Source organism: Lates calcarifer, linkage group LG1, assembly GCF_001640805.2.
Source record: "Lates calcarifer isolate ASB-BC8 linkage group LG1, TLL_Latcal_v3, whole genome shotgun sequence".
NCBI lineage: Eukaryota > Metazoa > Chordata > Actinopteri > Centropomidae > Lates > Lates calcarifer.
This window is the reverse complement of record NC_066833.1, coordinates 18803548-18942468: the sequence shown is the minus strand read 5'-3', so window position 1 is coordinate 18942468 and position 138921 is coordinate 18803548. Positions and strand designations below refer to the sequence as shown.

Below are 138921 nucleotides of genomic sequence, written 5' to 3'. Positions count from 1 at the left end.
GTGGTTAGTTAATGAAGAGGTGTTGAACAGGAATTGAATCCTATTTTCCACTCCATAGAGTCAGAAAATGGTACTTCAGACACTCAGGAATCCCAATTTTCCTCCTGAAATTGGAAATGTGTAGACATGAGTGTGAGGTGCAAATCATCAACAAAGTTTTGGCTGACCAGTGGCAGGGTGCAGTGCTAGATTCAACTGTCCATATAATCTCTGTCTGGCTATTACTATATGCTACAAATTATGCCACATAAATCCATTTTCTATTTGCCGAATAAAATGAAAATGCCAGTTTGTTTGCTTTTAAAAAAAACTGATGCAGCAGAACTAGAGGTATCTTTTTTAATTCCACACATTATACTTCCTTATCAAAACCTTACAACTTGACTGCCAACAGTTCACTCAGAGATTCAGATGTTGTTTGCGCTATTGATGTGCAGCAGGTCTATATGAGAAAAAAAGTGATGTTCAAGCATGTGTATGTACAGTTTTTACACAACTGGTGACACATGTTTCTCTATACTGTGTTAATCTTTTCAAAATTCTCCACCCAGCTCTTTGTGCCAACACTTTTCTCCCAACGGCAACATGTTGTCATTCAGAATGCACTGATTTTGAAAACACTAACAGCAGGAAACATTACAGTGTGTATCGCTGTTGTTTTTGAAGTAGCTTTTATTTATTTAGCATGAGCCTTTTACAACAAAATGAAGGGTACTTCTTTATTGCATATATAGTGTTACCTCACTGTAGGCTTTAAGTCACAGTTGCATCGAGTAATGCTCTATGCATGTGCACTCTCCTGCTGGGGAGAGAATCTTTTTTTAGTCTAGATGTAGATGTACAAACTGTACAAACTGCAAATCTATAGTAACTTTGTGTTATGTTTTCAGGTTTTGAATGTAAATTTTTAGAATGCAATGCAAAATGGAGTGTGCATATGCAGAGGTTGGGTGGATGGTGAGTTGGAGTGAGAGCACAGTTCAGGAATTTTGAAAGTTGTGGTCACTGAATGCAATTTGTGTCAAAGCAATAGATAGTGATCCACATCCACATGTAGTCCACACCACCATGTGTTGTGCTGACTGCGTGAAGAGTTTTGAAAAAGTGAATTCAGTATTGAGAAATGCACTAAAGAGAATCCCCACTCAGGTGAGAAATTCACATTTTAGACACTTCTCCACAGTAAATTCCTCAAAACATTTCTAAAAGGGTATTTATTCCCCTTAATATAACTCATGAACACATGTATAGAAATTATACTAGGTTAATATAATGCATGACACATAATGGGGCACTTTTCATAAATTGCCTTCATATAATCACTTTAAACCTCCCACCAACCTCCCACCTGATTTCAAATGCTTCTCAGTGGCACATTTATAAGATCTGCTATTTAAAATACAAGGTTGTGGTTACTTCAGCGTTCTGTAACACATTATTTTATCATCTCAATATAGATAGATAGATAGATAGATAGATAGATAGATAGATAGATAGATAGATAGATAGATAGATAGATAGATAGATAGATGTAACAAACTTTGACAGAAGTATCTGAGTGATGGAAATGAAACTCAAAAAATGTCAAGTCTCATCACAAAATCACAGCAAGTCTGTTAATAAAGGGCTGAGGGAATGATGTCTTTCATATTTTAATGAGACATGAACAGTATTACGTGGCCATGATTTTGCTGCATCAGAACCTATATCCACACCACCTTTGTTTGCACCCTGTATTTGCATTTCAAAGGGAGCCCCTGGGAAGCCACTTTGCATATTTACATCTGATTAACAACTTTAAATGAACATGTCAAAAACTGGAAATTGCTCATCACTGACATAGAGAGAAACACTGATTCTGTACCATAAGCTGTAATGTAACAAAACGTTGAGAACAAACTGTGATTACAATGATATGATGTTGAACACATGTGCATGTTTCATAGAGAAGCTGTGATTTAAAGCAATGTGTTAATTATATATTCTTCAGGGGAAATGTGTATTTTGGAAAATGTGGTTTACAAATGAACAAATGAGTAAAATGGAATATAAAGGAAGAATAATATATTGCCTCCTCTGGCCACATTCTCTAAACCACATATTTAAATCAGTTACTAAGCTATTCTGTGTTTAGAAAGAGCTAAACTGGTCAAAAACTGGCTCTAAAGCAATTCTTTACTGATTTAAGTATATGTCTTATTTTATGGTGTATTCCACCAAGACAGACTCATTCAAATTTCATGACCATTCCTTAGTGGTCCCATTATTATGTATTTTTTACACATCTCCCCATAATAGTGAATTAAAAGGAGGGTGAAAGAATGGTCAAGCCAGCACATCATTAAAAAAAATCCCAAATTCTAGCATTCAGAGGAAAAGAAAACACAAAGTTCACAGTGTTGAGGTAAAGCTTGGTCATGGTTAAGAAAAAGGGGGACATAAATTTCTGATGGATGCTTTGTTCGGCTGCGCTCTCTATACGATATAAAATATGAACTAACTATGTGATTATTAATTGGGCCCATTGTAATTTGAGGATTCTGTGCTGCATATTGTTGGCAGCTCTCCACGGGGTCTGTCTGTGCAGGAACGTGTCGAGGGGGTACCAGCCAGGATGCCTCAGCCATTTAGAGAGCAGCTTGCCACTCGCGCATCGGCATACCAATGAGTGGGGTTAAAAAGGCACGGCTCCTCTCAGAGACAGCCCTCCTTCTCCAGCTCAGCTCCAAAGGGTCTCCACGGACTAATTTCCAAAACCACCTCTTAATGTGGGCTTGTGTCAATCACCTGAACAGACAGCTTCATCCCCTGATATAGTCACAGAGTAGAGCCAAGCAGACCAAAGGAAATACAATTGTGCTGTACATTGGCAGACATATGGAAAATGATATAGAAAGCACCTAATGCCAGATGGATTATTATTACTAGAATAAAATATTAATAAATTAGTATTATGATGAAGACTTTTGTAAACCAAAATCTACATTTAAGAGATTTACACTCTTGCACATTTAATTCTCTTTAATACAAAAGCAAGTCTTGTCCTCTACCACATTTTTCATACACAAAAACAAATATCAGCATGCAGACAGAGGATTATATGTCTACTGACACAGGTAAATAAAATCATGCACACAAATATTCATGTGTAATGGATACATGGATGAGATGGACATGTTCGAAATCATGCATTTTCATTTGTAAGCTGTGCCAATTAATAAATGTCTCAGAATGTATCTAAATGAATATATGAAATTGCCATCATAACATGACCAACAACATTGATTTTTCCTCAAACACATGGTGAAACATGGAGACACAACCTGCAAATAAAGAAAATTGCAAATATAGTGATATGCACACTAAAGCTCAGGAAGAATCTAAGAAACTTTGTTGTGTTATCAATAAAGAATATAAATTAAAAGCCAGTACAAATAGAAACTTGCAGTAGACAAAAGATAAAACAAACATTAAGCTAAACAGTAAAATATGTGGTTTACAGTAGCTATGTAGCTTGAATAGAGATACTGTCACGGATACTCATTTCTGATCCACAAACAACTACACACTCCACTTAACTCCTAAACACAACTTATCTCACACTTCTCCTGAAGCCCTTTCACGCTCTGGCTTCTCTGAACATTGAATAGCTGAGAAACCATCTCTCACACTGAGTTTTGCTTTTTGTGTTACAATCCAAGATGACATACGACACAAGAAATGATGAGAAAACTGTGGGGAGGCTTCCAGTAGATTGATTCTCCCATCGCTTCATTCTTTTCTAGTTAGTCTTTTATTGGCTACAAAGGTAGAGTCGTTGTGAAGCAGAGTGAGAGAGGAGTGAACCAGCCTGCCCTGTTTAATCCACGGGGCATTGAAGGAGGGTGATCACTTCTTAAGAGCACAAAGGCCTACAAGGAAATCAGTGCAGTCTATGAGATCCCAAAGCTGATTTAAAGGAGAGATGTCCCAGCTTGGGCTCCAGGCCTTTAACAGGAATAAGGCCATCCTGTACAATAACAATCTAATGCTCCAGAGGGAAGCACTATTCATGGTCAAATAAGAGGGTCTCAGGTTTGGATGGAAACCCTGCTTCGCTTATAGAATGAAGATGTTTGCACCTTACAGGAAAAAAAAAGAAGCGAAATCTGAATTATTCACTCAATGCATCAGTGGCATTACATGCTGCAAATCCAGAGTGGTATAAATCTATTGAAGTAATAGTTAGATGATGTAGATCTAGTGTGTATATCATACTTTTCCAATTACATGCATGCTCTGTGACAGGCAATAAGGAAATCCAGTGTCTTTTCCCTTTTTCTCTTAAAGGCAGATCATGTATCTTTATTCAGAATCCCAATCAAGGCTGAGCTGCCCTGACATAAACAAAAAATCCCACATCTTCCATTAAAGCACAAAGAGGGAGCAGAAGATAAGGATATTATTTATCTGGCTATATGTTTTACTGGATAAAAAAATACAAAGTGATCAGATGTAAAAAGATTAGTGAAACAACAGTTGGCTGGACAGCCAGTGGCACTTTTAGGAGATAATCAGCGTTCTGTGCTTTTCTGTGGCTTTGTCATCTTTATTTCAAAGGCATTGATTGCACTTATGAGCTCTTATCTACCTGATGATGTGCATTCATTCACACAATGTTAACATTATCCCAGCTAGTAGTTAAGTTTATGTAATTTTTTTTTTCTTTTTCTTTTTTTGGAAATAACCCATGTGGACCGAACCAGCCTTTTTTTTTTTTTTTTTTTTTTTTGAAAACACAGGCTCAGTAGCAGAATTTCCAAGTTCTAAAGACTGAGTGCAAAATTAATGAAGTGGAACTCTGACTTTTAGTCAATGTAAAAATTTCATTAATGTTATTATTCAGTCACCTCTGTGGTCCTGAATTTATATCATAGGGACCTCATGTGTTGAATCCTGATTGCATGTATTTCCATTTCTTCGACATCAGGGGACTGAGAGCTGGGGGTGGGTGGGGTGGGAGCACCTGGAATTCTCGATATGAGAAAGGCATGAGCGACATTAACCTAACTGACCACTGAGTATCTTTGCTTTGTGTGGCACTCTACACATATGAGCCATTCATTTATTTGTAACACTCCACTGTCCAATGTTTTTATATACATATTAATTATTATGTGTATTACATGTGCAAGTATGTTTGGTAAGGTGGAATCTGTTACACTCTTTGATGGATTATAATGGTATAATGATCTGGAAGAATCTGAAATATAGTTTCTTAATGCAGTTGGTATATTTTTAATAATTTTATTTGAAAGTAGTTTTAAAATATCTATCTTTAGAGAGACAGATTTCCTCTTCCATTTAATTTCTTTCCTGTCACATTAGAGAAAATTAGAAATTAAAATTTCTTAAAAATTAAAACAGAAAAATGATTTATGTGCATCCATGGCAACACAGCTGTGCTCATTATAGCTTAAAGGAAACAGACTATTGCCATAGTGCCCATCGTAACAACATTTGGTATTTTATTCCCATGCATTAGTACATTGAGTGCATTGTGCATTGTCACAAATAGAAGAAAAAGGCCAGAAATGTGACTATACACTTGGTACAGTAGCATTGTTGCAGGTCCAGGCAGTGCTTAACTGACAGTGGTTTTCTTGGAAGACAGACACTTCAGTGTCAATATCACAACACACCTCACCTTACTATGAAATCAACTCAGAAAGCCCCTTGGCCTTCAGTTGTTGTTGTTGTTGTTGTTTTCATCCTTTAGTGTCACTGCTTCTGCTTCCAAATGTTTTACCTTCACAGAAAGACAATTGCATCATCACATGCCCAGATCAGCTGTTAAACTGCTAACAACTTCAACAACCCTTACGGTAACGCTAAACTCAAAAGGTTCACCTTGTAAAATAGCCATATGTCGAAAATGAAATCAAAATGAAGATAAAACCTGCTTCCCGTCATCACAGGATGAAATAACCACATTCAAACAGCTGTGTACAGAAGTCAGTTAGGATTAGTGCACAGCATAATTTATTGATAGAATGAAATATCAGCCTGTGATGTTGATACAAACATGAAAACAGTAGGCTGTTGGTTGGAGATCAATTAAGACTTTAGAGTTTAGTGACTGCTAATTATTACCATCAGTCAGTTATTTTGATGTTACATATTAACATGAATTATGATGACCAATTAGCAAAGATTTTGCCAAAAGATCAGATGATTGTCATAGTGATTAGAATAGCCACCATATTTCATAAAATGTTAGGTCAGCTGCAGAAAACAGAGGACAAAATTGTACACTGAATACAGACAATACAAACGGTCTATAACAACTCTACTTTACTGCTGTAAAGATATTGTACAACGCCAAGATCACCGACTTTCTCATGTGATCACCACCTGTGTTGCTGCTTGTGTGTGCGTGTGGGTCTATGGTGTGGGGGGTGGAGTGAAGCATCTTGTCGTTAGTACAAAATCTTTACGCAACATGGTGGTTCTTTGATTCTGTCAAGAACTCGAACAGGAAGCTGAACTGTGGCATAGCTAACTAGAGAACTTTACAAGCAAACTGTTTGTAGTTCATTGTCATTCAAACCCAGACATCATCTGACCAGCAGCTCCTGTGAACCCACACTATGTTTAACAGCTGTCGTCCATCATAATACCGGTTAGTAAGGTGAATTAACTAGCTAACTCGTTAGCTAGCTCGCTAACATGAATTCCAGATAAAAGTTAAAAGTTAAACTGCTTCTCTTTTAATTCAGTTTGTGTAAAGGGTTTAAATGCATGTTAAAATAGGCACTGTCTTTACTTTCTTCACAGATACAGACGAAACTGTGGAGACTGAATCAGTCAGGTGTCAGCTTTGGGACGAGAGGAGATGCAGGACAAGACGAGGAGGCTGAGAGAGAAAGCAAGAGAGTTGGTGGTGAAGATGAGCGAGGAAGAGCAGGTACTGGAGTCGCTTTATGTCTCTGTGCTGTTCAACACAAACAAAAATTGACAGTATTTTTTGGGCATTCAAACAGTGTTGGTCTAATGACCACAGAGATATTCTTTGGTTGGTACAGTGGAACATATAGGCACAATTTAGCAGCAACACAAACGTTGCATAAATATAGCATCATGTAAATATGTTATTCTGTACTTATAAGTATATTATTTAATTCATAATTTGGGTCATTCAAGGACTTGATTGCAATGCATTTCTGCAGTGGCTTCCACATTCAGTCATGACAGTTGTGGGATGGACAAGATTGAATACATGAAGAGTCAAATCAGATCAGATCAGCTTAGAAGTGAACATTTGATGCTCGTATCTTTTGACCTGATAAGAGGATTATGGTCTCTGGGCTGGTAAAAATCTGGAAGATGCTACAATGTACAGAAGCTCTATGTTGCTCAAAGACCAAACTCAGCTGATGGCCCCATTTGACCAGCTCTCCACGCTCAGTTATTTGAAATGTTTGCAAATATTTGAACCCATGCAACTCATTACACTGACATTTCTCAGCTACTGCGTAAGTTTGAGGTGGCATGTCTGCAAGTGTTTCCTCTATGCCATAAATGTTGTTGATTTACATATTACATAGGACATTAGGCCACTTTATATAAATGCTGACTGTAGCTTGACACAGTATATTTCCTTCAAAGGGCACAAATAATGCTTTCCACCAAATTCTCAAAAGCACCTCATCTTTAAGTTTTAGCTTTGCTTGTTTTGTGGAAGCTGGAGATCTTACAGCTATAGAATTAGTCACAGTCTCTACTAAACTTTTGACTGAAAGTTCTGTACCATGACATCAATGAAACTATTAAAGTGAAGTTTAGTTTGAAAGTGCACAGGAGGAGAAGAATATCACTGCAAAAAGAAATTCTTCCCTGTGCAGCCATACATAGCTCCTCGCATAGCAGCATATAGAGAACATAGTTTGTTCATAGTTTGCTGCTGTCTATGTATTTTGTTATTTTCATGTTTTTACATTGAGTACACACTATTGACTGAGTACACAGTGGTAGACACTTTGACAGAGTATGCAGCTGTTAGTGAGAAGAACAAAAAAACTTGACATATACAAATTCATCCATCAAAGATTATGTAATTGTCTGCATCATAGTTAATATAGTAAATTGCAGCTAATTGTATAATTCATGTTTTCATGCTGTTTTATTGCTTTAATTGATGAATATAGTGATGTAGTGATGATATTTCAGCTGCATTTTTATATAAAACTTTTGATCATTTGTTCCATTCAGTAAATAGTGCAGTACAGTACAAATATAGACTCAGTACTCAGTTGAGGCTACGTTCAGACACAGCAGGTTATGTATTAGATTACATAATTAAGTTAGCTGACCTTATACTTGGTCAGCTTCTGCACGGCCACCACAGGCAGTGTCTTGGCTTGTCTTGGCATGTCTGTCTTTGGTAGAATAAGGCTTAGTTGAGGAAATGCACAGGTCTTTCTCAGCTGCTTTTTGCACTTTTAACACACAAAGTTAATAAGTGAGTTTTTGAGGTGCTGGTAAGCTGATGTTGTCACATTTATACAGAGCCAAGTTAGCTGTTTCCACCTGTTTTCAGTCATTGCACTAAGCTAAGCTAACTGACAGATGTGAGACTGTTATCAATTGTCTCATCTACTGTTCAACAAGAATACAAATGTATAATGTGTAATTCCTATTTCCTATTCCTAACTATTTCTTTGAATAAAAATTGATAGTGCAACGCAGCTAATAAGCCAACAGACGCCAAAGCTCTTCTGCTATATGTCACACCTCTGGTTCAGGAATGCCGTCATGCTATCTAAAATCACACACTGGGGTTGCATTATGCCAGCTTTGCTTGTTTACACTGAAATAAACAAAGCCTCAGTCTATGATTTTAAATAGCATGCCAAAGAGGGGTCTTTTTAACAGCATTATAACAGAACTTCTATTTAAAATCGGCTTAAATTAACCAGAGCTAGATATAGGACATTCTTAGTGGAGTTTAGTTAGTTGTCATGAAGTATCATCACATATCCTTAATATGGAACATTGTTCAGGTGGAAAGAGGTGGTTGTATGTCACAGTTTCCCTACTTATGTTACAGGCTGACCAATTGAACTATTTCACTGATGACTGAGCAAACATCCATAGATTGTGAGAGGGTCTTTTTTTGTAATTTTCAAATTCTTTCATCATTTACAGCGCTATTAACAGATTTTTTTTAGCTGCGTATCACATGATAAAGTTGATATGGCTAAAGTGTTAACAAACAGTTATCTGTTTACATCTGGAGCACACAGAGCAACAGTAGCATTCATTTGGAGTTGTTTTTCTGGCCACCAAACAATTGTCAGGTGTTCACTATGCCACCTTCTTTTCGCTTTAGTTTCATCTCTATCAAAGCCTGAGGGAAATATCTAGCCGTTTAGCTGCTAAATGATCCACTATATTCACCTGCTAGTTCTTACCTATGACAATCAAATGTTGTGTAGTGATAAGTGATCATTTGGAACAAAAGGTCATCTGATCCATTTTCCTGTCAGGTAAATAGTCAAAGTGCATTCATTTGCATGAGTATGTGCATTCCCATGTTCCAGTTATTCTTTGAGCACCAAAAGCAAACCACGCACCTCCATTGTTCACACACAGGGACACAAACATGTGCAGGCAGAGAGACTATAGCTAGTGAATTCTTATTGCCATGTGTCAGTCGTTGGAGAAATATGACAGCAATTACTCCACCACTATATGAGTTGACCACCTCTGCAAACCATTACACATAAATATGTTGTGATCCCTGTGTTCAACAGTCTGTTATGGACAAAGATGCATTCCTTTCCTTTTAGTGTGCAGTCATGTCTGAGGTCATGGCCATTTTGTCCATATCCCGTTTCTTGGTGTATCTTTAGCAAGCCAAGCAAACTGTGTGCTGTGGCTCACACTGAAGTCTTTCTCTGTTGTTGGTATATGTGGGTCAAAGAGGAATCTTTTGAAAACAGGAAGATAGGAATACTGCCCAGCACTAAATGAAAGGGGTTTACAAAGCTAGAAGTATTCTCTTTAATGTCTGACCAGAGCAAACTGATATTTAGTAGAAATAGCCTAAGTGAAAATGTTGCTACACCTGCTCCATCACTTTTGTACCTTTATACACAGAGAAGCATCTGGAAGGCAGCACTGGAGTGAGATTCAATTAACTTGTGTCATAATAAGGGGCAAAGACTGGGAGTTAACAGTACACAACTCAGGTCCAGAGGTATGATTGACGTTAGCCTCCATTCAACCTCAGGATGAAAGGAAGCGCTAAGTAAACAAATAGCATGCTCTCAAAACATTCCCTGTGTATTAAATTGTCCAAAAATCCTCAGATTTTTTGGTAACATGAAATGGTGTTTGCACCCATTTATAAAGTACCATTGCTGTCTACTGGATCAGTGCTGGGATGTGTATGCATTGTGGCTTGTGGATGAATTGAATAAGTCTGTGATAAGTCTGTGCTGTAAATCTCTGAGTTGAAGGACGAGCAGTATCTCAGGCTGGCCTCTATCTGAGGAAGAGAAAGCCTCTGGGCAATGATAGAGAGGTAGGGGGGACAGCTGAGGGACAATTGGTAATTTCAACAGTATCTTATTTTGAATATTTTTCTTAACAACAATAAAAATATTGTCCTTGTTATCTTTTTTCTGATATTTCTTATTATTTATATTACGTATGGGGAGAAATACTGATTGATCATGATGGGTTTGCTTAGCATCATTGCACTGTAGTTGTGCTCTCATGGTTCTTTGCAGATAATGCGTTCCAGTGACAAACGCGTCTTTATGTGTGCTGAATGAGTGACAGTGTCAGATCTCAAACCTCTTATGTTTCACTTCGCTGCACATTTCACAGTATTTCTCTTGCCTCACAACAGCAGCAGAATATATTAGGCTTGTTGTTTTTGTGCTTGGTCGTGTTTGGGAGACGTAAATATATTGTAAACTAAACACACACACCTAATTAAAGAGGCAAACACTGATGTTAAGAGGCATGCCAGGTTCATTGCAACACTTTCACACAGCATAATGCTAACTTTGCTAACAGGGCATCACCTGTTTCATGTGAATTGATTTAAATTAAAATTGCAACTGCCTAACAGTATTGCTGTACAGAGAGCAGTGTGCAGTAGAACCACCAAAAGATCAATGATCATTTTCAAACTAGGCATGGAAAATTAATTTAGACTGTATAATCCAATGCCCAGTCACTGTGGTTGCTGTGTTATTCATATATCACTGTAAGTTAAGTAATAGCTAATCTTTGGGGTTGTGCATTGTAAGTTTGTGGTACTTTAATTCGTCCCATGCCTGCTGTAGAACTTGTGTGGGACAGTGTCCTCCCCAACAAGCATCGATCAACGTTAGAGGGCCGATTAGTCAGCAAAGTCCAAAGCACTGCAGAGTATGGACACAATCCTTTGTGGTACAAGTGACAGCATGACTCTTATTTTGAAATTTTGCAATTGTTGTACTCATTTTATTTTTATACTTGTCTAATTACCTCAATCTTCTGTGTCTGAGTTGTAGGTTTTGTAAAACATTTTATTTAAGCAATTTGTTTCTACAGTTGGTAATCAGAGAGGACTAGAAACTAAGAATTTTATTGTGTTACACCATTTTCTGTGCAGATAACTAACAAAGAATTAAACTGATTTTAGTTTGGAAATTCCTGAATGTGAAAGCACTTGGTAATTGTAATTGTCTGGATGAATTAGTGACAATACCATCTTCTCACCCTTACTAATTTAAAGTTAAACTTACAATTCAGACTTTCTTATTTGCAATTTTTCAGTGATAGTGTAGCACCATTGGCATTTTAATATTGTTGCTTTCTTTCCAGAAATACTAAACTAATTCAATCAATATATATTTATTTTTCTGTCTTACATTCTTTTGTTAATCTTTTAATAACATAACATTTAATAACATTTGAGATGTGTACAGATGTGTATTTGACAACAAATGGTGTAATTGTATCCTCTTCACCTCCATATAAAAAGCTCTATCTTAAAATAAGTAGATCTGTAGTATAAATACTGTGGGCATATAGCATAATGAATTGTAAAGTCATTATACTGTGTGTGTTTGGATACTTTCTGCCCTCTTGTGGTGTACCTTTGTGGTGGCTTTGTAGAATGAGGCACAGTCCACATCAGTTCATTAGTAAGAAGATTCAAGCAAAATAACTGCAGTACTGAAATTGATAAATATTACGATACAGAGGATGCAGATGTGTGTGTGTGAGAAAAATAACAATAATAGGGACTTTGATGCATATAATACAATTTTGTAAAAATCAACATGAAAGAGAAAGAAATATTTCTGGATCACATATAATGTATTTCTCTTATAATATATACAGGAAGCTGTCTGACTCATAGAATCCAAATTCTTGCCCGGTGTGTGTCAATTACATTTTTGTGTGGCTAAATTTGTGATATGCCACCTTGACTTGAAAAATTAAAAGAAAAAACTTTATTAAAGACAGTGTACACGCAGAATAGATTAACATAATTTAGAATCGAGAACATGATACAGTAACACAGATCCTCCCTGACTCTGAGCCAGATTAGACGGAGAGTGAATCTGCTCACAAATGCCCAGCAAAAGGTCAGCCCGGTATTGAATTTTTTCAAATATTTTTCAAAATACCTCCTGGCATTGCAAATATTTTTGACCACTGTGTAATACTTTGGGGAAGGATGAATCCCCACTACTCCATGCCCCCATCTCTCTCTCTCTCTTTCTCTCTCTCTCTCACACACACACATATACACACACACCCATACGCACAGATACCACTACACAATGCCTGCCAATCTGCACAGAAAACACCGCTCTGGGTTATTCATCGATTGACCATTCAAATCCCAACATATGCTGCTCTGCCTCTATTCCACTGTGTTCTCAGAAATGGACCATTTCCTAATTCTTCCACAAGGCTTCCTACTCTGTTCAGGAGTCACTCGCACACCATGTTAATGAGAGAAAAAAGTAGGCAGGAATTTAAATTGATCCAATACGTGTGTAAATGTGCTTGAGCACATGCGCACATGTGTATTTGAGTGTGCCACTGTGAACATTTTGACCTATTTTGCAGAAAAATGCAAGGACAATATATCATCCTAAGATCTGCTCTGTAACCTTGAAGTAAATTGCCCCATGATATATATCATGTTGTTCTGAAGTTTCTTTGCACAGCTACATGTTAAGATATGAATGATAGTGAACACAAGGGAGGGAATCTGAGAGACTGGATTTACTTTTGCAGTGTACAGTAATATTCACCCCAAGTGCTGCGCTGTCAAACATCTCAGCTTTACTTTGCTATTCATGTCTTTCTACCTTTAAAGTCCAAAATGTTTTCCTCTCCAAGACCCCCTCCTGGTTTTACCCCTGTCGTTTTCCTTTTCTTCTCCATCTTTTTGATCACCTAAAACATCAGTCCATCACCACCAGAAGCTGTGGTTTATGTCTGCCCGCTGTCCATTGCTCACTCTCTGCCTTCCAGTGAGAGCTCCTCCCTGCTGAGCCACTGCCCGTTTGCCAAACTCGAGTGTTTGTGGGAGAAGTGAGCAGGTTTTACATGGAGGACTGCCTTAATGTTGTTCAGCTGGTGGGAAGCCACACAGGGTGCTGCACTTCAGATTCACTGTTTGTTCATCTGTGCAGGGCCAAACTCTTTCCTCTCTTGCCTCCTCCCTCTCACTGTCTAACTTCATCAACACACACACACACACACATTATACACGCAAACTCTACACACCATCACAACCTACATCTGTCGCAAAAAGAATGTTTCCGAATTAAATGATCTGAAAGAAATATTTTATGCCTTGTTTTATGTCAGGATATTATCTGATATCCTGGCAACACTTGGCCCGCTGGGATGTTTCGTCTGAGCAGTGGAGGTATGCCTTTCAGCTGGGGATTAGGGAGGGACGTGGCCTCTATAGGGCTCCCTCAGAGCAAAGCCAGTCCTCCCATGTTAATTTCTCAAGGTCAAGAAGAACCTCTGCAGTGTTTCAGCTTTGAAGGTGGACTGAAAATACAATAACAGGAACCCTGCTGAACAGGAAAAAAAGAACACACTGATTCGATACCCACTACAACTACCTGTTTGCTAAGATCAAAGAGGCCAGTTACAGAGGTGTTCCAGGCTGAACATCAAAAGACAGATATATCTGCTTAATGTGAGTTTATATAGAACTTCTAGCATCAACATAATAAAAACAGTAACTCATATTAAAGAGGGGGGGGAAAACAAGCTGGTGTGCAGTATTACCGTAACAGAGCATCTCTCCGCTCTTGTCCTTGTTGCCTCAGTTCCTGTAGGAATAAGCACTGATATGCCCATTCATCACTCACTGTCTTAAACAGTTATTTTACAAGCAGCACTGTCTAGGTCTAATTGAGCTACTTTACATTGTAATAAGGCAACAAAATGCACTGGATTAAAGTAGACCCTTTTCCCTTATGTATTTAAAAATAGGGCTTTGGAAAAAGCTACATTGCGTGTCTTGCCTTTTGAGATTTAATGACTATCCTGTGACTCCACAGAGAATTACAGCCAGTAATTGATTATTAAAACTTGAAATTGCAAACCACATCCATTATTTGACGAGTGCATGTGTTATCCTTGTAATTAACAAAGCTTGGCACTTACCGTTTGCCAGATCCAAGACCCCCAGAAAAATATATCAGAGGTTAGAGAGGCGACTTATAGAGCACGCACTGTCTGGGCAATTATCTGAGACATAATACATTATCAAAGATGCTCAATACACCAAGAAAATCCCCCTCACACCACGACACGACCATGCAGTGTGTAAAAAACATATGAAAGATGTTAATTGTATGGTAGCTGTAGATTTGGTTTATAATAAACATATCATTATCATTGCTGCTGTTGTATATTCTTTTAAAGTGTTATCTGAATGAAATTCACACTCACTTATAATGTATGGAAGGATTTTTATATCTGCATATAACCTAAAAATTTCAGCAAATAGATAATGTGCTGTATGACCAGTACCCAAATTATTAGATGTATAACACAGATTTACAAAGTATATAAACGCAATCAGCACAAAGGGTGGCAGTTATCAAATTAAAACAAGGTAGAATTTCCAGTTGGATCTAATGAAGCCATATTGAACAGTATGTGGGTGTCGCATCACTCTTTTAAGGAGAGGATATATGCTATAGTTTCTCTTAATTCTCATTTTACAGGTACATATAGAAAAGTGGGGAGAAAAATACTCCCCATGTGCATGACTTCCTGTGCCTGTAACTTTTGATGTATTCTATTCTGATCTTTTAAGACAAAATGATTGTTTCACAGTGTGTTTGACCAGTAGTCTATAAAAAGTGATACTGTATTGATTACTATAAAATTAAAAAGTATCATTAGAAATGTGCAGTGTAGCTTGAAAGAAACCACAGTCCACAGACCACATGTGATTTAACATAGGTAAATCTGTAAATTATTTTGTTTGTATTATGTGTGAATTGTTAAGGGAAAAACAGATGAAAAATCTTTAAACACTTTCAATTTTTTTAAAATTGACCTGTGATTATCTCTGTTCCCGTCCAGTGTGGCCACTGCAGTTGGTGGAGCTGGTGGATTTGCTTCTGGCCTTAGATACTTTGGATACTGATGGAGAAGCCTTTTGCAAAGAAATAGTTAAAGCCTAACCTTCACTAAAGTGCATCCCCCTAAAGAAACCTAGCCTCATTTCCTCATAGACTCATAAGCAGGGCCAGATAATGCCCTTTTGTGGATCAAGAGCAGAGCAAACAGCAAGGTCTTCACTTCATTGAAGATAATCAGTAATTGGCCGAAGACATCGAAACCAGATAACTGAAAACATACTAGGGGAATACAACAAGAGGGGCATTTAACAGAGTGAAGCTGACAACACTATAGTACAAAACCTGAAGTCATAAGAGTAAGAGTGCAGGCAGGAGTAAATCCAGTGTAGTGGTGTGAAATGTTACCAAGAGTGGTAGTTGTCCATGAGGGCCGAGACAGAACGGAGAGAGGCTTTCTTTACTGGGAGAGATGCTGTATCCACAGGCCGTTTGGGCTGGATAGAGCTGGATGAATTCATTAAAGGAAGCGCAGTCTCTCCCAGCTGCCATCTCTCCCCCTGCAGCCAGACTCCGATCAATGGCAGGAATACATCCAAAACAACATTTAGCACAAGACCTCGGAAGCAGGGGTGCATTTAAGACTTCTCTGTGTGCGCACATCTCCCCTGGATGTGAGCACTGTTTCAAAATGTGCTATTGAAGTAGAGCAGGGGAGGTATAGGGGCAATGGGTTTGTATCACAACAGAGAAGATTGTTTAACACGAATGGTTTGAGACAAGACACTCTGCTGTTTATTCTTGTGTAGGGAACCATAATTGTTTAAGTTACAGTTATTCGTACTGAGTGACAGAAGTTTTTGTTTAAATAACAAATAGCACTGAAAGCTGTAAATTTCCTCAAATTCATTACTTGTAATATTAATTTACTCATCATCTGAGTAAAAACAGGCAGGCAGGGACTGTGGTTGGTGTCAGTGGAAAATACTTTCTTATTTCCATACATCTATGCATGTTTTTTGTATTCGCAGATAATCATTTACACATAAAATGTCCGATGATAAATACAAATGATGTACAACTTTTAAGTAGCTTAACTATTTCTAAGTTAACATTAACCCACCTTGGATCTTTGACACATTTTATATGTATTATGTAATTTAAATTGCACTAGACACAATAAGATTTCAAACATAAACCCAGACAAGCAAAAGCAAAATGCTTCTAGTACCATCTAGTGGTAATAAAAAATATATTTATGTGACCGTGCCATGGAGGACACATAAAGCATATACTGTATATGTACACAGAGTGCTGCCCACAGAATTCAGTAAATCATACTTGACAATGTTGGGCTAATGTGTCCCATACACAGGCTATATAGTGTAACTAAATTTAACTATGTGCTGGATCCCATTAGAAAATCATGACTTATGTATCCACTATAAAAATCTTTCGGAGCAAAGAAGCACCCCACTGCGTGCTGATGAGATGGCTCAGGCAGACATTTCATTTTACTGTTATATTGCATGTTTGTCATTGGGTTTATATGATAACCATGAATGCCCTACTTACTGAGAAATACACTATACATAGACTACAATGTATACTGTTTTATATTTTAAACAATGGCAGAGTTTATTAGCCTGGTGATCAACTGCCATACTCTGTACCAGATCTTACTTAGATTTTAGAGTAAAAAGTTTATGCTGCTTACTGATCTGCAGCACACATGAATAACACATTCCTGGCAGAGCACACTAAATGTAACAACAAATCGTACAAAACATATGTATGTATAATATATATGTGTGTGTGTGTGTGTGTGTGTGTGTGTGTGTGTGTGTATGCAGTCCATGGTCAATGTACTGTTGTCCAGCTAAAAAACAAATGTAATGACAACACAAGATGGTCATTTTGAATGTGTTACTGATTTATAACACCTTTTGAAAAGCTGATGCATTATTGGCAACAATAACACTGTATACCCACAGCAGCAGTAAAAACATTGAAACACCTGAATCTTTGGAAAATATAAAAGCTAAATCTCAATGTACAATGGATCCAGAAATTATCAAAATCAGTCATACTGTATTTCTGATTTCCATCTTAATGGCTTATATCTAAAATTGGTGAACTTACTTCTAAAACTGGTGTGAGCTCACAACTAATTTTATGTAATACAAACATTTCATTTAATCACATACATTTAAAATTAATGTACAGTGCAGGCTAGTGAGGTTGTGTGCCACATCTCCACCTGTACATTACTTCCCTCTCTTTTTCTCTCTACAGCAGTCTCAGCCCAGCACATAGAGGAGGAGAGGTCATTTTAGAAAACGACAATCATTCTCTTTAAAAAAAAAAATACCTGAATACTTGAGAGATGTAATGACAATGAAAAGTACAATAGCTTAGTTTTACTTAAATTTAACAGGACAGAGGTGTTGTATACTACAATTCCCAGTATGATGTGGTTGCCCTTATTGGGCTGCAACCATCATTAGCTTTGACTGACTGTAACTGACAGGTACATGTAATTGCTGTATATATTGCAGTAGACGTTCCATTGAAATGTTTTCAGTAAAAAATCAAATTCCAGTTACTGTATTTCACTTACCAAGAAAAAAAAAACATTTTGTTTCATTGACATTGTGATGTTAGAATCATAAGCTGTTTGCGGTACACATTCAGCTTCACAATATACAAACAGGAAGCCATATTTGTACTTTGCACAATTGATTTTACCGCCACATACAGGCACATTACAGGGCCGAAGTATAATGTTCACTGGACAAAACTGTACATCATCCTCAGAGCCTGTAGTCAGTTGCCATATAGTCTATTGTCAAATTCAGCTTTTTCTGAAAACAAACAAACAAACAAAACAGAACAAAAGACAGACCATGTACCACAGTTTGAAAGTGGTCTAACAGTGGTTTCAGTTAGCATGGCTGTTGAGTTATTGTGTATATCTTTCTTCTTCAAGGCACAAGAACACTGGGAGTGTTTGGCAAGAAAGGCCCTGGAGTTAAGGTGAACGTGGACCGTCAGCGGTCTCTTGGGTCCCTTGTTCACAGGGTGATCCGGGCACAGTGGTGCTTTAGCTTGCAGGGCAGCACCCCACGGTTTACCTGGTAAAACTCCACCAGCTGGATCAAGTCAGTGAATTGTGTGTGACCATCATCCAGACTGTAGAGAAACTCCCCTTCATCATCTACCTGCATGTACATACATGCGCACCCACACAGAAGGGAATCAAACACAAAAGATAAGTGACTTACTGAAAATGAGGCTAAAACTTTGGAGGTAATTTTTGGAAGATGGATGAAAAGCATCTTGGGAGTGTATATCCCAATTGTGGATTGTACGCACCGGTAATATCTGAAAGTGTTTGACTTTCTGCATGTGGCACAGTGACAGTACGAATGTCTTAGGATTGCTTTGGCTGTCCCGCAGAAGAAATACTCTGAAAACAAACAAACAAAAACATTTCACAGTTGTTCTAAGCCCTCACTCTATAAAAATTCTAAAATCCAGATAACAATAAATCCAAAATGTGAAAAAAATTACATTTTGAATATATAATGTGGTATTTTCTGGTACTTAGCACTATAGAACAAACTGTCTCCTAAAGATAATTTCAGTTGCTGTGGATATAGAATAAAATCCTCACTGTGTAAGGAAGATAGTCTAAATGCTACTTACAGTCAACAACCTAGAGGTCTTTAACAACAAATTGTTAAACAGTGAGGTGTATACTGTAGCTGCTTACCCATCAATAAGACCCTGTTGAGTGATCAGACGCTGAGCCTCATCCCGAGACAGTTTGCTGTGGAACCATGGCTGAGCCAAGTGGAGAGCTGATGCACACAGAGAGGTGATATGTTACAAATTATTGTAAATTGTAAATTGTACTGTAAATATGTTAATTGTGCACATACAGAGAATCACAATAATAAAAATGTATCCCACAAACCTATGTTTGAAACTGAACTCTGGGATGTGGAGGGGCTCCCATGACCACTCAGGCGGTGGCAGCTTTTCCTCTGAGGCAGAGATTAGTTACAGCAGTTACTCAACATTAGTCAAATTAATTTTAGAACATAGAAGAATTTATTCTTTATCCCTTCTCTTCTTACTGTCTCATCTATGATGTGCTTCCAGCCATTGACCTTACTAGCTTTATTTTGTTTAGGTAACTAGCTGTGTACATGAATATACTGTATGTCATTCAAAAATATTAGGTAAACTAATAATCTTGTTACACCGTGCATGAATACATATGATAAAGTTGTAAATTTTAAGAACACATAATTTCATTTGAAGTTCCTAGATTTTATCACATCCTTTTTATTACCATTTATTTTAAAGATTTTCAGTAAGATGTCTTAGAGTGTGTGGTTCCAGTGGGTGGAACAACAGTAATATTTTTGTTGCCCAAAAAAGCATTATCACTTATTAACTTACAGTTTACCCTTTTTCTTGTTTACAATATTGGTATTCTTGTCTAACTCTTGATTCAGAGGAGGAGAACGTTTTTAAATAAGACCTCTGACTTACCCTCCACGATAGGCCCTCCTCTACAGCCACAGACAACACTTCAGATGGGTTCTCAATCACCCGACTTGTTTGGCCAGAAAAGTCCATGGCCACCAGTGAGTTCTCTGAGATGCTTCTCTAAAATGATACAGATATCATGTTGTTACTTTGGATAGACTGTGCGAGCTTATGTATGTTTAAACCAGTCCTCACTTTTTGCTTTATTTGCCCACAACACTTTATCATATTTAAGGAAAAGACGGAAAAATATTTCTTATAAGCTTATGCTCTTTTGATTGATTGTTGCTTTTGTATACTGTGGAAAGGAAGTAGACTGACTTTTGCTCTCTTGTGGTACTGTATTGCCATCTAGTGTCAGTAACGTGAGTAACGTGACTCCAACCCACATGGGCACATTTTGGTCCTTAAGCCCTAAATAACTGTGAACACTGAAGAAAATTCTTCTTATCAGGATTAACAAGAAGTTTTTACATTACCACATTTGTTCCTCTACCACTTGCTAAGCTTATAATTAAAACAAGTGGTTAAAACAAAGTGAGTAGTGTTTACCTTGAGGGTACTTCCTCTTATCTACCCTGCCCCAATTCCAATTATGTAAAGATACTTATCATCACTCATCTCAGTGTTACTTACAGTAGTATTGTATTTGAAGACTGTTTACTTTTCAGTGTCAACCAATTAAGCTGTTTTCTTAAGGTAGCATGTACAGCTAAATCTTGTCATGTAGACTACAGGAGATTCAACAGCCTGACGCTGTTTGTGGCAGATTCATGTACTCCTTTATCTTTCTAGTTAATCCTCTTTGCGAAGCTGTTGGTCACATATGACCCACTGACAGCAGAGACGAGGTGATGAGTTGTTAAATTTGAGAGCAGCTGATCACTGTGTATTTTTAGAAAGCAGAGGGTTCACAAACATGTCCAAAAGCCATAAATAGATTGTGTTCACTGCCACACAAATACTCCCATTAGAGTCTGAGGCTATTCTGGGGAAAGAAACCTTCATTGACATACTGAAGGTGCCTCATTTGTCCTATGCAACTATAGTGCTAAACTGCTATGTGTTGGCATGTGTTAGCACCAACAGATTTTTAAAACATGAAAAATTGTCTTAAACGCTACATTAATTTATTTTCTAGCTAGTTAGGTAGTTACTAACATTACCAGTAGATCAGTATTTTGGTGCTTAGCACGTATAATGAAGTGGGTTTATCATAATGTTTTTGATGAGTGCAGTGTTTTTGGGCTAAAAACCAAAACAATGAGCTGATTGTAAAAGGGGCTAAAGGGCTCCATAAAACTGAGGCAAACTGCAAAGTTGTGTGGTTAAGTGGGTCTGTCACTACGATCAACTGGTTTCATGTAGTCATTCATTGTTAATACATAAACATATTGACTGAAGCAACTTCAAAAAACATACACATTTGTACAACCAATTAATTTTCAAGTGTGTTACAAGATAGTGAAATAATAAGAGCTCCGCTTACCATTTGTGAAGCTTTTTGTTTCTGGGTGAAGTTTTGGTACAATTGCATCCCATACTGAAACAGAAAAATGTCAGCATGTTCAAGTCTAACCTTTTACAAGTTAATTTTAAAATACTTTCAGTTGACCTGTAGCATAGTGATGAACAGGGACAGATACAAACAAATCACAGCCTGTCGTGCTTTACTGTATATTATTTATAGACAGGCAGGAGAGTGACTAATGCTTTAAACTGTATCCAGCAGACATTCAGACAATGAACACATGCTGATTCTATCAAGACAGCGAGTGCTAATCCAGCATCACTCAACAGTTTCCCTTGACCTCCTCCCAAAGCTAAATCTGATTCTAACATTGACTCAGCATTCCTCCTCTTAGACATAGGCCTGAAGTCTGTGATCAGCAAGCCAACCTTTAACAAGCGCATGGCTGTGATCCAGCAGGTCCTGGTCAGCTCATCATCCGCACAAAGCAGCTTCAAGTCCCGTACTGAACTGCACTTTGTGGACTGGAGAGAGAAGTTACATTAAGATAAAACAACTGCTACATGCTGGAAATCAGTACTCTACTTCTGCTCCTTTTGTGCAGTTTTGGAATATCTAGTAAGTGATGGTACCTTGACACAGAAGCCAAAATCTGTGGGTGCTCCATAAAGTTTTTTGGCTGACAAGACAGTGTAGACATCACTGTCACTAAATTCGGCAATGAACTGGAGATGCCTTGGTTCCTGTAAAAAAAGTACAATATATGTATGCAACATCAAATCAAATAGTTGGGTTTCAGTCTCATTTCCACAACATGTGCACAGCAAAGTGATTTATTTTTAGAAATGAATAGGACATGCTTCTATTATAAAACCTAAAACTGCAGAGAGTGGATAAATACCATGCTGTATTTGAATCAAACCATGCTTGCAGTCTAATCTTTTGGGTAGAAGGAACATAATAGCTGATCTGAGACAGAGGTGGAGGCTAGCACACTTAAATTTAAACAATGCATATTTAGAAATCTATAAAACAGTTATCAGCAGTGCAGGGTGTGGTTAACCTATAAATGTAACAAAGGAGATAAGGATAAATTTAGAAATGTTGATAGGGGTTTTATTGAGACAGTATCAACAGCCACAGTGTGCTAGAGATAAATTTCCAAGGGAAAAAAAGCACAAGGACTACCATTGTTCTGCTTTCATGTGACACAGCGTTCCCACTTCTTTATTTAAAGTAAAGCCATAGCCGTTAGTGTCTGTGCTGACTGACCACCAATGTGTCTGACTAAGACCACAGATGAATGGTAAACCTGCTAGAGTAAAAGTGGGCACCATACCAAAGCTATCCTGTGTTCAACAACAAAAGGTCTACTGTTGGAGGAAATGAAAGCATTTGAGAAGTGGTTGTGTTGGCATGGCTAGTGCCTAGGTATAAGGTTCACTTGTCAGCAGCGTTGAGAGCACTGTTTCTGCCTGACTGCTGTGCCAGCTGACCTAAGGAAAATCAAGCTCAACCTGTTCCACTGCTCTCTTACAACATAGGTGAGATGCACAGAGGATGAACTGGTGAACCCATAGTATAAAAACAGAGGGAGAGGTTTCCCATAATGCATACAACATTCTGTGGAAGATTTTGTTTTACTCACCTTTGAAGTTCCCTTATTGGAAAAATAAAGCCCTGACCTCCGCAGGACAAAATAAAACTTTTTCCACGACTTTCTGCTTTGCTCTTTGGCATGGAGGTGTCCATGTATCTCTGGACAAGTGCTAGAGTTGAGAAAGGTCTGTGTTGGGTAGAGAAACATTAGTCAACAGGTGCGTGTGAGGAATTCATTCTTAAGGGTAGTACAACACATGTAGACAAGGGTTGATCAACTCACAACTGGAAGTCAAAGGCAAACAGTTCAATGTAAACAGAAAGAACCTGATACCTGTATAAGCTCAGAGTGATCCACCATCCCACTGGTTTCACTGGATATGGAGACCATGTGATCTGGAAAAAAGTCCTACCAATATGATAGCAGCATCAGTATTACAACACTCTTTAACCTCCTCAACCCACACCGTGGTGGACCTACAGGTGGGTTAGTTCAGAGAGAGGATATACTAAATGCTAAATTATGTGAAGGAACTCTTCACATAATTCCTTCACAAACTCACCAGGGGTTTCCTGAAGAATTCATATTTGGCATAATTTTTCCTAAAATACAGGCGGCTGTCTGTGTCCATCCCCCAGCTGGATAGCACCTCCATAACAGACTCATGGTCTTCAATGGTTCTCTCTAGTGAGACAAGTAGGAAAAATTGAGACCTGGTAGAATCAGCTGCAATGCCAAACCAAAGTTAAAGGTATAACTTTAAATCTTCTTAAAGTCACAGAGAAATTATGTCTGTAAAAGATGTTCTGGCAAGAGTTTAACTTCAAGGCATGGTTTGATTATTAACCTTGTATCAATGTGTAACCTCTGAATGAAAGCATGGTTCTCAAGTCAAACAGTACAACATAAACATTACTTATTTCCTAGAACTAAAAATGAGTGTTGAATTAATTGGTTGTTTTGTAGTCCAGACAGCCATGTTTAACAGTCACAAAATCAGGGAAAAGCAACAAGTAGCTAGTGATAATTTACACGGCTGATAAAATATATCTGAAAAATGACATATGCCCTACTTTATGAATTATTTAACTGAATAAGCATTTATTGGTATCCCCCTTACATATGAACTATGGATACTGTGTGAAAAAGCAAACTACATTCTACAGCCTAAATATCATGAAAACCACATATCTCCACTAACTTTTTCTGAATTAGAAAAAGAGCCTTGCACTTTGAAATATTGTATTTTGACACATTTCGACTGGTTCTTACAAAGTTATATTAGCTTAGGGGATTATGTCAAGTAGCAAAGGAGAATTTCATCCATCCATCCATTTATCTGAAGAAAGTTAAATAACACATATTTAGATACATGGTTTTCTCTGAATAGCAATGATATGTAGTCTCGACAAAAAAAATTAATGACTGGAACAGAGCAGATGGATGAATTATGTAATGTGTGCAATAGTGTGAAAATGCAGCTGAGAAATCATTTATGCAGTCGCGCTGTCCCCTTGCAGATCAGTATTAATATATCATTGACAAATATGTGTGTTTTTCACTGTTGGCTTACAAAGAACTATATTTTATACCATTCATGCACCATTATCAAATGCAAAAGTAGGTAATGTCAGTGATGTTTTCACACATGCACTGCACTGCCTCTCTACTATTGCAGTTCCAGTAGAGGATGAGGGAGAACACTCTACACAGTGAAGATTTATAATTGATGTCTCATGTGATAAAAACATGGAGCAACATCATTTTACACCACGTGTTTACAGCATGTGGATTCAACGGGAGACACAGAGGACAGTGCTTTGTTCCACTCTAACATCTACACATTTCACCACTCCACCACATCCTGCCACTCCTCCCATCAAATCAAGCAAATCTTCCCCACAGGATTAACAACATGAGCATCACATGATTGAGACAAGTACATATTGTAAGTATGTCAAAGTCAAACAAGTACTGGTTTCATGTATATTTAGAACGGCATAGAACCTGAACTGGCTCGGCACATTACCTCAGATCTCCTTTTGTCCTCAAGCCAGAAAGTCATTTAGTTCAGTGAGAACAATATGAATTGCTGAAAAATATCTGAACTGTGTGCAGTGATTCAGAGGTGTGACATTAGGCTTAGGAAGCCACAGATGACATTTTCACTGAAATCTTTAAAAACTAAAAACTTATGACTAACACTGACAGAGACAACAAAAGTAACAATGACATAAAACACATGTCAAGGAGGTTTTTTTCAGAATATATAATATATCCACAGAAGATTGTGGATCTAAGCCCTTGCAGACTGTAGTGGGATCTTTTTATTCAATACAACTTGAGCATTTTGAGATTTTAATGGTACTGGTAACATGGTACTGACCATGTTGTTACTGAGATTTTTACATTCTCACAAACAGATGATCATTTTGGAGAAAACCAAAAATCTTACCTATTCCCAGATGGGAGAGGTGTTCAAAAAGAGTCCAGCTGTGGTCATCAATGTAGTGGTTCTTCAAGACAAAAAGCTGACATATGTCTCGGGCAGTGATGTCACTGGGAACTTCTACTGCTATGCTGGTGTTATCTTCATTAAAAACTTTGATTACCTGCAATAGCAGCATCAAATTAACAAACCATTCACCAGGATGGGATACTTCTTACCTTCAAGGAGTACAAGCAAACTGTTGCTTTTGGCTTGAAGTAAAGCAATGGCCAGTATTAAAAGTGAGGCAAAGTATCAGACAAATTAATCAGTTTGACCCACATACAGCAATAAGGTAGCCACTGATTTCTGTTGCAACAGCAGGGTATTCAAATCAGAGTTGGAGAAAACCCTACAAAATAGGATGTACTTGAGCTTGCGAAGAAAAGCATGCAGTAATCTTGCAATACCACATTGAGACATCAAACACTAAAATTAATCCATCTCAAAGTATAACTTACCCCCCCTGTGTTTGGAGCCAAGCGGAGTTCTGAGGCTGAGCAAGCTCTGTAGCCTATACATGGCTGAGTACACAGCATTGCAAAGGAAAGCTTTTGTCAGAACGATAAAAATGTGCATCAGACGGCACAGCTAATGTCAGCTGGGAGGCAACGAGTGAGTCTTTCTCTCTCTCTCTCTCTCCCTCTCCTCTCTCTCTCTCTCTCTCTCTCTCTCTCTCTTTCTCTTTCTCTTTCTCTTTCTTCCTCTCTCTCTGCCTCGCTCTCTGTGCTGCAGTGGAGCTGAAAGAAGGTACTTAGACAAAACTGCTTCTTAGCACAGTGCTTTTCTTACACCACATATTTGTATTGCTACAGCTCGAATCCAAATCACCTGCTACCTTTCCTCACCACGAAGAGTCAAGAAGCCAGAGATCAATCTGCTCATTCACCAGTGGGTGGAGAAACAGAGTGAGAGAGAGAGAGAGAGTGAGTGTCAAAAGGCTCCAACCCCCTCTCTATTCACATTTACGCATCCATGGCAAGCACAGTCCCTAGCATAATGTCCTGCAATGGCCAAGAGAGCAATTGTAAAGGTACTGCTTAAACGTAATGCAGGCTGGGTCATCTCAGCCTAAAGTTGGGCTGGGTGGATGGGTTTTATGGGGGGTGGGGATCACAGTGAAGACCCAGTGGCTGTCTCTTTTCTCTGTTTGAGTTCTCTCAGTAGTTTATAGTTATAGCCTGACTCCTTTTGTGGAGAGAAAGAAGGTCAGAGCTGCCCAATGGGGATGAGGTTTGAGCCCTCAATGAGCCACCAGCAAATGGGAGCCTTCAACTATGACATCACCTCTCAGTGTAAACCATTTAGTGTTTAATTAGCCCACATGGAGCCTTACAAGACAAACATCTTTGTTTATTGACATCTAACAAAGACAAAGGCCTGAATTAAACGGACTCCTCCAGCAACCAGTGTGTAATATATTTAACACTGCAGGCTAATTATGTAAAGATTTGTTGAAGCAAATCTGAAATATAGACAGCAACAGCTGAGAGCTTGGCACAACAGTGGTGCAAAATCATGTTTATTTAAAAGACACAAACAAGAAGATATGTATTGGTCATGGCTGCATCTAGCCTGGGCTACAGTTGAGTTGCTTTAAGGAAGTGGCTTCCTGAGAATTGGCCAAATCAAATCATTCAGGAATCACATTTCACCAGGAACAGGGTAGGGTTTGTCTGAGGGTGAGGAAACCTCTTTTTTTTTTTTTTTTTTTTTTTTTTTTTTTTTTTAGCACATTAGCATTGCAGATGTACTTATGTTTGCATTACTTAGCACAGACCAACTGAAAATATTAGAGTTAGTTCCATGCAAACTTTAGTTGAGATGTTGAGAAGACACAATGAAGAAGACAATGAATTACCTATGAGGATGAAATATCTAATCACTCAGACCACAGCCTGAAAACTGTGCACGCCATCCTTTGATTGACTACAAGTAGAAGAGACAGGGAGACAATATGGTGTTAAGGATTTGTGTTAAATTTTGCAAAGACCTATGGCAACCCTAAGAGAGTGACTGTGTTCCACACGTGCATTCTGTGGCCTGTTGAGACCAGAAATTTAAATTTTGTTGTCATCAGCAAAAACACACCAACCCAGAATCACGCTGTGGGGTTTTGTCTGTTATTTATTTCTTCAAAGAAATGTAGAGGATACCATAAATTTGGCAGTGGTCTGCAGCTTTCCCATTAATAAGGAAACTTTTAATTTTAATGTGGATTCCTTGACAAGATCACTCATCCTGTGAGTTAAAGATGTTAATTGTTTTTGTAAAAATGTAGAAATTTGATACAGGCAGTGAAATGGAGTAAGGGAGGGACATGGGAACTGTCCTAATGTAATACATGGCTCTTGTGCAATATATGTGGTAAAAACGTCTTAAACAAATGCAGTAAGAATCATTTAGTCATGCTAGCAGCACAGTTTGAGGGATTGTAATGTGGGTCTAATGGTCAGTCCACCACCCTGGTCCAGACTGAAACCTCAACATCAAGTAGATTGCCATGAAATTTGCTACAGGCCCTTTGATTTTGGTAATCCCCTGACTTTTCTTCTTTTCCTCTGTGGTTTTGTAGAAATATTTCAACAAATGGTGGAGGCAAATTTCAGTTTGTCTAATATTTTGGTTTCTGACAAAATATCAGCAAAAGTAATGACATTACCATCAGCATCAGCTGTACATTGTGTTTTTTGCTAATTAGCCAAAATTACCATCCTTCCCTACTTAATAATATGGGGCACATTGTAAACATTATACCTGCTAAACATCAGCATGTTAGCATTGTCACTGTGAGCATGTTAGCATGCTAATATATCCTCACAGAGCTACTAGGATGGTTGTAGACCTCTCTCCTTGTTTTGGTTTTGTTACTGCTGCTGGAGAGGGTGAAAATCAGAGCCACACAAGTAGACCAGTTTCCTGTGAGTGAAAGTGCAGTCTCCATGGTTACCATGATAGCATTATTTTTTGTTACATTTGCATAATTATCACCAATTATTTGATGTCAAAGAGTGGGTGTTTGGCCTAAGGCACCAAAATGGTGTTCACATGGTTTGCTATCATAAGCTATTAAAGAACAAGGCCCAGCATAAAATATATAGTAAAGTATAGTCAGTTTCACATCTTTTTGACGTGTATTGATGTCTATAGTGATGTGAGTAACAGTGACAAATCAAAGTGGACCCATTGTGCAATGGCTCTTGTGTTTTTTCAGATTGGCAGACATTTAGTCTTTTACTGATGTGGCATTTTAAATTAAATTACAATTTTCAGTTATCAATTGTGAAGTACACAGACAAACATGTTGTTTATAATATCAACAGATGGGTCAAATAATTATAATCATAGCACTCAATGTAATTACTCTGAGTTCTACAGTCTAATTATTGTATCATTATGCATCATTGTTTCACACCAGACAAGTGAAAACATTGAGTAGATAGCACTGTTAATCATTGTTTAAGAGCTTCTAATGAATGGCCAAGCAAGGTAGCATGCTGCATAAACCGCTCAGGTCTTTATCAGTGAACACAGAGCTGCATTCATCAGCAAGTAGCCCTGATTCAAATGTACACATGCTTTCACCTGAAAAGCATCCGTGTCCACCTACGTCATGTCAATCATGCACACCTATTATAGTGCAACATGCAAATATAAAGAATGTTACTTGGAGAGTTATTTCTTTAAAGAAGTAAAAATACTTTAAGGAAAAAAATAGCATGTTGGCTGGGTTTTCTTTAATAAATCCTTAGGTAAAATGCCAAAATGAGGTGCCAATTTTGAAATATGTGACCGTCATATAGTGGTACAGATACTGGACGACATTCTCAGAAGTGCATCTAGTGTGTGTGGATAGTTTGATTTTGATCTGATTTGGTTGTGCCACAGCCATAAAGATTTAGTTACAGAGCACTGCATTTGCTTAGTTTGGTACTAGCTAAGTTGGTTGTGCATGACACTAATATCAAATTTTATTTTTATTTAGTTTAAAGCTCACCACCCAGATAAAATCTGGCAGTTTGCTTTAAATAATTGTAATTTAACCTACTGCATAGATCGGTAGTGCCAAACATAGATCAATGCAACTTTGCGCAGTGGTTTATTTACACACCTCCCACATGGCACAGTATTGTTAGCTTAGTAAAAATGGCAGAAACAAACAAAAAATTAGCCTCTTTCACCACAAAGACTCCAACCAAAAGTCTGTGGTTTGTGCCTCCTCAAATAATTGTCTGTAGATTCTCACCACTGCTGGCTGGGATTGCCACACAAGCCTTGCTGTTTCAGAGATGCTCTGATCCAGCTGTCTGGCCATACTGATTTTTTAAAATAGTAACTCCACTCTCCACCAATTTATCAGTTAGGCTCTATTGCTACAGTATGCAATTGCAAGCCATATTCAACAAACTCTGATGCTATTTTTTGTAGCACTGTGTCTCAGGGGTGAGGAGCAAAGTAGTAGTCAGAGTAACACAACATAATCTGCTGTGTTAAAAAGGAATTTTAATGAAAAGCAAGTCTAGACAAGGCAGAGTAAATCCAGACATATGCAGGACTATATATAGCTTTGTTGAATATAAACTGCTCTATTAGACCTTCTTATCTCAAGGACAGGACAGTGTGAGCCATTTTGCCAATTAGACTACTATGGTTTAACCTTGAACTGCACTCCCACAGCTGCAGCTTTATCACTGAGTGGTGGTGAGGCGGTGGCCTCCAGCCCTGTAGAAAACCACTGAGAAATGACCAGCTCCACACTGTTACAACACCAGAAACAAAACAAACTAAGCTTCATATGGGACTGTCTATTTAATGGCCAGATCAGGTGCTATTTACACCTTTCACAGATACACTGTCTACTGCATTGTTGGTGGGTTGCACTTGTTGGCTACTAATCTTTAACCAAGTTAGAAGTGGAGAAATACAAAAGTAATAGCCAGAATACTATTTGCTTTACAGAGCATCATCCTGGAAAACTATAGTAGGTGCTTCTTTATATGTTGAAAATTATGGTTGAGCTGCTGCAGGGGTTACTTTTGTAAACATACAGTAAATAAATATTATTTGGTCCCTAGCCTTCATTCTGCTAAGTTTGTTGGGACTGGATTGGCACATATTTTACTCTGTGACTGATAAAATACTTTGATTGAAAAGATACTTGAGGTGAACTGATAAAAATGAGAATAATTATATCTTACGTTATTAAGACATTGAAGCAGTAACAAGTGATATCATTTTTATTTTAGTATGATATACGGGCTAAGAGCCCAGTGTTAAAGTAAAAAGAGCAAGCCACGAGGATAGATAGGATAAATTAATCTGTAGGAAATAATGGAGCAGTTACAAAGAGGAACAGGCCATTGTAAGAATTTACATTATGTTGTTGCTGAACATGAACAAGTCTTAGAAATCACACAACCAACACTCCAATTAAGTAGGTCCTACCAACGTAAAGCATTGCTCCACAGGTAATACAGTCTATTGACATTCTGACTTGCATGCAGGTTTTCTTTGTTCAGCATTTATCCTCGTTATTTAAGTGAATTGCACATTTTACATTTCAGTATATTTTCAGAGTCCAGTGAGAGCTATTTTCTGGGGTTACTGCACCTGTCATCTTTCAAATGACATCTTGCATCTGCGTCAAAGATTAATTAAAAAAAAAAAACAAAAAAAAACATGCTTCCTAATGAGCTAATATTTTTCTTGAATTCAGAACTAATAAGGTCAGTTTCAACAAGTAACAATGCCACTGACAAACAGCTGTGAACAGTGTATGCGAACGGAATACATTCTACATTAATGAAGATAAGTTTTGAAAAGTTTTACATAGAGTGATCCTTTCCATAATCCTCATCCAGTGACATCTGAAAAAACATCTTTAATTTCCGACAATAATGCGATCAGGAACACAATGCAGTGCTTCACTAATAAAGAGGAAAACGCATTAATGTTGAAGAGAGATAATAAAAAATCCATTTAAGGTTCTCACCCTCTTCTGCAGACAAAGTGGTATGATGGCAGGTAAGGTGACTCTTCTTGCGTGGAAATTCATGTTTCCGCCTTTTGGTGCGCAATTAACTATGGACAGTATCTGTACATAGTTAATTATGGTTCTATTCTAATATTAATAATATACAATACAGTTTTGAATACAATATATGGTAACCCTATTGAATAGTATAGAAAACCAGTTACAGTGAGATCCTTCACAGTCAAACTGTGAGAAACTAAGTTATGTTGCCTCCCCACAACACAAACTCCTCCTTGTCCTTGGAAATGTAACAGCTCCTTTTCTCTCCTTTTAGAGAGAAAGTTGAAAAACAAAAAACAAAAAACAAAAAAAAAAAAAAAAAAAAAAAAAAAAACAAAGAAAAGTCCAAGTCCAAGGGCAGGGAAAGCTATAATATTTGGAATCAAAGTAACAAATTCTGCCAAGTGATAATGGCAAAACCAAAGCAAAGGAGCTGCAGATTTCCCAGAAAGTTCACGTTTCACTAAATAAATGTTTACAAGCGTATCCATGAAACAGTTTGAATTAATGTTGTATACTGTATTAGTGATGATATCTGGCAAAAAGTGATCATTAAACAATCTGCAGTTTAATAACTAGGGAGGAAAATCAAAGAGAGTTGTATCCTGATATTCTTGCAACCACATTAGGAATTCTGACTGACCTCTAAAATCTACATCAGCCCTAACTTTATTTATTTATTGTATTATTTCTTTTCAAAACTGCATTTATTTATCCACTTTATTGTATATGTATTGTATATATATTACAATTAGACATCAATGTCAAAATTTGCCTCTAACACACTACAATGCATCTAACTTTCTACCGGTTCTATATCGAACTATACTGGAGGATCCATTTCACCAGTTACAAAACATACCAGAAGCTGTAGCGGACATATGTCATTTCATTAAAGCTATTAATGCATTAATAAAGAGGAAATGGTAGCAGACCACAGTTCTATCTAGATTATATATTAGTTGTGGTGTGAAAGCTGTCTGAATGTGAATATTTATATTTACTAATTTAGTGCATCCCAGAGCGATAAAGCAGCTTTATTGCAAAACTTAGCTGTCACCAAAACAAAAACTTGAAGGGTATCTTTAACTTAACTGCAGTGAATGTGGAATCTTTGGATCAATGATGGTCCTCTCTTCCAACTCATGAGCACAAACAGGAAAAGAAGAACCTCCCACCACAGGGAGGGCAGACCAGGCAGACACTGCTAGTTATCACACAGCTAAAAACGAATTGGAATTAATGGAGCCAGAATGATAGCAGAGTCTCCACAACTCTCATAACAAGCCAGGTCCAGACACATTGTCCTTGACCACGACTGATTCAACCAGGACCCCCTTGCAGGCTCTGTCAGAGGAACAAGACAGCAGCCAGAGGTGCAGTGGTGCGTATATGCAGGTGTATAGTGTACACCGACTTTACAGTATACTTACTTAAAAACAGCCAGAGACATGTATCAGTTCTCTTGCAGAACAAGGACATAGCCACTTTTGTTCTCTGAATTTAGCCTTTAAGGCAGTGCCTCTGCCCAGCACATTATTGTAAATAAAACAGTAAAACAACAGTAGCTAGCATGCACATGTATAACAATGTAATAAAATTTAATCAAAAGGAAAATCATGAAACTGACAACAATCACAAGCTAAATTACTGTAGAATCATCTGCAAAAGAGATGATAGCTGTCAGTTTTGCAGCAGCCACAACACTGTAGATCAGTGTCATATAGACCATGTAGACTACCTCAACAAGTGCAGATATTCAGGCTTGAAGTATGTATGTATGTATGTATAAAATGTATTAAGTAGCATACAGTGGAAATACTCAAGTAAAGTACCCCAAAATTTTACTCAAATACAATATTAGAGTAAATCTGTGTGGAGCCAGGGATCAGGTAGTGGCAACCAGCGTCCAGTGGTCATTAGAGGAAATGCAGCTTAATGTACTTCCTAACCTTGTCCAAGTTGTTTGGCACAGGGATAGTAACTGTGCTCAAGAGTTGTGCTGTTCCATTTACAGTGAACTGAGCTAACCTCCAGTGAGAAAGTGCTTTTCCTTGAAAAGTTGGATGTTTGTATTTTCAGGCACATTCACATAGTAGTTACCGCTGTCTGGTTCTGATAAGGTCGTAGCAGATGGTGAACAGCGCATTTGCCTGTGTGTTTTGTGTTTGTGTCTCAGCAAGAGAGAGAGAGAGGGAGAGACAGAGGAAGGCGCTACATGTGTTTGACATGTTATAATAAAAACACACTCTGTGATTGACCTATTCATATTACACTACTCTCACAGTTTAATCCCTGGTTGTTGCTGTTTACACAAGACCCGCATGCGCAGCTGTCATTCTGCAGACCACAGTTAAGCCATAGAATAAATACCACCAAAATACCACACCTTGTATATTTAGTAAACACGGCTGAACTTGAAGTTTGGTAGAAATGGCAACATCAAAATTCAACAAGACAAAGCAAAAGAAATGGGTTAGCATTATAGAATTTACAAGCTTTATTTGGTCTCATTGTTAAATATTAAAATTGAGGAGGACAGAATTTGTAGTTCACCTGGACTAAACGTTACTAACCATGTTTACTATGGGATTAATGTAATCCTTAATAATTTCCCGACAGGAACTATGATTTTATACCACATAACTGTCAATCAGAAAGGGACAAGAGGGAGACATAGAGAAATGAAGGAGCAGCATGTACATCTAACACCAGACGACTTGCCATATATAACACATACTCTCTGTTAGACACAAGGAATGGGAGCTATGTGACTCTTCTGATTCTAAGCCCTCTAATTCTCACTTAAAGTACTGTTTTATAATGAATTGCTGAATTAATTAGCCACTCAAGTTGGTGTGTTCAGTGTGCTTTGAAAAATCTGAAAAATAATGACCTAATAGCCAAGTGGTTAAGGCGCATACCACATGGGCACAGTCTCCTTGAGCAGCAAGTCCTCAGTTCTAGTGCTCTCTTTCCCCACAATTCCTGTGGGGAAACGAAACAATGAAACTGTCCGCTGCCATTTTCTGGAGACTGTGGTTGTGACTTTCTGACAGACATCACTGCTCACTCATCTACCAAATGCTGATTCAAGTTTATACAACACAAATTATTAATCAGCTTAGCTCTGTTTTGTCAGTAAGCAGTAAAAATGTTGACAAATTATCAAGTAGCACAGAGAACATGTGTAGATGGTTTATAACTGTTAAGTGTGACCCTGAGGACAGTGTAACATCTGCTGTAGAGGAGAGGCTGAAACTCAAGAGTGAAGAACACGGACATGATGTGTGTTGCATCTGAAATAACATCTCTAAAGAGGCAGGCATTTCCTCTGAGTCATATGGCTGAACTGAGCACTCAACACCATCTGTACACAGACTGTCTGTGTGCTTCTGGTTTCTGGTAAGAGTCCAAGCATGACTGCTCACTATATTCCTGGAGAGTGGAGGCGGTACCAGTGTCTTGGACTTCCCCAAAAACTGTTTATTTTGCCATTGTATTGTATAAGATATACCGTTTCTTCCATAATGTTGCAGACAAAGTCCCTATCAACAATATCAACATGGACTGATGTGGTGCTGTGGCTGTGAAGTCAGAGGCTGAACCCTTGCTGTCGCCAGTGGTCACTCTTCCTGAGGTCAAATTCAAAAGTGCAGAAGGATTTTATTTCACAAAGTAATCTCTCATGACACAGTTGTATGTCTGAAACAGCTGAGGTAGTATAGGGAACAAACTGACTTATTCACCATGGAAACTGATCTGTCCTAACAAGACCAGTTCAAGACCACAAGACCACAAGACCACAATCCAGTTGTCTTAACCTACTGTGCACATTGCAGTGTATTTTTATGTAAAGTTCACCTGACTACACACTGGCTTCATATGCATTTAGACATATATTTTACTGGAGGCTGTTGTGCTGACAGCAAATCTAAGTGTCTCCTTGTCATAATGTGGCCATCATGACTTGGTGATTTTGTTTTGGAAATGGACCGTGACACTGCAAACACAAGGCTAACAGTGGGCTCAGATAAACCAGTTTCTCACAAGTGAAATGGCTGAAAAGCCTCTCTAAAACAAGTAATGTCACTCTAAGGGCCTCATTTACGCCGAGTTGCTTGAGATATCACAACGGTAACCCACTCATTCTATAATCTAAGCTTGTCCCTAGTAGATTATCATTTTAGATAATTGTAACTGATTGGAAAATGACTACCTAAAATGACAATTTTCCTTTATAGAAAAGTTGGAAGGGTGGGTGAGGGATGAGTGGTGCACAGTTGGAACAACGATGTCACTGGTTTCTTGAGTTCCACTGAAATGAGGTCATAACGCTGTGACATGAGGACTGTCACACATAAACAACTGTTCAGTCTGACATACTCCCTTTGTCTTCCCAATACTGCTGCTGAAAAGGCTAAGGTAGAGGCTCTCAGGCCCATGTGTTGCAGGCGCGGGGCCTCATCAGTAAGATACATGAGGATTTGCTAACAAGGGAGCCACATTGTTGCAGAGTGAGGTCAACTGGGTGTCATTTTTGCTCCTTTGCTGAGGATTATTCTCACACCTATCAAAGAAAATGCCAAATCCGTGCAAATCCCTGACCTGTCTTCACAATAGGCTGGTGAGAGCACTGGAGAATTAGCAATTGTTCTGTAATTTTCTAAAGTGAAACCCTGAGTTGAGTGAGGAGGGAATAGAATAGAAGGGCTCATTTGAGACTTTGTATATCAAGTGGAGACACTCCAGCGTTAGATAATCAAGCAATCTTATCATAATGCATGAAGAGGAACAGATACCAATTTGATAACATTCTTGCGCTAATCACAAATACACCAGAGTACAATGGAAGCTTCAGAAAAAACAGAAGTTGACGCTAATACAAGTCTGTATGTGTTTTCACTCTCAACTTGGAAGCAACACTTAAGCACAGAGAGGTTTAATACTGCTGATAGTCACTGGTAACTGCTGAGCTCTGTAATATCTAGCTTTCCTATGAGTCATTGCTTTGAGCTGCCCCCTGCTGCTACACAAACTTACACAAACACACATACACACAGAGACCACAGAGATACTGAAAAACCTGAAATCAACTCCAGCATACATTACAGGGATCCACATCCAGGAAATATCTAGTGGTTGACAAACCAGACTAATTTAACAGCCCTGGAAAATGTATAGACAAAATCCATTTTGAAAGCCATGCACTTTTGAAGCAGAACCATAATTGTTAGCTTTCCAACATAATGACTGTACTCTCTTTTTAGAATTTGACTTTGAGGTCTGTATAGACGTACAAATCATCTATAGATCACAGGGTCAAGTTGAATAATTTTTTTGCTGAGCATAATAATACATTTTCTCCTAACTTGCACTCACTGGTTGAAAAAGAGAAAAAGACAAAGTTAACAATTATTCATCATGAGTTGTGTATCACCTTAATTATAGCTGCCAAAACCATGAGATCATTAGATTTTTGGGTCAAGTTACAATAGCTGTAAAACACTGTGGTGGTATGGCATTGACAAAAACATATATTTTCCTTAGTTAATTAGTATTTGTGTTCCATTTCAGTAGTAATTAATAATTTTGTACTAGATTAGAAAGCTTGTCAGTAACTAAAGTTAAGTTTTATTAAATTCCACATAAGAAAAGCCAAAATTTGTTCAACATCTAGATTAGAGTGAAAGCTTTTCCAGCACCATTAGGCACTTCTCCATATTCAGTGCATGACAAATCACACACACTGTGCTAAACAAATGTACAAGAGTGGCTGTTAGGCTCTAGGCCAGGTATTTCCTGGGTAAACCATGAAGCTATAATCAAATTTCAAATTGCTTCATCTACAGGCAGTATCACGCTTCACTTTATTGCCTATTTTTATGTAGTTTAGTGGCCACTGTACTGTATGCAGGTAGAAACATGGGATCTCAAAAGTAATAACATTGCTTGTGTGGATTGTCTGAGCGTGCTGACACTGCATTTTCATCCCCTCACTGCAACTAATTTCCATACTCGCATAACTGGTTCAACCATCCATATGCCCCGAAGGTTTCAGACAAATCACAAGCCAAACATCATGTAACAATGTATTTATTTAATTTTAAACACTGTATGTCCTGCAGTCGTTTGTCTGCCATTTGTTCCAATTAAAGTTCTCATGAGTTTGCTGCCTGGGGTAGCATATGGAAAAGGTTACAACAGAGGCCTTATTTTTTCAAATAATATGCCTCTTTGTGTCACGATAACCCTCAAGTGCTCTAAATGGAACACTCACCTGAGATGCACTGCTTTTGGTCCATGGTAATAAACATTCAGAGACAAAGGGGGTGAGGGTTGAGGGAATAAGCTCAGGGAAAGGGTTTGGAACAGGAGAAGAGAATGACTCCTCTCCCTCTCCATTGTTCCTGAAAGACAAAAAAAAAAAAAAAAAAAAAAACATAAGACAAAATGAGAGCGAGGAATAGATGTTGCTTAAAATGATCCACGCATTGTTCTGATTTGATTTCGATTTGACATCCCTCTGCTTAGTACTGTCTTTGTCAGGCTGAACATTGCAATGATGTATTAGTACTTTATGCATGACTATTATCACATCTGGCAGCTTAGAGAGTTGTTACAACATATCGCTGGTTCCTGTGTTGGTTGTGTCCCATGCACAGGGATGAGGAGTGTAAATGGCGCAGGTGATAAACAAACTGACATATCTGACAAAAACACAAGGCTGTCTCTTCTCTGACCCCTCGTGCTCTCAAAGACCAGACGGCACACCCTAATCACCAACAGACTTTTGATAAGATGGCAGATAATACACGTGAGCTGCCCCTGATTTCACCACTGTACAATACAGCAGTTGCTAACACACTGAACTGCTGGCTGGAGGAATATGAACTGTATTACAATCAAGAAAATGACAATATGTAATAATTTTATTGTGAATGACAATATATTATAATTCTCTGTCCCCCTGTCATAATCACTTAAGGATGCATCATTCAAACCTGTGAGTGTTGTAGAATGATCCATGTTTTGTTCTTTACTTTCCTTGTAATCTGCCCATTTTTACATCAGTCAGAAAACACCTACATGAACTGATCATCTACTACACAATATATCATCCACTCCACCATCAAGATACGGTTAAAAAGACTGAGCACACTTGCATATGAGAGGGCCTCAGTTTCTGTATACTGCTGTTCTCTGACTGATGCTTTCTTTACTGTTCTGTAAACAGAGCAGTTACTGAGTTACTAATTATCTCCCGCAAACTAACAGGTGCTTGATTTTATTCCAGGTCTTTAACTGCACTGTTGAAATAATACATTACACTTCAATGACAGCTGTGTTAGGGTTGAGCCAAGTGTGTTTACAGGTACAAAGTCTACACTACAGCTTTCAAATAGATCTCTCTGTCTCGCTGCAGAAAATACAAGGAGTGTACTATTCTTCTGCAGGGCTGCTTACATTGTTAAGTCTACAGTAGAAAATACTACTACTACAGTTTTAGTGCAACTTGATTTCTTAACCTTATAAACATACTGGCATCATTAATGACAAGTTGAAAACAAAATGAGTCATACCTGTTCCCCTTGCAGAGCGTAGTCCTGGTCTTTTGGGCATTTGGTGTTAGTAAGGGAGCTCGCAAAGGGATGAGGGCTGGGCTGGTAAAGCCACTCACATTACCCTTGCCACTCTGAAAAATCTCTGCTTTCTCTCCGAGGCTTCCAGAAGTGTGTATTTCGTCCAGTGTGTTATTCATATCACTCATGTGGGCCAGTTAAATCCAAGGCATCTTCTGGAGCAGAGAGAAGACACGAGCTGTTGGACTGGAGTGTGTGCAGAGCACAGTTAGAGCAAGCTGGCTGGCGGGGCTCCTCTGCTCACAGCTCAGCAGAGCGCGCACACACACACACACTCACTCACAAGTCTCTCTGGCTCATCTGCTGCCCATGAGGGTAGCCCAGTGGGGCAAAACGATCCCTCCTACCCAAACATGATCTACCACAATAAAGATATTTTTAACGCAATGAATCCCAAAACAGACGTCCTTGCTCTGACAGAGTAGCATATTAATAATCAACTAATTTGTTCAGCCTTCTCAAGTCTTTTATTAATATTGTTGCTTTAATTTTCCTTCTTTTCGTTTGTTGATATAGTTCCTTTTGCAACCTGGAAGGCAGGAATTTTACACACAAACCACACTTACGCAAAAAGGGGGTGTCTTAGCTCAGTAATGAGTCCGGAGGGGCCGCGTGTACTACAAGACCAACTGTTCTTTTGTCTTGGACTTTGCATGGGGATCCAAATTGCACTTTAAACTTAGTAGAGTGTAGAGGGCATGTGATTGTGCAGAGTAGCCGGCCCTGCAGATTGGTTGTGTTGTGGGCTGTGTCATTCAGTGACAGGCTCCATGTGGGGGATGGTTGGGATGATAACATCTCTCTGAAAGGTAATGTGTAACAGAGTCTGACAGGCTACTGGAGATACAGACTAACAGGCAGAAAAGGGTTAAAGCAATAGCTCACTACATTAACAGAGGACAAGGATAATTTGATTACTTTGGTAAATATGACAAGCTGGGGCAGTGATCAAAACCCAGTTGTTTTTACTTTCAAAAGGACTGTAACTGGGAAATCTCTTGCTTGGGGATGGAAATCAGGCTGATCTGTATGACCCGCGTCTTCATTAATCTACACGTCCTGACATGCGTCTATCAAAGCATCTGTCAAAATAAATGAGCTCCACATGCCTTGGGATACCTTTTAAGCTAAGCTCTATTTTATGCACTTACAAAGCATACCAGCTTAAGAGGCAAAACCAGCAGTGTTAAAATTAGTTTCCTGGGGTTGATTTTGGAGAGGAGAGAGAGGAGTAGGAGATGGGCATAGACAAATGGTTTTGCTGAGGTCCTACAGTGGATTGATACAGGGACAAGAAACCCCAGGCTGCACGAGAGGGCCAGAAATAACTTATAGACTGGAACACATTCTTTTGGTATCAGTCAATGCAAATGCTAATTACATTGGTGTAGGATGAATGCCAAATCTATTTTAGGGAGTTAACAGCGTCTGCTATTACTTAAAGATATAGTTTTACTCCTATTATTTTGTGCTGTAATGCATTTTTGGTTTAGTTTTACAACACAACACACGTATCACTTAATGTTACAATTAATTATTAATCAACGTTATTTTATCTGAGGATGTTTTAATGTAATTTATTAAATTATTTTTCAATGGGTTTCCACCAAGTTGAAACTGTTTTGTATTAAACAACAGAAGCAGTTTTGCTTCCACTACACCTTTGCCAGGTGCCAAAAATGGCATCATCGGCACAGATTAATTGGTCTAATGAGACGCTGGTTGTTGCCATTGACCCTTAACAGCTCTGCTTTCAGTGCCACAGCACCAATAGCGCTTTCACATAATTTGCTGGCCTGTTAGTTGTCACTTGTGCTGTTGCTCTGAAATACAGCTCAGATTAAAACAGTGAGGCAGAACTGAAGTAGCACCTCATCCATGCTTAATCACTCTACTCCAGACCTCCTCACTTTCATCCTGCAGGCCACCCCTCAGCAAAACATGGACAGGAAAATGGTGGAAACAGGATAGTTCACTTTATTATCCAGTTGACAATGGTGGCCTGTCGGGTGTGTCCCTGTCAATGCTTAAACAACAGGTAAGGCCTCTGCATCAGCTAAGAAGTTAGATTTGATAAATAGGAACAATTCACCTGCAAGAGGTTATGTTATGGCATAAATGCCCTCCAACACAGGGATACTAAAGAACTCCTGAGTGCTCCACTGTCACTACCAGGGCCAACATCTTCAGCAATACTTTATATCACATTGTATACAGTGGTAGTGCTAAAACAGCACATAGTGTTAACACTCCTTTTACCAGCCTTCTATCAACCCTCTTCCATCTCTGAAAAGCTCTGAAGTATAATGGTCAGCTTCAACTCAGAGAGCAGCACAGGGCACTTTCCACAGTCTATGGATCCACTTTTGGCTTCCAACCTTCTACAGCAGAGCACCCTGTGGCTTATGCTAACCCTACCTGTCCACCAAAGTCCAGAATATCCTGTTACCAGCTTCTCTCTTTGTGAAGATATTCTAAACCCACAATGAAGGACTGAATCATTGCAGAATGGGTCAGCCAAGCATGTGTGCGTCCCACCCCGGCTTGATGAGCCTGATTTTTCAGAAGGGTTGCAAGGCCAACAGGGATATCCTGCAGCATTCTTAAACTGTTCTGGTGAGCATAACTATAGCAGAAGTGTCTCAGCTGCAGGTAGAACCACCCCGGACAGTTCCTCGGTACAAGGAGGCATGTCAGGCAATAGGCTTGACTTTTGGGGCAAACTTTTACCTATAAGGTATTCTGTGCAAGAGGACAGGATGAAATTGTCTACTGTAGACACTGTGTAACGTAACAGTTGTTGTTTGTTGTTGCATTGCTGTTTACGGGGTGGCAACTACTATTTTCATTAGTGATTTGTCTTGTTGTCTGCAACCAATAGTGAAAAACCCAAAGGTATTCAGTTTGCTGAAACATACTCTTGGCAAAATTATTTTAAAACTCTCACTGACTAAAATAGTTGCAGATTAGATTTTGATCAATTGAGTAATTGATAAATTGACTAATCATTTTAGCATTAGGTCTAGTTGCTTGCTTTGACTTCAGCTAAAGGGGTAAAAAATAAATTTTCTGTTGTTCCACCAACTGATCTGAGTACCTGTCAAAAACCTGTCTTTCATGCTTAAGAACATCAGGAGTTCAAGTCAAGGTACAGTTGCCCTGTGCATCTTGATGCACTCTAGCCATCTATTGACAGAGAAAGGTGGCATACATTTGTGCGCTGTGTGGGTCTGCTTATGTGGAATGCACGGAGTGAGGCATAGCAGCTGTTGGAAACTACAGGGAGAGGGCGGTTGGTAAACACTTGTGCTGCAGCAGTGTCTTTTCAGAATCCATGCTAGCCCATTCATAATGTTAGACCTAGGGATCATGCCATTTGTTACCACTTGTAAGAATAATTCGTTGTGTATTGTGAGTAAGCCTCATTGCAGCTACTAGCTGCCATTTCTCACTTGAATTCAATGTGTAATTTCTGGCATGTTCTAAAAAGCTGTGGAGAGGAAAGGGCAGAATTATATTGTTTTCCAGTGAGTTGTTTTATTTTGAAATACTGAAAATGTCCAAAGATAAACTATTGTGATACAGTACCAATGTGTTTTTGCTCCTGGCTGTGTGGTCTGAGAACTGCTTAGCTTTGATGCAGGCCTCTTGTTGGTATGCATCTAATTTGAAAATCAAATAATTATCCTGTCAGTGACTGCCTAATGTCATTATGTCCGCTTCTCACTGAATTACTGAAGGAACACAGAATTCACTGTAGAAAAGAAAATTGTTGGATTTTATGGGGTGTTCAGTCTGTGCCATTTGTCTGGAAAACAATTTCATCCATGTTCAGCCGAGTTTAGGAGCTTTTTTTTGGAAGTCTGACATTAAAACACAAAAAATGAAACTCGTTTTAATGTATAAACACTGACTTGACCCTGTTATATTTTGGGAGTCACTCCTATGTTCCCTAAGATCCTATGTTCCTCGGGCACATAATGGAAACATGACAAAGTGTCCTATGTTCCCCCATTCTACATGTGTACTTTCTAAGGGTCCCATGTTTCCTAATTCTAAGTGGCACATAATGGAGACCTGGCAATGATGTTGTCCAGCTCTCTGTATTTGCTTAATATGACATGAGCTATTGTGGATCTAATCAAAGGGTTTGCTGTTTTACTCTCAATGGCTCTCAATTTAATAGCCTACACTTGGTTTAGGGTAAGAGTAGGGTAGGAGGGTTTATGTGTGTTAACAGAATATTGAACTGAGGAACAAAAGACCCTAGGAAGATAGATATGCCCCCATATTTTGCTGGTACAGAAATTTCTTGGTAAGACAATGCTTGATAGTAGCCTCTGCATGTTGGGAAGGTCAGCCTGATCTCATCCCTTACAATAAATGTGTAGGAGATTCAGTGCAAGAAATATCAAAGTCAGGGAAAGCTATTACCACTGTGTTCAAATATTTCAAAGAGGAGGTGACTGATTCTCTAACCAATTCAAATGTTATATAATCTAATAAAATTAACACGAATGTAAACTTTCCCTGACATAAAGTAAAAAGAACTAATACTGAGAACTCACGGTAGAGTGGATCCGTCGCACACGCCCTCCTGCTCCCTCTACACCAACTCCAACCGACTCGATAATATCAGTTTGAAATGAAGGATCCGACACGGACTTTTTTTTTTTTTTTTTTGTGGACAGCTTACCTTATGCCTCTTTAAGTGGAGTTTCCAAATTAAACTCTTCATATCGCTGCTTCAGAGGGGAAAGAGACTCATTGTTCACACGTGTAGCCAAGGTGCATTGCAGTAACGTGCCATGCGTCACAAAGTATGACACGTTTTACCAGTTGGGAGTAACAGGTATTCAACAGGATCCGATTTCAGCTGATTATGCTGAGAAAAAAAAAATCATGTATGCAGCTACTGAGGGCAACGATAATAATCAAGACAACAGAAATGATAAAAGCTTTATTCATAGCAATACCGCTTGACAATAACAACAGGTGTGCTGTACACATCAGTGTTTTTCGGCATAAAGCTTAATCAAAATTTTGTAATACTTAAATATAGATTTGATATATAATCTAAGGAGCATTTAAGTACCATAGATCAGACCTGGTCTGTCCGATACATCCAGTATTTTTAGATAATACATTTTCTGAATAAACCCAATAATATTACAACTCTGGAAATCAGTTGAATAATTTATAGATTTACTCTCATTTAATGTTCTCGTTCACTCACAATGGTAATGCATTAAATGCAAGATAGTCATCACACAAAATAAAAGCGAGGCATTAAAATATGCAAGTCAGTCAGGGATGTTACTCAATGACATGAGAAATAAACCAAAATACAGCAATTATTAATTATCAAAATACATAATTTTATGTACACTGCTGGAGGCTACCCGAAGAGGTAAAACAAAAGACAGTTGCTGCTTCTGTGTTGTGGGATAAAGGGTGCTGGAGAACTCAAAGTAGACAGGATAAGCTCTTCCTGGAAGAAAAAAAAAAAACATATTTACTGCATGTGTTGTGCATATATTTATATATCATACTGAAATCTGTTGGGTTCTGCTTACAGTAGATGACAGATGATTGTCAGAAGAATTAAGGCACTACTATGGACTGCTCTCTCCTTCCATTTGAGCAATGCCACTGAGAGGTGGTGGTTCATCCTCTACTCCCTGCAGAATGGGGTCTTTGTCGCTATCCACTTCTCTGTTTTCACTGTCCTATGGCGTTAAAGAAGAGACACAATGTATGCAGTCACTGAACACTTACTGTGCCAGACAACATAAAGGGGCTGCAGTATCTTTTACATGTATTTTAAGATTAACAACAAAGGTAAATGCAGTATTTCTCCAGGTCAACAGGCACAGCTACAGGGACTTTGCATTACACCATGACTCAGCAATCCTCATCACTTGTTTGGACTATATGAACTAGTTCCTGATCGGCACACATTTTGAAAAATTCTTCGGACAGCTGATATCATCAGTTTCACTGGAGAATGCTGTATTTTTTCACAGTGTGAAAACGTAATACCTGAGATATTAAATAAATTAAGAATTTACTTGGGTTTTGCCTTTAATTTGCATGGCATGCACTTAGTCCAGAAGTCGTTAATTTGTGATTTATCATCATAGCATGTCAAATACTAATGTACATACAGTCCTAAGGAAACAATACAGAGTTGTAGATCATCACTCAGTCCAGGCAGTAAGGACACAGTATCTACTTTAAACAGTAATATTGTCAAATGTTAACGTTTTCATCAGATTGCATTTAATTTAAGACGCTGCCAGAAATATCTAAGCATGGTAACTAATAAATGTCTTTCTTTTAGCCCCCCAAAATCTTGAAAGCCTAACAAGTTTATTTATTAAGTCATATTTAACCTCTGGATGATGATGAAGTTGATGGATCACAGCAACATTTAAGATTTCATAATGTTCGTGACAGTAACTCACCGGTGGTCACAGTGTAAATGGCTGAGACAGTTCCAAAAAGAAGCAGCAGAGCAGTTGAAAAAGTGGTTTTAGTTTCAAACAAGCTAAAGTGCTAGTGGATTTAAGTCACAGCTCTTAAACTCTTTTAAGTGAAAACCAAAAATGTAAATGTGCTTTAATCAGCAATGCAGAGTACTCTTCTACTCAAGCATTAATCTATCACTGTATGAGTTAAAGTATTTCAAAAGCTATGACCAGCAACAGTGGTCTCATTTTTTGCCATATTTAATGTGAGTGTGCTATGCTATCAGAACTCACCTTGAGCTTAGAAAATCCTTTTGACTCTATGACTGAGGAGTGACTTGTAAGTGGAGAGAGCAGTGGTGAAACAGGCGAATGAGGTGGCTTTGGACCATGGGATAAGGACTGGCTCCTTTTTACAGCAGAGGACACTGCCTGAGCAAAGCGGGACGGAGTTGCTGGAGAGTAGGGTCTAGGGGCTGCAAAGCTTCTTAATTTTTCCAAGCTTAACCCTCCACTCGGCTCTTTACCTGGCAAACTGCTCTGCCTAATCATTCGCATGACAGCTACATTCTTGTCGTCCCCTTTAGGGCTCAGCTGGATGTTAGTGGCCCCTGTCGTCTCCTCTTGACACTGCACGGGAGGGGGAGGAGGAGGGGGTGGTAACATTGCTCTCTCTGCACTTCCTTGAGTCTCCCTCTGACCAGAGCCAGGACTGGCACTGAGACTTTTTTCTGCTGCTGAAGTTACATAATACCCAGGTGTTTTTTTGTGCTGTGCCAAGCGGAAAGAACCAGGCTTAGGTTTAGTTGCGGGGGGAATTTTTGTCTCCTTGACCTCTGCTGGTGAACTTGCTTGAGATGCCACACTGGAGATCTTGTCATCTGCTTTAAGCAAACTTGTTGGTGATGAGGAATGAGTAGAATCAGGTATACTTCCATTAACAGTGTCTTGGGTAGTAGCAGTGCTAGTCAGTAAGTCTTCCCTGGGTACAGTAGAGTGCAGCTCTCTTTTTTCCTTTGAGACCTCTGTCTGTTCCCTCGGTGCTGTGCTTTCCTCCAGCTGAAGAGAACCAATGTTAAGTCCCTCTTCTGGAGCTGCAGGAGGTGTCTCCAGTGTCAGAGCAACTTCAAAATATCTCAGTTTCTCCAGAGATTTCTGGGGCACAATAGTATACGTTGTCATCCCTACCTTGGGGATGTAGTCCCTTGTCAGCTCATTGGAAGGCTTAGGCTTTGGCTCAGAGTCTGTGGCATAAATATGTGATGCCTTTGTTGTGGCAGGGGCACTTGGTGTCGAGTCTTGGCATGCTGAGGTCTCTGAGGTGTCGGATGCGGCGTGTTTTTCGAGGTCAGGTGGGTCCAGCTCATCTGTTAAAGTAGCCATATCTTTCTTCCCTGCTGAGTCAGAGGCAGGCGCATTAGCTGCGGAGGAAACTTTGTCCATGTGTTGTTGTGGAGGCGCAGGGAGCGGTGTGAAGTCTGTTTGCACTTGAGCATCCTCTCCAGCGGGGCGTGATGTGCTGATGGCCACTGGGCACACCAACCTGTCAGTCTTCTCCCCGAGGGTGTCAGTGTTTGCCTGAGCAGAGGCCTGTGCTTCTGCATCCTGCATTACAGGCAGAGGGGGGAGGCTGCTGGGTACAGTACTGCAATCACCTTCAACACTTTCAGCCGTAGACCCTTCACAGATTCGCTGTTGGCTTACATTTTCAACTTGACATGGACTACCATCTATAAATATGGGGAAAAAAATAAATAAATTTATGTTAGACAGGTGTGTTGACATCATATGAGAAGCAAAAAGACATCAACTTAGCACTTCAAGGCTAAGTTTAAGACATGACACATGTAAATACTTTGACACTTTAACTCAAGAGCAAACCCACTTGTGTCTGCCAGTTCAGATGAGTCTCTGCCAGCAATTGCCGTCACATCACTGAGAGTTACAGAATCATCCACCGTGCTTGGCATCTGCCTGCAAAAATCATGCAAAAATAAAGAATTAAAAGTATTGCTAATAATGCTACTGGAAAAACATGGCTCAGTCTTGAGAGGTCTTACTAGAGTTCGTACTTGCCATCTGAGGACAGATCACAAGACTGATCTTCCCCATTGCCCTCCATTGACACTGTGCTCAGTATCTCAGTATCTGGGGACGGGGAATGCAGTGAAACATCAGCTGACATGCTGAGGCTGCTGTCCTCTCCCTGGGTATCACTAGCAGTTGCAGACATTACAGAAGAAGCTGTCTCCTCCTGCTCCATAATCTCCCCCAGTGTGTTAGCAGCTGCACCTGCTGTGAAACATCATCATAAAGGAAATCAGTCAATAATCATTCATATTTTTCATACCTAAAGCGGCATCAGTAGAGTATCCGTCATCACTTTAATCTCTTTTGTCATGGGCATGTATTACCAATAATATAATAACAACTGTTAATATAATTTTTGTTATGTACAATTCAAGTTCTTTCACTCTTATTAGTTTATTATATTTATTTAAGCATGAAACACAAAGCATCCAATGTGTATTTATCTCATGGTTCACCTTTTCCAGTAAAATAGGTTCTTCAGATGAATGAATTCCCCTTAATGATATTTTTCTTGCATCTCATTCCCTCTTGTCTGGTTCTTAATTTAGCACTTCAAGGAAGTACACCACAGTGGAGCAGAGAGCAAAAGGAATTTCAAGGCTACTTAAACAAAACTCACTGTTCTCAGCCTCTGATCTCAATATCTACCAAGCCGCACTGGGCTGTTAAGGAAACAGCGGAGGAAGTGATCTTTCTTTGTGAACTAAGTGTTTGAATAATCAATGGCAGGAAACTGGCGTATACATGCAGACAGGAGTCATAAAATGTCTATGAGTACACCTTCTATTAATGAGCTTTGGGAGATATGCTGCTACTGAACAGACTATGGTTAATAAAGAAGCTTAGAGATTTTATGAGGAAACAACACAGAGCAAGTATTAACATGTAAAGAAAACAAGAACAAGAAAGGCAAAGAGGTATAACTGCAAGAACCTGTGTCCTATACCCTACAAGCCTATATCCTCAAAAGATCACAGTTTTCTGTCTTGTGCACTCTCCTTTAAATATTCATAGTTTTGCTTGAACTTGCTCTGTATCCTGGGTAGGTGGAGTTTCCCTCACAGGACAATACAGTTACAGTCAGTTGTGTCTACACAATTACAGGAAAGTAAGTCACAGCAGGTTGATTATACATAGTCAGGGAAACGTTCCAAAGAATTAAAACCCTACACTAAAATGGGGTGTAGTGTCTTTTTTTCAACATGTATTTGATTGTGGTTTGGGATTTTTATACATTTTGCAGATATCTGAATAAACAAGACTTAATTTCTGATTAGATAAGTGAGTTGTGTTGGAAAAAAGGGAGAGACAAAGTACCAAAAAGCCTGTCTCCAGTAAGTCAACACATGTAGATAAAAACAAGATAGAAAGTAAACAGAGACCGGAAAAACAGGCAAAGCTGAAGTGCTAAAACACTAAATAAAATGAAACTGGCAATATAGGGGACATGCTGGCAGAACCAGCGCAGCATAAATTCTTATTCACAGATGCAGCAGAACCTATAAGGTTAAACATAAAAACCTATTTAGATGAATAATTTTCCATGCTCTCACCACCATAAAGTTCCTGTGACAATGTCTCTTTATAAGGGGTGTATGAAGTGAAGCACTGTTCAGTAATGACCACTGGGAGGCACAAGAGTCAAATCAAATCAAAAATTGTAGACTCAGGCTGCAAAGTTTGAAAAGACCTGTCTTTGTCTGAGGCCAAAGAACACATGACAAAACATCACACATCAGGCAATATTTTATATTCCATGCAGCAGTGAAAGATTTTAAATGCCTGATGAAATGACCCAAGCAAACCACTGAGTGAGTGACCATAGACACTTTTACATGAAACACTGATAAACAGACACAAATGTAAACAAAGACATACCTTGCAAATTTTCATCTGGGGGAACCGTTTCGTGAACAACAGCACTAGGGGTCGTGGGGGGTGGGGGAGCCTTGCGTTTAGTTCTTTTCAATGAGGATTCTGCCGAAGACCCTCGGCTTAAACCAGCCATCTGCATAACAAGATTTAATTATTTAATTAATGCACCTAAACATCAAAATCCTATGAGTGTTATTCTGAGATGTCAGAGCTTCTGGGTTAATATCCAGTTCACTCACCTGGTCACTGTCCAGTTGGACGTTAGGTTCAGAGTTTGGCCTCTGAGACACGAGGATTGGCGGTTGGGGTGCACGTCTCTTCTTTGGCGTGTCAGTGGGGCTCGTGGGAGAGCTGAGCGGAGACAAATTTGTGCTAGGTAGGGCCATGCTGAGTGGTCGAGGCTTGCTCACGAGCACAGGAGAAGCTGGGGCGCTGGCTGTTGTTGGCTTTAAAGAGCAAATATCCAATCAGAACATGATAAGAGGACTGTTCCCAAACAACATAGTGCACGTCAACCAATGGCAAACCAAAGTAAACAAACCTCCCTCTGAAAGTTACTTTCTAATGCAGCTGTATCTGCATAATCACTGTATCAAAAAATTCTGCATTACCTGGTCAGAGTTTTTCTTGCTTTTTCTGAACTTGCTGAAGAGGCCTTTGTTTTCTTTCTCCTTCTGATTTTTATCTTTGCCTGGCATGACTGCCCCTGGGAAAAAAACATTGTAAGATATCGTTAGTCAGATTTATGACAGGTCTGTTGATATCAATCATGCAGTTTACGAACAGAACTACCTGCATGAGTTGGCGAGGCTGGACACACAGGAGAAGCAGATTGTCCTGCAGAGCCAACAGGAATAAGTGGCGTCAATATCATGCAACAAGTGTGCTAATGACGTACAGTAAGAGATGTAGTAATACATTAGTATTTACCTTTTGTGTCTCTTGCATAAACCTCCCTTATTGCATAATCATTAAGGGAACTGGACAAGTCCAAGGGAGCCAGTGATTGGACATCTCTCAATAGAACTGTAGTCTCTGTGTCAAATTCACATTTCTCACATATTGCTGGTAAGAGTTCAGCCAAGGGAACCCGGGGATTGACTCGAAGTATAGTTTTCTGGGTCTTTTTGTAGTTTATCACCATCCGAACGGTTGCCTGGAAAATACAAAACGTACCACTTTGGTAAAATCTGTTTATTCAATATAAACTGCAAAAAGTGGCATTTAAGGTATGTGCTAGCATAGTTTCTGATGTGTTGAATGTACCTCAGGCATTTGAGGACTTGTCTTCTTATTTTTATCCTCCCCTTTAGGTTTAAGTATAATCTTCTCTGCACCTAAAGTTCCTATGAGAACATTTGGCTTGAGCTTAATGTTGTTCCTGTTGCCAGTGACCAGTTCTAAGGTGTGGCTCGATGGGTTCAGGTGATACTTTGCACAAAGCATCACTAGTAGATCCATCAGGGGTTTGCTGAAAGACATGGAGGAAAAATAATTAGCTGGACATAGTAGGGAAGTGTAGTATGGTGAAATTTTGTTAAGATCCAGTTACACAATGTAAAATTTTCTAAATTTCCAGAGCAATCCAGAAAAAATGCACATTTATTTGTCATTTTTGATGTGTAATTTAAAAAGTGGCATGAAGTTTGTATGATTTATTGGCTCACTGTCCTTTGATTTGAGGATAGTTTGATCGCTGCTTTGAAAAAGAAAGAAAAAGACTGCTGATTTCACAGGTACATTGGCACATTCACTGATTTAAAATAAAAGTTTAAATGTTAAAGAAACTGTGTGGACTGAGTGGAAACAATACAAAGTAAAATTTACTGTAAGTTACGGTAGCAACAGTAGCCGCATGAATCTTTCCTTACGCTGATAATACAGATAAAACATAATGCCTTAGCCTTAATTCTCAAAATAAAGCATTAACTCTGTTGTGCAGATGCTTAGAACAGGTTTAGAGGGAGAAAAGAGGGTAAAGAATTCAGTGCTTAATCCTTTAATATTGGATTGGTCTCAGTCATTTCTCAAGAGGCAAAGTTGCAAAAGATACCTATGAAAGAATGTTTGTAAACCGTGTGCATTGTGAGAAAGATAATGATATCTTAAGTAAACTCTGTTGATGGAAAGTCCGAGCTGTGTGAGTGAGCAGACTCGCAGAAGGACACACAAACCTTGTTCTCAAAAACTCTATGCTAAGTATTTAAAAGAATGATTTGCTATGGGAAAACAGTTCATTAAAACCTTATTCATATTATTTGATGAGAGAAGAGAGCAAAAATAAAGGAAACACAATCCCTTTTGTTCCACGTACACATATTAACTAAAACCACACATTCAGGGACTCCACCTATCTGACTCAATCTGACTGGAACTGAACTTTATGTGATGACTTAATCTGACACAAGCCTCTTGATGCTGTAGTTATTAAAATGTGCAGTCTGAACAACTGCACAATGGTGTTCTTGCATTTAAACTGCACACATCATGATTATGAGATACTGATTTAGATTCAGTGATCTGACTGTACCTGCCATGGACTGTGGTCATCTTTTCTATTCCGCCAGGCAAAACCACAACCAGGGAGAGGTCTTTATCAATAAGGTTCTCTTTCTGGTCCATGGTTAAATGAGGGCTTCCTGGGTACCACTGAGAGAAACCTGGGGAATCCAGCTTCTTTAGTCTTGGGGGGGATGGTGCCTTGCTTTTGGTCGACACCCTGTATTTGGAGAAGAAAGTGTAAATTATTTTCAGTTGCTTCAGAATTTGTAAAAAGTCTAATTTCATTGCTTTGACGCAGCCAGACAAATGAACACTTTTGCTGGCAACTGGGGATGGTTTTCCCACTCACGTGCGTGTGTTTTCAAAAATGTCATTAAAATTGGTTTCTGCTATCTCAGACAATAACCTGATTGAAAATCAAAGTGCACCAGACGACATGAAAGGAACCCTTTTTCCCCTTGGGTTTAGAAAGTGGTGAAGCTATTACATGAAAGAGCTCGAGTCCACTTTGCAAACAAGTCACAAGACAACCAAGTGGACAGATTTACTCATTGAGCCTGAAGAAATGGCTGTGAATGGACAGACATGTGAGAGAGATGGATAATAGGGCGAAAGACAGAGACTTCAGTTTCAGTAACTGTGGACACTGTATTATATAGTGTAAGCTGTTTTTTTTGTTTGTTTGTTTTGTTTTTTTACAGTGAAGTGAGGATGTATTCCTTTTCATTTAGAGACAATAACCCATACATTACTGAACATCACTGAAGCTGTTTGTGTAACTATGGCAAACATATTTCAACTTTGAGGTACACTTATGACTGTTTGTCTAGGCTGGACATTCCTGGTAGCTGTGTTAATAAAGTGTGGGAAAGAGCATTGGCTGTCATGTGAGAGTTACAGACTGACAAAAAAATGTGTGCTATATCAGTGATTTCATTTATCCCATGATTTTCTATCAGCTGGCCACCTGTTAAATGTGTGACTCATTCTATGTCACATAATTACACCATTCTCATAATGTTTATTGAGAATTGGTGAACAATAAAAGCTGCTGTCAGTAAACATGTTTTGATTTGAACGGGGCCATCATTAAAATGGTTTTTAAGATTAGCTGAAGCCCACTTTGTTTTGTGTTACCATTCACCTGAAGACCTTGTGAATAAAAAAGTAAACAAGGTCACATCAACTCAAGTGAAAGTCACACTATTGTACTGTCATACCATCAAGTTGTTTGGTGAGCCAAGGTATCGAAACATTCAAGTGTCACTTCATTTAGGCAGCGTATACGTAGACATTTTTGCACAGCCAGTGCTCTGAATTATAGCCTGTAAAGTCTCACGTGGGGGCACTGCTTATTCAAACAGAGGAATCCGAGCAATGCAAGGTCACAGGCTCCAATGAGGCACGTCTAGTAAAGGATTATTAGTCTTGCTATGGGGGGGTGGCTGTCTTTAAACACTATGACTATGATACATATGAAAACACACACATAACCACACTCACACATACTGTATTTCCCATTCAAAGCTACTGTAGCCTGTAGATATGCAAATCATTAAGTCAGTAAAAAAAAGATAAAGTTACAACCTCACAGGCCACAATATACAATATACATGGGTGTCTGAGTCATGGTTCTTGAAATTGTATTTTCAAAGAGTAGGTGTTCTGCCAAGATCAGTCAGACCTAAAAGTGTCATATTAACACAAAAGTGTAAACTGGTACCACATTATGCTAATGATTAATTAATTAATTAGAGCTGGGAAATTTACTGTACTACCAATATGACTATTATACTATATACTACTGTGAAAGGAAACTTATTAACAATATCCTGATACAACTTTAATGGTAATGTTTCCTGGTCTTGCCAGTTTAGACATTATTCATTTCCTTGTCATGTGAACTAGTTACATATCATGCTTACTTTACAAATCATTCCGCAGCAGTGTGTGCTGTGAAAAATCAATCACTTAAGTCATGTTAAAGGGATAACAATGAGGACTTCACATTTGAAATGAAAAGTTCACACAAATACCCTCTCAACAATCTACTGTCAGCCATCTTGTATTTGTTGTCAGGTTATCCAGTGAGACTGACTACTTCTCTTATAAAATTAAACATGCTACAGCACTTTGTAAAAAGAAGGTTCATGCAATATTATCTGCTATTCTTCAAGCAGCTACATGGCTGGCCCTGAAATCCATATAGTCATGTCTGAGTCATGAGTACTGTTTTAGCTGACCAGAGGTCAGCCAGTCTATAGGCAGTACATACTCAATAATTTGAGAAAAAACAGGAAGAGCTGAGGCAGCAACAGAAAAACAAGCACACAGTAAGCAGAGAGATACAACAGAGACACACTTGTTTATCTGTTCATCTTTGAGCCACCAGTAGCCATGATAAATAAAGCCACACAATCTAGCACAGACAGTAACCAGAAACCCCTAATTCTGTCATGAGTTGTGAACTGTTTAGTTTTGTTGATTCTGCTCTGGTGTGTCTGTGACAGTAATGAGCTCAAATCTTTCTTGAAAAATAAACTAAAAGGAACAAATATCAAGTGAAACACAGAAGAGGGTCCAACTACTGTGACGCCCAAATATAACAGAGTTAACAGGCCAAATAGTAGCTTAAGTGGCATTTTTTGTAAAGAAGTTGTTCTGTAAGTAGTACTCTGGTATGTAGAAGTATGCCATTCAGAGTTAATGTTAAATATCCACGTATGCTAAACTACCTGGTGTTATTTTGTCATTTGGTCTAATGTTATTGGCACTAAGTTTTGTAATTTGTATATTGTTTTTGTAATTAGTATATATAATTGCATTTTTTGTGAAATGCAATTCAAATAATTATCAAAACTGTATTTTATTCAAGAGTCAGGTCAGATGTGTCAACGATTTTCCATTACTTCTTTTAATCTTCCATCTAAACCCTTTGTAACTCGGCTAGCATCCTCTGAAGTACTGGTTTTTAGTATCCTGGAATAAACATGTTACCTTTTCCAACAAGACAACAATACTTGTCATTTACCTAATGACAGGCTGAGTATCTCTTTCACACCTTCACAGTTAAAGAAACTATATTTGTCAGCTTTTATGAAGGTTCCTTGGCTGTTCCCTTACAAATGATTATATGTGAGTGTTTCTAAATCCTGAGCAAAAATATTTCTGAATGCTAGGATGATCCTTTACTCTTTTCATTGTCTTGCCAACCTATGGTCCCAAGGGGTGAGGTTTCTACATCTTGCTTTACAGGCACAGTATACAGACATATTAAACATAAACAATTTATATCTTACTGATGTGTACATGTTATAATAATAATATCAGTTCGAGGTTCATGATGCCTGAGAGACTGTAGGCTGCATCAAGAAGTGGTAGATCAGATCTCAGAGTACACAGTGATACACCAGCAAAACCATGAATGCCATGAAGCCCCCACATTACAGCAAACAGGCTAACTAAAACAATCCTTACACTGTGGTCTCTACGGGGTACAAAGTCCCAATTCCTTGGCTCTGGCTGTTTATTTGGCAATGGGATTATAATCCTTTAGCACTGTGTCTAAACTATTTCTTTTTCCACACATTTTACAAATGCTTTAGAGTAAGAAGATTTATTGAAATGATACAGTTCTTGTGATTATTAATGGAAAGAAGTGTATCATGTGATATTCAGCTGTAAGCACCATAAATACAAACAAATAAAAGACACAATACTCATGTCTTTGGTTCAGGGTCACTCCAGTTTATACAGCTGTGTCATCAGAGATTTTATCAAGACACCTCGAGCAGGTGACAGACATGGGCACACAGGCTGGTTTGTTTTTTCAGAAGCCCAGGATGTGTTGCTGAATGAGAGGAGACGTGTTGAAGCTTGACTGTGCTGATGCTTCATTCACAGGGTTTCCCTGGGAGGTCTGACACTCACAAACAAGCCCATTCAATACCATGCCTGACACACCTGATCACAGACTACCAGGAAATAACAGGTCTGTTGTCATTGTGCCGTTTATTGTTTTTTCATACGTACCCTCACATATCTTGTGAACTTCAGTAGTGAAAACAAATGTACTTGTGATAAATAAAAACTACATGCTAGGATGGTTTGCCAGGACTAGTTTATATACAGTTGGTTTAATTCCTGCCATCCATCGATTTCTGGTTTGAATATGTTCAACAGTTAAAACAGATGTCTGGTGGTGTGCCTCACACCTGATAAAAATGTGCGAGATAACTTGAAGCAGGTGCAAAAAGGCTGCAAGTCTTCAAAAGTTCAAATATGCTGAATTAATGCTTTAGTTAAATCTTTACTGACAAACTTAAGGAAAACAAAAGGCCAGCAAAAAATATCCAGATGCTGTTTTTCATGTAAAAATACTTCAAATACTTCTGCTTTTATGTGTGAAAAAGACAGAATGACAGAGAAACACAGGGGACAGAAAGAGACTGAAGAATGGTGGAAATTCATATTTGTCCTTTGTTTTAAGTAATCAAGAATGAAAACAAAATTGTAATATCAGCAGGAGTCAACCAGCTGAGCAAAAGGATATATCAAAATTCTCTACATTCCATTACACTGGGTTCCAGCTGGCATGACTTTTACCAGAAATATTTCAGTCGTTTCTATGCGTTTTTTTTTTTTTTATAACCCCCCCACCACCACCCAATCAATCAAATTCCCTTCAGGCAGATTCTGTATCAAATGTAACAATAATAGAGGGGGAAAAACCTGGAGAAAAAAACAAACTGAGGCACTGGTAGAAATGTAAGTTTCCTTTGAGGTTCGAAGAAGGTCAAAGATAAGCAAAAATTTCTACTGAAGTATGTTAGCAGCTGCTGAGTAGCAGGATGGGCCCTTGGGGAATTCATGTACATGTAGGGCTTATGTACAAAGAAACAAACAAGTTTTCAAAAGGGGTTCCTCTGCTCTGTCACACTTTCAGACAACACCCTGATTATTTTAAGATACAAGAGCAACAATTCAATTCAATGCTTCAGTGACCAAAACACTCCCAGAACTCTACTAGCAGTAGTTTACTAGCTAGCTGTACAGTCAAATGTGCAGGTTCAAACATGCCAGAGTGCAGCAAGTCCAGCACACCCTCCTCTTCAAGTCAAAACACATAGACAGTTAACAATCTGAATGAAAAAAAAGAACAGCACACATACATAGTTCAGGGTCCTGTCCAGCACTTGCAGAAGAAGTCAGTGACAGCACTGCTGTGCTGTAAAGATAATACTATAGACATGACAATGAGAACCAGAAATTTGGAGAGCAGGTGTGACAGACCTGCTTTTCCTCTCACTTTGCCAAAATTAAATTCCATGCTCTTACCTTTTTGTCTAAGGTTGTCTCCGCTCAAATAATTTCCATTCTGCTGTGTATCTCCCATGAGTAGTCAGACAGACTAAACTCAGTATAGCTTGAAAAGGCCCACCTTAATGCCACGCCCAAGCTGTGACATCAACCGTCTGCCTCCCGTCCCCAAATCCTTTCGGCCCCCTCACAGCGTCTCTGAAAGCTGTGCGTCGGTAGCACTCCCCCCGCAGTCATGAGCAGCAAGGTAAGCAGCTTTGCCTCCCTGTGCAGACATGAACCTGTGGGTGGGGCCAGTGGAGCAACAGTGCAGTGAAACACACAGAAGCATGTGGGCTCACAGTGGTGACTTGGATAAAGACTAGAATAAATATGCTGATTTATCATGATGTGTTTTAATCATGAGTGAGCCTTAACTCTGCTAATGCCTGTGATGATGTGATTACTAGAGTAAAAGGAGAGTTAGATGAACTCTTATCTCCATTATTGTCTTCTCACAGTCTTGGAATCCTCTCCACTCCCTAATTTAATCAGGTAGTTCTCCTGTGTTTGCCTTGCATTATGAAAAACACTGCCAGCTTTTCAAAACCACACCTTCTGCAGGGCTGACTCACTCCAAAATCATGTTAGAAAACTTGTCAGTTGAGCATTACGACAATGATAGTGATTCTGATGAACAAACAAAGGCGTGAAACACGTAATTTCCGAGTAAGCAGCTCCTCCATGTACTGATGAGCCTCACATTTGGATTGTGATGATTTCGTTATTTTTCTTCCCTTTTCTCTTTACTCATGAAAGCAGTCGGGCACTATTACTAATAAAAGCTGTTAAAAGAGGCTGTCAGCACCTTGCACTTAACAAATGCAGCCAAAGGAAGCACTGCCTTTGGAAGTTTTTCTGATGTTTTCATTGTTAATTTAATCAGCAGATTAAAATTTTTAAAAAAGTACAAATATTCACAGAAAAAAACACGGCTTTCTTTCTATGATCTAAATGAAAGGATTGCAACACACTTTGCAAAGCAGGCGGCTGTAACCTTGGCTTCAAGCAACGTTTCCCATATAGTAAAGCATTAAATTGAATCAGTAAAGTTTCATCAGTGGCTTGATCCCAATAATCTACATTATGAATATTGTTGTGAGTCAAGTGCTTGATGCAAAAGCTGTGGCTTTACTTAAGCAAACCATACACAGTCTGGTACGGAAGCAATAAATTTGACTTTCCAATTATGAAATAAGTGCTGACTGCCAGTCCTTTATCAGCCCCCCCACTTTCACTTAAGAATGTGTGTCCCATTCTACAAACACCACCACCAAATACCATCAGATGATAAGGAGGTTGAGTGGTGAATGGAGATGTTAGCGTGGAGGAGCAGGCTGGAGGGGTGGAGTTAAGGAGTTGCACTGACGAAGGCGCGGGGGGGGGTTATCCCTCAGGAGGGACAAAACACAGATCTAGAGCCACAGCTGGTAATTTGGTGAGAGGTCACTCAGAGTAAACTCTTTTTAAAGAGGGTCTGGAAAGGCCATTGCAACATTATCAGAAGCAGTGTGGGATGGAAAGAGATTAGGGAGAAAAAGAGCACAGGGACCCTATGAGAACTTCCCACTTCCTATGTGTATTGTTTATTATTGCAGGCAAAACAAAAACTTTTTCCCACAGCATTTTTCAGCACAGGCCTGGTTAAACTCAAACTCTCGGGGCACCCTTAACAACATTATGTTGAATTCTGATACATTTTTAAGGACAGGTCATGTGACATCTTTAGCTTTTCAACGCAGTATGTAATATCCGTTTTTAAAGATCTGCCTCATTTTCGTATGCCTAAATACTACAGCAGAGCCAGAGTAAGCTAGCAGACCAGAATGCCTGCCAGCCAGTTAGGTAATGAGATTTAAAATTATACAACAGGACGATCTCTCAGTTCTCTGTACAATGCCCCGAGTCTCTCTTGTCTGTGAACTAGGGTTTGTTATGGTACATTACCCTCACCTTATCTCTGAGCAGCTCAAATAGTTTTACTCTAAACACTGCACCAAAACAAACCCTGGTTCTGCAAAGAAAAAAAATCATGTGTGACACAAAAGAAAAAACACAATGTGTGTTAAAGTCTCTGCCTAAGCAAAAATACATTTCTTTGAAATGTGAATTTGTAGAAAGTTTGGGTTTGCAAGCATCCTTTTTCCAGTTACACATAATGGTCCTGCATAGTTTGAATAGCATGTACAGAAAAGATAAGGTAATTATCCCTCTAACCTCTGGTGACTTGACCAAATGTGTGCTTTTTTAAGCCAGACCAACAGTTAGATGAAATAACTTGATGAAAGAGAAAGCTCCCCCTTGAGTCATAATTATAACTATCACACTGTGTTCTTTCATCTGAAACAATGCAGCATTGTCTATGGTGGGGCATCTCTCAAAAGCACACCAGCGTGCTTTCCCTCTTCCGCAGATCACATGAACTGAGGTTTCCAAAGTGAGCGTGCGCACGGTGATTCTGCACCAAAACAGGCACATTCTGCTTCTTATTCCATTGCTATCAGCGTAAACAGAATATTCAGTGTTGCACAAACCTTGAGATCTGGAATATAAAATGAAAGCGCCACATTTTTATGTCAGTGGGGTTACACCCATTTCTCACATGCAATCTCAAGGCAAGAACAACATAACCATCTAGACTTTTCAATGTCATGGTCAGAGGAGGAGCTTTTGTGCCTTTTTCTTCAACTTTCTCTCTGAAAAAAATAATAAGTTCTGATCTATATTTACTAGGTTTTATGTATTTCTGTTCCTCTACACAGCATTGACTAGATTCTTAAGTATCAACAAAATGCAGTACCTCAGCGGTATGATACATACTGAAAGACAGCTGGACTAGAAACAAAGTGACTGGATCTTTAAAACAAAGTTGTTCTTCTTCCTTCGTTTACTAATGTTTGCTGACGGGGTGAATGTGCTCACTGAAACTGCTGGCTGCTGTTTGTTTGTGTCATGTGGTTCATTAGCATGCTACAGTATATGCTAGGAGATGATGATGAAGATTTGCAATATCAGTTCATTACCAGTCTGATATTATGCTGACATAATTCACCACTAGTGAACTAGGGCTACAAATCCCATGTGCACAAACATCTGGATGGATCCAAAAGTATGAACACTGAGACAGTGCCATCTAGAGAACCATTTCAAGGTATGCAATTTCCCATTTTATACCTGACACCATTTATTGTCCTAATATTGGCTTAAGCTTGACTTGATGATTTGTCATTGGTTGGATAACTGCTAGACAGCTTGGCAGGCTCTTGTTAAACAAACCTGTAGTAAATTCAACCGGTGCCAGACATGACGGGCTGGGCCTTTTCTACACATACAGTATCTCATCTAAACAAGACAAACACTGATAATGAAGGTCAAGCAAATCAAGGCAATTTGTTCCTTTGTCACATAAAATGTCTGAATGCTATTGGAGATAAATAAAAGTTCCTATTGAGAGGACACAAAGGACTTATTGAAGTTAGGTCATGTTGCACAGACTGAGAGTGGGAGGCATCCAACTGTTATGCCCTGGAAGAGTGCATAACAGAAACAAAGAGTGGCCAAGACTTTCAGTCTGTTTAGCCAGTCATCAGGCAGGATCTGTGCAACAAATCTCTTTAAATAGGCCGCTGTGTACTCACTATTATATAAATACATAATCATAATGTCTACTTTAGAGATAAATAGAAAAATTAGCTGTAATGACCAACAAACTGTGTTTCATAATGTTCATAACTGTCCAGTTAGAAGTATTCATTGGTATTTACGGTCAATGCGTTGGCCTCAGAGTGGTAACAAAGACAACCCATTCTTCCCTGTTCCCTGGATGTTAGCCATTTTGTCTGTTTTAGTCCTATGAGACAGAAAGTACCAATGAGATGAAACATCCCAGCCTTCAGAGACACACCAGCTCATTAAAAGGGCAGGCTTGCTGGGCCTTAATGCTGATTTTCCTCTTGCTTTATTGCATCTAGTGGGTGGGTATCTTTGAATGACACCCTTTATCTTGCTTTTTGACTACAGATGAACTGAGTGGGCTTTCTGAGGACAGCCTTGTTGTCTCTGAGCATAATTTCAAGCAAAGAGAAAATACTGCAATATGTTTCAGTCCACTCAAGGCCCTGTGATCTTTTCTTTGGTCACTGTCTTTCGACTCCACGTACCCATCCTCTTCATCTATCTTAGTTTGACTGGTCAATCTTGCCATGATTTTTATCTGTATACTCATGTGAGCAGCTGTGCCCTTGGACTGCCTGCAAGTTGGGAAACAGCTGTGGGGATTCACAATACCTTAACTAATTCCACATTCTGCCCTGAGGAAAGCCAGCCATGTGAGATCATGGTTTAAGGTGTGTCCAATTAGCAGTGCTCCAAGCAATGCACTGTTCGAGTAGATAGGAACAAGTGAGTGTGGGTCTTGAACATGTACAATTATAAAGAGAAAAAACTCTTACGTTATCTTGCCAGATACTTAAGCTTCTAAAAGGTTGGTGATTCTAATGATGGCATTAAAAAAAATTACTGGAATTTAGTTTCGTTAGCTTTTTTTTAGCTAGTTTTAGTTAGCTTGAAGAACAGCCAGCCCAGTCATTCTGGCAGGGCCAGTATTTGGATAACAAATGGAGCGTAGCTTTGGGGGTCATATGAAATATTCACATATGACTGCATTTGAAAACGTAAGAAGCAGCAGGTCTATTGGCTCCAAATGTAAGAAGCCACAAATAAGACAGAGAACATGTGCCTTCGCCCACACCCCAGCAGCTTATGGAAGAGTGCGGTTTACTTCTCCAAATAATAGTCAAACCACAGAGAGATTTAGGTAGTCTGCTGCTCCCTATTGCCAGGGAGCGTGGCTGTGCTCCCAGATTACAAAACACTTGTGAAATATGAATACAAGTCACACCAAGAGGGTGATTTTATTTTTAAAAACTGTATATGATGTGCCTGAATGCTATTTTTACTAAAGGGAAATGACAGTACTCAGGGCAGGACTGGAAACTTAGCTATAATGCAATAAAGGAATGGAAACCATATCATATGTTCAAATTCTCACCTCTAATTAAATCTGAAAAACTCTGCAGATCTCCTCTGAATGCCAAAGGAGTGAGTAGTGACTGTAAAAAAAAAAAAAGAAGAAGAAGAAGAAGAAAAAAAAAAGCTCTGGAAACTCACTCCCCCCTTTTTTAATGATTCCAACCACTGGAATACAAGCAGCTGACATCACCTCTAAGTCCCTGAACCAAAACTGATGGGAAATTCCATCATGTCATATACTCACAGCACTTATTTTTACTGTGATTTTCTCTGACTATTGCACATGACAAATCAGTATTTTATAGAATATCAGTTTCAAGCCAGGTGAGCGCATGATTTCCACAAGAGAAAGGGCCATTGGGCTCATCACAGAGACAGAGGAGGTAGGATGTTTTGCCTGCAGAATACTTCCCATGACCTCTACATATGGTCAAGGCAATTTCTCAGTAAAACTCTGAGAGCAGGAAATGAGGGGAGTTCAAAGGTTGAAGCGTCTGCAACAACTGCGACTTCGCTGAGATGTACTGAGTGAAAGGAATGTTAGTTGAAAGTTGAGTAATGCAGACGCACTATTTTACAAACCTTGCATTATGCTCGTGCCTTAAACAGTTTGGTCTGAAAACAGCTGGTTCCCTGCTTCCAATTGTTATTGTCCGACACTGGTAGGCGGAGGAACTTGATTTTGGTGGCATTATATTTGTGCACAATGAAAAAAGCAAACATTTCCAGGCCTTTCTTTCTATTTTTCACACTTGATCTGTTTTATAATTAGATTTTCCAAACTATACTGTCACAGCTGTGCGGATTTGGGGTTTGACTCTTATAGCTGCACTATGATCAATATTTTTAACAGTAAAAAGGCTACCTGATACACATGGTCCCATTAGGTCTGACTGACAAATAAAATACACAGAAATGACAGCTGGTAAAAAAAAAAAAAAAAAAATGACAGTTACATACCTCAGACCTGAGCTCCGTGGATGGGGGTGGGATCCATGATCATCCATGACTAGACTCATTGGTTTAACAAAATCCCTCGGACTGGTCAAATATAAACAAAAATTACAATTCATTTTTAGCAGGCAGTTTACATACCAAACGTTGCAAAAGCAAGTCTAACTTCCTGCAACTTCCAAATGATGCAAACGCGCAAATACTGAAATATGGGCGAATCCCACATGAGGTCATCACTTTCTCAGTCATATGAACCATTTTTTCCCTTCTTTTCACTAGAAATCTGGTGTGCAGTTAAAAGTATTTACTTCATATCTTACCGTGAATGTAGTTGGCTTTCGATGCAGTTGTCATCTTCCGTCAGTCTTCAAAAAAGATTACTGTAGACTGCTACACACAGATTTTGTTTGAATAAATGATCCATAATTCCGCTTAAATCCCGTATCCTGCGCCTTTATCGCAACCCGTTCCAGTGTACTTTATCAGTTTTTCCTCTCCTCTTTAAACTGTGCAGTGGAACATATCTAAATCATTTCCCTCCTGACACCGGACACAACTCTGCCAACTTTTCTCTGTGCATCCAAGGCACTGCATCGCAACACAGTAGAAGTGGGGCGTCTCTCAGATCCAGTTTACCTTCCCTCCAGGATCCTGATGAGGCATTTGGCATAACGGTATCGCTTCCAAGTTTATTTGTTGGGAAGAACACATAAAACAACGACCTAACATAACCATGTCTTGAAAAACAACACAAGTAGTTCCACTCATTTATTGTGAAATAAGCTGCATTAAAAGGCATTGTCGCTGTTGTTTTGAACTTCCTTTTAATATATATATATATTTTTTTGTCTACAGTGACATCGTGTGGCTGGACATGGAAAAACCACGCCCCACCGTGTGACACAAGTAATCTAAAATAATTAATAGCAATACAGACTATTAACTTTAAAAAAAAACCACACACACGCACAATTTTAATATTTCCACTTGCAATACATGTTCAAAAGTATATGGACACCTCAACATTACACTGATATATGATTTATGAAGAACTCGTTCCAAAACCCTGGGCATCATTCAATGTAATGCTCCTCTCTGTTTAACCACAAGATTATTGGTGAGTTCGGGCACCGATGTAGGGCAGGGAGGTCTGGCTCCCAGTTGACATTCCAGTCCACCTCAAAGGTGTTTTTGTTGAGGTTGTAGTCAGGGGTGTGGGCAAGGCCGCTCAAGTTCTTCTGCACCAAACTGGGAAAAATGATTACTTGGCATATAAAGGGCCTTCCACAAAGTGCTGCCACAATATTGGACGCACAATATAGTCTTAAATATCACTGTAATCTGTAGCATAAGATTTCTCTTCACTGTTACTAACCAGTCAAATTCAAACCATGAAAATGTATTATCAAAACTACCTAAAGTACAGATAGCCTTTTTGCTATGTGTGTTAAGTGTGTTGTAAATAATTATTTTGTGGATGTTACTTTCATACAGGTGGCGCAGTGCCAGAGACATTGGCATCTGCGCAGTAGAAAATCTCCACACCATGTGAACAGTCTTGAGGGTAGAGGCCAGTCATGATCAAACCGGTGATCATGACAAATAAGCCAATTATTATCAAGATGCTAGGCATCAAGTTTTCGCCCTGGAACCAGCGGCCAGAGGAGAGTTTGAGGAAGCACGCCGATGGAATGATGAAGATCAGAGGTGTGGCGCTCAGAACACCCTGGAGGACAGAAGCAGAGGAAACACAGGTAAGATAAAAATAGACAGATAAAAACACAAGTGTATAAACACATGTAAATGGGTTACAAACTGGCTGAGTAGGTTTGACTCACATTCAGCTCCAAAACAACTCCCAGACAGTCATAGGCCAAAGATATCAATGTGCAGACTGCAACTATGAGCAAAGTAATGACCACATGTTCAGTGTTTGAGAGTTCCCGTCTGCAAATGACATTGCAGACCACCTGAGAGGATAAACAACCATGAGAAAATTAATTACTTGCGCATGCATTTAAAATTCTGCGTTTTATGCAACTTGAAAAACAACTTTAATTATCATTATATTTGCAAGTTGAGAAAAGGTAACACACTCTAGAGTTGACATTGATGTGCTGTTTACTGTTCATTTTGTTAACAAAGTCATATCTCTGGCTCAAACCCTCTGAATACCACTTTCCCTCACATATGTTAATGTTTAACTGTTAAAGTCTTAGGCTGAGAGAGTATCACTTACCTCTCGTGTAACAAAACACTCCAGTGGAAATGTGGTTATTATGCTGAAGCCAAAACAGAAGCGGCCGAATGTTGCCAGGTTATCATTTCTGCAGTAGTTCTCAAATATGTCTCCTGGAAAGTGGAAATGTGAGATAAAAATACATTTGTGGTATTGAAAATGAATAAAATACATGTAGCTCAATATCTGTCATGCTGGTGTCTACTGTACATTTTTGAATTTTTTACCTTGTGTGTAACCGGTGAAGGTGGTATAACCAGCAACAGCAAATGCAGCACTGATCATAAGCGCAGACCCAACTGAGATGTGGGTGACTCGAGACCAATTAGCTTGCGTGGGCTGCTCCAGGGACCCGTAGATAAGAAAACTGTTGTGGTGGCATATAAAAGCTAAAAAGAGACACACGGGGCCAGATTAGCAAGTGTTATAATCACACAAAAAACATTTTAAAATGTTGCTCATTTCAGATGAAAACAGCACAGTTTGAAGTATTTCATGTCTTTGGATTTGATGGTAAAGTATATCCATTCCATTTTGGACTGAAAGGCTGTCAACTATCCCTGTCTTACTTCAAGCAAAACAGCACTGCATTTTCCCAAAAGCAGGCACATCCCCATCTAAATAGCCTCTTTCGTAGCAGTACTAGCTATTATAAGCACTTGATTCAAGGCCATAATTTTCACCACAATGTGTGTAAAGGCTATGGTGGACTGGAGGAAACCCAGCTCTATTCTCTCAGTGTGCACTGATAGGCAGAGTGGTAAGACAGTGATGACAACAGGCATTTTTTTGACAGGCTGTGAAGTGATTTACCAAAAGCATACTAATATTTAGACAATGTTCTAACTAAATTAATAGCTACTATCTCTTTCAGGCCATACCACGTCTTATGCTGACTAGGCAATAACATACATTGAATCTGTGGGCGTCTGCTCTTTGATAGGATCACTTTAATGACTTTAAATTAAAGCTGCATTAATCAATTTTTCGCTAGTAAAATCCCAAAGCATGCTGAAGGACACTCAGCCCTGACATTCTGCATGTTAACAAACAGTTGCCTACTTAGAAATCCAGCAGGCATAGAGCAAAATTATGATCCTATTGGAATCATGTTTTTGGCCTCTTAACTAAAGGCAGTCCAATATTCACAAGTCGTAGCTTTGTTTTAGTGCCCACCAACTCCTGCAAAATTTTCTGCAGCTTGTTAGACGTTTGAATTTCATCAGGTATTTTGTCTTCTAGCCCTTTGTTGCTGGTCATGTAGCATGTAATTGGTTTAAGGGAGATATATGTTGATGTACTTGACCTGTATTCCCAGGTGAGATGATATCTCTTTTATCCTGTTTTCTGGAGGTTATGGATAATATGTCTTGATTACACAATTAGTCATGATTAAAGCCTATATAGTAGCCATCTTGTCATCTGTTCTTGTCTGGGTTATAGACTTTCTGGAGACATTTAGCTTCTCTCTAGCAAAAAAACAAACAAACCAAACAGCTGCTTAAAATATTCTAGGCATATTCAGCATCAGCATCATGAAGACAAACTCACCAAAAGACATCACACCAACTGCCTGGATTGCATTCCACTTTGCAAATGCCCAAGCATTCTCTGAAGGGATTCTGGGGAGTGACATTCATATTTAGTGATCAAGGAACACGGAAAAACATGATTATATTTCTATAACAGTATTTTAGTGGGTATTCATTAAAAAAGAACCCCATAGTTCACACACAGGAACATTTAGAATTACTGCGGATTAGTAAATTGCAGAATCATACATTTGGGGTCCAAGGGTAGTTGCTCTGATGATTACAATGATGAGGATGGTAAGTGTCAGCACCATTGACAGGAGGGACACCTGTTAACACACATGGATGTTTTACAGGCAGCTTTGAAATCACCAGATTACACTGACAAATATCTCACGATCAGTCTTACCTTCCCAAGTTTCTCTATGTTTCGATAAAGTGAGAGAGGCAGGGTGAATGCGAGGGTTGAAAGCAAGATCACAAAGTGACGCTCTGCGAGTATGTGACCTGGACCGACTACAAACGCAAGACAAGATATCGCAACATATAAAATAAATATCTGAAGCACTCAGATTTTGCAGATGCACGTCATGTTTTAATGAGATAATTTTATTTCACATATGGTTTCACTTGGCTTTTATCTGAGGTGGAGTAAACTATGTGCAACATACCTCCTGGTATTCTTTGAAATACTTTGGTCATTGTGTCACCGGTTGTGATGTTGTAGCTGATCATAGCTCAGGAAGAAAACAGAAGTGAAGCATCATTCATTATTCATATTAATCTGCAGCATTAGACTGAATCAAAAGTCAAAAGACAAAGAACACCAAGAGCGAGAATATAGGGTAGAACAGAATTACTTTTCAGGCCACACTGGCAGTTAGACATCACATGCTGCTATGTACATGATATATAATATATATAATATTCAACTTTGGGTTGAGCTACTTGAGTGTGTTAAACAACTTACCAATGAAAGGATAAAGGAACTGCAGTCCAGATAAAATCAGAAATCCAGGGAAACCAAATGTGCTCTGCACCAGCGACTGATAACTGTTCGTCCCTGACAGGTTACCTCCTTTAATTAATAAAATGATTGAGTAGTCTGTAATGAAATGCAAACATAATGTTATTGGTTTGTTCATTTGGAAATTCAATATTTCCATTTTCATGATAACACCTTAAAAACACCAACCTGTGATTAATCCAACAACTGTCAAAAGCAGGAGGCCAAAGGGGAGCCCTGCCTGGTTCAGCGCATATGGTAACCCTGGTTTTAAAAAAAATAAATAAAAAGCATGTAGCTGCAGCTGAGGAATGTAGAGGGGAAAGTCAAAGATGTTATGAAATCAAAAATTACACAACAGAAAACTAACACACTAATTTAGTTACAGAGTAATTGCATGGGACAAAAGAAGTCTGAAGTGGCATGTGTGCGAGGCACTGTAGAGAATAATTGTTTTTAATTAATTTACACTGTAACAATTTTGTAACAGTTCTTAAGCATAACCCTATGTTTGCCACAAATTGCTTTTTAACTGTCATGCAAAACACAAAAAAGTGTTGCGGGTTCAGTCAGTTGCTGTTTCTGGAGCAATCTCGTGTTGCTGCTGGAGAAATGTCAAGTGAAGTATGCACATTGACTCACGCAATCTTTGAGACTGAAAGAGTTAAAGGGGAGAATGGGGTGCAACAGGCGCTAGTCATATGATACGGAGGGTTTACCACTGCAGGGCTCGAATGGTATGAAAGCTTCTCCTTATCGCACAAAAATTAGCAACTGCAACTAATTATTTAGAAACTGAATCAACTCAGAATTAAGAGCTTGAAATTTGTAACAGGCTGTGATTTATAATTCATACAATCGATTGCTTATAATTTAATCTATTTATGTTTTCTTAGGCAATATACTTCAGGCTATTTGAATTATTTACCTATTATTCCTGATCCTATGATTGAATTGATAAAATTGAAAGACGCGGATATCATTGAACTTCTTGGTTCTCCAGCAACTTTTTGCGGAGGAATCAGTGTTGTCCCTTCTTCGTTGTTCTGCTGGAAAATAAGAAAACAATACAGAGTAATAACGGGGAAAAATATCATTCTGCTATTCAAATCCCACAACAGCATCATTTTGAATCTATACCTGCTGAGCCATCTTTGAGCACCTTCGGGTCGCTGATTAGACTCCTCTTGTCTCCTCAGTGTTTAACTTTCACATATCTGTAGTGTGACTGAATTAGGCGAAGTCTGTAAAAAGAAAAAGAAGAAGAAAAAAATCCGTCATTTACTCTCAACCAAAGCCCTTTGAAATATCTCAACAGCGCCCCTGCTGGTGAAACATTTCCCAGTTGTACTTTGAGTTGAAAATCAGCTGTGGTGTAATAGACTCACTTTCACCGTTTATAGACAATAATATTAACACTGCATCACACAGATTCGACTAACCTCTGAGAAGTTGCACTTTGACACTTGATGTAAAAAAAAATATGTAGACACATGGAAGAAATTTTGGAATTAAAGGATTTATTAAAGGATTATTCTGTAAAGCTGACTAATTAATAAAAGCCTCTTTTGTGCAGGCACGGACACGATTGGATATCCTGAACAGTGAGCAGAGAGAGAACAGTTTTTTCTCACCGAAAACTGTGAAACGTTTAAGTGAAACTTTATAGATTTAGGTCAGAGGTTCCTTTTTTCCCTAAAATAATAAAGGTTTACGTTGCAGAGAACGTGGAGGCCAACCCCCATGTGGAGGCTACTGCTTATAAATGTGGGGTTAAAATTAAATGTTTCTATGTACTAGTACTATGCTGTATACTACCTTGTTATTTCCATACTAGTCACATAGCTAAATACAAACATTTCTGTTTGCAGATGCAGATGTGTGTTTTTCTTTTCTCGTTACTTTTGCCTACAATTGGAAGACCTTTATACATTTCTCTTATAATGCTGTCTGTGTCCACCAGGGGGCATTACAGTCACAGTGAATGTCTTGGCTGATGGGCAAGTCACCCACCCAACTTTACTCGGTGTCAAATTATTCACATGCAAAACAGAGAGGCTGTGTTACAGACATACCTAGACAATCTGCTGATGCTGCAGTTTGATGAGTTTGTTAGTTGTGTGTTTTCTCACTGACTGTTGGTAATTTAGGCAGTAAGTTGGCGTAATGGATGAATGTGATTCGATGTTGGAATGAATATATGCTCCTTAAAAACCCACTTCCACTCTCTCACTCTCTCTCTCTCTCTCTCTCACACACACACACACACACACACACACCCAGTTTCAGAACTCAGTCTGATTCATAGTTGTGGCTTTAGCTTTTAGTTTCTGATACATGCCAGATTGCCAACATCCAGACAATTACGCACGGTAATGTCCACCACAACAGAGTCTATACAGCCATTCTGGCATCTCTGCCCTCACTTGGTACCTTTCAACATCCGGAAGCACAGTAGCGCTATCCTCTGACTCCACCGCACAGAGGGGCGGATGGAACAGTCTCTCTCTCTCTCTCTCTCTCTCTCTCTCTCTCTCTCTCTCTCTCTCTCTCCCTTTGCCTCTCAGGGTTTTCCTGTTGAAATCGTGGAAATTGACATTTGTTGCCCGGGACAAGCGTCAAACCCCATAAACGGACGGACAGATTTATTTTAAGTAACATTTTGTCCACACTGAAGTTCATCCACGGTATTTTCTCAGGTTTTGTTCATCTGTCTAGGATGGAAAACTGATGGTGAGTAGAACAGAATCTGTTTAACTGTCTAACTGCTTTTTGTTTACTAAATCGGACTGAAAAATGACTTAAAGTTTATTTCTGTAAATTACTCATTGAAGTTGGACAAAACAAACTTGTAGTTTTGTCTAAGAATCTATCTATCTATCTATCTATCTATCTATCTATCTATCTATCTATCTATCTATCTGTCTATGTGTTTTTCTTTTATGTTTCTGAAAAATATTTAATATCCTTATATCTAAAGAAGTGTGACTGAGAGGTTTCACTCTTGACAATATTCTGTAGCGTTTCTATATCACACTGTATCATGTTGTTTAATGTTTTATGACAGTTAAAAGTGTTGGAATATCTGTACGGAACAGTAGTTCATATGGTAAAGACTAGAGTGCAAATTATGGGCTATAATATATTACAGTTTGTGGGCATGACAGCAATTATTAGCCCACACTCCATCTTAGATGACTTCCTGCTTGTATGATTGTCAACATCATTATTAGATTGCTGAGAATTAGAGATCGTTTTGTCCTGTCTCCTGTCTATCCAGACTGTAATACACAGTGTAGCCTGGCAGCTTGTACGTAAGTGTATTTCAGGGAACTATGTGAACAGTTCCTCATCATTGGCTATTTTGCCAACGCCCTGAATGAGGAAGATCTAATCCCTGGTCCTGTAGTCTGTAAGAGACAGCAGCAAGCATTAGTTGTGAGCACTTAAGAGCTGTGAGTGTGTTGGTCCCTCAGGAGCCCACAGATACTGAGGTGTGACCACTCTGCATGCAGATATGTATTAGTTGCAAGAATCTGTTATTTCAATCTTAATGATTAATGGATGTCACCCTACTAAGCAGCAATCGTGCGTTAATCATTCTAGTTTGTATTGTTTTGTTTGTTTGTAGTTGTAGGCCTGCTGGGCTAGTCGACATAACAGCTGGGGGTCGACCAAAACCGAGCTAGTCTTTACCTGTACTGTAAATGTTAGAGAGAACAACCTCAAGCTACACTTGAGAGTAAATCAGTCTAAATTAAAGGATAGATTCACACATTTCCAAGTCAGTCTTAGAACAATACTCGCCCTTGTATATGGAAAGAGGTAATGGCTGTTGTAATTTTCCCCCTGTCCATACTGGCCCAGAAGAGATCCCTACTTGATACCAACTTCATTTGACTGGTTCAGACAGCATAAATCCTCATATTTGCTTTACTGAAGCTGAACTTTACCACATTTGACTATGGTAGAAAAGGATCTTTTCACAGCTTGTATAGAGAACAGACATGATATATATACCACTAACTTTTCCATATTCATCTGGAAATATGTGTATTGTATTATATTATAAAGGATCTTTTCTCTTTCCCTTTCCTTTGATGGCTCATAGACGCTGTCACAGTTTATAGCCAGCTGGCTACCATAATCAGTTTCATTTCAGAATGGATAAAATTTTGTCAGCAGAGGCAGTCCTTTTGAAGAAACACCATGCCTGGCTTAACACCTTGTTTGGTTTATAAAAAGTCAAAAAATTGTGGAAAAATGTCCATTACAAATGTCTTACGTTGAACAACAAAAATTGATTATCAAAACAGTTGCAAACTAATTTTCAGTTGATCGATTAATCAACTAATCATTGCAGCTTTAATTTAATGCCAGCAGAATTGTGTCTTATTAAAATCCGTCCATATATCAATATTGTATTTATCCTTTGTCAATACCACCAGTAGCTTTACCTTGCAGTAGCTCAATTAGTTTTATTTGGAAGGCTGAAGCAGTGGGCTACAATCTGTCACAAATCATCTCTTTCTTAATCTAAGTACCAAGAAGCATTTTGAGGTCAATGAAATTAAGTTTTGAAACGAGTTATGTACATTAAATATTGAAGATGAGCTTCCCTTTGACACTGCGTGAGTGTTTAATATACTTGTGGGTGAATAGGGTGGCCTGAGGCCAAGGTCAGTCATCACTTAAAGCTCATCAGCAGGACACAGTTAAATGTATTGTGAACACCGAATACCAAACTAATGTGTTGACATTGTGTTCCAGGGAGAGTTGGTGGAAACAAATGTATCCATTTTAGGTTAGTCAGCACAAGGTCATGATGCCGACAGGTTGCAGATAAATTGAAGTGGGCCTATTTGAAGCTTCAAAGTGGCAGTTCATATCTCAAGTTGTGTGTAAGTTGGGAACAGATTGACAGAATGATGCATACCTCTTTAGAGGTTAGTCACTGCGGGCCGACCTTGTCGGGTCCTTTAAGACCATATTGTATTCCTCTAAATGGTTATAGGCTACAGATATAGTGACTGTTGTCTTTTACACTTCATTTAAGATCATCACATATCAGAGGCACTTTATCAATGGAGTTGATGTAGGAGAGAGGTATGGGCTTCCGTATCTAGTGCACCACACATTATGTAAACAATATGTGGTGCATTGTAACAAATGACTACACTTTTTACTCTACTCATGAAGAACTGAGCATGTTCCATCACCGACTAAAATCCATTCAGAGACAGTTTAAACTCAATAATTTCATAAAATCATTAACCAGTATGTGAAATGTGACTGGAAATTATGCTGAACTTTAGACCTAAATTGTTCACTTTTATTTTGTAAAATTAATGTTAGAACGCATATTTCTCATTGCCGGAGTGTGTTTGTGTCGGAGCTGGAGCTGTGTCAGTATATTCTCTGACAGACAGAGATACATTAAAATTCATGACCATCCTGTCTGGTCTAAAACAAATGGTTTGCACCAGGTCTATAACCACTTGTCCACAATGACACTTTTGCCAGCAAACATTTCTGATTTCATTCTACAAGTTGATGTCTAGAGGTTCTCACCTAAATTTTGAGGAGTCTTGCTCGTCTTAAGTTCTTTTACGTGCTTGATACCATTGGACCATAAGATGAGTCATACAGCAGGTGTAAATATTTATTACCAGTTCTTTGTGTTTGCAAAGGCTCATGCACCGCATTTGACTAACTCAGCAGTTCAGTCATTGGCCCTCTTTCTGTCCAGTGATGCACATGTGCAGACAATCATCTCTCTGTCCAAGGTAAAAAGGGAATCTTTTGACAACCAGAAGTAATGTTAATGCACTTGCTATGTTGCATCAATTCAACTGTGTCTATTGTTTTTGTAATGTTTTTTTCTTTGTTTAAGTAAAAAAAAAAAAAATTCTTGTAGGTATGAACATCATGCAAGTAGAGATATACTGTATTAAAACTCAGAGCTTTTTTCCAGTAGTTGGACATCTCTTTGTTGTTACAGTTACATCACAAGCATGTACAACTGAGTGCTGAGGGCACCTGATTGATGAGTGTGTTTGTGATTGATTTCTTGCATCACAGCACCACGTGTGGAAGTATTCTATTACACTGTTACATTCAGATCAGGCAAAAGCTCTCAGTGGCAGGGCACCCAGAGAGATGCCGTGCAGTCTGTAGCGCATTCATATTTAATACTGCAAAGGTCTGGCTAACACATCATACCAGTCAGACCTATTAGTGGGATGGATCTTTTGCTCCCAGCGCTCTGTTTCAGGCTCTGAGGGAAAAGTGGAGTCTTCACTTTGAGGGATGGAGGAGAGGAGCAAGAATCTTACCTGGAATTGATCATTGTCATGTCAAATCTTAATTTTACCCACAGAAGAGCAGATAATTAGATCTAATTTTACCACCACTGGCAGAAATTTATGTGTATGACAGCCATCTCTAGGCTCATTATAGCCTGCCACTTCCTGAGATGACAATCTCCGACCAAAGAACTGAACCACACCCACCTTTTGTCTCCTCCATTTTAAGCAGGTCAAGTAGTTTGTCACAAGAAAAACAGATGATTATCCAGTGTTTAATCGTTATCCATTAATCGTTACATTTTTCAGTAATATTTCATGTCGGAACAAGGACGATATAATTCAGCTTTTTTAACATTTGGCAACCTCTAATCAGAGCTTCTTATCTATTCTGACCCCTCAGGTCTTTCTGATGTTGGAGGCTAGCTGTTCACTCTGAAGGTGCAGGATGAAAAGATGGCACAGCTGCTTGTACCACCGGGTCCAGACAGCTTCCGTCCCTTTAGTTATGAGTCCCTCAAGGCCATTGAGAGACGGATTGCTGAGGAGAATGCCAAGAGACCCAAGGGCGAGAAGAAAAAACGCAATGATGAGAATGACCTCAAGCCAAGCCGCGACCTGGAGGCAGGCAAAGACCTCCCTCTTGTGTATGGGGACATCCCAAAGGGCATGGTGTCGACACCGCTGGAGGACCTGGATCCCTACTACTGTAATCAGAAAGTAGGTTCTGCTGGGTTTTTACACTTGAGCCTGAAGTCTAAAGACCTTGACTACAGAAGAATCAGGAATCAAATTCTGATTTTACCTGATATCACCTTGATAAAGAACGGTTTGATTTTGACAGAGGAAAAATCTCTCTTATGCAATATTCTGATTTTATCTTAATTGTTTACATATGCAGGCATTATTTGTGGTTTAATATTCCTGGAGGAGAGATTTACCGAAATGAGGATTCTCTCATCTACCACTGCATGCAGCTGGTATCATTGTGGTGATTTTCTCTGACCAGAGGCTTTGAATCTTAGATGACAGGAAGACATGGCCAGTAAAAATGATCTATATGAGGTTAATCATCAATATACAAAATGTGGTTAGTGAGTTATACACTTAAATGTGTTCTGTAAGCCATTAGGCTAAAGTACCCTTTGATTAGCAGTTGTAAGTAACCATATGATATTATCATTTATTATTTTTGTAAACTATAATGGGATATTGCAAGTCAGTCTAATAGAAATAAAATGTATGTATATCTCTCTTTCTCTCAGACTTTCATAGTATTGAACAAAAGTAAGTTTATCTTCCGCTTCAACGCCGCTCCTGCCTTGTACCTCCTGAGCCCCTTCAACCCTCTTAGAAGAATATCAATTAAGATTTTGGTACATTCATATCCTTTCATCAAGATATTAATCTGAGAAGAATGAATGATGTTTATGTTGAGCTCACATTAAACATGTGCTTTCTAACTTATATCTGTTTGTAAATGTAAGCTAAGGTCTGTTTGTTCAGTTACACAAAAAGGGGTTATGTCCACAGTAAAGTAAATGACTTCCTTAACATCTGTCTTCACATTGTTCAGCATGGTCATCATGTGCACTATCCTCACCAACTGTGCATTTATGACACTGTCTAGACCACCTGATTGGGCAAAGAATGTAGAGTGAGTTTTCTAGGAATTGCATGCTGAATCACATATACAGACTGTATCACAAATATATCATGTAGAGTAACAGATACATTTTTTTTTTCCCAACAGGTACACATTTACTGCAATCTATACCTTTGAATCCCTTGTTAAAATTTTAGCTCGAGGGTTCTGCATAGGAAAGTTCACATTTCTAAGAGATCCCTGGAACTGGCTGGATTTCTGTGTCATTGTTATGGCGTAAGTTCTTTTGATTAATTCAGGTAGAATACTACTTGAACAGTTGTTACATCTTTTGCCTCAAAGGTTTCATAGTAAAGAGCTCATGTTCAAGGTGCACCAACACATTCTGTGTTTTTCTCATTTCAGCTCCGGTAGCAAAATCAACAGCATGTTTGATCAACATTTACATCACTTAGCTCAAACGACATAGTGCTGGTGTTATCCTATATTTTCTATATTATATTCAACCAATCCAAAAATAATAATGCATCGGAACATTTCTCAATATATTCCAGTTTCCCTACCCAGTCAGTGGCATGCATCCAAAAGCCCATTGGTTCATACTGGAGATGTGAGTCTTTAAAATGGCTCACAAATATAGAATTTCTTAATTTTTTTCCAAAGGCTAAATATTTATTTTTTTATAATTTTCTTGTCATTTTTAGCAAACATTTCTTTAACAGGAGTAAGTTGTGCATTTGCTAGACACCATTTTCAGTCACAGATTACACATTTGGATTCATAGTGAGTCTCTGATCTCTCTAATCTATTTGATTTTTTTTTAAATTTAATCTAATTAATTGTTGATTTTGGTCACAATATTAATATAAAATATCACCAATCTATCCTTTAGTTTGTGTCAAATGGGAACTGATGCATATCTTAATACTCATCACAGTGGCTTCATTGTCAATTCATACTGTTGCTTCACTTGATACTGTATTACTGAAATGTAATCATGTACTTTATCTGTCTACAGTAGGACCGTGGTGTTAAGCCTATGTCACATTTACTGTTGCTGAGTCAATATACCATAGTAATTGTAAGGTTCCCTGCAGGTACGTAACAGAGTTTGTAAACCTGGGGAATTTCTCAGCTCTGCGCACGTTCAGAGTGCTGAGAGCTTTCAAAGCTATTTCAGTTATCCCAGGTAAGCAGTAGGAACGAGTACATGTTAGTTAGCCTCTTGCATGCTGCACCTTAGCTTCCTGTCCTCCTCCAATTACTTCTCCTCTTACAGCTGTCATGACATGTATGCGGGATGCTCCATGACCCCACCTGTCTATTCACAGATATGTCACAGAGTTGTGTGAGCAATTTGGACAGCATCCTTGGGCATCCAAGGTGAAAGCTAATTGAAATAGGAGTCTCTTTGGGTTTTTAATGGATCAGTTTCTTGATCCGGCAGTTTGGCTCTCATGCCACATTGTAGCCACTGAAATCAGGAATCTTAAGCAGCAAAACTGAAGATTCAATGTGCATTTCCATCCTAAGGAGCTACATGGAAATAGTTTGCAGTTACTCTGTGAGATCTCTGCAATTTGCTTATTTCTTTTGAACAACCTACTCCTTTTTTTTTTTTTTTGTTTTGTTTGTTTTTTTTCTATTTTATTTCTTCTTCTTTTTTTCAATGATGCTTCTCAGCAGACTATTCTTGACTGCCTTATTCTTGACATACCATAATTGTGAAAGATCTTCATCTCATGGCTTGCTTTATAGACAATAATTGGCACTGTTTTGTTTTGTTTGCCCATGCATATGGTACTACTCAGGGTAACAAGTGATACTATACTGTATCTGGCAGGCCTGAAGACCATCGTTGGTGCATTGTTCCAGTCGGTGAAGAAGCTTTCAGATGTGATGATTCTCACCGTCTTCTGCTTAAGCGTGTTTGCCCTCATAGGGTTACAGTTGTTTATGGGCCATTTAAGGCAAAAGTGTGTACTGTCTCCAAACACAAATATGTCAGACGAGGAGTGGACTGCGTACACGCTCAATAAGAGTGAGTATTTGATTTTCCTCTTGTCTGCTTTGAGTTGATCACAAGTTGATCCAGCTTGGGAAAAATAAACGATATGACATATATAAGGAATAAATGTTAAGTTATGTGATTAGGAGTAGTAATATTCTTAACACTGCTGAGACTGCTAACAATCATAGTCCACACTGCAGGTGGAAAACTGTGATTTTCCCTCTCTTCCCACCAGGTCATTATTATGTCCTTCCAGGCAACAGAGATCCATTGCTTTGTGGAAATGGCAGTGAAGCTGGGTAAGTTTATTCCCTGACTATTAGAAGGCTGGATACAATATAGAAAAAAGATAATGCTTGTAAGATGCACCAGCTTTGGCATGAAACATGATTGTACAGTGTGACTATGCAGAAGAGTGACCACTTCAGAGTTTCACAGACTCTCTGTTTGATGCAGGCATTGTCCGGAGGGGTACGTTTGCCTCAGAGTGGGAAGGAACCCAGACTATGGTTACACCAGCTTTGACTCATTTGGTTGGGCCTTCCTTTCTCTGTTTAGACTGATGACACAGGATTACTGGGAAAAACTTTACCAGCAGGTAGGCAGTGGAGTTTGGGAGACCAAAAGGACTTTTCTAGGCATATAATATATACAAGTCCATGTATTAACGATTTTCAGTTGATACACTTTTTTGATCAATCTGCAATAATATAATTTTTTAAATTCTTGACATAAGATAAAACTACAATAAAGCTACAACAAAAAAGTTCATTCCTTACCATTGTTCAATTAAAACTCAAATCCAATTAAATTTAACAACAGGTCAGACTGACCTTAACTTATTTACTTACTTACATATTTCTTGTTTTAAAAGAAAAGAACAAACAAACATTTTTTGTCAGCAGGAACATGCTTTGTCAGATTCAGTTCATTAGATTTCTAAGTAGATTTTTTGCATGACAATTTAAAGCTTAAAGACTGTGATACCCACTCTGAAAGATTTCAGTTTCCAAAATGTTGTTGCTTTAGGATTTAGGAAGGTGTCATCTGCATAAAAATGGAAATGTTGATCTCATAAAATGTCTTCTAGTGGCAGCTTGTAGAGAGTGAGAGGAGTTAATGTGTCTAATCGGGGGAAGTCCACAGGCCAAAGGAACATAACCTCAATAATTACAGATAATGATCTTTTTTAAATGGCATTAATTAATTAATATAACCAAATTAAATCCTGTCAAGAGATTCCCACTCAGTGTTTGAAAATAGTGGACAAAAGCACATATTCTGCAGGAGTAATGACTTTTCTAGTGTTATATGTTTTGTCAGTCAATTAAAATTAATTAACTTAAATTAAAGGATTGAAAACGAGGAACAAATGTAATGTAGGCTAATAGTGAAATGCAGAACGGCACTATGAGAGTCATGGAAATATCAAGCCCTGGCATTTTAACAGCTGTGTTAATTTGCTTAATTAATTAATTTTAGTTGCTCAGTGACCCTTTAAGAACATGGCAGGCTGAGGAAATGTTTGGCTTCACGCATGGTTCTGGGTGCTGTATTGTCTGCTTCTCAAAACACATAAACAGGCAGTGCTTGCTGTGTTTAGGAGGGGCTCTATCAAAGACAAAGCATTCTTACATTACAATATTGGTATTAACAGGAATATTTTGAACATCCTGTTCAAACAAACCCCTGAATGAAGTGCAGGTGCATCTTGGCTGAAAGGAACAAAGATGAGTCCTTCTGTGACTCAGGCAAACACAATGTGAATGGCCCTAAAAAGGTAAATAGGTGTGCAATGAATAGGCTCCCACTTAACTTTGTAATATCAACAAGTAAAGCAAACAAAGCTCTCATGAGCAAATCTTTTCAGCACTGTGTGTAATAGGGTAGCATTACCTGTTCAGGACTGTCAACAAGCTCTCTTTTGTGTCACTATCTCTTGGCAATGATGTGGAGCAGTGATAGTTGTTATTTTTACTTTTTAACTTTTTTTAACGGTTTTGATAGAAAACCATATTCAAAGCTTTTATCAAAATTTGATAGTCACTGAATTTAATGTGTTTTATGTGTTCCTTCCAGACGTTGCGGGCAGCTGGGAAGCCCTACATGATGTTTTTTGTGCTGGTGATATTCCTTGGCTCCTTCTATCTGGTCAATTTGATCTTGGCTGTAGTAGCCATGGCCTATGAGGAGCAGAGCCAGGCCACCATTAAGGAGGCTAAGGAGAAAGAGGAGGAGTTTCAGGCCATGATGGAGCAGCTGAAACGGCAGCAAGAGGAGGCTCAGGTACACAGCGACCCATCCCCATATATGTCATTATTTCACACAATACAATCTTGTTTATCTTGTTCTATAGTATCAGAAATTCAGTGGCTTTTACTGAAATCTTTTGATGAATATCACACTCTTTTTGGCAAATTAAAAAGCTACATGTTAAGAAAAGACAACAATTGCATCTATGGTAGTTGCCTCTCAGCTAGCTACAAGATCATGTTTATATATACCTTTTTGATTATATCAGAGACAATGAAGGTTCTATAGTACATGTCCTTGTACACATGATAAATTTGATTTCACCACCATCCTCTTTGGTTGTCAATAAGTAATGAACAAAGATGTTGTGTGCTGGAATCGGAGCTGAGTTGAAACTGAACCCCAACTTTTCCATGGGCACAGATATACACTTGAACACATCTTCAAGACTGTCAGGAAACAATAAACAAAATTAGAATCACAGATTTTTTACACCCGTTGTCCTCTGTTTCCTTCTTTAGGCAGTAGCAAGTGGAGCTGCTGCTGAAACTGGGGAGGTCACTGACAAAGCCGGTGGTATAGAGAGCTCTTCTGACACCTCCAAGTTCAGCTCTAAAAGTGCCAAAGAGAGACGCAACAGGCGAAGAAAGAAAAAGGAGGAGGAGGGCAAAGGGGCAGATGAGAAGATTCCTAAATCAGAGTCACAGGACAGTATAAGGAAGACTCACTGCCGCTTCACTGTGAATGCAAATTTGCTCAACTACAACATGAAATGCTCGTCTGCACATCAGGTTAGTTTTTTAGTATATTATTTAGTATATTTTCAGTATATTAGAACATTATTCAGTACTGTATATGTTCCATCATTCACTATGTATTTTTGCTTATTTTCCTCAGCCTTCATGAGTTGCTAAAGAATTTTGTGATTACTTTCATGTCATGCAGTTAAGCTTAATGCAGGGGTTCTTTTACTGCTATCAGAACTCTTTTTTTTTCTTTTCATCATCATCATCGGTATCATCATCATTGGTATTGTCGTCATCATCATCATCATCACCACCATTATCACCATCTTGTTCTTCTTCTTTGTCTTCATCAACTTCATATATTCTTGTCATTGTCAATCATCATCGGGATGCTTTTTATAATTTTACAGTTTTCCTTCTCCCAATGCTTATCGTCATTATGATCATCATCATCTTAATCTTCATCATGATCATCATCACTACCATTCTCAGTCATCACCAACATGTATTTTTAAATTTTGCCGTTTCCTTACAATGCCCACGACATCACTATGACCATGATCATCATTATCGTCACCATCATCTTGCAGTTTTTTTCTCACCACAGAAATCACTTTTTTTTTTCATTTGTTGTGATCGCCATTCTTTCCTCTTTATGATCAGCATGTATCATGTGTCTGCTGAAGAATATCTCTCTTCCCCAGTCCTTTCTGAGTTTTCGTGGGCCTCCGTTCTCACCCAGACGGAACAGCAGGACCAGCCTTTTCAGTTTCCGAAGCCAAGCGCAGGATGCGTGCTCAGAGACTGACTTTGCTGATGATGAGAACAGTATTTTTGAGGACAACCTGAGTCGGAGGGGCTCTTTATTTCTTCCCCGGAGATTTGATCGACGCAGCAGCAGTATAAGCCAGAGCAGCTTCTTGCCACATCTCCTGCTTCCACCCAGTGGGATCAAGCACAGCTCTGTAGACTGTAATGGGGTTGTGTCTCTGGTGGGTGGGAATTCTCTCCCATCCTCACCTGTAGGGCTCCTGCTGCCTAAAGTGACGGTAGATATGGCCTCCACTGGAGACAATGTAAGAAAGGGTTATCTAAATGGTCCTATTTAATTTGCCCATAGTTCTGTTGTATTGGTTCTGTTCCTATTCCTGATTCTTTCTTTTATCTTTGTCTTTTTTCTGTCTGACACAGCCCCTGTATTTCAGCCCTTTAACTACAAATGTGTACAAAGTGACACTTGACAAGTTTTAATTGATTTCTATGTTCCATGCGGATATTGGGTTCTGTTCATTCCAGCAGGCTATGCAGTGAACAGTTGTGTTTAACTGTTTTGTGCCAAAGTATGTGCTAATGCAATTGCAAGTAGGGGTCACTGTGAAAACTCTTGGTGGTGATGCATTCAGAGAAGCTCCAAAATCAATTATCTGGTAGTTGTAATATGAATTTAGCCATTACATTTGAAATAATCAGCTCCTACCATTGCACTTCGGTTTCCTGACCCATTATGATTGGCAAGAATAACTGTGGCTTCCGGCCATATAAGCAGGGTCCCATCATTGTGAATAGCGATCACGTAGAGCTTTACTGTAAGATATTCTTAATGGAGTCAATCTGGTATAGAAATGTGGGCTTTCCTTTTATTTTTTCAGCTTTGGACTTTTATTAACACAAAAAATGCTTACACTTTAATTCATGTTTGAGGCTAATGTACATGTTGTTTTCTGTAACACATTTTTTTTTTTTTTGAACAATCATCTCTATCTCCAGGCTGACACCACTGACACAGAGTACAAATCGGCTGGTGGAGATACAAACCATGAGTTTATGGACCTCCTTGAGGGCCCAGAGGCCAGACAGAGAGCCCATAGTATAGCTAGTGTCATAACCAGCACGATGGAGGGTCAGTATTCTACACCATGGCCTGAGTATCCTATCTTGATTACATTGTGGATATTGAAAAGATAAATGTGATTTTTACATAAGAAATATTTATTTGTTGTTTTTGTCTGCGTCAGAGCTTGAAGAGTCGAGGCAGAAGTGTCATCCTTGCTGGTACACTTTTGCCAACACCTTTCTCATCTGGGACTGTTGTCCAACATGGCTTAAGCTCAAGAAAGTGGTTAAACTTATTGTGATGGACCCATTCATGGACCTAACTATCACCATCTGTATTGTGCTCAATACAATGTTTATGGCCATGGACCATTATCCAATGAGCAACGGTTTCTCCAGTATGTTGAATGTGGGCAATCTGGTGAGTGGACTATAGACTTTTACAAATATTATTCCAACATAGATATCGTGTTTATTAATAGTTGGTATTTCTGTTTTTTTCACTAAAGGTATTCACTGGCATCTTCACAGCTGAAATGGTCCTCAAGATCATTGCGCTGGACCCATACTATTACTTTCAGGAGGGGTGGAATATTTTTGATGGAATCATCGTCAGTTTAAGCTTGATGGAGCTTTGCTTGGATAAGGTCCCTGGCATGTCTGTTCTGAGATCATTCAGATTGGTAAGTTTTAAATATATATAGTATGTCTCATTGCCACTATGTTCAGGGGCATTTTGAGTGCAGATACATGTGAAATGACTTGTTTGTTTGTTTGTTTTTTCTTTTTACAGCTAAGAGTTTTCAAGTTGGCTAAATCGTGGCCCACTCTTAACACACTGATCAAAATCATTGGTAATTCAGTGGGGGCTTTGGGCAATCTGACCCTTGTGCTGGCCATTATTGTCTTCATCTTTGCTGTGGTGGGCATGCAACTGTTTGGAAAAAGCTACAAGGACTGTGTGTGTAAAATCTCTGTGGACTGCACTCTGCCCCGTTGGCACATGAGTGACTTCTTCCATTCATTCCTCATTGTGTTCCGAGTGCTTTGTGGAGAGTGGATAGACACCATGTGGGACTGTATGGAAGTGGCTGGGATGACCATGTGCATCATTGTCTACATGATGGTCATGGTTATTGGAAACCTTGTGGTACATTATCATCTCTTATTGTCAATTCATAAGTCAAACACATCACACTCTTAGATTTAGCTGAGAGATGTAAAGAATAGCCATCCATGAGGCAGTTTTACAGCTACGTGTTTTGTTCATATCATAAAGTACAATAGCTGAAAGATAAGACAGTCTCACCAGAAGTAATGTCATTATCTGCTAGGTGCTGAACCTGTTCCTGGCCCTGCTGCTGAGCTCATTCAGTGCTGACAACCTGGCAGCGACTGATGATGACAGCGAGATGAACAATTTGCAGATTGCCATCGGACGGATTCACAAAGGCATTGCCTTCACCAAGTCCCTGCTTCGAAGCAGCTGCAACAGTGTCTGTCTCAAGGAGAAGAAGAAAGGGAAGGGTGATGAGAAATCTCTGGATGAGCTCCACAAATCTTTAGGGCCAAATGGTGTCCCGAGCCATGTCATCAACTTTCCCATCAATAGCAATGGGGATGTGACCGGAGTAGACAAAAATGGAGACAAGTACATAGTCAGTAGCAAGAGTGATGATTCCTTGTCTTTCATCAACAATCCTAGTCTGACTGTTACCGTTCCAATCGCTGTGGGAGAGTCTGACTTTGAAAACCTCAACACAGAGGACTTCAGCAGTGCCTCATCAGATCTAGCAGGATGCCATGTGGTAAGGATACCCATGTGGATTGGTCAAGTTGCTGTTAGAAAAAATGTTCCTTTGAAACCAAGGTAGCCATATCAGCCATATCACAACCAGTGTAATGTTTACGATGTGTGATAGATGACAAAGGGTTTCAGTGTTGTTTGTGGTTCTTGACGAACACATTTGTTGTTAAGGGAAGTAAGATGTTCCGTCGCGGTACTTCCGTCACTTTGAAGCACTTAGCCATGGCAACGAGGTATGAGCATACAATGTGACATTTCCCTTCAAGATCCCATATACCATGACCCCTTAATGAGGAGAGGCCATATAGGCAGGAAAATACCAGTGTGCAGATTACATTATGTGCCATTTAAGTCTGAGTGCTGGGGTGCTGAACCCTGCTCTTTAGGGAGCTGTTTGTTGTGTGCTAGAGAAAAGCTCACAGTGTGAAAGAAGAAAATAGAAATACACCGACTAGCAATGTAGTCCATGATTGTTGCGAGGTTATTGTTGGTAATTTACTCATTAATCTATGTTTTGGATTATTTTTTGTAACAATTTTGTTTCTGCTTTAAGTAATTTTGCTTATATGCAGTATTTTATGTTAGGATCTTTTAGCAGTGCCATTGTAACTGCTTGCTTGCTGCTGCTTTACAGATGCTCTCAAATTTTTAGGGAGACTTGTAAGAACACTTTACAGTACAGCATGTTACACTCATGTCAAATATTGCCTGCCTCATTTACATAAACCATCCAGTAACCTTTTTAGCAGACCACTCATCTGCTTTTTGCTTTTCAGATTTTTTTGTATTCATTTAATTCAGGTTTAAAACAAGTTCAATTTTTTAATGGATTTTTCTTTGTGACATCAAATCATAAAAATTAAGCCACAAAATGGATTCCCCAACAAGAATGTATTTAATTTCAAAATAATATTCATAATTGGATGATGACAACAGATTGTTTTTTGTAGTCATTGTCGTCAACTCAAAATTACACTTAACGAAATATTCAGTTTCTACAATTTACTCTTGATTTTGCGAGGTACTTCTGATGGAAACAGTATGGATGGAGGGGCAACGCAAGCACATCACAGTATATCACAGTCACATGCATTCATCATTCCCTGCACTGCATTAGCTGGTCCCAGGACAACCCAGTGTTTCTGCATTCTCCAGGAAGGCATTCAAGCTGTTCTCATCTACCAGCTATTAGGAGACACACCCTGTGGAAAGCCACACAACAACAAGCTAGAGGGGAGACCATGTGGCTACTGTACAACACTTGTCAGGCTTCAAATTCCCAGTATTGTTTTAGATATATTTCAATATATTTTAAAGAACAAGCACTGTGCCTATTTTGTGTGTCCCCAGCTGGCTAAAAAAATCTGGAAGTTAAAAAGACAAATGCAGCATTGTCTCCGTATATCTAAAAAAATAACAGCAACTACATAATTAAATAAACAAAAACACAGTAGTGACTTAGTGTCACCTTTACCTTTGGCATAATATCTGTCTGTGAGAATCTGGTTTCCTCTCCCACATAAAATGGAGTTGATGAGTGTAATGTGGACTCCATATTGCCTCCTCTGTTTATGAGCACTCAACTGCTCTCTTGCTGTCAAGCTAATGAGGGTACCCTGTTCTGCAGAAAGAAAACATGCATGTTTTCATGTTCTTATTTGTTGATATGTTTTGTTAAATCACGCAAGAGCAAATGCTGATTCATGCATGTTCTTTATTTTAGCCATCATACATTGGATTCGATCTTGAACTACATGCATGTCAGTGATTCTTGTGAAATCCAACAGCATTAAACAAGACATGCGGCATCCCTTTTGGTCACAGTTAAAACATACCAGTTACACATGTTTTGTGCAAGTGTCTTGACTATTTATGTAAAAATGGCTTCACTGTGTAAGGATATGGAGTGCATGAAATGTGTGGATAGGCACGTTCTCATCATGTCAGCCCCTTACTTTTGTCATTGCTCTGTTATATTTGCTCATCTAAGACTAGTTTCACTCGGCTTCCTCTGTAGAATGTAGATGACGATGACCAGTACAGCTCCTCTGAGGGCAGCACAGTGGATGGTATGGCAGGTGTTGAAAGAGGAGAATCTATAGACTTCGAACTAGAAGAAGCTATGGATCCCGATGCCTGCTTTCCTGATGGTAAATACTGCTACAACCACTGCCACCACTGAGCCTAGGACTACTACAGCCTTGGTGTTAATCTGATACAGCATATCACATGACTAAATCACTATCCCCTTTTGTCTCAGGCTGTGTGCAAAAGTTTCAGTGTTGTCAGGTAAATGTGGACGTGGGCTGGTGGAAGGTGTGGTGGACACTAAGAAAGACCTGTTTCCGGATAGTGGAGCACAACTGGTTTGAGAGCTTCATCATCTTCATGATCCTGCTTAGCAGTGGGGCGCTGGTAAGTCTCTGTGGCATGTAAAATGAACACCTGACTTGGCTGCTGTCACCTATTTACATATTGTATCTGGCATCTCTTGTCAGGCAGAAGATTGTTCTTAAATGTCTTTTCTGCTGTTATAGTTTGGTACAAATGTAGAAAATTTCTCATTCCATGCAAGTTAAGGTCAAGATATTGAATAGGATTGACAAGTTTCCATTGTAAACTTACTTATATTCAAATTCACAAGTAATTACTTATTGTAATTTTCTTCACATCCAGGCATTTGAAGACATCTATATTGAGAAAAGGAAGACAATTAAAACAGTGTTGGAGTTTGCTGACAAAATCTTCACCTACATTTTCATTTTGGAGATGTTATTGAAGTGGGTGGCATATGGATTTGCAAAGTACTTCACAAATGCCTGGTGCTGGCTGGACTTCCTCATTGTTGATGTAGGTTGAAACTCCTTCAGTTCTTAGATTTTTTTTTTTACTCAAAGCAATATTATGCAACTATTTTACCTTAAAATAACAGCTTCAAAATAATTTTGATGGTACACTGACTTGTAATGGTGCCTAACTTTGGTGAGTAGGTATGATGTTCTGGGGGAAGTGTGTGACTGAGTGATAGTCAGTGCCTTAAACTGTCAGAATCAGGCACAGGAAGTTCAACAGAAATTCTAAACTGTAGATCAGGGGAATAAAAGACTTGCTGGTGTGTTTGTTACAGTGACAGTGGCATTTCTGGCTCCAGAAACTGTGAATCATGAGGAATATACACCATTCAATAAGCAATTGATAGACTTTGTTTTCTGTACATGAAAACCACCTAACCACTCAGACTCGGAGCCTGACAGAATTAACTACCACCCGTGGCTGCAGAGGCTGCTGTTGCTCAGCAAACGTTTCATTGTGTTGCTTTGATAGAATCCATGCTGTTGTACCTGACAATGCTCCCTTTAAATTGAGTGTAATGTGTCCTTTGGCCTTTTACATCTGTGTGTGCATGTGTTCCAGGTCTCCCTGGTCAGTATGGTAGCAAACGCCATGGGATATTCTGAACTCGGTGCCATCAAGTCTCTGAGAACCTTGCGAGCTTTGAGGCCCCTGAGAGCCTTGTCACGGTTCGAGGGCATGAGGGTAAGGGTCACTGGATTTCCCCACTCACTCAGAGTTACAGTGCACTGTCTGGTGCCAGCTCACTGCACCCGTACAGAGCACAGGCACTCTGAAGCCTCACACTGCAGGAGATACCCTAAAACTGCTGCATGTAAATGAAGCATTCCTCTCTTCTCCTTATCATTCCTTTAATGACAAAGTTGATGGCATCACAACTCTCTAATTACACACAAGTAATGCCGGATATGCGTATCTGTCCATTAAACATGAAGAACATGAACAAAAGCAGAAGAATGAAAACAAGAAGTTGTCAAACATTTTACAATGGAACAAAAAAAGTAATGTAATAATGACATGGACACTGCTTTCTGCTAACAATCCCATAATGCAATGTTCCACATTTTATGGATGCAAATTACGGCTGTGCCTCTCGACTGCTGTCAGTGATGATGCAATATGATGATGATTAGCAAGTGTCCAAAATTTCAATTTACTGATCCCTATTGAATGAACTATTGAGTCTCCTGTATAGGGAGTAGTTGTTAATCATTACATTTGGCTGATGGGTGGATTTTGTTGCCTTTAGATAGTGCCAGCTGTTTTGTCCTGTTTCCTTTTCTTTATGTTAAGAAGGGATAACCATCTCTTGGCTCCAGCTTCATATTTCACAGATATGAGAGTAATATTGGTCTACCCCTCTAACTCTCAGCAAAAAAGTGAATAACAATGTCCCAGTATATCCTTTGAGTGGCACCATTTTGTTGTAACAAAAGTAAAATAATATTTTTGTTATGTTTCATACCATTACAATAATTTACTGTGCAGTACAAGCATGGTCTAAAGAGGGGTTGATAACTTATGTAACTGAATGGGGAGGGGTTGTCAGCTGCTGAAATCAATGTAATGTATTGACTAGTTGCTTTCATATTGTGGTGGTCTAGATTTACAGCACTGTTATGATGATGGTCTTTCCTCACGTGGTAGCCAGTGAATTCCCTCATTTGCATGAACAGCCTCTTATGTGCATCAATAGCACTAAATTAATTTCCATTATACTTTCACTATTTTGGATATTGTTTGCTGGGTTTTTTAACGTGATTTCTTCGTGTTTTATTTATGTTTCTGTTTACAGTAAGCACATTTTGTGGTGTCCTCCTACCTCTACAAGGTCTTTTGTTTCAATGTTTCTTCAAAATGTAGATGTAACCCACTAAAATCACTTTTACACACATAGTAGATTTTAGTATGTTGTATTTGATTGATCTCCTGCCTCCTCTCCTAATTCTTTTCCCAGCTTTACCATGCAGTTATCATTGTGTCAGAGCTTTGGTCTTAGTCATGGTTGTGATGAGCTCATGCTGATGTGCATGTTGGCAATGAAACATTCACTCTTGTGTTTTCCTATTCTTACCATTAGCAGAGCATACAGTGTTGTGCATCCGTTGTACATGCTGAGGTCTCTGCCTGCAGTACAAATGGGTTTTGTTTGTGTGTTGGTGTGCAGGTGGTTGTCAATGCCCTGCTGGGAGCCATTCCTTCCATCTTCAATGTGCTGCTGGTATGTCTTATATTCTGGCTCATCTTCAGCATCATGGGAGTCAACTTGTTTGCAGGGAAGTACTCCCATTGTGTGAACAAAACGAATGTACCTTACCTTCGATCAATAGTGAAAAACAAAATCGAGTGTGAAGCCTTAAACCACACAGGTGCTCTCTGGAAGAATGTCAAAATCAACTTTGACAATGTTGGCATGGGTTACCTTGCACTGCTTCAAGTGGTAAGTACCTGACTCAAGTGTCAGCTAATTGTACAATGTGTTCAACTATAAGCTTGTTAATATGTTATTTGCTGTATTGGCAGAAAATTGACAATGATGGAAAGATCAGTATTCTTTGATATTGTCTATGTCTATACAGGCTACATTCAAGGGCTGGATGGAAATCATGTATGCTGCTGTGGACTCTCCAAGCAAGGTAATCCCATGTACAGCTTAATCCTATTTACTATGTTTATAATCTCTCTTACAGATTTTGCATCTTAATATCACAATACTTTCAGTTATGTTAAGTAATTTTCATCATATAGCAGTAGCTATTCAGTGTACTTAGATTCTCTAATTATATCTCCATACAGTACATAGAATATTTAAGATGCCTAAATAAAAACAAACTAAACAATAATTTAAAATGAAATATTATTCACATCTTGTATGTTGTATATGACAAGATATATTTCACAACAGAAAACAAAGAGGTGTCACAATTCACTCTCAGTGTTATGCAGAGGAGGGCCTAAACCTGCCAACACTGAATGCAAAGCACCATCAGCTTTTTCTTTTTTGAGATGCGGATGCATTGGCATATGTATAACAAAACATCAACATCATTCATCTATTATCTATACCACTTATCATTTGAGGGTTGCAAATCCCAGCTGACACTGGGCAAGAGGCAAGGTACACCCTGGACAGATTAAGATCAGCATTTTTTTTTTAAATATGTTTTTACTACAGTGTGAAAGCTATATTAAGTTGGCACTGCATACATAACTTTTCCTACTGCAAAATGCACCCATATTTTTTTGTTCTTTTTTTTGGTGAATTGATCATTTTCTGAGAGAAAAATCAAACAACAAGCAACAGCCACAGTGAAGAGTTGCAGGTGACAGACCACACCACACCTCTAGCTCCTCATCAAAGTAGCCAACCAAGTAACATGTGCTGCGTTCAGCATCAGATTGCAGTTGCAGTTATTATTGACTACATTTTCATCTGCTCAAGAAGTGTTTTCTTCCTCCAGAATTATAGGACCTGTAAAATCAGCCAGGACTGACTAAATCTTAACTTTAGCCACTGAAATTTCCACTTTATGTCACTATTACAGCCAGAAGAACAACCTGAGTATGAGAGCAACCTGAAGATGTACCTGTATTTTGTTGTTTTCATCATATTTGGAGCCTTCTTCACACTCAATCTCTTTATTGGTGTCATCATAGACAACTTCAATCAACAAAAGAAAAAGATAAGTATCAAATCTGATTTCTTGACAACATTTGATATTTTTATCTATCTATATCTATTCCGTTAGAAATGCAGTTTTTAAAAGCATTACTTTCATTTTCTCACTTTCTGTTGTATATCCTCATCACTTTTGCTGTAATTTAACATGCCTCACATTTCCTCTTTACTTAGGAGGTCAAGACATCTTCATGACTGAAGAACAGAAGAAATACTACAATGCCATGAAAAAGCTGGGGTCAAAGAAACCACAAAAACCTATTCCAAGACCATCAGTATGTAATTTTATTCATGACTGCATCTAATCTGCATGAGTCATTTTATAGCACCTAAAATGAGTGTTTGTTTCTCTGCCTTGTGTGTGTTTCAGAACAAGATTCAAGGACACATCTTTGACTTCACCACAAAACAAGCATTTGATATTGTAATAATGGTTCTAATATGGCTTAATATGGTAACCATGATGGTGGAAACTGAGGAGCAGTCAGTGGAAAAGGAGAATGTCCTCTTCTGGATTAATGTAGGATTCGTTTGCATCTTTACTGGAGAATGCTTATTGAAGATGATCTCGCTTCGCCATTACTATTTCACAAATGGTTGGAATGTATTTGATTTCATCGTGGTCATTCTGTCAATAATTGGTATGACTCTCCTCTGTTTGCACACCAGATATTCATAATCATTCTTTTTCTTTGTAAACATGTTTTGTATGTAATCTGTTTAATGTGTTCTGCTTTTTCTCCTTAGGTATGTCTCTCTCAAATCTGATAGAGAAGTACTTTGTTTCACCAACCTTATTCAGAGTCGTCCGATTGGCTCGAATTGGCCGCGTTCTCCGCCTTATTAAAAGTGCTAAAGGAATCCGCACACTCTTGTTTGCCTTGATGATGTCACTTCCTGCCTTGTTCAACATTGGTCTCCTGCTCTTCTTGGTGATGTTTATCTACGCCATCTTCGGCATGTCAAACTTTGCTTACGTCAAGAAAGAAGCAGGTATAGATGACCTTTTCAATTTTGAGACATTTGGCAACAGCATGATCTGTCTGTTCCAGATCACCACCTCAGCAGGGTGGGATGGCCTATTAGCTCCCATTCTCAACAAAAATGCATATGAATGTTCCAGTAGCACAGAGCATCCTGGCAGCTCTGTCAAAGGAGACTGTGGAAATCCTGCAGTGGGAATTGCCTTCTTTGTGAGCTACATCATCGTATGTTTCCTGATTGTGGTGAATATGTACATTGCAGTCATCCTGGAAAACTTTGGTGTGGCCACTGAAGAAAGCGCAGACCCACTAAGTGAGGATGATTTTGAAATGTTTTATGAGGTGTGGGAAAGATTTGATCCTCATGCATCACAGTTCATGGAGTACAATAAGCTGTCAGAATTTGCAGATGCTTTGGACCCACCATTACGCATAGCCAAACCTAACAAGCTCGAACTAATCTCCATGGATCTACCCATGGTGAGCGGTGAACGCATTCACTGCCTGGACATCCTGTTTGCATTCACAAAACGTGTTCTAGGTGAGGGTGGGGAGATGGACATCCTAAGGGGGCAGATGGAGGAGCGCTTCATGGCTTCCAATCCCTCCAAAGTGTCCTATGAACCCATCACTACCACGCTACGCCGCAAACAGGAGGACACATCAGCTGCTGTCATCCAGAGAGCATATAGACAGTATGCAGTAAAAAGAGTCAGTAAGTTCTCTGACATTCAAAAGAATGAAACGCTCATTGACAAAGAGGTTGCTGTCACAGACAAACTCAATTGTAGCAGTGACAAAAGTGAACTAGCACCTTCAACTGCCTCTCAACAGTCATGTCACAGTGTGACAATAAATGGAAACAACAAATATGAAAAAGACAAAAGTGAAAAGGAGGTTGTGGGCAAAGATGTTACGGAGCAAAATATATAAAATAATCTTGGAAATGCATTTTAATTAATGACAAAATTAATTAACGACAAAATGTTTACAACCTTTGAAAGTGACTAAGACATCTGCTGGACTCCCTTCCTTAGTATGGATATCTATGCCAAACTGACTATGCTTGCTTGAGTCTTTAGGTTGGTGCCTAAATGGAGAGGTTGCTCATTCAGGCTGCAGTGGGACCATTTTGGCTGTGTTCAGGAGCCAGGATGACTTTTGATTGTGATGATGGGCAACATTTCTCAAAGTGTTCTGAAAGACACGTTAGTTAATGCTTTAACTTCTACTGCAGCTAGTTCTGCTATCCAGTGTCTTGAATTATTGTTATATCACTCACTGTTGTATTACTTTACTGACTTATTCTTCAAGCAGAAAAAAACAATTTAATGTCATTACTTTAAGAATTTGTAGTTTGGTTAATTTACTTTTTATACACTGTTTTTTTACTCTTCAAAAGGGTTGATCCTTCAGGGGTTGTCTTTACAATGAGCAACATTGCTCTAAGGCTAGTCTTGCTAACTGATAGCACTTACACACACACAATACACAACAAACCCAAGAGACAGTGTCAGAGTTGCTACAGTTAACACTAAATATAGATCTGCATGAATGTTTGTCCATGATTATGCATGTTAGAGTGTACTATTTTCATCAGACTCTACCCCTGTCCATCATGCTTCATGATGTGAACTGTGCAGTCATGACATAGCTGTTTTTTTTTACACATTACAGAAAGATGATCTTAGCCTAAAGTCCAAACAAATCCAGCTGAGTATGGCAAGTATGTTTCAGTATCAGTGTCAGAGCAGTAACACTTGGCAGAAATACTTTGCACATTCAGTTTTGTTGAATCATCAAAATTATGCACACACTTCATCTCAGCCTGCTCTGTGCTATGTATGTACCATTTATAATATTACTAATTATGTACAAATTTTATCGTGAAACTGTGCTAAAAACAGAGCCCTCAACTGACGGTTTGTCTTTCAAAGCTGGATATTTAAGAAAAGGCTTATGTTGTTTGCACACTTTAACTGACCCTGTAATAAGTTACCTCGCTTAACCTCAAACCTCTGGCACTTTGCTCAAGGAGGAGATTGTTTGTAATATTGTCTATTTGTAGGACAGCAGCATCACTTCAAATTCCTGACTTCTCCAAAATACAAGTGTCCTCCATGTGTCTACCTTTTCTTCATTTTGTCTGTTTTCTGTCTTAGTTGTTTTTGATAATGAACCTCAGTGTGTATTCTATAATGATTATGAAATTATGGAACTTTATTATTATTTATTACCTGTGATATAAAACCAAATATATTCTTCATGTTCTTCTGTATTCGGGCAGACAGGGATATACTGTTCATCCAGCAGGAGCTATGAGGTGAAAAATGTAAATGTCTATGAGAACTGTCATTTGGACGGTAATTCTTCTTAATAAGACAAATCCCTGTGTTTGATTACTGGAGATGTTATACGATTATGCTGTCCAAGTCATTTTTGTTCTCTTCTTTATTTCCATATTTTTATTTGTAAATTGAGACTGGTAAAAGGTAGGTAATCTTTTATGTTTTTGTGTGCTTTGTAAACTGTTTTCACACAGTTTACCTCTCAATCTTTATCATGATAAATATCTAATGGATATGGATGAAAGATGGCTTAGTATATTCTGAATGTCTGCCTCAAGGACATGGCATCAAACATCTCATGTGCCCTTGGCTGTTTCCTACTTCTGTTTATATTTTATAGTGTCAGTTAGTTATCTTACTTTTGTCATTTCTACCCGTGACATCTTCCCGAAACTGTGTCACAACTACATCTGTTGTTCCATGTTATAAGTATAATTCCATTCATGTAAGTATATTTTGCATGTAATTAAAACTTTCAATACTTACACTATACTTTATGCATAATGAAAGAATGTTTTGATTACACAGAATTTAACATCTCCCATCATTCATATGCATAATGCTTGTAGTGCATAAATAAACTGCATGCAAGACACTGCTATAATCCATTTCAGTGAAAAGCCAAAAGAATAAAGATTACATGTACCTCAAGTGTGCCTAAAACATTTATTTACTTTATCATTCTATACAAAATACCCTATACTTTATGTATGTAAGATGTAAATATATGTGTTAAATATTCAGCTAGAGAAAGCCTAACTGCCAACAGGTTGCCCCCCAACCCACCCCTTTAAAATGACCCAAAGCTTCATCATTTCTAATCCTCATTGTTCTGGGCCTGAGCTTTTCACCAGTTGTGTGCTTCATTTGTCTTTTTGTTATGCGCAGGCACAGCACATGCCTTTTTTACCTATGCAAAGTGCTTACATTCCCTGAAGTCTGAAGTGATTTACTGGTTCAAAAACTAAATGTGTATAATATACTGTACATAATATACTGTGATGTGCACAAACACTTTAATTCACAGGAATGCACAGATCCATAACTAGTGTGAAGTAATGTTTTCTTTTTCTCTGTATTGTTAATATTTTTTCTTCTGGTTAGAACTTAGTCTGCATTATTTGAATAAGCTCTAGTGAGTCCACAGTATTTTTTTTTTATAATGACCACTGAGAAGTTCACCAAGCACAGCGGGATCAGAGACAGCCAGTTTGTATATGTCTCTAGGTCAAAGGGTACCAGAGACATAAATGCATGACAAATCTCAAATTGGCAGGCAAGACTCAAGAGGGGTTAGGATTGATACCATGATGAATTTACTTTCTTATCCCACACACTTTTTATTGTATCCATGAAGAGAGGTATTTTGTTTTACATATAAGCATGAGTCTGTCTGTCTGGCTTTGCCTAGCCTGATTTTAATGTCAAAAACTGGCTCATCTCCCTGCTATGCATAAATGAAAGTCAGAGCACACCGGTGTGTTTATTTCTTTATAATAGAATTAACAAATGTTTTTTTGTCCAAGATTTGTATTGTTGTTATTTATTAATTAGTGTAATTCATGATAATAATTGATTGTAATTATTTATCAGATATCAGGTAGGCAAGGATTCATGATCAGAGTTGAAAGAAGTTGATGAGTAATCGTCAGACTGTTGTGATAACTTTCAGATTTCATTTTGAAAAATTGATCTAAAGAGCTGACCACATAGATGATTCAGAGGCATTAAGCATCAGCTTTTACGGTCATAAGCTTTATGGCTGTTACAATAGCTACCAAGCCACAATCAGCATTAGTGTAATTTCAGAATCTGTTAAATGTTGAAGTTATCAGTGTCCATCTCATGTGCAAAATGTAATGAGCACTCAAACTGTTAATGGTTCAACGTATATTGATCTCCCAAATCCCTTGGGATATTGAGAGCACTTATGAATGTATGACTTTAAGCAAATCATCTTAAGTGATGTGACAATGCACTATATGTAAACATTTCTTCAACATATTTCAGCCACTGAAATTTCAGAACTGACAATGTGTACAGGTTTGTTACATTTTCATCTCAGTGTGCAGTATGTTTTAACAAACATCTGTACGAGAAGCTAGAATCTGGTTTCTGAGTGTGCTTTGCAGCTTCTGCCGGAAACTATTAGCATGGGTGGAACATTTTTTTCATTAATTATTAACAACAGTCCAAATATTCATTACAGTCCAACATCACTTTTACCTATTGTGGCTGCTGAATCCTAAGGGCAGTAAACAGAAGCCTGATGGCAAAGTGCTGATTATTCCTGCCATTCTGTCTCACAAAAATGATGTGATTATCAATTTGTGCCACACCCACTCACAGTACTTTATGGCTTATATGTTGTTTTCCTGACGAGTCCAGTTAACAGAACAGGATCAGTTTTGGCCAGTATACGTTCATAACTTGGGTCATTATAATCAAAATAAAGTGGCAATTGTTAAAATGAAAATGTAGCCTTTAAAAAACATATTTTTCTTAGAATTTCATCCACCAGCTGATGTAAAATAAGCCAGTTTACTATGAAATGTAGCCTATGACTGAAACCAGCACACAGCTCCACTCATGGCAACAGGTGGGGTTACAGACAGCTTATTTTAATGACCAGTAAATCAAGAGTGATTCTGCAGATTCTCCTCGTTGGTTGCCCAGCAACAGGACATCAAGCTCTTTTGTTAGACTGCATTAGGGTGGAAGGTCGGAAGTTGGTCTGCCGTCCCCACCCTGGGAGTCTCACAAGCTGCACAATAATATGTAGCCATGTTGTATGTGAAAGGAGTTTACTCGGCTTGGGATCTCACCACTGGCATGCATGCAGGGGCATGATGAAAAACACTTCAGAAAGAAATCTGAGAATGCTACCCATAACGGCTCTATAATTTTATTTGCTGTAGATAGATGGGAAGAAAATCCCATTAGATTAGGTAGTGGTGAGTTCCCCCTACCTTTCCAGTGTGCTAATAGACAGACACACAGACTGACAGACACACATGCACACTCACTTCTCAACCACTATACTGCACACACACACACACACACACAGTGTTTCAAGTGAACCACTCCCTTGGTAACACAAGCACAAATCCCATAGTTTACATACAACACCCTAATATAATGACTATAGTGATATAATTACTGCAAATATGTGAGAAAAAGAAATCCCTGACCATTAATATAGTACATTTTAAATTCAAATTAGTACAAGTAACTTTTTTTCTTGCAACACCTAGAAAAAGAAATAAAAGAGTTCATTAGCAAGTGAGCTGCTTGTATTATTGGGCATGGCTCTTTGATCAATAATGGTCTGTACAAACCACAGTGGCTATAGCCATTAGAATGCTATAGCAGTATATCCCAGGGGGTACATATTCCACAGTATTTCCTCTAATAGGTTTTCAGATGCATTCCTTGTAAGTGCAACAACACATGCAGTATTTATTGCTCTTTGCTAAGTACAACACCTTGACTATCTTCCATGTAATACTGTGTATAAGTATTATTGAAATTTAAATTTATTTAATTTGGATGAATGAATTAATAAAGACAAAATGGTTAATATTATTCATCATGTGTATTTATAAGGTAAAATAAACTGTGAGCTAAGGCACACAGACATTTCCCATTGCTGCACATGCTCAGAGCTCGATACCAACCTGATTTACTCTTCCATTGATGTGTGCTGTAGAGAGTAATGATTATGTGCCAGAGTTAGTGCTAAATAGTATCTGACAAGGCATGGAAAGGTCTCTCCTGGAACAGTTGCACCCATGCTGGACACTGGCTGCTCCTGCCATGGACTTAACACTGTAGACATCAAGGGTTCATACTTAACAGTCAATGCATGGTGTTGCATAACATTGGGCCAACAATTACCACTGGCTGGATGGAAATATGTTTCCACTGTGTATGATGAACAATGCAAAGCTGTGTTAATAGGTGAGACTTCATGCAAACTCTAATGTTTGTTTGAGGTGAACAATAATATAGTTGACATTACACAATTTAAAAAAAAAAAAAAAAAAAAAAAAAAAAAAAAAAGATGTGACTTCAGTGTTGTCTTTAAATATCTTTCCTACACTCAGGATGATAGCTTCGTAGGTCTGACAAACAGGATGGCCAGCCCAACACCAAGCCTTCTGACCACAGTCATCCAACCTGTGATTGATTCAAGCCACTGAGCTCGCTTAGATCGTTTCCATATATTCAAAGTAGGTTAAACTTACTTAGACATTATTTATCTGCATGTTGCTTCAAATGCCCTACAGGGCAAAACGTTATCTGATAAAATTATGGCGCAGGGTAAAATTCACTAAACTGTTAATATTTTCTAATTTTGGGTTAAGTTATTTTTTCCGTATCGTTATTATTTATCATCAATAGTATTTGTATTATTTGTAGTAGAAGTAGTAAAAGCCCCTTATAACATCTGTGGCAGTAGTAGCAGCGTTGCGTTTTATAAAAGGGTGACAGCGCCACCTGGAGACACACAGCGAAACAAGCTCGATTCAAACGTAAAACATGGCGTCTTATTGGATATGTGTGTTTTCCTGAATTTAGTCTGTCGGGCTTCCTACTAGCTTGACAGACCCAAAACATGTTACCAATTATCGCCCAACAAACCTTACTGACAAAATGTGTAGGGATTCATTATCAATATAAACTATAGTAAGGGTTTAGCTGTCACAATGATGTTAAAAGAGGCGTTATATACGAACGACCGGCCTGCAAGCGGTGCCTGAGAGGAAAGAGCCAGGGGAAAACAAAATACATATTACGTAGCCGTTACTAAGTTACTAAAGAACGCTAAAGGAGTCGGGGCAAGATGGCGGAAACACAACGAAAACTGCAATAATTGCGTTTTTATGCTAAAGAGAAGCGCAGGCAGGGTAAATCGGTAGTTGTTTTCAGGTTTGTTACTGTTTAAGCACTAAGCGCCTCAGCCAAGATGGAGGATGAGGAAACAGCGTTGGTAAGCGCCCATGGTTTAATGATATAGCACCTTGTTTAACTCAGGCGTTAACTGCTGTTACAGTTATGCTACAGTTTAGCCTGTCGTGGCTGTGGCAAAAGTGATACAGAGAAGTAGTTAACGATACATGAGAGAGGACTGTTTGTAACGTTTTACAGTAACTATACGTGTCAGCGAGGAATGATATCGGCTAACGATAATGATGAAATTAGCTACCATGTACTGATGCTACACGCAGGGTTGGATTGGTATTTTACGATAATAACATTGGTTGCATCACTTCTTTGAGGGCGTAACAAGCTGTTTTTGCCACTACCACCACCTTTAAATTCTTACAAAGGCAGTATCTGCTTAATGTTTTTCCGCAGACTTTGATCAGGTACTACTGCTACGAGAAGTATTTCTGTCATGCCGTAAACGCTGCAGCAGCTGCTCAGAGAAAGTTCAACAACGATCCTATCTACATTTTTTTCCATGCATATGGTACCCTAATGCAAGGTAAGCTTGAAAGAATCTGATAAAAAAATAATAGCAATAGCCTTTTCTGGTCAGACTAGTGTTTCTTTGTCATTTGCCATACATGCACCTCTGTCATTATTTTACTACAGATCAAATTCAAGAAGCCTCAGTAGAGTTGGAGACAATAAGAAATAGTCGAGATGTGTCTCTCTGCACATTGATGGCACTTGTCTATGCTGAGAAAAAAAAGACAAACCCAGGTAATCCAACACACAGTGGTCTATTTATTCATGTCACAGCTGATCAGACTGTTTGAAAGGATGGGACACACTTGTTAACAATATGTGTCATCGATTCTACTCACAGACAGAGAAGTCATTCAAGAACTTGATGCTAAGGTCAAAGAGGATCGTAAAAGTGCATCTCCCAAAAGTCTCTACTTTGCTGGGATGTTTCTTTGGCTGTTGGGCCGAAATGACAAGGCAAGGGAGTACACAGAGAGAATGATCAAACTCACCAATGGCTCTAGAGAGGTGAGATATACATTTAGGTCATATGTCTGAGAAACACATCAGTCTTACTCTTCCATCTTTATGCAAAGCATTTGAGTGTATGAAATGACTTCTGTAAAATTTGTCTTGATATTTGTTGTTCAGGGGATAGTCCTAAAAGCCTGGATAGATGTGACGTCTGGTAAAGATGCCTATGCCAGGAAGGCCGGAAAATATTTTGATGAGGGACTGAAAGATAGAGCAGATGTTTTCGCCCTGATAGGAAAGGTAAGATGGGAAATTCAAATTCAAATTTAATAATTTTCTTCATGACTGAAATTGTTATTACATTATCATTTCTCCTATTTCATGTACCTCTTACAGTGTTTATTGTGTCTGTAACTGACTCTGTGCATGATTTAATATGTCCCTTGCCAATACTGTTGTAGGTGAATTTTTGCTGTTTGCTTCAGCTGTTCCATTAACCGCATGAGATATTCTTCTATAACTTTGGAGATATTGCTTCCTCAGTTTCTCTTGATAAGTTTCTTACTGTAAAACATTTAGATGTTTCATTCATCTTGAATAATAACAGACTTATGTTTGTGTTGCCTGTGTGTTCGATAGACCCTAAGAGATGTTTGGTTTGTTCTAGGCACAATATTATGAATATCGTCAAAACTACTCTGGAGCGTTGGAGATGGTTAACCAGGTGATTGTTAGTTTCCCTGGGTTCTTGCCTGCTCTCGTCAAGAAGATGAAACTGTTGCTCAGCCTTCAAGACTGGGAGCAAACCATAGATGCAGCACACAGGTAATTGTTGAAATGGTTAGGAGGTTTCTCCCAGATCATACACAGAGAGTACAAGCCTATCTGACCTCTCCTCCTCAGAGAGTCTTAAAAAGGGCTTGCAGTGTCTTTGGTAAGATCCAAAAGTGCAAAAAACCATTTGTAATCGCCACCAAGCATGTAAGAGAAAACACAGTCTGCCTTTACAAATGGCGCAGCATTCAAGTGCAAATGAAACACTAGCGTACTAGTGCATTCTGACTAAACCATTGTTTGTGCTTGCCTGTCTGGATGTTAGCCGGTGTCAGACAGCATAAAAAGGCCTTTGAGCAAAAGCGCATAAGTCTAAAACAATTCCATGGGGTTGTCGCTTCAGGTTTGCTGAGGAGTCCAAGCAGCATACAGTATACTTTACATTCTTTGCTGGCCTTTACAGTTCTTTTAGTAATAACTTTGTTTGACTGGGAGCTCAACAAAGTACTGCAGCAGTATCAGATTTTCTATTATAATCAATCAAAGAAATCTAAGCTTATTAAGTGTAGGAGATGAACTACATTCACAGCACCTTGTTTCATGTTCCAGGCTTTTACAGAAGGATAAAAATAACCTGGAGGCACTACGGATGTTAGCTCTACATTCTTTATGTAGAGATGGAGATATTACTGAGGTAAAGTTCACACATTTTCTCACCTGATCATACATTGAACTCATAGGGATACAATTCAGAAGAAAGCAAAATAAAGTGGTAAAACACTGGCATTTATGATTGAGTTGTGGCAAAGTCGTGATCATTTTACAGAAACTGTTTTATATGTCCTTTGTCAGTCAGTAAAGCTGCTTTCAAATCTCATCAGCAACTTGGATATTCTGGAACCACACAACCCTGAGCTTTTCTACAGAATGTCTCTAGCCTTCACTCGTGTTGTAAGACAATTTTTAGTACAATTTCTACATTTTTAATGCTCTTCTTTTTCCTTTACTTGCATGGAATTTAAGTGTTTACAACTCTTGTTGTCATTTTTGTTTTTGCTTAAAGTGTGGACGAAATGAGAAAGTGATTGAGCAGACGTACAGGATGGTGGACAGAGCCTTCTCTTTGGCATCAGGGGACTCAGATTTAGCCACAGAGTTGGGCTACCAGATGGTCCTTCAGGGCAGAATCAAGGAGGCTATGAAGTGGTACAAGACTGCCATGACTTTAGATGAGACCAGTGTTTCTGCTCTGACTGGTAACATGTTACAGTGATTAATCAGTTGTCTACACAACACACAGGGTCCATACATACATTATATTCTGAAGATGTGACATCTTTTAATCTCTGTTACCCAGGCATAATTCGTTGCCAGCTGATAGAGGGTCACCTTGGGGATGCAGAACAACAGTTGGAATTTCTCACAGAGATTCAACAATCCATTGGAAAATCAGGGGTAATGTCTGCTATAAATGCTGTCGGATGAGAACATGAAATGTGATTTTACTCTATTAAGAGTATCTAGGGGAAAGATGCATAACATGGTTTAGAATAATTTATTATTCTTTTTAAAAAAAGCTATATGTTAAGAACTAAACAAGGACATCTGGCAGGACAAGATGCATCTGCTCCTGCAGTTCTTCAGTATTTACTCTTCCACTGAGACTTTTTGTTTTTATGCTTATGTCTTTGATCCGTCTTGTGCAGAATACCCTTGTCAGGTTTTCCTCCCTGCTGTCTTCCTCTACCTCTTTTTTCTAATCCAGTAGTTTTTGCATTTCTCCCTCTGTTTGTTAATTTCTTGTTTTCCCATCCTATTAGGAGCTACTGTACCTGCGTGCTGTTCTGGCAGTTAAAAAGCGCCAGCCTCCAGAAGAAGTGACCAACCTGCTGAACGATGCAGTGGACACACACTTCTCCACACTGCAGGGTCTGCCTCTGGGAGTGGAGTACTTTGAGAAGCTCAACCCTGATTTCCTTTTGGAGATTGTCAAAGAGTATCTTGCACTGTGTCCTGCTAAGGTAAGACTCTGGTCTTTCAATTTGGGTGGTGGAAGAGAGCGTCAGTCAGACATGCATTTATTTTTCCTCAAATTATTGTGGGGTTTTTTTTTTTATTTCAAACATTCAGGGATAGTATTGCCCTTTTTGAGAATCTTTGCAGTAAACAACACTTTTACTGTGCATATTTTAGCCTCCAGCCCAGGGTCAGCCTCCTGCTCCTCAGCTGCAGCACTGTGCCACATTGTTGGATACTATTGTCAAGATTGTGCCAGGTCTCCTCCAAGGGGTCTTCCTGCTAGCCAAAGTCAGGTATCAGTCAGGTGAGCAATGTATTTAAACTTTTCAATAGTGTTTTCATTTGTTTGTTTTACTGTTGCCTCTGATTTAAACTGCACTGCTTCTGTGTTCAATCAGGTGACACTGATGCTGCTCAGAGCAGTCTACAGCATTGCTTGGAACAGTGTCCTTCTCATGCAGATGCTCATCTGCTAATGGCACAGATCCATCTGCTGCAGGGTAACTTCACTTTGTCTTCCCAGTCTCTTGAACTCTGCCTCAGCCATAACTTTGAGGTAAGATCACTGTCAAGATGATAGCATTATTAGCTGCTAAGTCTTTATGAGACAGTGTGCGGTCAAGCCCTTATTTGGCCCACAACAAAATGCACAATACATCTGTTACAATTAGACAGTCATGTGTTCCATTAACCATAGGTCAACTTGTCCTCAGCTAGGCATATTAATACAGCAAAGGATGTAGTTGAAACAAAGAATAAAAAGGCATCCAGTAAATGTGCTGTGTCCACAGTAGGGAACTTTGATGATATTTGCTGCAGACAGCAGTGACAAGATGTCAATTTGTACTGTATAATACCAGCAGTGAAGAAGGGTTTGGGTTACATAGTGGTTTGAGCATAAGTCAGGTTAAAACAGAATCAACATCAGAGTCATTAGTGACAGTTCAGTCAGGCAGGTAAATCAAAATGATTTCTGTGGCAAATGTCATTTCTTGCTTGAATCAAGAAGTCCGCCACAGATTTATACACAAAATCCTGACAATTTTGATATTGTTTAACTGAAAGGATTGCATAATGGATCATAACTTCTTTCCCATTCCAGATTCGAGAACATCCATTTGTACCATCTGATCAAGGCTCAGACTAAGAAGAAAATGGGTGAACTGACAGAGGCTATTCAGACATTGCAGATGGCCATGAGTCTTCCAGGTGTCCGCAGAGCTGGATCCTCGTCCAAGTCAAAGAGCAAGAAGACTGAGCTGAGCCCTGCTGACTGTGTCTCTGTCTTTCTGGAGTTAGCTGAGGCCCTGTGGCTCAACGGCGAACAGGTAGTACATCATACTATCCCTCTGGGTTTCCACATATGTCTGTCCTTGAAGGAAATGTACTCTATTAGCTTATGAATTGATTTAATATTTCAGCATGAGGCAGCAAAGGTGATGCAAGATGCCATCAATGAGTTCTCGGGCACCCCTGAGGAGCTACGTGTCACTATTGCCAATGCGGACCTGGCCCTACTGCGTGGTGACACCGAGCTGGCATTGAGCATGCTTAGAAACATTACCCCCGAGCAACCCTACTACATCCAAGCCAAGGAGAAAATGGCAGACATATATCTGAACCACAGAAAAGAGAAACGCCTGTATGGCAGCTGTTACAGGTGAGAAGAAAATTTGGATCCAACTGAAGACAAAAAGGACACTGTACAATAGTAGTTGAACATATGAATGCATATACTCTATTTGAAACCTAATGCATTGTAAATGTTTGTCTTAGCAATAATGGCTGAATCTTAATTAAATACATGACTATCCAGTCATAGTGCATATTTCGTCTTGCTGAGCCTATAGTAGGATTTAGAAGACCACAGACTTAAAGCGATTTTAGCTGACGTCATTCATGCAGTAAAGAAGAATTGTGTACATCTTCCTTCAGTTGCCTCTAATCTTGTCTCAATCTGTGATGATACTTGTGTTGATAGCTGAGATGTAGTACAGCATGACTGAACCTCAGACCTGCAGAGATGTACAGTATGTCTGCATAATGAGATACACCATATGTGATGTAGTACCTCTGTCTTTTCTCCAGAGAAATGGTGGAGAAGCTGCCCAGCCCTCACACATATCTCTTACTAGGTGATGCCTACATGAACATCCAAGAAGTAAGTGGGAGATGTGATTCAGCTATGTCTTAAGAGATATTTTCTGTTTCCCATGACAACATGCTTCAAATAAGTACACTCTTGTATTGTATTGTCTAGTCACAGTTTTATTTTAGCTAAGTCATTTATACCTTTCCCAAAATAGCTAAACTCAAAGGCGTACTGAAAAGCTAGATTATAAGTAGAGGAGTTATGCAAATGTTTAGCCACCACATAATGTAATCACTGCCTTTCTGAGTTTCTTTATACCACTGCATTGCTGTTCTTACTGGTCATTTAATGGAGCCTTCCAGTGTTGCTGATTTTCTTCCCTTTGATGTGCAATGATGGAACTGTAGGCCAAGGTCTTACCTTTGACAGTTAGTATCTGAAAAGCTTTTATAATCAGATAAGGTGAGCATCTCATCTCACCTTCACTACATTAAGTAAGAAAATCTACTTCCCCTCTTGGTAGAGTTAAAATGTATTTATCTTATTTATAATTTGGCCTTCTGTTAGTTTTTCATGTGTCCTGGAAAGTTGTAGACTAGTTTTCAAGTTTATTTCTCCAGTAAGACAGAGTAGAACATTCTGGAAAATAATATGTTCAGAATGAAAAAGGAAAACAAATGGTTAAAATCCTTCATCAGCAAGAACCTAAAACGGCTATGTTTAGGACTGGATTAAAGCACAGCCACTTTAATGGAAGCACAGCAGAAATAATACATTAATTATTACTAGGTCAATGTGAACTACAGCAGACTCAGTATTATTTCATATTGAGGAAACAGGGTTAATCGTTATCACACATTTCACCCATAGGTAAAAGGGAAATAAGCATAAACATCAGCCAGGAGATATGGATGAAATAACTGAATAAAACAATATTTACCTTCATGCACAGCACACAATTTTGATTAATAGTTAAGAATACATTTAGCTGATTTAAAAAATATATATATAGTAAGTGATTATTTAGTCATCTTATCCCTTTACTTTGCAGGGACTAGACTACTGAGTATTGTAATGTCCAAACACTGCAATAGCTGCAAAATATGGATTAAATAAGACGTGATTAATACAAACAACATAATCATCACAGATAAATTCGGGAAGAAGTACCAAAGTCTCATCACAAGGTGTCAAAGCAGGCCTCCATGTAAGTAATATACTGCTGATTGCAGAGTTGAAGACAGAGACAGAGAGGTATGGTCACCTGCATGATTTTATGGGTGGCAACCCAAGCTTCTTCCTGAGGCCAGTCATGTTGACACATACTCTTGTTGTGGGTGAGATGGTGTCATTCAAAGCCAAATCAGATTTTCCCAACTCAACTATCAGATATGGTAAATTTAAGCGTTTATCAAACGTTCACAGCAATTTGTGAATAATGAAATTTATCAGACGCTTTTAATAATATTTACAAAAAATCTAAACCAACAACAAATTGTGACACCACTTACTGTGTTTATCCCCAGCCAGAGAAGGCCATTGAGGTTTATGAGCATGCTCTCAAGAAAAACCCCAAGGATGGTGCTTTAGCCAGCAAGATTGGAAAAGCCCTGGTCAAGACTCATAACTACGTCAAGGTTTGTTTGTACACTCATTGAAATATAAACAAAATTCACACACAGACAAACCAGTGTTGACACAAGGCTGCTGTTACACAGGCGATAAATTACTATGAAACTGCCTTGAAGACTGAGCAGCAGAACTTCCTACGCTATGACCTGGCTGAGCTGCTGATGAAGATGAGGCAGTATGAGCGCTGTGAGAAAGTCCTGCATGAAGCCCTTGCCCATGAAGCAGGTACTTAAGATGTCACAGTACTTTAAACACACAGTAAACTCCTGACGTCAAACACCATAATAAAAAAGAACAGAACAATCTAGTCATGAAGACAGTTTGAACAGACATGATGATGCATTGTTTTTAATTGTTTATTGTTCTGTCGTGTTTCTAACTTCACTTTTTTCTTTGGACCTACCCAGTGAATGAACTGCCGGCGCTCTCGGATGATTGCCGCTATCTGGTCCTGTTGGCAAAGGTCCAAATTAAGGTTGACAAAAATGAGGAAGCTTTACTTTCCCTACAAAGAGTAAGTGGTTCCAGTTATCTGGCTCATCTTTTAACATTTTGTATCATATATGTTGCATGAATATTTCCAAGCATTGCTTACTAGTCTGCCTATAAAGACAGAGCAACATAAAATAATGCAGACTTTTCTGAATTGCAATAATCCTTTACTTGTTTCAACAGAGATGATAATGATGGTGATTATTACTGTTGTTATTGCCACGATATGGTTGTGTTTGCTGTTGATAGGCCCGGGATGTGCAGGCTAAGGTGCTGAAGCGGGTGCAGTTGGAGCAGCCTGACGCCGTCCCCATGCAGAAGCAACTTGCTGCAGAGATCTGCGCTGAGATCGCTAAACACTACACAAGTCAGAGGGGCTATGAGAGAGCAGTCAAATTCTACAAAGAAGCTCTTGTGTATTGTGAGACTGATCACAAGGTCAGTGCAGCGGAATCAAAAACGTTCTGTGTACTCACTGCAGCTGTGGTTAACAAACTCTGGCATCTTTTTGCATCACATCTTTGTGTTTTTTAAATTGTGCGATCTTAGTTGTCAATAGTTTGACTTTAAGCAAAAGGCCTGTTTTTTTTTGCCCCACATTATCTCACAAATAATCTTGTCTCATCAATTTCATTTAAATGAATGCACTCCCTGTTCCTAGGTGATGCTGGAGTTGGCTCAGTTGTACCTCACACTGAATGAGATTGATGCATGCCAGGAGCAATGCAGCGTCATTCTGAAGAATGACCAGTTTAACGAAGACGCAACTCTGGTTTGTTCTGTTTTGTCTGCCACCACAATTGTGACCATAACTTTTTTAAAAACTAATATATACAACTAATTTCTCACATTTGTTTGTCCACAGATGATGGCTGACCTCATGTTTAGGAAGCAGGACTATGAACAGGCAGTTTTCCACTTTCAACAACTCTTAGAACGCAAACCAGGTGCAACAGAGCCACAATTTGTGCTGAATGTAAATGTGAATCAATGATTCTAAATGGAAAGCATGAGAACTTACATCTGTTATTTCAGACAACTACCCAACTCTGTCACGTCTTATTGACTTGTTGAGGAGGGCCGGGAAGTTGGAAGAAGTCCCCAGATTTCTTGATATGGCAGAAAAACATTCTTCCAGGACTAAGTTTGACCCGGGGTTTAACTACTGCAAAGGACTTTATTTGTGGTAAGTTTGAAAGAGTATTTATGATGACATATGAGAGATTATGATGACATCTGTTTCAAGTTTAGAGCATTATGTGATTTAACTTGTGCTTGCTGCTTAGGTATACAGGAGAACCTAATGATGCTCTGCGACACTTCAACAAAGCACGGAAAGACAACGATTGGGGTCAAAACGCTGTGTATAACATGATTGAAATCTACCTAAACCCTGACAATGACACCATGGGAGGAGAAGTATTTGAGAATCTAGATGGTGAAATTGGGTAAGCAGCAGTAGGAGTTTACTAAGTGAAAGATTAGACCCTATACAGTATATATACTCTTGTGTTTTAAACCCACAGACTTAGTTGTGGTGTTCACCTTTGTCTCTCATCAGGAACTCCACAGAGAAGCAGGAGTCAGAGCAGCTTGCTGTGAGAACGGCTGAGAAGCTGCTGAAGGAATTAAAACCTCAAACACCAAGTGGACACATACAGCTTCGCATCCTGGAGAATTACTGCTTTCTGGCAACTAAACAGAAGGCCAATGTAGAGAAAGCCCTCAGTGTTTTCACAGAGATTGCAAACAATGAGGTAAGTAAACTCCAGATGGTGCGCATGATTTACATCACTTTCTCTCATGTAAATATACCCGCACCAGGAACTGTGCATTATTTCAGGCTGTCTCTTAATGTCAGTCATTCCATTTGGTAATAAACTGCACATTGCACTGTGTCAGACTGAATTTAATGGATTGTATAGTCCAGCTCTGTGAAATTTATTTGCTTCAAAACTTACTCGCTAACTTACATTTTATTATTTAACTTTATGTACTGAAGTGATGTCACTGTGGGTTTGGTGTAAATAAATGGCAGTGGGATGGTGGTGGGAGGTGTTGTCAGAGGAATCCTGTCTAACAAGAATTCTGTGGTTGAATTCAGAAAGACCACGTGCCAGGACTGTTGGCCATGGCGACAGCTTATATGATGCTCAAACAAACTCCCAGAGCCAGGAACCAGCTCAAACGCATTGCTAAAATGAACTGGAGCATTGTTGACGCAGATGAGTTTGAGAAAAGCTGGCTGCTCTTGGCAGACATCTACATCCATTCGGGGAAGTATGACATGGCTGGGGACCTCTTGAAGAGATGCCTCAATCATAACAAGGTCAGAAAATACATTCACTGCTTAAATATGATGTGGTTTACAAGGCCATTTAATTCACCAAACCCCTTTTTCCCTATTTAGATTTGTGGGGGGTTTTCTTTTTATAATGCAGAGGCCGTCCTTTATTTTAAGTACTTTGTGATGATAATTGCCCTTTTTTTCTACAGTCATGCTGTAAAGCTTACGAATATCAGGGCTACATAATGGAAAAAGAACAAGCATTCCGTGATGCTGCACTCAACTATGAAATGGCCTGGAAATACGGAAATCGGACTAACCCAACTATTGGTAAGTCGAACAAAATTACATGTCCAGTTCTGTTTATAAGGTCTAAAGGAATTAAGAGAATTATATTTCTTATATGTAATGTCTGTTTTTATTTCAGGATACAAGCTTGCTTTCAACTACTTAAAGGCAAAGAGGCATGTCGATGCCATAGATGTGTGTCACAAGGTGAGATACCTGTGGATGTGTACAGTTAAAGAGCTTTGAACATTTTTTATTCCCATGAATCATGTTTGCTTTCATCCACAGGTTCTGGCTGCTCATCCAAATTATCCAAGAATGAGAAAGGACATCCTGGACAAAGCTCGTGCTGCCCTGAGATCTTAGTGTTGGATCTGTTGGACGTGTGAGATATGGTACCAAGGTCTCTGTTCTAAAAATGAATCTGCTTTTATTGTTTGTATTTTACTGTCAGGTTTAAAGAATGTGAAGTTATTGGTATTATGTCTCTGAGAATGCCTCTTAAACACTATGTGAATGTTTTGAGTATCTATGAATACCTCATGCTGACAGTCCTAAGGAAAACAGACTGCAGGGGGGTTTCAGGCACATTCAGGTTTTTTCTCCCCATTAAGACACCAAACTCTAAATTTCAGCTGATTTTAGGACCTAATACAAGGAACTATAGTAGAAGAGCACTGTCTAAATTAAAGAACATCTAAACTTTATTTAACAAAATCGAAATGTTCTCCCCTATTATATTCATTTTGTTTTTCATACCACTCCCTTAAGCTCGTTTGTATGAAAATTAATATTGAAATATTATATTTTGTGATGAAAATCAAGAAATAAAGTTATTTAGATGAATAATAGTGGCTCTTTAGAGTGATTTTTTTCCCTTGCTTTTTTTTCTTTCTCTTTCTCTTTTCTCTTTCTTTTAATCGATGCGATAGACAACGGACACCTTTAGTATCCACACAACTGCCACATAGACAAACATTTCCAAGCGTGACTGAAAAAAATGCAGGGCACACAGTGAACATTTTAATGGACATAATAAACTGGATGCCTGCCGTGGATAGGAAGTGCCGGGGAACACAGTCACTACAGATGGACTCACTGTGCAAGTCAAAGGCAGAAAAGACTTCAAACTGGGCACCAGAGCGGGCTCCCTGCGGCTGGAATCCGCGCTGTTACTCCTTCAAGCATCCGACTCTTCATTAAGACCATCCGCTGAGAGAAACCAGGGAAATTAAAGGATTAGACAAACAACAGGAGTCCGCTGGTGAGTGTCAGTTTTTTTTTACAACTTTTATCACTGACGAAAGCTCAGATGTGACTAATAACTTAAACAGACACGCTTCCATGCGAAAAGACGCCGAACTTTTCCGAACACCCGCGTGCACCATTCGCGTTGTTTTTAGTTTCTCCAAGTGTTCGCGTTGATAAATTTAAGCTCTATGTGTAAAAAATGTGGTGTTTTCTCATGGAGCCTGATTGGATGCGGTGGGCTGTGTGTGGGGCATAGTGCGTTCCTCCGTTATCTGTAACCCGGCAACTCTCCCAGTGAATGACCAGTTGAACAAATCCTATTAATGACAGCATTATTGAATCTGAGGGACTCCGGGGAGAACAGTCCAAAGTCTTTCTCAAGACAAAGTGACTGACTCCAGACCATTTTAACCGAGGGGTTTGTCGAGATAGATGTTTGATTCAACAGTGATTCAGGCAAATTGTATTTAATAAGATTATCGCAGGGCACAACTAAAGATACAGTTGAGGCAAACAGTGCCATCGTCAAACTCGTTTGTCGGGATCATCTCTTACATTACTCGCTGTCTCATTTATATTCCAGATATGGATTTTGTCACGCAGAAACCCCTTCTGCGCAAGCGCGCAGGCACGTCTCCTCCCTCTACCTGAGGAGAGCGCACCTTGATCCAACGAGACGGAAGTTTTTTTTGAGGGCAGAAAAGAGCAAATCTTTGTGTTCCCCAGTAGAAATTTCGTTTGGAGTTCGAAGAACAAACACAAGACCTCCAGTCGAAGCAGGATGCCGTGCAATGGATTTTAAAAGAACGGTGTAAAGGGCTTCTCCAACCTTTATCTGTAGTTCGGCGACTCATGGTACGTGGTCTTTTTCTCTGAAGGAATCCAAAATAACTGTGGTTGTTTGCTGATTCCATGCCCCGATTAAAATATGTGATTTGTAGATAACAACTGATTGCTTTCAGCTTCACCAGGAACTGCTCCACACGCGATTTTTTTAATCAAAAGTTTTAAAGTTGCTTTGAATACAAGTTGTTAATGTAGTGACATAACAAGTACTGTGTCTATGTATGTATGTATGTAATGTAATGCCTGTACTTTTTCCTGAAAACCCAGTATCTTAGATTTGCTAATTACATTAATGCCCTTTGCTAATCAACATTATTAATTGGAATATATTTATGTATTACAGCTGAATCTCAGTCCAAAGTCAGCCTGCTCTCCATTCAAAAAGAATGACAACTCTCCGCAGAGTCCTCCGAAGGAGATTGCACCCACTTAAACTGGTGATAGTGGCCCTTGTCTTTGTCACATTTGTGTTCCTAATACAATGGGAAGTGGGGAGCCAAAGCCAACAGGAGGACCCCTGGCTGAAGGAGATGGCAGTGAAGCGGGACACCATGCTGGGCATGGTGATGGGAGCTGTCAATAACTTCAGGGATGCCATGCCAAAGATGCAGATCAGAGCCCCTGTACGTCAGCAGGACAAACCAGACGGTATGTCCTGTCTGCCAGGTCACTACACTGCCACTGAACTCAGGCCAGCTCTGGAGCGGCCACCTCAGAGCCCTCTTGCTCCCGGAGCTGCTGGTAAACCTTTCCATACAGACTCACTGAGCCCCGAAGAACAGAAGGAGAAGGAGAGGGGTGAAGAGAAACACTGCTTCAACCTGTACGCCAGTGACCGCATCTCTTTGAGCAGAGACCTGGGTGCAGACACAAGACCACCAGAGTACGTCAGATTGTTCACTCTTTATGCTTTTGATAAACCTTTACAAACTAATTAATATTTACCAAAACCTTCATTAAATGTGTGAGAAAGAAAAGAAGATCATGGTGTAAGTGAGCACAGTTGACCAAATAATGTGCAGTTCAGTTTTCAAATGATCTTGATTTGGAATAACACTGTATAATGGCACCACCTAGTGGGTGTAAATGTACCTTTTCTGCTGTACAAGAAGTACTCTACTTTTGCTATTACTACTCCATGGATTCATATATCGGTACAGAATATAACTTAGTCACACACTGAAAAAATCACCCACACAGCTTACTGTAATATAGATGGGGTAATGCAAAGCTGACTGTCTAACCCAAACAAATTCATCATATTTGCATTTCGCAACTGGAGAAAATCTCAAGCCGAGACCACAGAGATGATTGTTCTGACTGGGACTTTGTTTCAGCGTGTCTGGCCAGTTACTGTGGCCAATTCAGGAAGAAGCAGTTATGTTTGGCTAATTACAGTACGCCCAAGTACATGTAAGTCCAAATACATGCCAGTACCTAGTCAGTACATGACACAGGCATAAAACCTGCCCATGTACTGGCTATTTTGTAACGATGGGTTACAAAGTCTCTCTCACTCTAATATGGCAGGTATTTCAAAGGCTGCCACACATGCAGTGTCACATTTGAAAATGGACACCCCACAGGGGAGAGTCTGCAGACGTAATAACTAGACTATTGTGCCACTCAGGAACTATACTGGACAGTCAGATCTTTGTGCTCTTTTTCCTTCTTGCTGCAGATGTATTGAGCAAACCTTCAAGCGATGCCCCCCCTTGCCGACCACCAGTGTGATAATTGTGTTTCACAATGAGGCTTGGAGCACCCTGCTAAGGACAGTATACAGTGTCCTCCACACCTCCCCTGCCATTCTCCTCAAGGAGATCATCCTGGTGGACGACGCCAGCGTGGATGGTAAAACTCAATAGGGCCTTTCAGGACCGCCCTGCTCTCTTTTGGGTTCAATTTCATGCTGCATGTTGGGTGGGCAGCTCTTTGGTGTGCCATGAAACATGCAGAGAGGAGCTCTCAGCTCTTTCTGTGGGCCATGAAGTGGGTTACAACAGGAAGTGAGAGGCTGCTAGTGAATACTTTCCTAAGAGGAATTAGTAGTGGTTGTTCTTAGAAATGAGTCAGAGTTAACTCTTGTAAACACGTCCAATGTAGGTAGGAAACAAAATGCTGGAGAGGAGAGAGGTTTTAGGGAATGCAGTCTATCTGACACTCAACTTATTTGTTGGGAACAGGCCACAGATGGAGCCCTGCTGTACAACAGTTCTCCTGTCTGTTGACCACGGCTTTGTTCTCTGTCATCTGTTTTGAATTTTACTTTTCAGACTTAGGACTGTGAATATTACATATTTATCACTTTATCATTATGACACTGTTTAGACACTTATATATTATTTCCTCAAAATTTCCAACTTCTAACTTTATTCCATCTCTAATGAACATCCCATACTTTCAGATGTGTTGAAGGACCAGCTGGATGAGTATTTGAAGCAGCTGAGCATTGTGCGAGTTGTCCGACAGCGAGAGAGGAAAGGACTCATCACGGCCCGGCTGCTGGGTGCCTCCGTGGCCACTGGTGACACACTCACCTTTCTGGATGCCCATTGTTAGTCAACACCACTGACATCACTCACACATTAAAACCAGTTGTATGTTAGCCACACCCTTACTTACACAACCACAGGCCAACAATACAATGCTTGTTCTTCTTGAAAGCTTAGACTTGGTTTCCATGGATTTACGTGCTAAAATTAGATTAGCCATTTTATTGTTAAAAAAGCTTTGATGCAATGTCCTACACATGTGTCTTAACAGGTGAATGCTTTCATGGATGGCTGGAGCCTCTGCTGGCAAGGATAGCAGAAAACTACACTGCAGTTGTCAGTCCTGACATAACCACTATTGATCTCAATACCTTTGAGTTCATGAAACCGTCCCCATATGGCCAGAACCACAACCGGGGCAACTTTGACTGGGGCCTGGCTTTTGGCTGGGAGAGTCTCCCAGATCATGAGAGAAAAAGGAGGAAGGATGAAACCTACCCTATCAGGTAACTGAGAACGGTACATGAATATAGATTATGAACTATATATAAACTCTTGTTTCTTGTTGAAAAATAATGAAAAACCCTTTATGAAATTTCTCCACAGGACTCCCACATTTGCTGGTGGGCTTTTCTCCATCTCAAAAGAATATTTCTACCATATAGGGAGTTATGATGAAGAAATGGAAATCTGGGGTGGGGAAAATATTGAAATGTCATTTAGGGTAAGACATCGCTAAGCTGTCATTCTAGATACATGTTATTTGTCACTGAGCCTTTTTACCTATTGAATCGTGCCAATATCCAAACGGCTGCAAAGGTGTGTCTAACTGCATGTCATTATGCATCTGTTCTGTGCTGTCTCCCATTAACTTGCAGGTGTGGCAGTGTGGAGGACAGCTGGAGATCATCCCTTGCTCCATCGTTGGTCATGTTTTCCGCACAAAGAGCCCCCACTCCTTCCCCAAGGGTACGCAAGTGATTGCTCGCAACCAAGTACGACTGGCTGAGGTGTGGATGGACGACTACAAAGAGATTTTTTACCGTCGTAACCAGCAAGCTGCGCAGATGGCAAAAGATGTACGTATTGCTTCTAATCTGTGTGCGTATCCTGTGATACAAATGATCTATCAAATTCACTGACTTTGCACTCCTGTGTCTTGCGGTCTTTTGTAAGTGGTTCTTAAGACCACTCAGAGTCCACCCCCAATACTTAGCATTCAGCATTTCACTATTGTTCTCACTGCATGTTTTCTGTAGAAATGAAGCACGTTCTTCAGAATGGAGAGAAATAGATTTGCTATTAGGGGCTGAAAGCTGTGAAGCGACAGAGGAAAAGGGGCCTGAAGGAAATCAGCTCTGGTAAATGACACAGGCTCTCAGCGTTTCCCAACATGTGGTCCCATAGGTGTTATAAACCGTTCCCTCAGGGCTATACCTCACAAAGCAGACCAGCCCTCTCCCATTGGCTTCAAACAGACACGTCATCATCAACAGCTTCAAGGAATCCACTGCAGTTGCTATCAGTGTGCACTAGTGTGAGCATTATCCTTGCCATTATAGTAAGTGCTCTTATTATTCAAGAGCATGAGGGGCCTGCAAATCCTTTTAAATATGCTGTTCACTTCAGTTTAAAAGGAGCAGTGATCAAATACACTTGTCTGTAGCTAATTTGTTAAAGAAAGGGGTCATTAGGACACTCAGCCACTGTTTTTAGAGAAGTAAAGTGATGAAGTAGAATAGCCTGTTTTGTTTTGCAATGGTTTTATGTCTGTAGTTGGATGACAGTTCAAAGTGTGGCTCTGAGGATGGAGATGTCAGTATGTCAGTCGATCCACCACTTTGATCCAAACTGAACATATCACACTAAATGCTGGGTGGATTGTCATGAAGTTTGGCACAGATATCTATGGCTTCCAGAAGAAAAAGCCTTTGGACTTTGGTCTGATATTTTCTCTTGTGCTGCTGTTGATATTGTTGTTGATATTTTTGTTTTATAGTGAAATATTTAAACAACTACTGGATGGATTGCCATTAAAGTTGGTGCAGAACTGTTAGCATGGCTGTAGACTCTTGTGTCTTGTGTTTCGCTACCTACAGTAAGCTCTCAACAATTTTTGCATTTTAGTTTGGATGAAAAACATGCCTGGACCTTTTCAACACATAAACAGTGGTCATTGTTTTATTCAGAAAACTGCCTCATAGTCTTTCCTAGCTCTCCCTTTTCTATACTTGGTAGTGTTTTAGTCACACATCTCACAATAGTAATTGCAAAATTAGTTGATGAACAATATAAAAATGATTGTTTTAACAGAGGACATTTGGAGATATCTCTAAACGCATGGACCTTCGCGCACAGCTGCAGTGCAACAGCTTCTCCTGGTATTTGAAGAACGTTTATCCAGAAGTCTTCATGCCTGATCTCAACCCACTCCGCTTTGGCTCTGTAAGATCACACACCCCACACACCAGCCATCCTCTTTCCAAACCTCAGAGCTCTGTCTAGCCACTGTGGGTTTCCACTGTGGATCTCCAGAGGGTACTGAGCAGTTCCAATTTGACACCACTGAAAGCACTCCAGAGACTAAAGTTGTTTGAACAGCTTGCACTGGATGTTAGTTTTTCATTTTGTTTCCTTTCACTGCTTTCCCCTTCCCTCCTCTTTCTCTGTAGGTGAAAAATGTGGGCAAAGACTCATGTCTGGATGCTGGAGAAAACAATGAGGGTGGGAAACAGCTGATCATGTACCCATGTCATGGACTAGGAGGAAACCAGGTCAGTTAGAAAATGTACCTTCTATCATGGATTGACAAAACATAACATTGGCTTTAATCACAGTGATTGACTGCCTTTTTTCTGTTTCCTGTGCTGTAGTATTTTGAGTACTCCACACATCACGAGATCAGACACAACATTCAGAAGGAGCTGTGTTTGCATGGGGCAGAGGGGGCAGTGAAGCTGGAGGACTGCCAGTATAAAGGCAGGAACACATTTGTAGGAGCAGAGCAAAAATGGGAACTGAAGGATGTGAGTTTGGTTTTTTGCATCCCGCACTATTTTTTGATTTCTTTGGCCTACATTGTCATTGCTGTTTATTACAATAATAGCCTTGTCTTCTCCTCATATAGAACCAGTTATTCTACATCCCAGGACTGAACATGTGTCTCAGTGCCCGTCTTGAGCATCCTACTCTCACCATCTGCAACCCCTCAGACAGATACCAGCTGTGGTCCTTTGTCTGAGTGTGAAAACTACCACTTCACAAATAGTTATTCTGTATGCATAGGCATACTAGGACCACAAGTATAATATATTGTATGCAGTTAATATGCAATTGTTTTTTGTTTTTTTAGATCAATGACATTGAGTTTTTATTTATTTTTATACATAGAAGAATTGAACTGCTGCTGCTGGAAAGTTTGGATTTTGAGGGAAATACATTGTGCAACTGCTGGAAGGAAGCAATGAAATAATACCCCCAATCAGACTGTGAACTGAGATTTGTAGAGCAATGAAGATGCATTGTGTTGACAAGTGCCTCTTTTGTGTTTGAGATGTTTTCACTACTCCAAGTCTTCACAACCATCACATTATATACCGTTATGTATATAAAGCCAAACACTGTATATTTTTCACAGAGACATGTATATGAATCCAAAACATAAAGCACAGTAGATCTTGTATATTGTAAACAAGAGGTTAAACACATAAAAATCCATAATGTTAAGCACCAAAGAAACTAAGAGTGAAAATCTGAAACACACAGTTATAGTGTGCATTGTCCCTTTTTACTTTTTTTTTTTTTTTTTAAGTTTATTTGGTACCGTCCACTGCCTTGGATGTAATTTTATTCTGGGTGGGAGAAGTGGTTGCAGGATGATGGTGGAATGGGTGGTGGTAGGGTGGAATTGTAGCAATTTTTCGTTTATGCAGAAAATCGGCTTGTACAGTGTTGTTATCAAAAGGTTCTTCAGATCATGGTTGAAGTTGACTTTCAAGTATTTAATTCAGTTATTTCTTGAGGTAACTTTTTTAGCCTCCAAACTCTTAAGACTTTTGCTATACAAAGAGACATTAAGAGAGAAGAATGATCATTTGAGTGCTTGTTTGGATCTGTATGTTGAGAGAAAGTGAATTGACCCTTCAACATAAATTTTATTAAGTTAGTTCAAACACCAGACTTCAGTGTTCATTTCAAGTGCTTGTTACCACAAGAACACGTCACAGCATGTGTGTAGTCAAGCATCGTGAGTGATTTTTAAGATGTATCTTTCTTCAGATCTCTTAATTGTGTCAGTGTTTACCTGTATTATTTAAAGTTTTATTCTTTGGTGTTTTAAAATGGAACTTTTAATGTAAAATTAATGCACCCAAGGTACTACATTTGCTGATCAAAAGCCTGAAACTTTCCCTCATGCATCTAAGCAGGAGTCCACAAATGAATTTCTGGTGCAGGCACTAGTGTTTAGATGGCTGTGGAATGTTGTAAGTTACTATTGCTATTATTATGTTTGTGAATGGGTGAGGAATAGATCAAATTTGAGTATTTTCCTGAAATGGAAACTGGTGTTGTCAAAAGTGCCTTGGTATTAAGATGTGTTATTTTGAGCTCAATAAATTCAGTTGGGTAGTACTGAGAGCCACTTTGTGTCATTTCTCCTTCTGGTCTGCAGAGGGCACTTTGCACTAAGAGATCATGTCAGTAGCCTTAATGCTCTGGCATGACTTGTGCATAAATATGAAAATATTACATCTATGAAGTTAATTTCCTACCTTTATTCAAGAGCGTGGCCTTTCAGTTTGAGTATTATTTCATGTTCAGTGTTTGTAATGTTTTCCTTAAAAATCTCACCCTTCTCTCAGAAAGTCACTGCTTGAGCTCAGATTTGCTCTGCTCCTGCTCAAAAACTTTGCTTGCACTTAAATGTCTCCTCGTGCTCAGGCTACCTCTGCGTGCTCACAAAACTTCTCCCCTCGTATTTTCTACGAGATATAATTCTACCAGTGACACTGACCAGTGAAATCATCACTGCCTTCTTTCACGTGCTCGCTTTTCTTCTTATAGCGTCCCATATGGGTGGTAATTGTTAGTTGGGAGCGCCCAAGTCAAGGACTTTAAGTATTTGATTTTACTGATACTTCAGATTCAATTGGTAAAGTCATATTTGCGTCAGGGACAAACATCTGTGATAATACGCTTGGCTTTTAAGTGTTAATTACGCTTTGCAGATCTTTGTAACTTTGGTTCTTAAGGATGTGATGATTTTTCTTGTCATATGTGACAGTAAATAGCCCATTTTCTAAAACACTCTTCTAATATTTGGAGAATGTTCTGGTTCAGCTGTAATGATTAATATTAGTCATTTGTTTGTTTGGACTTGATGCTTGATTGAGCATAGTTTGATGTTAAAAGCTTGAAAACTACATTTTGACTCTGTGCCCCTCCACAACGTATGAGCTGAGATTACAGTTAGAAATCATTACAACAATTTATAAGCTCTTAAAGTCAAAATTATACTTTCAGACTTTTTTCAGACAGATCAACAGGTGTGAGTCCGATTTACACAGTCTGAAAAATACGTATTGATTAGCTGAATTATTAACGTCAACAATCACTGTTTTTTTTTTTTTAGTGTCACTGGGTAAATCCCAGCTCAAACCTTGGTATTTAATGAATTTAATAATGATAATGACTATAATAAGAACTGTGTCTATTAAATCAGAAAAAAGTACTGAGTGATTGCTCAGAGGTAAAAATATGTATCACGTATGGACGTGCGGACGTGCTGAGGTAAGCGTATTCTGTCACTTCCGGTTACCGGTGTTTGGTGATCATCGTTTCTTGTCTACCTGTCACAGATTAGATACTTTCTCTTTATCGACACTACACCTCTGACTCTATCACCAGTTTAATCTGCACATTCACAATAATAGTAGTTGCTAAATCACCCTCAACTCTTCACTTTCTGTGCGCTACTTCATCGATTCACGCTATCTTTTGCTACTGATTTAACCGAACTCTCAGCCTCTCGTTCTCCTTCTCCCTCTCCTGCTTTCTCTTTCTCTGCGTGTCAGATGTTCAGTTACACCTCTGCCTCGTTTAATGATATGTGTAATAAATGTAGTCTCTTTGCTGTACTCGAGGCGAGGCTTAGCGAATCAGAGGAATGGAATGGAATCTAATTCAGCAGCTAATGCTAAACAGCCCCCCTGTAGCAGGTGCGGAGCAGCCTAGCGTAGCTCCTGTTAGCATTCCCCCGGCAGTTCCCGAGCAGCCGGGAGAGCAGGCTGGCTGGGTGACTGTTCGTAAGGACAGGCGTAGTCGTAAGCAGAAGCCCACTGCCGACCACCACCCAGTTCACGTTTCTAACAGATACTCCCCGCTCAGCAACACACACGCTAAGAAGCCAACTCTGGTCATTGGCGACTCCATTTTGCGGAACGTGAAGATAGCGACTCCAGCGACCACAGTTAAATGCATTCCTGGGGCCAGAGCGGTCGACATTGAATCGTATTTAAAGCTGCTGACTAAGGATAAGCGTAGATATAGTAAAATTGTTATTCACGTCGGCGCTAATGACACCCGACTACACCAGTCGGAAGTCACAAAGTTAATACTGATTCGGTGTGTACATTTGCAAAGACCATGTCGGACACCGTAGTTCCCCTGGTCCCCTGGTCCTCTGCCCAATTGACCAGTGATGACATCCGCATGTCTTCACTCAACCGCTGGCTGTCGAGGTGGTGTCCATAAAACGATGTGGGCTTTGTAGATCATTGGAAGAGCTTCTGGGGGAGACCTGGTCTTGTTAGGAAAGATGGCATTCATCCCACTTTTGACGGAGCAGCTCTCATATCTAGAAAAAAAAGCTGTACTAGTTAATGATTTGATATCAGATTACCATCGGGATATCTTCTGTCTGACCGAAACCTGGCTGTGTCAGGATGAGTATGTTAGCCTGAATGAATCCACCCCCCAGTCATATTATTACTCACATTCCCCGAGACACCAGCCATGGAGTTGGAGTTGCAGCCATTTTCAATTCCAGTTTACTAATCAACGCTAAACCTAAACTAAATTATAATTCATTTGAAAACCTTGTTCTTAGTTTGTCCCATCCAAGGTGGAAAACACTAAAACCAATTTTATTTGTTGTAGTGGACCGTCGTCCTGGTCCATGCTCTGATTTGTTATCTGAATTTTCAGAGTTCCTGTCGAGTTTGGTACTTAAAACAGATAAAGTTATTATAGTAGGTGACTTCAATATTCATGTGGATGTCAATAATGACAGCCTTAGCACTGCATTTTCCTTATTACTCGACTGTATTGGCTTTTCTCAGTGTGTAAATAAACCCACTCACTGTTTCAGTCACCCTCTTGATCTTGTGTTGGCCTATGGTATTGACACTGAACATGTAATAGTCTTCCCACAGAATCCCCTATCCGACCACTTTTGAATTGATATTGCTGGATTATGTACTATCAGCAAAAAATGTCCTAACTAGAAATATTTCCGATAATACAGTAGCTAAATTCAAGGAAATGATTCCCACTAACTTAAGTCCAGTGCCTTATCTTAATTTAGTAGAAGCTACTCCCTCCCAGCTTGATCATCTTTTAGACAGTGTTGCAGACTCACTGCGTACTACTCTAGATTCCATCGCTCCCCTAAAGCTGAGAACAATAAAGAGAAAGAGGCAAGCTCTGTGGTTCAATTCTCAAACCTGTACACTGAAACAAACAGCACGTAGGCTCAAAAGAATGTGCCGTTCCACCAAACTGGAAGAATCCCAGTCTCAAAAGATGTAAAAGAACAACCCCAGCTCTATAGTCACAGTCAAATGTATTTTGATTGTATGTGATCAGAAATTCATAATTATGTGTATGTTCTTTTTCCTTTGTATCTTTCTCTTTGATTTCCTCCAGGTGTCACCACTTCATCCACAATCCACAGATGTAGTCCATGATCCGAGAGACATTGTTGAGGATGAGGGAGACATTGTCCACGATCAGAGGAATTCTCCATGACTTGCAGAGACATGTGCGAAAGTCGGTAGTGATACAGTTCTCCAATTTGACAGCATTGTCCGGGTTCAGAGAGACATTGTTGATGATCACAGAGACTTTGTCCATAATCTTAGAGACATTGTCCATGACCACCGCAACATAGTCCAAGATCACAGAGAGTCTTTGAACAGTGAAGAAGTTCTTTGAGACCAAGACAGAGTCCTCCAGGTTATTCACAAACAGCTTGATCTTCAGTCTAAAGAGTTCATAATTTCTAAAAAATAGACTTAACTCATTAATGAAGTTTGTTCAAAGAACAAGATGAATTTAAGGATGAAATGACTGTTACTGTAAAGTACTGGAAAGATATTAACCAGTTATGCCTAGTTACAAGTAGTTACTTTTGATAAATGATGTGTTTGGAAAAACTGGTTTTAAATACAGGTTTGTGTGTTTCATCTGAATTCACAGAAAAAATAGGATCCATCAAAAGTGAAAGGTAAGAAACTTTTTTAAATTTCTATTTTATTGATTTTATATTCTAGTATATTATGCCCTCCAAAATGGTCAACAAAGATGTCATATTATAATAAGGCATCAAAAATGTACATTTTGGACTGAAAAAATATCAAAATATAAGGTGTACATTTAGCACTTAAAATTACTCAGGGTCATGTAAAAACTACTCGGGCACATTGTATGTGAAGTGGATTTGGACAGGTTTTGAGTGAATTCTTTGACAAAGTTGACACCACAATTTTTGATGTCTGCGACAGGCGGCGGGTCATCATTTGGACTGAAAAAATGTCAAAATTTCATGTCTAGATTTATCACCTAATTTTAAAATTTTTCAACTAAAAACTACTCAGGGGCATGTTTTATGTTATTTGAAGTGGATTTGGACAGGTTTTGAGTGAATTCTTTGACAAAGTTGACACCACAATTTTTGATGTCTGCGACAGGCAGCGGGTCATGGTTTGGACTGAAAAAATGTCAAAATTTCATGTCTAGATTTATCACCTAATTTTAAAAATTTTTCAACTAAAAACTACTCAGGGGCATGTTTTATGTTATTTGAAGTGGATTTGGACAGGTTTTGAGTGAATTCTTTGCACAAAGTTGACACCACAATTTTTGATGTCTGCGACAGGCGGCGGGTCATGGTTTGGACTGAAAAAATGTCAAAATTTCATGTCTAGATTTATCACCTAATTTTAAAAATTTTCAACTAAAAACTACTCAGGGGCATGTTTTATGTTATTTGAAGTGGATTTGGACAGGTTTTGAGTGAATTCTTTGACAAAGTTGACACCACAATTTTTGATGTCTGCGACAGGCGGCGGGTCATGGTTTGGACTGAAAAAATGTCAAAATTTCAAGTCTGGATTTTTCAACTAAAAACTACTCAGGGGCATGTTTTATGTTATTTGAAGTGGATTTGGACAGGTTTTGAGTGAATTCTTTGACAAAGTTGACACCACAATTTTTGATGTCTGCGACAGGCGGCGGGTCATTTTGGACTGAAAAAAGTCAAAATTTCATGTCTAGATTTATCACCTAATTTTAAAATTTTCAACTAAAAACTACTCAGGGGCATGTTTTATGTTATTTGAAGTGGATTTGGACAGGTTTTGAGTGAATTCTTTGACAAAGTTGACACCACAATTTTTGATGTCTGCGACAGGCGGCGGGTCATCGTTTGGACTGAAAAAATGTCAAAATTTCATGTCTAGATTTATTTTTTTTTTCAACTAAAAACTACTCAGGGGCATGTTTTATGTTATTTGAAGTGGATTTGGACAGGTTTTGAGTGAATTCTTTGACAAAGTTGACACCACAATTTTTGATGTCTGCGACAGGCGGCGGGTCATGGTTTGGACTGAAAAAATGTCAAAATTTCATGTCTAGATTTATCACCTAATTTAAAATTTTTCAACTAAAAACTACTCAGGGGCATGTTTTATGTTATTTGAAGTGGATTTGGACAGGTTTTGAGTGAATTCTTTGACAAAGTTGACACCACAATTTTTGATGTCTGCGACAGGCGGCGGGTCATCGTTTGGACTGAAAAAATGTCAAAATTTCAAGTCTGATATTTTTTCAACTAAAAACTACTCAGGGGCATGTTTTATGTTATTTGAAGTGGATTTGGACAGGTTTTGAGTGAATTCTTTGACAAAGTTGACACCACAATTTTTGATGTCTGCGACAGGCGGCGGGTCATGGTTTGGACTGAAAAAATGTCAAAATTTCAATGTCTAGATTTATCACTAATTTAAATTTTCAACTAAAAACTACTCAGGGGCATGTTTTATGTTATTTGAAGTGGATTTGGACAGGTTTTGAGTGAATTCTTTGACAAAGTTGACACCACAATTTTTGATGTCTGCGACAGGCGGCGGGTCATGGTTTGGACTGAAAAAATGTCAAAATTTCATGTCTAGATTTATCACCTAATTTTAAATTTTTCAACTAAAAACTACTCAGGGGCATGTTTTATGTTATTTGAAGTGGATTTGGACAGGTTTTGAGTGAATTCTTTGACAAAGTTGACACCACAATTTTTGATGTCTGCGACAGGCGGCGGGTCATCGTTTGGACTGAAAAAATGTCAAAATTTCATGTCTAGATTTATCACCTAATTTAAAATTTTCAACTAAAAACTACTCAGGGGCATGTTTTATGTTATTTGAAGTGGATTTGGACAGGTTTTGAGTGAATTCTTTGACAAAGTTGACACCACAATTTTTGATGTCTGCGACAGGCGGCGGGTCATCGTTTGGACTGAAAAAAATGTCAAAATTTCATGTCTAGATTTATCACCTAATTTAAAATTTTCAACTAAAAACTACTCAGGGGCATGTTTTATGTTATTTGAAGTGGATTTGGACAGGTTTTGAGTGAATTCTTTGACAAAGTTGACACCACAATTTTTGATGTCTGCGACAGGCGGCGGGTCATGGTTTGGACTGAAAAAATGTCAAAATTTCATGTCTAGATTTATCACCTAATTTTAAAATTTTTCAACTAAAAACTACTCAGGGGCATGTTTTATGTTATTTGAAGTGGATTTGGACAGGTTTTGAGTGAATTCTTTGACAAAGTTGACACCACAATTTTTGATGTCTGCGACAGGCGGCGGGTCATCGTTTGGACTGAAAAAATGTCAAAATTTCAAGTCTGGATTTTTCAACTAAAAACTACTCAGGGGCATGTTTTATGTTATTTGAAGTGGATTTGGACAGGTTTTGAGTGAATTCTTTGACAAAGTTGACACCACAATTTTTGATGTCTGCGACAGGCGGCGGGTCATCGTTTGGACTGAAAAAATGTCAAAATTTCAAGTCCTGGATTTTTTCAACTAAAAACTACTCAGGGGCATGTTTTATGTTATTTGAAGTGGATTTGGACAGGTTTTGAGTGAATTCTTTGACAAAGTTGACACCACAATTTTTGATGTCTGCGACAGGCGGCGGGTCATCGTTTGGACTGAAAAAATGTCAAAATTTCAAGTCTGGATTTTTCAACTAAAAACTACTCAGGGGCATGTTTTATGTTATTTGAAGTGGATTTGGACAGGTTTTGAGTGAATTCTTTGACAAAGTTGACACCACAATTTTTGATGTCTGCGACAGGCGGCGGGTCATCGTTTGGACTGAAAAAATGTCAAAATTTCATGTCTAGATTTATCACACTAATTTTAAAATTTTTCAACTAAAAACTACTCAGGGGCATGTTTTATGTTATTTGAAGTGGATTTGGACAGGTTTTGAGTGAATTCTTTGACAAAGTTGACACCCGACAATTTTTGATGTCTGCGACAGGCGGCGGGTCATCGTTTGGACTGAAAAAATGTTAAATTTCAAGTCTGGATTTTCAACTAAAAACTACTCAGGGGCATGTTTTATGTTATTTGAAGTGGATTTGGACAGGTTTTGAGTGAATTCTTTGACAAAGTTGACACCACAATTTTTGATGTCTGCGACAGGCGGCGGGTCATCGTTTGGACTGAAAAAATGTCAAAATTTCAAGTCTGGATTTTTCAACTAAAAACTACTCAGGGGCATGTTTTATGTTATTTGAAGTGGATTTGGACAGGTTTTGAGTGAATTCTTTGACAAAGTTGACACCACAATTTTTGATGTCTGCGACAGGCGGCGGGTCATCGTTTGGACTGAAAAAATGTCAAAATTTCATGTCTAGATTTATCACCTAATTTTAAATTTTTCAACTAAAAACTACTCAGGGGCATGTTTTATGTTATTTGAAGTGGATTTGGACAGGTTTTGAGTGAATTCTTTGACAAAGTTGACACCACAATTTTTGATGTCTGCGACAGGCGGCGGGTCATGGTTTGGACTGAAAAAATGTCAAAATTTCATGTCTAGATTTATCACCTAATTTTAAAAATTTTCAACTAAAAACTACTCAGGGGCATGTTTTATGTTATTTGAAGTGGATTTGGACAGGTTTTGAGTGAATTCTTTGACAAAGTTGACACCACAATTTTTGATGTCTGCGACAGGCGGCGGGTCATCGTTTGGACTGAAAAAATGTCAAATTTTAAGTCTGGATTTTTCAACTAAAAACTACTCAGGGGCATGTTTTATGTTATTTGAAGTGGATTTGGACAGGTTTTGAGTGAATTCTTTGACAAAGTTGACACCACAATTTTTGATGTCTGCGACAGGCGGCGGGTCATGTTTGGACTGAAAAAATGTCAAAATTTCATGTCTAGATTTTCAACTTTTTAAAAACTACTCAGGGGCATGTTTTATGTTATTTGAAGTGGATTTGGACAGGTTTTGAGTGAATTCTTTGACAAAGTTGACACCACAATTTTTGATGTCTGCGACAGGGGCGGGTCATCGTTTGGACTGAAAAAATGTCAAAATTTCAAGTCTGGATTTTTCAACTAAAAACTACTCAGGGGCATGTTTTATGTTATTTGAAGTGGATTTGGACAGGTTTTGAGTGAATTCTTTGACAAAGTTGACACCACAATTTTTGATGTCTGCGACAGCGGCGGGTCATCGTTTGGACTGAAAAAATGTCAAAATTTCATGTCTAGATTTACTCACCAAAATTTCATGTCTAGATTTATCACCTAATTTTAAAATTTTTCAACTAAAAACTACTCAGGGGCATGTTTTATGTTATTTGAAGTGGATTTGGACAGGTTTTGAGTGAATTCTTTGACAAAGTTGACACCACAATTTTTGATGTCTGCGACAGGCGGCGGGTCATCGTTTGGACTGAAAAAATGTCAAAATTTCAAGTCTGGATTTTTCAACTAAAAACTACTCAGGGGCATGTTTTATGTTATTTGAAGTGGATTTGGACAGGTTTTGAGTGAATTCTTTGAAAGTTGACACCACAATTTTTGATGTCTGCGACAGGCGGCGGGTCATTGTTTGGACTGAAAAAATCAAAATTTCATGTCTAGATTTATCACCTAATTTTAAAATTTTTCAACTAAAAACTACTCAGGGGCATGTTTTATGTTATTTGAAGTGGATTTGGACAGGTTTTGAGTGAATTCTTTGACAAAGTTGACACCACAATTTTTGATGTCTGCGACAGGCGGCGGGTCATCGTTTGGACTGAAAAAATGTCAAAATTTCAAGTCTGGATTTTTCAACTAAAAACTACTCAGGGGCATGTTTTATGTTATTTGAAGTGGATTTGGACAGGTTTTGAGTGAATTCTTTGACAAAGTTGACACCACATTTTTGATGTCTGCGACAGGCGGCGGGTCATCGTTTGGACTGAAAAAATGTCAAAATTTCAGTCTGGATTTTTCAACTAAAAACTACTCAGGGGCATGTTTTATGTTTTGAAGTGGATTTGGACAGGTTTTGAGTGAATTCTTTGACAAAGTTGACACCACAATTTTTGATGTCTGCGACAGGCGGCGGTCATCGTTTGGACTGAAAAAATGTCAAATTTTAAGTCTGGATTTTTCAACTAAAAACTACTCAGGGGCATGTTTTATGTTATTTGAAGTGGATTTGGACAGGTTTTGAGTGAATTCTTTGACAAAGTTGACACCACAATTTTTGATGTCTGCGACAGGCGCGGGTCATTTTGACTGAAAAATGTCAAAATTTCAAGTCTTTTTTCAACTAAAAACTACTCAGGGGCATGTTTTATGTTATTTGAAGTGGATTTGGACAGGTTTTGAGTGAATTCTTTGACAAAGTTGACACCACAATTTTTGATGTCTGCGACAGGCGGCGGGTCATCGTTTGGACTGAAAAAATGTCAAAATTTCATGTCTAGATTTATCACCTAATTTTAAAATTTTTCAACTAAAAACTACTCAGGGCATGTTTTATGTTATTTGAAGTGGATTTGGACAGGTTTTGAGTGAATTCTTTGACAAAGTTGACACCACATCGTTTGGACTGAAAAAATGTCAAAATTTCAAGTCTGGATTTTTCAACTAAAAACTACTCAGGGGCATGTTTTATGTTATTTGAAGTGGATTTGGACAGGTTTTGAGTGAATTCTTTGACAAAGTTGACACCACAATTTTTGATGTCTGCGACAGGCGGCGGGTCATTGTTTGGACTGAAAAAATGTCAAATTTCATGTCTAGATTTATCACCTAATTTTAAAATTTTTCAACTAAAAACTACTCAGGGGCATGTTTTATGTTATTGAAGTGGATTTGGACAGGTTTTGAGTGAATTCTTTGACAAAGTTGACACCACAATTTTTGATGTCTGCGACAGGCGGCGGGTCATCGTTTGGACTGAAAAAATGTCAAAATTTCAAGTCTGGATTTTTCAACTAAAAACTACTCAGGGGCATGTTTTATGTTATTTGAAGTGGATTTGGACAGGTTTTGAGTGAATTCTTTGACAAAGTTGACACACAATTTTTGATGTCTGCGACAGGCGGCGGGTCATGTTTGGACTGAAAAAATGTCAAAATTTCATGTCTAGATTTATCACCTAATTTTAAAATTTTTCAACTAAAAACTACTCAGGGGCATGTTTTATGTTATTTGAAGTGGATTTGGACAGGTTTTGAGTGAATTCTTTGACAAAGTTGACACCACAATTTTTGATGTCTGCGACAGGCGGCGGGTCATCGTTTGGACTGAAAAAATGTCAAAATTTCAAGTCTGGATTTTTCAACTAAAAACTACTCAGGGGCATGTTTTATGTTATTTGAAGTGGATTTGGACAGGTTTTGAGTGAATTCTTTGACAAAGTTGACACCACAATTTTTGATGTCTGCGACAGGCGGCGGGTCATCGTTTGGACTGAAAAAATGTCAAAATTTCAAGTTGATTTTTCAACTAAAAACTACTCAGGGGCATGTTTTATGTTATTTGAAGTGGATTTGGACAGGTTTTGAGTGAATTCTTTGACAAAGTTGACACCACAATTTTTGATGTCTGCGACAGGCGGCGGGTCATCGGTTTGGACTGAAAAAATGTCAAAATTTCATGTCTAGATTTATCACCTAATTTTAAAATTTTCAACTAAAAACTACTCAGGGGCATGTTTTATGTTATTTGAAGTGGATTTGGACAGGTTTTGAGTGAATTCTTTGACAAAGTTGACAACCACACAATTTTTGATGTCTGCGACAGGCGGCGGGTCATCGTTTGGACTGAAAAAATGTCAAATTTCAAGTCTGGATTTTTCACTAATAAAAAACTAAAAACTACTCCAGGGGCATGTTTTATGTTATTTTGAAGTGGATTTGGACAGGTTTTGAGTGAATCTTTGACAAAGTTGACACCACAATTTTTGATGTCTGCGACAGGCGGCGGGTCATCGTTTGGACTGACTGAAAAAATGTCAAAATTTCATGTCTAGATTTATCACCTAATTTTAAAATTTTTCAACTAAAAACTACTCAGGGCATGTTTTATGTTATTTGAAGTGGATTTGGACAGGTTTTGAGTGAATTCTTTGACAAAGTTGACACCAACAATTTTTGATGTCTGCGACAGGCGGCGGGTCATCGTTTGGACTGAAAAAATGTCAAAATTTCAAGTCTGGATTTTTCAACTAAAAACTACTCAGGGGCATGTTTTATGTTATTTGAAGTGGATTTGGACAGGTTTTGAGTGAATTCTTTGACAAAGTTGACACCACAATTTTTGATGTCTGCGACAGGCGGCGGGTCATCGTTTGGACTGAAAAAATGTCAAAATTTCATGTCTAGCTTTATCACCTAATTTTAAAATTTTCAACTAAAAACTACTCAGGGGCATGTTTTATGTTATTTGAAGTGGATTTGGACAGGTTTTGAGTGAATTCTTTGACAAAGTTGACACCACAATTTTTGATGTCTGCGACAGGCGGCGGGTCATCGTTTGGACTGAAAAAATGTCAGAATTTGTCTGATTTTTCAACTAAAAACTACTCAGGGGGCATGTTTTATGTTATTTGAAGTGGATTTGGACAGGTTTTGAGTGAATTCTTTGACAAAGTTGACACCACAATTTTTGATGTCTGCGACAGGCGGCGGGTCATGGTTTGGACTGAAAAAATGTCAAAATTTCAAGTCTGGATTTTCAACTAAAAACTACTCAGGGGCATGTTTTATGTTATTTGAAGTGGATTTGGACAGGTTTTGAGTGAATTCTTTGACAAAGTTGACACCACAATTTTTTGATGTCTGCGACAGGCGGCGGGTCATCGTTTGGACTGAAAAAATGTCAAAATTTCATGTCTAGATTTATCACCTAATTTTAAAAATTTTCAACTAAAAACTACTCAGGGGGCATGTTTTATGTTATTTGAAGTGGATTTGGACAGGTTTTGAGTGAATTCTTTGACAAAAGTTGACACCCAATTTTTGATGTCTGCGACAGGCGGCGGGTCATCGTTTGGACTGAAAAAATGTCAAAATTTCATGTCTAGATTTATCACCTAATTTTAAAATTTTTCAACTAAAAACTACTCAGGGGGCATGTTTTATGTTATTTGAAGTGGATTTGGACAGGTTTTGAGTGAATTCTTTGACAAAGTTGACACCACAATTTTTGATGTCTGCGACAGGCGGCGGGTCATCGTTTGGACTGAAAAAATGTCAAAATTTCAAGTCTGGATTTTTCAACTAAAAACTACTCAGGGGCATGTTTTATGTTATTTGAAGTGGATTTGGACAGGTTTTGAGTGAATTCTTTGACAAAGTTGACACCACAATTTTTGATGTCTGCGACAGGGCGGCGGGTCATCGTTTGGACTGAAAAAATGTCAAAATTTCAAGTCATTTTTCAACTAAAAACTACTCAGGGGCATGTTTTATGTTATTTGAAGTGGATTTGGACAGGTTTTGAGTGAATTCTTTGACAAAGTTGACACCACAATTTTTGATGTCTGCGACAGGCGGCGGGTCATCGTTTGGACTGAAAAAATGTCAAAATTTCAAGTCTGGATTTTTCAACTAAAAACTACTCAGGGGCATGTTTTATGTTATTTGAAGTGGATTTGGACAGGTTTTGAGTGAATTCTTTGACAAAGTTGACACCACAATTTTTGATGTCTGCGACAGGCGGCGGGTCATGGTTTGGACTGAAAAAATGTCAAAATTTCATGTCTGATTTATCACCTAATTTTAAAATTTTCAACTAAAAACTACTCAGGGGCATGTTTTATGTTATTTGAAGTGGATTTGGACAGGTTTTGAGTGAATTCTTTGACAAAGTTGACACCACAATTTTTGATGTCTGCGACAGGCGGCGGGGTCATCGTTTGGACTGAAAAAATGTCAAATTTCAAGTCTGGATTTTCAACTAAAAACTACTCAGGGGCATGTTTTATTTATTTGAAGTGGATTTGGACAGGTTTTGAGTGAATTCTTTGACAAAGTTGACACCACAATTTTTGATGTCTGCGACAGGCGGCGGGTCATCGTTTGGACTGAAAAAAATGTCAAAATTTCAAGTCTGGATTTTTCAACTAAAAACTACTCAGGGCATGTTTTATGTTATTTGAAGTGGATTTGGACAGGTTTTGAGTGAATTCTTTGACAAAGTTGACACCACAATTTTTGATGTCTGCGACAGGCGGCGGGTCATCGTTTGGACTGAAAAATGTCAAAATTTCATGTCTAGATTTATCACCTAATTTTAAAATTTTTCAACTAAAAACTACTCAGGGGCATGTTTTATGTTATTTGAAGTGGATTTGGACAGGTTTTGAGTGAATTCTTTGACAAAGTTGACACCACAATTTTTGATGTCTGCGACAGGCGGCGGGTCATCGTTTGGACTGAAAAAATGTCAAAATTTCATGTCTAGATTTATCACCTAATTTTAAAATTTTCAACTAAAAACTACTCAGGGGCATGTTTTATGTTATTTGAAGTGGATTTGGACAGGTTTTGAGTGAATTCTTTGACAAAGTTGACACCACAATTTTTGATGTCTGCGACAGGGCGGGTCATCGTTTGGACTGAAAAAATGTCAAAATTTCATGTCTCTTTTTTTTTCAACTAAAAACTACTCAGGGGCATGTTTTATGTTATTTGAAGTGGATTTGGACAGGTTTTGAGTGAATTCTTTGACAAAGTTGACACCACAATTTTTGATGTCTGCGACAGGCGGCGGGTCATCGTTTGGACTGAAAAAATGTCAAAATTTCATGTCTAGATTTATCACCTAATTTTAAAATTTTTCAACTAAAAACTACTCAGGGGCATGTTTTATGTTATTTGAAGTGGATTTGGACAGGTTTTGAGTGAATTCTTTGACAAAGTTGACACCACAATTTTTGATGTCTGCGACAGGCGGCGGGTCATCGTTTGGACTGAAAAAATGTCAAAATTTCAAGTCTGGATTTTTCAACTAAAAACTACTCAGGGGCATGTTTTATGTTATTTGAAGTTTTGGACAGGTTTTGAGTGAATTCTTTGACAAAGTTGACACCACAATTTTTGATGTCTGCGACAGCGCGGGTCATCGTTTGGACTGAAAAAATGTCAAAATTTCAAGTCTGGATTTTTCAACTAAAAACTACTCAGGGGCATGTTTTATGTTATTTGAAGTGGATTTGGACAGGTTTTGAGTGAATTCTTTGACAAAGTTGACACCACAATTTTTGATGTCTGCGACAGGCGGCGGGTCATCGTTTGGACTGAAAAAAATGTCAAATTTTTAAGTCTGATTTTTCAACTAAAAACTACTCAGGGGCATGTTTTATGTTATTTGAAGTGGATTTGGACAGGTTTTGAGTGAATTCTTTGACAAAGTTGACACCACAATTTTTGATGTCTGCGACAGGCGGCGGGTCATCGTTTGGACTGAAAAAATGTCAAAATTTTAAGTCTGGATTTTTCAACTAAAAACTACTCAGGGGCATGTTTTATGTTATTTGAAGTGGATTTGGACAGGTTTTGAGTGAATTCTTTGACAAAGTTGACACCACAATTTTGATGTCTGCGACAGGCGGCGGGTCATCGTTTGACTGAAAAAATGTCAAAATTTCATGTCTAGTCACCTAATTTTTTTTCAACTAAAAACTACTCAGGGGCATGTTTTATGTTATTTGAAGTGGATTTGGACAGGTTTTGAGTGAATTCTTTGACAAAGTTGACACCACAATTTTTGATGTCTGCGACAGGCGGCGGGTCATCGTTTGGACTGAAAAAATGTCAAAAAGATTCTAGATTTATCACCTAATTTAAAAATTTTCAACTAAAAACTACTCAGGGGCATGTTTTATGTTATTTGAAGTGGATTTGGACAGGTTTTGAGTGAATTCTTTGACAAAGTTGACACCACAATTTTTGATGTCTGCGACAGGCGGCGGGTCATCGTTTGGACTGAAAAAATGTCAAAATTTCAAGTCTGGATTTTCAACTAAAAACTACTCAGGGGCATGTTTTATGTTATTTGAAGTGGATTTGGACAGGTTTTGAGTGAATTCTTTGACAAAGTTGACACCACAATTTTTGATGTCTGCGACAGGCGGCGGGTCATCGTTTGGACTGAAAAAATGTCAAAATTTCAAGTCTGGATTTTTCAACTAAAAACTACTCAGGGGCATGTTTTATGTTATTTGAAGTGGATTTGGACAGGTTTTGAGTGAATTCTTTGACAAAGTTGACACCACAATTTTTGATGTCTGCGACAGGCGGCGGGTCATCGTTTGGACTGAAAAAATGTCAAATTTCAAGTCTATTTTCAACTAAAAACTACTCAGGGGCATGTTTTATGTTATTTGAAGTGGATTTGGACAGGTTTTGAGTGAATTCTTTGACAAAGTTGACACCACAAATTTTTGATGTCTGCGACAGGCGGCGGGTCATCGTTTGGACTGAAAAAATGTCAAAATTTCATGTCTAGATTTATCACCTAATTTTAAAATTTTTCAACTAAAAACTACTCAGGGGCATGTTTTATGTTATTTGAAGTGGATTTGGACAGGTTTTGAGTGAATTCTTTGACAAAGTTGACACCACAATTTTTGATGTCTGCGACAGGCGGCGGGTCATCGTTTGGACTGAAAAAATGTCAAAATTTCAAGTCTGGATTTTTCAACTAAAAACTACTCAGGGGCATGTTTTATGTTATTTGAAGTGGATTTGGACAGGTTTTGAGTGAATTCTTTGACAAAGTTGACACCACAATTTTTGATGTCTGCGACAGGCGGCGGGTCATCGTTTGGACTGAAAAAATGTCAAAATTTCAAGTCTGGATTTTTCAACTAAAAACTACTCAGGGGCATGTTTTATGTTATTTGAAGTGGATTTGGACAGGTTTTGAGTGAATTCTTTGACAAAGTTGACACCACAATTTTTGATGTCTGCGACAGGCGGCGGGTCATCGTTTGGACTGAAAAAATGTCAAAATTTCATGTCTAATCACCTAATTTTTTTCAACTAAAAACTACTCAGGGGCATGTTTTATGTTATTTGAAGTGGATTTGGACAGGTTTTGAGTGAATTCTTTGACAAAGTTGACACCACAATTTTTGATGTCTGCGACAGGCGGCGGGTCATCGTTTGGACTGAAAAAATGTCAAAATTTCATGTCTAGATTTATCACCTAATTTTAAAATTTTCAACTAAAAACTACTCAGGGGCATGTTTTATGTTATTTGAAGTGGATTTGGACAGGTTTTGAGTGAATTCTTTGACAAAGTTGACACACACAATTTTTGATGTCTGCGACAGGCGGCGGGTCATCGTTTGGACTGAAAAAATGTCAAAATTTTTTCTATTTTTCAAAAACTACTCAGGGCATGTTTTATGTTATTTGAAGTGGATTGGACAGGTTTTGAGTGAATTCTTTGACAAAGTTGACACCACAATTTTTGATGTCTGCGACAGGCGGGTCATGGTTTGGACTGAAAAAATGTCAAAATTTCATGTCTAGATTTATCTAATTTTTTTTCAACTAAAAACTACTCAGGGGCATGTTTTATGTTATTTGAAGTGGATTTGGACAGGTTTTGAGTGAATTCTTTGACAAAGTTGACACCACAATTTTTGATGTCTGCGACAGGCGCGGTCATCGTTTGGACTGAAAAAATGTCAAAATTTCAAGTCTGGATTTTTAACTAAAAACTACTCAGGGGCATGTTTTATGTTATTTGAAGTGGATTTGGACAGGTTTTGAGTGAATTCTTTGACAAAGTTGACACCACAATTTTTGATGTCTGCGACAGGCGGGCGGTCATCGTTTGGACTGAAAAAATGTCAAAATTTCAAGTCTGATTTTCAACAACTAAAAACTACTCAGGGGCATGTTTTATGTTATTTGAAGTGGATTTGGACAGGTTTTGAGTGAATTCTTTGACAAAGTTGACACCACAATTTTTGATGTCTGCGACAGGCGGCGGGTCATCGTTTGGACTGAAAAATGTCAAAATTTCATGTCTAGATTTATTAATTTTAAAATTTTTCAACTAAAAACTACTCAGGGGCATGTTTTATGTTATTTGAAGTGGATTTGGACAGGTTTTGAGTGAATTCTTTGACAAAGTTGACACCACAATTTTTGATGTCTGCGACAGGGCGGGTCATCGTTTGGACTGAAAAAATGTCAAAATTTCAAGTCTGGATTTTTCAATAAAAAACTACTCAGGGGCATGTTTTATGTTATTTGAAGTGGATTTGGACAGGTTTTGAGTGAATTCTTTGACAAAGTTGACACCACAATTTTTGATGTCTGCGACAGGCGGCGGGTCATCGTTTGGACTGAAAAATGTCAAATTTCAAGTCTGGATTTTAACTAAAAACTACTCAGGGCATGTTTTATGTTATTTGAAGTGGATTTGGACAGGTTTTGAGTGAATTCTTTGACAAAGTTGACACAATTTTTGATGTCTGCGACAGGCGGGGTCATTTTGGACTGAAAAAATGTCAAAATTTCATGTCTAGATTTATCTCAACTAAAAACTACTCAGGGGCATGTTTTATGTTATTTGAAGTGGATTTGGACAGGTTTTGAGTGAATTCTTTGACAAAGTTGACACCAAATTTTTGATGTCTGCGACAGGCGGCGGGTCATGTTTGGACTGAAAAAATGTCAAAATTTCATGTCTAGATTTTCTAATTTTTCAACTAAAAACTACTCAGGGGCATGTTTTATGTTATTTGAAGTGGATTTGGACAGGTTTTGAGTGAATTCTTTGACAAAGTTGACACCCAATTTTGATGTCTGCGACAGGCGGCGGGTCATGTTTGGACTGAAAAAATGTCAAAATTTCAAGTCTGATTTTTCAACTAAAAACTACTCAGGGGCATGTTTTATGTTATTTGAAGTGGATTTGGACAGGTTTTGAGTGAATTCTTTGACAAAGTTGACACCACAATTTTTGATGTCTGCGACAGGCGGCGGTCATCGTTTGGACTGAAAAAATGTCAAAATTTCAAGTCTGGATTTTTCAACTAAAAACTACTCAGGGGCATGTTTTATGTTATTTGAAGTGGATTTGGACAGGTTTTGAGTGAATTCTTTGACAAAGTTGACACCACAATTTTGATGTCTGCGACAGGCGGCGGGTCATGGTTTGGACTGAAAAATGTCAAAATTTCAAGATTTATCACCAACTAAAACTACTCAGGGGCATGTTTTATGTTATTTGAAGTGGATTTGGACAGGTTTTGAGTGAATTCTTTGACAAAGTTGACACCACAATTTTGATGTCTGCGACAGGCGGCGGGTCATCGTTTGGACTGAAAAATGTCAAAATTTCAAGTCTGGATTTTTCAACTAAAAACTACTCAGGGGCATGTTTTATGTTATTTGAAGTGGATTTGGACAGGTTTTGAGTGAATTCTTTGACAAAGTTGACACCACAATTTTTGATGTCTGCGACAGGCGGCGGGTCATCGTTTGGACTGAAAAAATGTCAAAATTTCATGTCTAGATTTATCACCTAATTTTAAAATTTTTCAACTAAAAACTACTCAGGGGCATGTTTTATGTTATTTGAAGTGGATTTGGACAGGTTTTGAGTGAATTCTTTGACAAAGTTGACACCACAATTTTTGATGTCTGCGACAGGCGGCGGTCATCGTTTGGACTGAAAAATGTCAAAATGTCTAGATTTCTAATTTTTTTCAACTAAAAACTACTCAGGGGCATGTTTTTATGTTATTTGAAGTGGATTTGGACAGGTTTTGAGTGAATTCTTTGACAAAGTTGACACCACATTTTTGATGTCTGCGACAGGCGGCGGGTCATCGTTTGGACTGAAAAAATGTCAAAATTTCAAGTCTGGATTTTTCAACTAAAAACTACTCAGGGGCATGTTTTATGTTATTTGAAGTGGATTTGGACAGGTTTTGAGTGAATTCTTTGAAAGTTGACACCACAATTTTGATGTCTGCGACAGGCGGCGGGTCATCGTTTGGACTGAAAAATGTCAAATTTCAAGTCTGGATTTTTCAACTAAACTCAGGGGCATGTTTTATGTTATTTGAAGTGGATTTGGA

At 38.8% G+C, this 138921-nt stretch overlaps 6 protein-coding genes across 13 annotated transcripts; 3 read left to right on the top strand and 3 right to left on the bottom strand.

Moving 5' to 3' along the window:
• Positions 1–17526: 17526 nt before the first annotated feature.
• On the bottom strand, positions 17527–44248 carry grb14 (growth factor receptor-bound protein 14). Of its 7 annotated transcripts, none has more exons than XM_051071534.1 (16): positions 44107–44248; positions 39351–39565; positions 38048–38177; positions 26195–26257; positions 25701–25857; positions 23808–23929; positions 23579–23653; positions 23294–23431; positions 22278–22388; positions 22074–22169; positions 21664–21717; positions 20178–20294; positions 19594–19663; positions 19390–19477; positions 18990–19083; positions 17527–18835 (listed from the first exon to the last, which is right to left on the bottom strand). In XM_051071534.1, exons 2-16 carry the CDS (start codon positions 39536–39538, stop codon positions 18689–18691), a joined length of 1650 nt encoding a protein of 549 aa, XP_050927491.1. In that variant the 5' UTR covers positions 39539–39565; positions 44107–44248; the 3' UTR covers positions 17527–18688. The 7 variants fall into 7 exon arrangements, with proteins under 7 accessions (XP_050927491.1, XP_050927492.1, XP_018557840.1 ...); XM_051071535.1 differs by having other exon boundaries at positions 39351–39562; positions 44107–44236; XM_018702324.2 differs by lacking the exon at positions 44107–44248 and adding an exon at positions 39977–40103.
• A 107-nt stretch (positions 44249–44355) lies between these two features.
• On the bottom strand, positions 44356–48100 carry cobll1b (cordon-bleu WH2 repeat protein-like 1b). Its single transcript, XM_051071552.1, has 5 exons — positions 47953–48100; positions 47766–47850; positions 46175–47610; positions 44987–45139; positions 44356–44901 (listed from the first exon to the last, which is right to left on the bottom strand). The coding sequence occupies exons 2-4, from the start codon at positions 47848–47850 to the stop codon at positions 45026–45028; spliced, it is 1635 nt and encodes a 544-aa protein (XP_050927509.1). The 5' UTR covers positions 47953–48100; the 3' UTR covers positions 44356–44901; positions 44987–45025.
• Positions 48101–52499: 4399 nt separating this feature from the next.
• On the bottom strand, positions 52500–69762 carry slc38a11 (solute carrier family 38 member 11). 2 transcript variants are annotated; one of them, XM_051071568.1, is made up of 14 exons: positions 69609–69762; positions 69397–69517; positions 68658–68732; positions 68433–68567; positions 68134–68199; positions 67872–67978; positions 67712–67791; positions 67482–67552; positions 66158–66319; positions 65931–66043; positions 65530–65661; positions 64012–65417; positions 63698–63778; positions 52500–52565 (listed from the first exon to the last, which is right to left on the bottom strand). In XM_051071568.1, exons 1-12 carry the CDS (start codon positions 69618–69620, stop codon positions 65178–65180), a joined length of 1314 nt encoding a protein of 437 aa, XP_050927525.1. In that variant the 5' UTR covers positions 69621–69762; the 3' UTR covers positions 52500–52565; positions 63698–63778; positions 64012–65177. The 2 variants fall into 2 exon arrangements, with proteins under 2 accessions (XP_050927525.1, XP_050927536.1); XM_051071579.1 differs by having other exon boundaries at positions 69397–69514.
• A 1115-nt stretch (positions 69763–70877) lies between these two features.
• scn1laa (sodium channel, voltage-gated, type I-like, alpha) lies at positions 70878–95543 on the top strand. Its single transcript, XM_018702315.2, has 27 exons — positions 70878–71201; positions 75177–75493; positions 76039–76157; positions 76341–76430; positions 76527–76655; positions 77477–77568; positions 78223–78420; positions 78626–78689; positions 78847–78988; positions 80470–80676; positions 81165–81434; positions 82094–82465; positions 83157–83289; positions 83405–83643; positions 83732–83905; positions 84016–84372; positions 84557–85030; positions 87047–87179; positions 87290–87444; positions 87706–87879; positions 88444–88566; positions 90050–90322; positions 90462–90518; positions 91428–91565; positions 91732–91836; positions 91932–92202; positions 92309–95543. The coding sequence occupies exons 2-27, from the start codon at positions 75230–75232 to the stop codon at positions 93475–93477; spliced, it is 5922 nt and encodes a 1973-aa protein (XP_018557831.1). The 5' UTR covers positions 70878–71201; positions 75177–75229; the 3' UTR covers positions 93478–95543.
• Positions 95544–99456: 3913 nt separating this feature from the next.
• On the top strand, positions 99457–111258 carry ttc21b (tetratricopeptide repeat domain 21B). The gene is given in 30 exon segments (XM_018702318.2): positions 99457–99885; positions 100254–100383; positions 100494–100604; positions 100711–100877; positions 101001–101123; positions 101491–101648; positions 102207–102291; positions 102450–102548; positions 102661–102853; positions 102955–103052; positions 103418–103618; positions 103791–103920; positions 104015–104172; positions 104719–104733; positions 104735–104944; positions 105038–105276; positions 105705–105777; positions 107235–107345; positions 107427–107565; positions 107748–107854; positions 108082–108270; positions 108494–108604; positions 108698–108779; positions 108868–109018; positions 109119–109280; positions 109394–109589; positions 109937–110161; positions 110329–110449; positions 110547–110614; positions 110696–111258. Coding segments are annotated over 30 exon segments (3954 nt in total). The 5' UTR covers positions 99457–99861; the 3' UTR covers positions 110774–111258.
• An 81-nt stretch (positions 111259–111339) lies between these two features.
• Positions 111340–119631, top strand: galnt3 (UDP-N-acetyl-alpha-D-galactosamine:polypeptide N-acetylgalactosaminyltransferase 3 (GalNAc-T3)). The gene is made up of 12 exons (XM_018702323.2): positions 111340–111671; positions 112242–112513; positions 112848–113387; positions 114186–114358; positions 114912–115061; positions 115271–115505; positions 115606–115723; positions 115878–116078; positions 117313–117444; positions 117672–117773; positions 117873–118025; positions 118127–119631. The coding sequence occupies exons 3-12, from the start codon at positions 112891–112893 to the stop codon at positions 118238–118240; spliced, it is 1875 nt and encodes a 624-aa protein (XP_018557839.1). The 5' UTR covers positions 111340–111671; positions 112242–112513; positions 112848–112890; the 3' UTR covers positions 118241–119631.
• Positions 119632–138921: the final 19290 nt, after the last annotated feature.

Excerpts from the sequence above, each read along its gene's own strand:
- galnt3 (XM_018702323.2), top strand. The coding sequence starts at position 112,891 with ATGACAACTCTCCGCAGAGTCCTCCGAAGGAGATTGCACCCACTTAAA. Across the intron at positions 115,062-115,270 it reads CACCTTTCTGGATGCCCATT|GTGAATGCTTTCATGGATGG; the intron begins GTTAGTCAACAC and ends GTGTCTTAACAG. Across the intron at positions 117,774-117,872 it reads ATGGACTAGGAGGAAACCAG|TATTTTGAGTACTCCACACA; the intron begins GTCAGTTAGAAA and ends CCTGTGCTGTAG.
- grb14 (XM_051071534.1), bottom strand. The coding sequence starts at position 39,538 with ATGAGTGATATGAATAACACACTGGACGAAATACACACTTCTGGAAGC. Across the intron at positions 38,178-39,350 it reads ACGCTCTGCAAGGGGAACAG|GAACAATGGAGAGGGAGAGG; the intron begins GTATGACTCATT and ends TTTGTCTTTCAG. Across the intron at positions 19,478-19,593 it reads GAGTTCAGTTTCAAACATAG|CTCTCCACTTGGCTCAGCCA; the intron begins GTTTGTGGGATA and ends TGTGTGCATCAG.
- cobll1b (XM_051071552.1), bottom strand. The coding sequence starts at position 47,850 with ATGCCAAGCACGGTGGATGATTCTGTAACTCTCAGTGATGTGACGGCA. Across the intron at positions 47,611-47,765 it reads ATCTGAACTGGCAGACACAA|ATGGTAGTCCATGTCAAGTT; the intron begins GTGGGTTTGCTC and ends CCATATTTATAG. Across the intron at positions 45,140-46,174 it reads AAGGATTTTCTAAGCTCAAG|GACAGTGAAAACAGAGAAGT; the intron begins GTGAGTTCTGAT and ends TTAACGCCATAG.
- scn1laa (XM_018702315.2), top strand. The coding sequence starts at position 75,230 with ATGGCACAGCTGCTTGTACCACCGGGTCCAGACAGCTTCCGTCCCTTT. Across the intron at positions 76,431-76,526 it reads GATTGGGCAAAGAATGTAGA|GTACACATTTACTGCAATCT; the intron begins GTGAGTTTTCTA and ends TTTTCCCAACAG. Across the intron at positions 90,519-91,427 it reads CTGTGGACTCTCCAAGCAAG|CCAGAAGAACAACCTGAGTA; the intron begins GTAATCCCATGT and ends TCACTATTACAG.
- slc38a11 (XM_051071568.1), bottom strand. Across the intron at positions 68,568-68,657 it reads AGTTGTTGGATTAATCACAG|ACTACTCAATCATTTTATTA; the intron begins GTTGGTGTTTTT and ends ATTTCATTACAG. Across the intron at positions 68,200-68,432 it reads GTTCCTTTATCCTTTCATTG|CTATGATCAGCTACAACATC; the intron begins GTAAGTTGTTTA and ends TTTCTTCCTGAG.